This window comes from Nipponia nippon, unplaced genomic scaffold, assembly GCF_047370975.1.
Source record: "Nipponia nippon isolate SJK-2023a ecotype South Korea unplaced genomic scaffold, ASM4737097v1 scaffold_26, whole genome shotgun sequence".
Classification (NCBI taxonomy): domain Eukaryota; kingdom Metazoa; phylum Chordata; class Aves; order Pelecaniformes; family Threskiornithidae; genus Nipponia; species Nipponia nippon.
The window spans coordinates 1,956,711-2,100,889 of record NW_028262343.1 but is presented as its reverse complement, the minus strand read 5'-3'; the positions used below and the strand labels follow the sequence as shown (position 1 = coordinate 2,100,889).

At 42.8% G+C, this 144,179-nt stretch overlaps 1 protein-coding gene, 1 non-coding gene and 1 pseudogene across 2 annotated transcripts; 1 reads left to right on the top strand and 2 right to left on the bottom strand.

Annotated features, from left to right (window-relative positions):
- Nucleotides 1-77,374: 77,374 nt before the first annotated feature.
- Nucleotides 77,375-108,327, bottom strand: LOC148055144 (uncharacterized; annotated as a pseudogene).
- On the top strand, nt 108,102-142,349 carry LOC104011387 (angiogenic factor with G patch and FHA domains 1-like). The gene is made up of 14 exons (XM_087762467.1): nt 108,102-108,496; nt 109,314-109,410; nt 109,866-110,071; nt 110,929-111,075; nt 114,273-114,461; nt 131,624-131,969; nt 133,176-133,287; nt 135,628-135,679; nt 137,966-138,067; nt 138,439-138,604; nt 138,847-138,929; nt 139,941-140,068; nt 141,083-141,182; nt 142,027-142,349. The coding sequence occupies exons 1-14, from the start codon at nt 108,326-108,328 to the stop codon at nt 142,258-142,260; spliced, it is 2,133 nt and encodes a 710-aa protein (XP_087618593.1). The 5' UTR covers nt 108,102-108,325; the 3' UTR covers nt 142,261-142,349.
- Nucleotides 142,350-143,362: 1,013 nt separating this feature from the next.
- Nucleotides 143,363-143,490, bottom strand: LOC148055143 (small nucleolar RNA SNORA47). Its single transcript, XR_015705888.1, has one exon. It is a non-coding gene; the product is annotated as a small nucleolar RNA SNORA47 (small nucleolar RNA).
- Nucleotides 143,491-144,179: the final 689 nt, after the last annotated feature.

Here is a 144,179-nt window from a genome sequence, read left to right as displayed (position 1 = left end):
TCAGGGAAGTTTTAAATGGCCCTGCCTCGTAACAGGGTCTGTGCAGCAGTGGAAAATCCCAAAGGCATCCTGTTTGCCTCAGAACAAATTTCTTGAGAGGCTCCCAGGGAAGCAGCTTGACTGGCAAAGGCAGTTGGAGTCCCACTTGTGCCCTGGCCAAGCTGCACTGGCCAGAGCAGCTGCGTGTGGGGCCAGGCCATTGCTTCCACACCTTTTGAGAGACTAACATTGTCTTGGGAGTACCTGGACAGGATGCCTCTGTTTATGGCTGAGTCTGCCCCACCTTGCACAAGAATGTAACGTATGAAAATTTCTCTCAGTTTTGCATTCCTGTGGAGAAATAGCCATAATGCAGCACGTAGAGACCTACAATATGTGCTGCATTTAAGCATTGACAGCTGACATGTTGGCAGCTAGAGAATTCCTGACTTGTTGAATTGCTCTTTGACCGCTTTCCTTTACAGCATTATCCCAGAGAACAAGCGGCTTTCACTTACCTTGGCTTTACTGAGGATTATAGCAGCAGGCCTGCATTTACTAAAGGTGGTTTTGCATTTTCACACATTCCCAGTTGGTTTGGGTGTCTGCATCGATGCACCCAGGGCTGATTTTCAAGGTGGTGGTACCTGAAACTCCTCAAGACTTATGCTGGAGTTGTTGGTGCCCAGGCTCTCTGAATATGATATTCTCAGGTTGTTGCATAGGTCATTGTACCCTGGAGGCATGTAGAAAATCGTTAGATACTCTTAAAGTTTATTCTTATGGGCTGAATTCAGACTTCAGTTTATAGTCATTTGAGGAGAGGATGATAGGCACAAGAGATGGGTGACAGGCTTTCACAGCAGGGTGACGAGACCCTGTTCCTCTCCATTGCCTAAAGTGGGGGACCAGGCTGCAGCAGCCTTGATCACTCCTTGCTAGCTTCATTTTAGGTACCGTAGCATGTTCAAATGTCCTAAATTTCACCAGTATCCCTGTGCTCACTTGGAGCATATCTCTGAGAACTCTAAAGAGTGCCAAGAATAAGCCAACGGGAAATAGAAAGCACCAGGTTTATGCTGAATTTAGGTTGTCTGTGGATGGCTCAGTGTGACTTGGGTGCTGCTGCAGGACTTAGTCTTGCACACTGGGATCCAGTTACAAGTGCCAGGGCTTGGAGTCCAAAATGCAATCCCAGACATGATTCACTGGCCTGTAGCTGTATTTGGTGAGTAATAATATCAATTCCAGAATCTTACTATGGTCTATTAGCATGTGAGCTGATTCACATTGCCACAGAAAAACCTTGCTTGCATATGAATGTTATTATGCTATCAATCAACCGCTTCTGATATCTCACAGATTTTTTTTCTATTTTCTCCCTCCTAATCTTTTTCTTTAGGCCAACAACCCTGCTTCAATGCCAGCATCTGCCTTTCTAATAATAATAGAATCATAGAATCATAGAATCGTTAAGGTTGGAAAAGACCCTTAAGATCATCGAGTCCAACTGTTAACCTAACACTGCCAAGTCCACCACTAAACCATGTCCTCAAGCACCACGTCTACCCTTCTTTTAAATATCTCCACGGATGGAGACTCAACCACTTCCCTGGGCAGCCTGTTCCAGTGCCTGACTACCCTTTTGATGAAGAAATTTTTCCCAATATCCAACTTAAACTTCCCCTGGCACAGCTTGAGGCCGTTTCCTCTCGTCCTATCCCTTGTTACTTGGGAGAAGAGACCGACCCCCACCTCGCTACAACCTCCTTTCAGGTAGTTGTAGAGAGCAATAAGGTCTCCCCTCAGCCTCCTCTTCTCTAGACTAAACAACCCCAGCTCCCTCAGCCGTTCCTCATAAGACTTGTGCTCTAGACCCTTCACCAACTTCATTGCCCTTCTTTGGACATGCTCCAGCACCTCGATGTCCTTCTTGTAGTGAGGGGCCCAAAGCTGAACACAGTACTCGAAGTGCGGCCTCACCAGTGCCGAGTACAGGGGCACTATCACCTCCCTGGTCCTGCTGGCCACACTATTCCTGATACAAGCCAGGATGCCATTGGCCCTCTTGGCCACCTGAGCACATCACTGGCTCATGTTCAGGCAGCTGTCAACCAACACCCCCAGGTCCTTTTCTGCCAGGCCACTCCTCCACAAGCCTGTAGCATTGCATGGGGTTGTTGTGACCCAAGTGCAGGACCCGGCACTTAGCCTTGTTGAATCTCATACAGTTGGCCCCGGCCCAATGATCCAGCCTGTCCAGGTCCCTCTGCAGGGCCTTCCTACCCTCCAGCAGATCAACACTTCCACCCAACTTGGTGTCATCTGCAAACTTACTGAGGGTGCACTCAACCCCCTCATCCAGATCATCAATGAAGATATTGAACAGGACTGGCCCCAATACTGAGCCCTGGGGAACACCACTTGTGACTGGCCACCAACTGGATTTGACTCCAGTCACCACCACTCTCTGGGCTCGGCCGTCCAGCCAGTTTTTAACCCAGCGGAGAGTGCACTTATCCAAGCCGTGAGCAGCCAGTTTCTCCAGGAGAATGCTGTGGGAGACAGTGTCAAAGGCCTTACTAAAGTCCAGGTAGACAACATCCACAGCCTTCCCCTCATCCACTAAGCGGGTCACCTTGTCATAGAAGGAGACCAGGTTAGTGAAGCAGGACCTGCCTTTCATAAACCCATGCTGGCTGAGCCTGATCCCCCGATTGTCCCACACGTGCCACGTAATGGCACTCAAGATGATCTGCTCCATGACCTTCCCTGGCACCGAGGTCAGACTGACAGGTCTGTAGTTCCCCAGATCCTCCTTCCGACCCTTCTGTGTAACTACTTACTGCATTAGTGTGCTCTACTCTCATTTCATGTTGTCACACTCTCCACAACAATTTTCAAATGAGAAAATTGTCAAAACCCTCAGTGAGAGATTTCTACTAGAGGGAAAACTCAAATGGTGTAGACTGGTTACCATGAAAAGGCACAGAGACTGAAGCCACACTGTGCCTCTTCAGTGTCATCTCCTTCTGGACTCAGGCTGAGACACTCAGACTGCATGTGCTAGAAAAGCTGATGCTTGTTTTATCTTGCCATGTGTTTTTTCCATATAGATGCTGAAGTTTCCTCCAAATCCCTCTGGACAACTCTGCACTGTGTTTCCATCATCTTTTGTTTCTTTCAGTCTACAGAGTTCACTACTTTCTTCAGTGACAAATGTCCATGCAGTGATCAGTTTATTATTATAACACAGGAATCACTTGCAATTGAGTTATATCTCTGTGACTGAGCTAGCCTGACTTAGGCTAAATGGCTTTAACTGGATCAAATGCACTAGATAAAGGAGAAGCAAAAATAACTGAGTGAGTATGTTGAATGGGATGCTATGTTTCCCTGAGCTCAGTCCCCAAACAACTCTACCTACAGCTGCTCACAGTTGCTTTGTCCTTGTCAAGGTGGTCCTTTGGAATAAAGAAATAGGCGGGGTTTGCAGTGCCTTGTCAGAGCCCTCCTGCTGAGTGGCCTCTGCAGGCTGTGGCAGCCCATGACATGCTACAGCCATCAGGCTCAGGGAAGGGAAGAAAAGGAGTTTTAGGGAGAATGGTATGTTTAGGTAATCAGGTGTTTGGGGCAGCTTGGCTATACAAAAGCTGACCTCTAGGATGTTGCTCACTATTTTCATACTGTTTCCCGATTTCCATCCCATGTGCCCCAGAACTTCACCAAAATTACCCCTGAATTGGGCAGTGGCTGCCAAGCTGCTCAGCCGCCCTAGCACAGAGAGGCGGGCCTGGCACTGACACATCCCTGCCTCCCCCAGTGGCAACACGTATCTCAATTTCCATGAGCTGACTCCAGCTGGAATGGACTCATCGGGTGTTAGCCTGGTCCATTCGCACCCCAGAGGTCAGAAACACTCCTCTTCAGGTGTTACACCAGGGTTGTTCACTGCACAGATGGGGGTTAACAAACTGCTGCAGAAGATGCCACCACAGAAAGGAGCAGCTCAACCATTGCCAGGCTGGCTGACACTCGCTAGCATCTGCTCCTCCATGTGCTAGTAGTACATGGATCATGTCTTCTGCAATCTGGGGAACAAGAAATCTCCAAACCAAGAGAGCCACAGGTCTGCTTTTTAACAAAACAATTTAAGACTGACCCAGACAGAATGGTCCTCAGCTATTCCACAAAATTCTGAGTAGAACAAGGTCATTTATTTCTGGAACCAGCACTGAAGGGAATGAGGGCTATCTGCAGTTTAAAAAAAAATTGTAACGGTACACATTTAGAGTCTCCCTTCTCAATAAAGAAGCCAAATACAAACCGGTACTGTAGGCTTATGAGGCACATAACTGCTGGATGTCTGCATGTCTTTCTCCATATAATAAACATGATATTGTGTCATGCTTTATTTCCTGAGGTTTGAAAAATCTCACCAATGAAGTTACATATTGTCCTGTATCTGACATGGCTGTATAGAGGACTTTTCCTAATGCTGATAAGAAAAACGTGTACTAGTAAAAAATAAAACAACCCCCCCCCAACAAACCCAAAGAGAAATACACATTGAGTAACTCATAATTTTCAGCTGAATCAATCATCAGGATGTCTTCAGAATAAAGCCTGTGTCATTTTCTAAGTTTTGTTTGGCTAATCCAATGAGGCTAGTAAATATTGCCAAGTATTAAGGATGTGAAGTCAAAAAGGTTGTTTTTTTTTTTCCAGCTCAGCTGCGCTGAATGGCAATTACACATTCTGAACAATCATACTTTAATCAAATGAGGTAATATGAAATTGGCTAGATTTTCCTCAATACTTTCAACTTCAGTGAAAAATACAATAATTAAACTCTCAGTACAATGACTTTCAAACCTCTGTGCGCTCTCGGACCCCTTCCTTCTTCTCTCTCTGGATAATAAATCCTTATGAAAGCTGCCACCATGACTGTGACAGGTTGTGAAATTGTTTAATAATGTTGACTCAAGTAGTGACATCATTTGGAGACTTTTTTTTTTTCCCCTCAACATCTTTAAAGACAACTGTGAGCTGCCAGACGTGACAGAGCAGATACAGCCCCTAGCAGCAGGAAGGAAGGTGTTTGCAGCAAGGGGGGCTCTATATCCCCAGATCAAAACCAGTGAGCAGGCAAAAAGGGTAGCCACCAACTGCGTTACCAGCCATGGGGATCAGAGTAAGTCAACTTTAGGGGGAGGAAACCCCAGTGTTGTTCTCTTTCTCCTTCCCTAGTGGCCTATCTTACAAGCCTTTCTTTGAAACACTTCTCTTGAGAGATGCCTCATATTTTGGAGACCAGGGAGGATGCCCAAGCCACTCTTGACAGCCTAAGCAAAACATTTTAACATGCCTTGAGAATAAAAAATTCTAGTGGAAAATAAACCCTGCAGAGCCAATTGCTTTCTCCATTCTGAGAAGTAACTGCCACATCAGGCCCAGGCGCTTGCTGAACCTGTGTGGAGTTGGCAGTCGGAATCTAGGAATGTTTGTTTTACAAAACTGATCATTTCACCAGGAAGATGCAAATCTACTTGAAAAAGAAGATAAAGAACGAGCCCACAAGGTTCCTTCCTATTGTTGTGCTTTTTCATGTACAAATGACATTAGCCTAACTCCAGCAAAAATTATCAGGGTGTATCTCAACTGACTGTATATTGGGAAAAAAAAAAAATCACTTTTTTTGTTCATTGTACAGGAGGTGTGTGAGTCTAAGCACCTTGGCTCTGGTGTGAGAACCACACCGTGTTTCAAAAGGTAGTTCGACCCCCACAAAGTACTGCAAATTACTAACACGCTCTCCAAATATCTTGTGGCTTTAAAAGTATATATCTAATGAATCTGAAAATTATCTGTTTAAAGGGATGTAAACTGTCTGTCTCTCAAAAGCTGGGCTGTAATTTTAAGGACACCATGGAAAGAAGAAAAGAAAAATATTACTAGAACTAGTAACAGATATGAAATTACATTAGATAAATATAATCATTAGTTTCAGTCTCACCCTGGTTAATTTGTTTTGTGGAAATGTGTAACCCATTATTCATTAGGTAATTTTTCACACATTGATTAGAAAGCCATGTCAAATTGTGACCCAGCATATTGGGGTTTGCCTATCTTGCAGTGAACTATATTGCTTACAGTAGCGGAAATGGGGGAAAAAAATGTTTATCTCAGGCTGATTTTGTGCCAATAAAGTAAATCAATAACCAGTGAAGTGTGAATGACATTTCTCTGCTGTATAATATGGTTTTGGGGGCAATTTGACATGCTACAAGGGAAAATAAGGGTCTTGAACAGAAAGGTAATAAAAGCAAATCATGCTGGTAACTGTTACTGAAGTCCTGCATTTTTCTCTACATGGGCAGCTTTAAAGATGAGAAAAATAATGCACATAATCTAAAAACACTGAGACACTCCCCAGCTTTGTAAACAGCAGGGATCAAATCAAGATGTGGTCGAGGGAGGGACAGGTCTCTGGGAAATCGACGTGCCCATGGATGCTGGCTCTGTGTTTAGATGGGACCCTGAACTGCGCTGGAAGTGCCAGCGCTTCACCAACACCACTCACCTCCGGTGATTTCTTCCCTCTGGTAGCTTCCTTTCCTTTGCAGGACCCGGCACTTAGCCTTGTTGAATCTCATACAGTTGGCCCCGGCCCAACGATCCAGCCTGTCCAGGTCCCTCTGCAGGGCCTTCCTACCCTCCAGCAGATCAACACTTCCACCCAACTTGGTGTCATCTGCAAACTTACTGAGGGTGCACTCAACCCCCTCATCCAGATCATCAATGAAGATATTGAACAGAACTGGCCCCAATACTGAGCCCTGGGGAACACCACTTGTGACTGGCCACCAACTGGATTTGACTCCAGTCACCACCACTCTCTGGGCCCAGCTGTCCAGCCAGTTTTTAACCCAGCGGAGAGTGCACTTATCCAAGCTGTGAGCAGCCAGTTTCTCCAGGAGAATGCTGTGGGAGACAGTGTCAAAGGCCTTACTAAAGTCCAGGTAGACAACATCCACAGCCTTCCCCTCATCCACTAAGTGGGTCACCTTGTCATAGAAGGAAATTAGGTTAGTGAAGCAGGACCTCCCTTTCATAAACCCATGCTGACTCGGCCTGATCCCAGGTTGTCCTGTACGTGCCGCGTAACGGCACTCAAGATGATCTGCTCCATGACCTTTCCTGGCACAGAGGTCAGGCTGACAGGCCTGTAGTTCCCCAGATCCTCCTTCCGACCCTTCCTGTAGAGGGGCGTCACATTTGCTAGCTTCCAGTCATCTGGGACCTCCCCATTTGACCAGGACTGCTGGTAAATAATGGAAAGTAGCTTGGTGAGCTCCTCCACCAGCTCCCTCGGTACCCTTGGGTGGATCCCATCTGGCCCCATAGACTTGTGGGCATCCAGGTAGAGGAGCAGGTCAGTTACCTCTTCCACAACTGGGACTTCATTCTGCTCCCTGTCCCTGTCTCCCAGCTCAGGGGCCTGAATACCCTGAGGATAACCAGTCTGACTATTAAAGACTGAGGCAAAGAAGGCATTAAGTACCTCAGCCTTCTCCTCATCCTTTGTGGCAATGTTTCCCTCTGCATCCAACAAAGGATGGAGATTCTCCTTGGCCCTCCTTTTATCGCTGATATAGTTGTAAAAACATTTTTTGTTATCTTTAACTGCAGTGGCCAGTTTAAGTTCTAGCTGGGCCTTCGCCTTTCTAATTTTCTCCCTGCATAACCTCACAACATCCTTGTAGTCCTCCTGAGTGGCCTGCCCCTTCTTCCAAAGGTGGTAAGCTCTCCTTTTTTTCCTGAATTCCAGCCAAAGCTCTCTGTTCAGCCAGGCCGGCCTTCTTCCCTGCCTGCTCGTCTTTCGGCACATGGGGACGGCCTGCTCCTGTGCCTTTGAGACTTCCTTCTGGAATAACATCCAGCCTTCCTGGACTCCTTTGCCCTTCAGGACTGCCTCCCAAGGGACTCTGTTAACCAGACTCCTAAACAAGCCAAAGTCTGCCCTTCTAAAGTTCAGGGTAGTGGTTTTGCTGACCTCCTTCCTTACTTCTCCAAGAACTGAAAACTCTATCATCATGGTCACTGTGCCCAAGACAGCCTCCAACCACCACATCACCCACCAGGCCCTCTCTGTTCATAAACAGCAGGTCCAGTGGGGCACCTCCCCTGGTTGGCTCACTTACCAGCTGTGTCAGGAAGTTATATCTTCCACACACTCCAGGAACTTCCTAGACTGCTTCCTCTCTGCTGTGTTGTATTTCCAGCAGGCATCTGGTAAATTGAAGTCTCCCATGAGAACAAGGGCTAGAGATTGTGAGACTTCTCCCAGCTGCTTATAGAATGCTTCATCTGTTTCTTCATCTTGGTTAGGTGGTCTATAACAGACTCCCACCAGGATATCTGCCTTGTTAGCCTTCCCCCTGATCTTTACCCATAAGCACTCAACCTTATCATTAACTTCATTGAGCTCTAGACAATCAAAACACTCTCTGATCTACAAGGCTACCCCACCGCCTCTCCTTCCTTGCCTATCCCTTCTGAAGAGCTTGTAGCCGTCCATTGCAGCACTCCAGTTGTGCAAGTCATCCCACCATGTTTCCGTGATGGCGACCACATCATAGTTTTCCTGCCGCGCAATGGCTTCCAGCTCCTCCTGTTTATTGCCCATGCTGCGTGCATTGGTGTAAATGCACTTCAGTTGAGCTATTGATCTCTTCTCCAACGCAGGCATGCCACCCCCCAGGCTCATCCCTAGCAAGCCTGGTTTTATCCCCTTCCCCCTTCGCATCTAGTTTAAAGCTCTCTCAATGAGGCCTGCTAACTCCTGAGCCAGAATCCTTTTCCCTCTTTGAGACAGGTGAACCCCATCTGTCTCCAGCAGGCCTGGTGCCATGTAAACTGCCCCATGATTTATCAGCTTCATCAGCTTCGGTGTGTTACATGAGTTTGCACCACCAAAGATCTGACCCTTCATTACCATTATTCAACTTTGATATTTTGCCTTTGCAAATTGCAGATAAGTAAAAGAGGAAAGGAGAGAAATACACATTTGCAGCTAGTGCTGTTACACCCTGCTCAAATTATTCTTCCCAAAAGACAGTTTGGGCAACGTAGGTACACGATCAGTGGTTTTACCCAAGCATCAGTTGTGGGGTACCTTGTTTCATCCACACTGCTTCTCGAGTCAGCTAAATGCAAATGGGAATAATTTTTTTTTTTTTTTTGGCATTGCTATAAAGGGAATGCAAGGGAAGTTACAGTACAGTTCAAGCCAGCCTTCAGTGAAGTCTCAGAAATTAATCTCAGATATCACCATAGCTGGCATCAGGACAAAAAAAAAAAAAAAAAAGAACAAGAGGAGCTTAAATATGGCAAACACGGGGAAAATAGCTCCTTTAGCAAATTCCAGCATCTCCAAAGCACTCTGCAGTTGCATCACCTACAGTGCTCCACACAAACCATCACAGCATTTGCAGCAGTCCACATAAGGTAAAGTACAATAATAAACTCAGTCTGGAAGAAAAGAAGTGTAATAAATTCAGTCAGCCCCAGCCAGGAACCTTTCCCACCCCTGTGCCCACAGCTCTTGGTGGGTCTCAGCTTCCTCCTATGGAGACCCAAGCAGTCACATCTGCCCTGCAAGCGGGGACAGTGCAGGGGCTGGAGTGAGCCATTGCTCATCTCCCAGCTCTAAAAGCTGGTTAATAGAGCCAAGACTCTATCAGACATTAAACTGAATTTTGGCCAGTGCAAGCAACTAGGGAGAGTTTGCTCCTGCGTCACCCCAAAGAGGATTTTGTGCTTTTTAGTTCCTCCCTTCCCCATCACCCCAGTCTCAGGGGCTGAAAGGCTCTACAGAGCCTGGGCCAAGCCAGCAGAAAAAACAGGTAATTGCCTGGCTGTGGTAATGAGGTCCCTTTGCCCAGGTTCTAAGTAGTTTAAGAGAAGGCAGGTTGCTCTAGGGAAACTCTTGGAGTCCGGAAGCAGGCAATCCCATTTCCTTGGGGGTCCTGTCAGTAATTCGCACATGGCATGGTCGCTCTGAGGATTGTTGCACCAGCATCTGCCCACCACAGAGGGAGCAGTACAAAGATATTCATGAAGAATCATGATCCTTCAATCAAATCACACACTCTGTCTGCTGAAATTAGAAAGGACCCAACTTCTGATATAGTTTTAAATCAAAATAAATAATTGATATAATAAAAAATCAACACATCTTAACATAACTTAAAATTGGCTATTAATGCTGCATTTGTAGCTTTCCCATACATCAAATTAAATTGTCTGAAATGGTTTCTACCTGAATGTCTGCAAAAAAAATAATAAAAAATAGACCAATACATCTATTAAACTCATAAGAGTCTCTTCTAATACCAAAGGGGCGAGAGCAATATATATCTGTTGATTTATAAGGTGATTCTGCCTGGCATTTTAAGCCTCAGATGTTTTATTTAAAATACAAATTAAAATAACTTGTGTTTTTCCACATAATGCAGATTGTATTAAAGCAATTAACATTTAATTAATAGCAGGTTTTCCTCGGCAGGTCAGATTGCAAAGGGCTTACTGTTGTTGCCATAGAAAATGGAAGGCTGGGCTGTTTGGTTTCCAGAAAAGGAACAGCTGTGTTTGAGCCCTGACAGTCTGAAATCATCCTTGGTAGGCTATAATGCTCAAAAGGACAAGAAGAGAAGGGGGCTATCAGTGTTATAGAGACCATCTCAGGTTGCCAGAGAATGTAATCTGCTTTAGAAATCAGCGTGCTGTTGTTAGGGTATTTTTTTTAATTGAACTGACAGTAGAGTTTTAAAACTCCTGTAAGCACTCAGTAAGCTAATTTAATTATTTTTGTCTCATATGCTTCTTAATTGTGTGAACAGAGTAGTGCAATTATTTCTCACAGTTTTGCTTTTCATCTTTTATTTTTGCTGCTTCTCTTCAGATTCTTCACTCTTTCTCTTGGTAGCCATTTGGGGCTTGTTATGAATATTATCCAAGAATAGATAGATTTACAAATTTCATTAAGAAGTCACATTGTTGCTCTGAATTGAAAGCTGCTATCAAGATGGTGCAAATAATATTTGTAAAGGGATTTTTTTAAAAGGACAGAAATACTGAAATGAAGATAACAAGATAGATGTAGTAAATCTGTAATAACACAAACTAATATCTCCTGGGGGGAAAAAAGCAATCTCAAAGAGAACTTGGAAGAGCATGGGGGCTCCCAGAAGGCTGGTGGAGTTTGCCTTTTCTCTTCAGTAGGCGCAAGACAAGGCTCTAAATGATAATATCAGTGAAATGCAATAGCAACAACAACCAACTGTATTTTTCAGTAGAATGATTCAAGGCCTCACATTGAGGAAAGAGGTTGTCCTGGTCTGCTCCTAGACTTTGGCAATTGCAGGCAGAGTGGCTCCTACAGTCCAGAGCAATCAGAGACATTCAGACAAAACTCTCCTCACCAATGGTTTAGGTTGTGGTTTTACTCCCTACCTTCTTTCCAGAGGAGAGCAATAGATCAGCTTTCCCTCTTTTGGTAACAGTTTTTAACCATCAAAAGCAATCCAGCTGCCCTGGTGAATTCATTAATCCCCATGCCTGTGTATGTTTGCTAGAGGGTCTGGTGAGGAAGAACCGCAGTGCAGTGACAGATCTCAGGGAAAGCGTGACCCCAGGAATAATATGTATATGTATAATACATATTATACATATATAATCCCAGTAAAGAGTGTGAATCCAGATGACCATTTAAAAAGAATAGCTTGATAACTGCTGTGTTGATGCTGTGCCAAGGGAGCAGCAGCCGCCCAAGCATTCACACACCACCCGAGACTTTGACTGCTAGGACCGGAGTTCCTTCGCAGCGGGCAGCTCCACTGAGCTGACGGGTGCCCCTTTTTGACTCCTCACTCACATACACACTCACCCTCGGGCGCTTTCTCTCCCCTCAGACTCGACCCTAGGTTTCCCCAAAGCAGAGTCTCTGACATGACGTATGCCAGGTGAATTTATTGAGTGGTACAGTGGTGAAGAGCAGCTTGAGCTGGGTGCCTCCAGAGAGGGACCCCGAACAAAGAAATCCCTGGGCAATTATACCCTTACAGTCTAAGTTCCCTTCCCCTCATGCGACAGTTCAGTCCAATAGTAATATTTGGGTCTGGGGTCTTCTTGTTCCTTATTGGACCCTTTTCCTGTCTCCAGGCAGGACATTCCTTTTCTTATCTTAATAGTTGCAGCTTCTGCTGATGGTTTCGGCTACCTTATCTTTCTGGTTTGCACTGGTTTCAGGGCCTTCCTTCATGTAGCTAAGTAAGAGTTCAGCATACGGTCAGCGTATCTAGGTGAAAGTTCACAGCTTGCAGTCTAAGGCTTCAACAGGTCTTTGGATTCTTATTTGAGCTAAAAAGTGACTTCTACAACAGCTGTTCCTCAGATTGTGCAGGAGACACGACAAAACTAATCTGCTGAGGACACAGGTATGAGCAACAGCTTTGCTAGCTGTTAGTAGTGTGTCTAGCATGCCCCAGCTTGGCCCTTCAGTGGTGTTAGCTAACACTACAGGATGCACTGGCCCAGGAAGTCCAAGGCACGTGGCTTAGATAGACCCAGATGAGAAACCAAGAGACAGAAGCTGGTGCTCTCTGCCTTCACATGTCTTTGTCAGGAGCTGCAGTAAAGAACTAAACCCAGTGTACATGGACCCTTTTGGGCTGCTCCTCCTTGGGAGGCTCTTGGGAGCATAGTAGGGCTGTGAGCATCCCTGGCCCCAGAGGTGCAGCCGAGCACCAAGGCTGGGGCATCACTGCGCTCCCAGGAGCCCTCCAGCTCTTCTCACTCCACCTGGGGGGTCCTGCTTAGTGGAAAATGCTTCAAAAAGAAAAGGAGGACCAAAGTGGTTTAACGCTATATTTGTCTTCACAAATAGCATGGGTCTGCATAGCTTTGACTGAGGGCAGTTGAGGGTGGTGGCTTTCTCTGAGTGCCAGTGTGATTGCCTGTAAGGATAGTGCTCTCAAAGCACGTGAGGAGTACAACACAGAGAGGGGGAGACAGTGGGTTTATTTAGGACTGTTACTGGGGGTAACCGAAAGAAAGTGGGAACCTGTCTACTTGGGGAAATCAGTACAGAGTGAGCAGAGGCAAGGGTTTCTGGAGCAATAGCTCCCCAATGCTCACTTGTGTTAGACTACCGACTAGTGCAACAAAAGGAGCTTCGGAAATCTTCCTGTTTGGACAAGACAAATCATGCCAAAACTACCCTCTATGGAAACACCCTGTAGAAGAAGGAGGAGGATCATCGAGATTTCCTGTTATCTAGATTGCCTATTGCTTGTCCTCCTCCTGGGATCAGAGTGGCATTGCGTTCGTAGGACTCCAGGACACCCCCAAAAGATGAGGTCACCTGCACGAGGGTGAGCCACTGCAAAGAGTGCAAACTGCTCCTGGACAGGCTGAGTTGCTTCTGAGCTAGCCATGTAAGGCCCAGATGTTGTAAATTGGTTGCCATGCCTTGTCTCCCACCTTCCCATTTTTCTTTTGTTTTACCGTTATAAAAAATTGGTAGATGGCTAATATTACAGATCCAGGGCAAAACTAATATGTTTAGTGTAAGGACATTTAAATATTTAAAGCAGATAGTTCCCAATGACCTTACATGTCTCCTTTATAAATGTATGTACTGTCTTATAGAACCATCTGCATCCCAATATGCAGCTCATATGTTTCCAAGTGTTTCCTCATTAACAAGCAAAAAACTTCATCTTCTGTCTGACGTGAGATAAAGGTTCAAGCTCAGTTACAGTCGTGCAAGTCAGCACTCCAGTTGGGAGCAGCATTTACCCCAGGGCAGTGAGATGTTGGCGCCTTACACTTTGCATTCCGGGTGGATCAACAAGGGTAGGATTTGGAGCATGCCGGCAGGCTTCCTTACGTGAGCTGAGCCTGGGAAATCCAACGGGGGAACAAATGATTTGCAAAAGCATAGCCACTGGTAATGACGGGGCATACCCATTGCCTGACACACCTGCATTGCCTTGGTGAGGCTTTCTGCGAAATGCAAAGCAATGCAGAGCAATGCATATTTTCCCATCCCCCTAGATCAGCCTTGCTCCTTGCTCTATTCTTGTACAGAAGAGCAGAGCCAAACTAGTAAAAGCAATTTTCCATTCTCCAAGGGACCCAGGGGAGATGAGCTCTGATCTTGTGCTCGTCTCACACTCCCTTGATTTCCTGGACTGGCAGCCTTCCTGTGTGAGTCTCCACCATGCAGAGCTGCTCTGTCATTAGAGCAGTATGGTTGTCTCACTCCTTTCAAAGAAAAATCCTTTAATTTTTTAGGACTTGCCCTGTGACTGGCCATGTGCTACCTGCACTTTTTAAATAGGAAATCATCTTAAAGAATTGTTCATAAAAATATATAAATTGCAGGTAGATGGGAAGTGGCATGCCTTTAATTTAAATTTCGATTAGAAAAAAAATACAGAAATGTATGACATGAGGAACTGCTAAGAGTTGTATGGAATATTGTGTTTTAAGACCTACTGTAGATCTATATCAGTGCCTGTGAAAGAGAGGATAATTAGTGCCTGTACTCTCAGTCATATCAGACTAAAGGTAATGGGGTGTAAGAAATGGTTCATTAGGCTCTCTCAAGTACTTTTACTGTGTCCATACTATTTATACCAGCAGGAAAAATTCAATGTATTTAAAATCAAGTCAAAGCATTTGCCTTAGACTCTTCAGTTTAAGAAATAACATTGAGTGATGATCTCTTAAAGTCAAATGGAAAGAAAAATGTACATTAAAAAAACCTTAAACCATTTTTTATTAGCATTCTGTGTCACTCCAACGCAGTCTCCATGCCTTCTCAAATTCTGCCTCCTTCATTTGTGCTTCCCTCTATATCTTTAGCTTTCATAGGGGAAAATTTGTGGACACAGGAGGCAAGCAGGCAAACGCATAGCATTTATTTTCAAGAGAAACGTGCATATGGAATATCATTTGCTTTCTGGTCTGAACAGAAGAGCAAACTGTGTGGAGAACAGCAACAAATGTGAGTAAGGGAATGGAAAGAATGACTGATAAAAAGGGTTAAAACCCCAAAATACATGTAGCTTGACTAAGTGGGGAAGACAGGATGGCATGCTACAAATGTTTGAAGGGTACAGCTATCAAATGAGGGTGGGAAAGTTATTTAGGCTGACAAAGGAGATATAAGTAGGAGTAATAGGATGAAGTTAACAAAGGAAAAAATTAGGTTAAGAATCAGGAAAAGCTTCCTGACAGCAAAATATATAATACAGCTCTGGAGCAATTTCTTATGGGAAGCAGAGAAGCCCCATCACATGAAGCCCTATGCATTTAAAACTAAATTGGAGAAGTATTAGAAAATATAAGGAGAAAAAAATATAAGGCGCTTTTCTGCACAACCAGAGGCTGGACTGGATAACCAGGGGCTGCTCCCCCTCCTCTATTTCCATTTTTTTCTGGTTCTTTGATAACAATGTGCCATTTGTACTTTTTAGAAAAGTAACTAGCACAGCAAGGGTAAATTTGGGAGTCAGTCTATTAGCATAAATTACACTATATATCTATAAGATAATAAAGGTATAGCAAAGATGTGCTAATACTGCATGCAATTCTGAGTGCACTTTTGAGCATACCTCATTTTTTGATTTGCAGTCTTGGGCATCTCCATTTTGAGAACTTGGGCCTAGGTAAGTGCTTAGTCTGGTACCTATGCAGTCTCTGGCAAGAATTAAATGAGATGTGTTTGACGCCATACACTCCATGCATGGTTTAGGCAGTGAGAGACACCACTAAAAACAGGTGTGGAGCATCCACAGCTCCCACTGGCTTGAAGGGGGAGCAGTGGTGCTCAGCATCCTTCGGTGGCAGGTCCTTCCCACAGCTCTCAGGTCAGCAGCTTGTTTTGTACAGGGCTACAGAAACACAAGTCCAGCAGTTTGAGCTTGGTGTGGCAGACAAACATTTCACAGGGACAGAAAGTGCGAGCAGGACTGCATGATGCTGCGGTGGCCTAAACTTGTATCCCTTTGCTTTTGGGCACCAGAAAGGGACTGCATAAATCATTCCAGTTCCCCTGGGATAATATGTTTTTCAATTGACCTATCTAGGGCACAGATTGGCCCAATGGCCATATTGTATAAGGACAGGTAGGACACTCAACTCTTTAACATACAGACAATAAATGCCTGCACCCAGAGAGAATACACAATTAAGGCATCCTGATTAATCTGATACCACAGAACAGAGATACAAGGGGGAATAGGCATATCCTGAAAGAGGTAAAGAATAATTATCTACCTATGAAAAATATATACCATGTGCATTTAAGTGCCAATTTAAACTTGGGCTGTTGCCACCTGTTCTAAAATCGCCCCATGAACGGAAAAGCTTCTAACTGCAAAATATTATTGGGAGGCTTAGTTATACTAGCATCATAAATTGCCTTTGCATACATTTTAGAAGATGTGGCATCTTGGTCTTAGAAGATTATGGTTTCCCTCACACAAAAGAACAATTGCATCTTGGCTAAAAATAGTTTGACGTGAAGATGGAAGTATCTCAGAGACATTTGTCTTTATACATACACAAAAAAATGGTCAGTAACCCATGACCTCTACCCAGGACAGTGTTTATGCATAACTTTAACTTAAAAATACCATTCAAATCGCAGGGAACAGCTCATGTGTTTCAGATAAGCTTGTCCTCCAGATCTTTCCTGGGTACAGGAGCTTGAGTTTTAAAAGCCAGTGAATTGGAATGTGTACTGAGCTCTCACGTGGTGATGCGCAAAGGTGAAGAAGCTTTTGTGATCATCACGAGAAGGTGTAGGCTTTCGTGATGTGGAAGCCTGACATTTTCCTGCATGCAAATATTGTTTCCTCGTCTTCCACAGAAAGAATTTTTGTTTACCCTCAGAATTTAGATTTATTAAAATCAGCCTCTGCAGTCCTTACAGAGACAGAAGAAATGCTCAAAAGCCTACTGACTTTAATATTTGTTGGATTTATTTTTTTTTCTCCTGCACTAGGACTGCAGGACCACACCATAATTACTTTGTGAGCAGAGTATTGAGCTTTCAGCACTCCCTATGTTTGATGTTTGCTCCTGGAAGACAGACTGAAAAATACTTCATATGTTTTATATTCATTTAGAAAGCAACAACATCTTCTCTATGCAGAATGCAGAATTCAGAATGAAAGCTGCACTTGTGTTAGCATGAAAAGCATTTATCAAATGTTTGATGAAATGCTGGTGTACATTTGCTTTACCTCAAAACCACTCTGTAAATCAGCCTGCATTTGTATTACTTTTTTTTTTTTAATCCTCCTCCATACTGTGGAAGTGCTTAGGGGGACCAGTAATGAGCCATGATCCTGCTGTGCCAGGCCCTATACAAAGATAAAACCAAAAGATGATGCTTGTGTGGAGGAGTTGACACTGATTACATGTGAGAGCACTAAATGATACTTGCATCGTGTTTACTGCATGGGTTGAAAACTCTGGGCTAATTCTTACTGGTATAAACCTGGAATCTGACCTTCCATCTTTAAGAGGGTGTTTTTCATCTCATACCACTGAAATCAATGGGAGGTTTGCCACCAGGTTTGGCAAAGGTAAGTCAGGTCCTCAGTAAGCTGAAAAAGCAGGGAAAATGCTGCTCAGATGCTGAGCCCTGCGTGGAGGTACAGAACATATTCCTTCTCAGGAAGCTGTGAGGAGCGCGGCACTCTTGCAGTCATGCACAGCTGCATGTTACAGACATCTTCCTTGCCCTGCCATGACTCACTGTAGTAAAGATAAGGGCTGGCGACCGGAAGATCACGTGCTGTACGGAAAGAGTTAAGGGTCGACCCTCCCTTGTCTCCGCCCCTTATAATATGACATGCCTACTGCTGGGAGTATAAAGCCCGGGTCGGCTGGAGATCTGGCGGGATAACCTTGATGTGTAGCGTTCACTACACAGTGGTGACCCCGACGTGATCAGGCAACAGCGATGGAGCTCGCGGAACTCATAAAGGTACTAAAGTTGGTAACGACAAGGGTGCTCAAGAGGGGGTTTGCGGCAAGGCGGCGCCGGCCTGCTGCACGTGGCGTGCTGATGGGGCATGAATCTCCTGGGAACGAAAAGCCAACAAGTTTAGTTTCGGAGGGGACACAGGCTGGCTGGGAAGGAGTGGCCTGTGGGACACAGACGGAACCGTTGTTACTGGGGGCTGAGCCAACGGAGGAAGGGGAGGTGCAGGGAGACTATGGCGCAGCGGGAACAAAGGAGTCGGGAAAGGTGTTCCCGATACAAGTGGGGAGTTTAGAGCGGCCACCCACGGAACCTTCGGCACCTCCTGCACCGGCGGATCTGCCACTTTCTCAATACCCCTGGGGCGAGTTGCAACAATGTGTGGAAAGGGAGCTGACTGATAGGTTGCTGGATTGGGTCCCGGGGGCCGATGTGGGATCCCAGCGGTATCGCGAACTACGTGAAGGAAGATGGTGGGAAGGAGAAAAAGAAGGCAAAACACCTGAGGATGCCCTGTTGTATCCCAGTGATCGACGAGTGCTGGACACACAGAGAGCGGAGTGCAGGACATTGAGGGGGGGTGGTAGGGCTCCACCGGCACTGCCAGTGATACCTGAGCCACCAGAGGGAACCCCTATCCCTGGGGCAATGGGAAATCAAACTGGTATTCCCTCACAGTGGAGGGAGCCTGTACACGATTACCCCATGAGCTCTGATAGCAGTGAGGGCGAAGGGGGTGACGAGGGATCCTCGATTGTTGCTCCCGCTTCCGAGACGGACTAACGAGGTTTCAAGGGAACTCGAGGCATTGATCAGCCGATTGAGAGGGGTGGTGGCAAATGCGGAAAGTCTTATGCCAGGGGGAATTCTGAAAGAGAGGGCAAATGGGACGGATTGGCGGATGATTGCAAAAAATTGTGTCTTGGAAGGAGTGCGATTCCAGGCCCCTCCGATTCAAGCATTTCCTATCCAAGCAGCCCCAGGTGGAGGATATGAATGGCAACCGTTAGATGCGAAGTTGGTGAAAGAATTGGCCACAACGGTGAAAAGTCACGGATTAAACTCCCCAGAGACCCAAGTCCTACTAGACTGTGTTTTTGCAACGCCGCTTGCACCTTTTGATATCATTCAGTTGATGCGGGCCGTATTGACCCCCTCGATGATGGTATTGTTTAGGGAGGAGTGGAGGAATCGGTGCACCCAAGTTGTTATCGAGGCGCAACAGGCCAACCATCCCATGGCAGGAGTGACTTTAGAGCAGTTGATGGGTGAAGGGCAGTTCGCAACTCCTCAGGCACAGGCTCAGCGAATGCGGGGGCGCGATTTTGCTGCATCTTTGAAAGCTGCCCAGGAAGTGATACGCATCATCGCGGCTCTTGATAAAAGGGAGCCTCCATGGGTCCAAATACGGCAATCGTTAAGTGAGCCCTTCACAAAGTTTTTAGACCGGCTGCAAGCGGCGCTCCAGGTTGCTCGACTTCCTGAGCAGGCTAAGGAGGCGATATTGCTTGACTGCGCACGTACACAAGCAAACCCACAAACTGCAGTGTTGCTAAGACAGTTACCCATAGGGACCACGCTTTCACAGATGATTCGTTACGTGCTGGAACAGGAACAGGCGCAAAGTATGCAACCGGTAGTGGCTGCGGTCCATGCGGCCTGCCGCGGCGCACGACTTACGTGCCATAAGTGTGGGGGGCAAGGACACATGGCACGACAATGCCCTTCAAAAATAAACACCCCCGGAACAGGGGAAGGAGAGAGAGACCTACGATGCTAGTGCTGCGGGCGACTAGGCCACAGAGCTCGACAGTGCAAATCAGGGAGTCAGCAAAGGAGACCGGGCTGGGGAAACGAGAAGAGGGGATGGCTGAGGGCCGTGCCATCCCCACCTGCCCTGGTGATCAGCTCAACAGGCCCGACGACAGCAGCGCAATGTATGGCACAGGGAGTCTCTCCTTCCCCGGGACCAGCACAGTCGCCTGCGGTTCCAATGATGCAATATCCAACTCAGCTGCCTTGGGGAGATGGGAGCGTGCAATAAAGGAGGCTGGGGATAGAGCCTCGCCGTATGTGGCACTCACCCTAAACATGACCACACGACCAGAAGTAGATATTATAGTTACCCCATGGCTCCCAGAGTTGGGGGGAACACCACGCCTCGTATTAAGAGCCCTTTTAGATACAGGAGCGGACGTTACAGTAATCCCATCACATCTATGGCCAGATGATTGGCCACTCGAACCGAGAGTTTCGCTGCAAGGCGTGGGAAGCATGCAGACCTCGCATCAAAGCAGGAACCCAATGCAAATTATGTTGAAGGATCCGGAATCCGGACAAGCTAGGGTAGCATGGTGTAACCCCGCCATTGCTGAGTTACCCATTGTCATCTTGGGACGATGTTGCTTGCAGAAGATGAATACAGTGCTGCGTACAAATTTATCATAATGGCCACTGCCTGTGTCTGCCCATTAAAACTCACCTGGTTGACAGATAAACCAGTGTGGGTAGAGCAGTGGCCATTGACAGAGGAAAAGAGGGCGGCTGTTCGACAATTGGTACAACGAGAACTTGACGCAGGACACATCGAACCCTCTACAAGTCCCTGGAACACCCCCATTTTCGCGATAAAGAAAAAATCGGGAGCGTGGCGACTGCTACATGATCTACGCGCAGTTAATGCATGTATACAAGACATGGGCCCGCTACAAGCGGGCCTCCCTTCTCCAGCCATGGTTCCACCTGACTATCAAATAGTGGTTATGGATATTAGAGATTGCTTTTTTAGTGTTCCCTTGCATGAAGAAGATAGAGTACGCTTTGCCTTTACTGTTCCTGAGCCTAACAATCAACACCCGTGCGCCAGATATCAATGGAAGGTGTTACCCCAGGGCATGAAAAACTCACCAGTCTTGTGTCAAGTTGCTGTAGCTGCTGCGATACGCCCTATTCGAGAAAATTTCCCTACGGTCATCATTTTCCATTACATGGATGACGTGTTATTGGCGTCCAACCAAGAGGAGTTACTGGAAAAGGCACGCGTGCAGCTGATAGTCAGTTTGGAGCGACATGGGTTACACATTGAGCCTCGGAAAACACAGGTAGGGCGTGCAGTAAAGTATTTAGGTACTCAACTGAGGCCACAAAGCGCGACAGCACAATCATTTGAAATTCGGACTACAGTGACAACACTCCATGAGGCGCAAAAATTAATTGGACAACTATTGTGGCTTAGAAACTTTATTCCAATATCTGAGGCAGAAATGAGTACCTTATATCAACTCCTGAAAGGAGGAGATTCCCCCCTAGCTCCAAGGACTCTTTCAAGAAACCATCAGGAGATTCTTAGGACCATTATGGAGCGGGCCCAGCATTGGGGTCTCGCTCGATTTACACCTGAACAACCGGTCGCTGCCCTGATTTACATGACCGATACCGCTGGCCATGGTTTACTAATTCAAAATAATGGTGAAAAAGGCTGGCCTTTTGCTTGGTTGTATCAAGGCAAACCAAAGACGGCTTTAATTTCTTGGCCAACATTATTATCCCAGCTTATTCTCCGCTGTCGGCGGCAAACTCAACACTTAACAGGGAAGGACCCGGAGGTCATCGCATTGCCCTGTTCTTTGGCACAGTGGGAGTTGGTACTTCCACAAGTGGGGCTCCTGCAAGCGGCGATAGCTGAATTTACGGGTCGTATTGAAGGTCTAAGACCACACCCCTGTGGGGAGATAATCCAGGTACTCCATTTTTTGCCAGCTAGTGCCATAGTTGAACAACCCACCGGAGGCCGCACAGTTTTTACCGACGCGTCATCGATTACTGGGAAAGCTGTCGTTACATGGCAGGAGGATGGTCAGTGGACCCACATTAGTTATCAAGATCAAGGGCAATCCGTGCAGTATCTTGAGGCCAAAGCGGTATGGATGGCTCTCACTCAATGGCCCAAAGAGGCCTTGGATCTAATCACAGACTCTTGCTATGTATATAAGTTACTGAAGAAGTGCCGATGGGCACTTGGGGCAACGTCAGAGATTGCCAGAATGTTGCTCACCGCACTGCAAATGAGAACCGCCCCTGTCTGTCCTATCCATGTTAATAGTCATAGCTCCATACTGAGTTTTCTTTCTGCTGGGAATGAAGTAGTGGACAGCTTAGCAAAGAGCGTACTGGCGCTTGAAGAAACTTCTGACCTAAGGCGAGCTTTCCGCCTGCACGAGCTCCTCCACTGTGGAGCTCGCGGTTTAGCTAGGCTCGCTGGCATTACGTTGCAAGATGCTCGCTCTGTGATTGCTGCTTGTCCTGTGTGTTCCAAAGGTCCCCTCTGGGAGGCAGGGGTAAACCCTCGAGGGTTGCAGCCCAACCAAATATGGCAGTCTGATGTTACGATTTATGAACCCTTTAATCCACGTAAGTATCTGCATGCCACAGTTGATACCTGCAGTGGAGTTATTTTAGCGACTATGCATGCTAAACAAAATGCTCTCGCAGTTATTTTACATTGGCAGGACTGTATGGCGCAACTTGGCATCCCACAAAAAATTAAAACAGATAATGGAGCGGCATATGTCAGCAAGAAGACAAAGGACTTTTGCGCGCACTGGGATATTCAGTTGAGTCATGGCATTCCCTATAACAGTACGGGCCAAAGCATTGTAGAACGCGCGCACCGCACATTAAAAGGGTTACTCGACCGACTTAGGGAGGGGGAAAAGATAAGCCCAGGAACAGGGGTTCCCCCTCCCCTTGACCCTCCCTTATTTTGGGCACAGTGTCTGTTGACGACGGCACTAATTACCTTAAATCATACCATTCGAGGGAACACCTATAAAACCTAGACTGCAACCCAGGCACATTTCCGGCTCGATGAGAACGAAGGGCCTTACCCTTTGGTTCAAGTACGGGACCTGCAAACCCGTGAATGGGGGGGGCCTTATTCCCTCCGTTGCCTGGGGCGTGGGTATGCGTGTGTGCAAACCGAGAAAGGGATGCTAGAATGGGTACCAAGTTGAAATATTCGACCGTATAGACATTAATCAATCTATTGAGTCTTATCTTGACAGGTTACCATTTCCCTATGCATCCTGATGGTGTGGGGGAGTAATGAGGGAGCCGCAACGAACTACTGGCTGGACTGGGCAAAATCCATGAACGTAACGGATGCGTGTCTGTATAAGTCTTAGCATATATCGATTATTTTACATGCAGCTTCCCCAGCAAGATCCAGAACTACTGGAGCTAAGGGAGGGGGAAATGTAGTAAAGATAAGGGCTGGCGACCGGAAGATCACGTGCTGTACGGAAGGAGTTAAGGGTCGACCCTCCCTTGTCTCCGCCCCTTATAACATGACACGCCTACTGCTGGGGTTGTAAAGCCTGGGTCGGCTGGAGATCTGGCGGGATAACCTTGATGTGTAGTGTTTGCTACAACTCACGTTGGTACAGCGAGGTATTTCTGCACAGAAATGCTCTTTATAGTAAACTTTCAGACTATTTCAGTTTCACACAGGGCACCTTTGAAAATGAATAATTTTTCATATGCTACTTTGTGGCTTTCTCTAGTTACACTTTTTTTTTTTCTTCTCCAAAATTCAGGGGAATTCCAGAACATTTTGCAATTAGCTAAGGATTATATTTCCTTATTTTTATTAAATTTATGTAAAGTGGGATTTATCAGTGGAGCATCCATTGACACTGACTTCAATTTATTCTGATGAAACTGACTGACATCTGTGTGTGCTGTTCATCAGTCATAATTTAAACCATTCTTAATTGCATTAAGTGTAAATTAATACATTCAATTTCAGCCATTATTTTTCATAAAACACTGTGAACTGAATTTTAGTGGGTCATGAGATCTTACATTCAAAATAAATATAGGGTAAATTTGAAACTTACCACTGATATTCATATTTCACCCTTTGTTGGATGTATTTCTTTTTTAGCTTATTAGATTAGAATAATTAATTTTATCTCTGAAGGCAACATGAATGGCTAAAGATGATGTAGCTGAGTTTTTTAACAAATGACTTTATCATTTCTAGAGCTTCCTTGTTACCACAATGTATTAAATATATTAAGAGAAAATGCAATTAACCTTTCATCTAAACCAAATGACAAATTAAAACAGAAAATGCAAACCATGCCAGAATCAGCCCTCTGATTTTGAATTCACAAGGCTACACCACTGGATTTATTTGTTGAGCTTCCTCAAGGAGGTTTTGCAAAGCAAAACCTGTTCAGCAATGAGGGCTTGGGTCAGGCAATGCTCAAAATAACAGGAGGACGTGAAAGCTGCATTTGCTGTAAAGGAGGGTGGCATTCAGTGAGTGGGTTGGAGGACTGTGTGGGAAAGGTCGGAGATCTCATTTTTGGAAGTTAAGACCAAAGCTCCTGCTTAGTCCAGTGGATTCTGTCCCAAATGTCTAGCACAGCAACCAGCAAAACCCAATGGTGAGGTGATTTCTAAAATCGAGTATGTTTTGCTCCAGATTGAGGGACTGATTGAACTTTGTGGCTTAACAGAGGGAGCATCCCAGCAAAGCTCACTTTTTGTTGGAGTGTGGCAGGACTCGGCTTGTCCCCAGCCTAACCCAGTGACCTTAGCTATGCTGAACGCATGGCAGGGAAAGCTGCGGCCGCCCCTGGAGCAGCCCTGCCCGGCCCAGCCTGTGCTGGGGTATATCGCCCCCAGGGTGAGAGATGGCTTGTGCCTGTGGAGCTCAACCCAAGAAAGGCCAGAAGGCTGGATCCTGACACCTGGGCTACTGAGCTGGTTTGCAGGATGGGGCTCTCGGGGAAGGGCTGCAGGGTTTCTCTCTCTGGTTCCTTGCTGCGGATTTGGATGGGCAGTTACCCACCTGTTTGCCACTTTATATCACAGGACTGCTAATCTGGGAGTGGGTGGCACATCGGTGTAAGTGGGTGTCTGCACTGGTTTAAACCAAACAATACACCCATTTGGCAAAGCTTTCTAGCTCAGCTTTAGAACCTGCCTTGTCCCCTCTCTAGACCATGTGCTCAGAGGGTGCTGGTGTGAAACAGCGCTAACACGTGCTGCTGTGTGGTGCTGAACCCACCCAGCACCAGCTTTCCTCCCAGCTCACTGTTAAGGAAGTCTCTGTTACATGGCTAAAGCCCTGGTGTGCCCCAGATCAGGGCTCTGCTCCCGGGATTCACCCTTTCGAGTCACCAAGTAAAGGCTACTCCTGTGGCTACAAGCTCTTCAGGATGGGGTGCAAAAGCTGGCCAACAAAGCAGGGACCACAGACCTCCCCTTACACATGTAGTAAGATTTTATATAACTATTATATACGACATTTACATTCTCATGTCAATTCAACTGATTGATGGAGAATGAAGTGTTGCAATAAATCTGGAGACAGGTAGTGATGCAATCATTCTACCAGTTTCTTGCTATTAATATATGTCTCTTACTCATTTTTAAAGATAGCATAAATGAGAGTACTGAATATAAATGGCTTTTGTAAGTCACTGAGGTCAGTGACGCATGTCATTGTTTGCAACTTGAATTCCATGAAAGCGCTGGCTGAGAGGCATACTATATATTTTTCTCATAAATAAAAAACACAAACAATATTCAGTATGTTTAATGATAATTATAAAATAATACTGTGTACAATGAGTTTCCAAAGCCAGAACTAGTTGCAAGTGCTTAATAATATGACCTTATGGTGTCATCTTTAGCGTATGTGATGCCTATATGCCAGCAATGTATAAATTATTTCTCTGCCTGTATATTAGCAAACATTTGATTATGATTTATTTGGGGTTCTCTGAAAGATGAAGTTCGTTCTTTAATATTAGCATTACTAATGATTTTAATGAGGCATTAAAATGTTGCAGTATTGTAGGAACATTTTTCTTTTTTAATATTATTTCATTAATAGTTTACATGAATGTTAATGTTAAATTGATTATGGAACCTGAAAGAGTAATCCACAAAATGTCAAAGTGCCATTAGCACAGTGAAAGAGCCCTCCAAAGGCAGGGATCTGGTAAGAGCTAATGAGATATCTCTGTACCACATAACACTGAAGCAGCTTTTTCTAAAATTAAGACTGAAAAGTAGGTTTTAATATCCTTCACTTTGGGACTCTCCAGCCATTTCAGGGACTGAATGTTCGACCTCATGCATACAAAAAGCCAGCTCAGACCCCAGGCCCAGAGACTCCCACAGAATTCAGTCTTATGTATGGGTGGCCTAAGTTAGAAACTTAAAAAAGCCAATTGCAAAAAAGATTAAAAAAAGGTCTTTCATGGGATATGAAGACTGCATTACCCATCTATTGATACCTCTGCAGAGTGCATCAGCCACAGGGATTTATGGTTCACGTGCAGTAAGTACTGTACATATTGCTCTTCAGTTGAACAAGAAAGAGCACAATGAGCACTTCCAGTAAATTTTGCTAAGCAAGTTTTTAGCTAATGCTGTTTTCTCACCCCAGAGGGCAGATATGTTCAGAGGAACATGGGGAAATATGCTGCATTAGAAAACCTAAATGGCAGTAGGGGACGAGGAGGTCTGGAAAAGGATCTGACACACATTTGTGAGGTTCTCCACCAATTCACAAATTTGGGAGGTAAGAATGTTTCAAGAGACTTGTCCCACAGCAGCTCTGACTTAAGCAACCAGCACTTATGCAGCAGATGAACCAAGATCTTACTGACCTTGGCAGCTTTACAGGGAAAAAGTTAATGTAAAGATGAAGTGTTCTCGAACAATTTCATCTGTGTGTTTGTTAGGTAAATCCACACTCTCATGTGCTGTCTATATATGTCTTGAATTTCCAATGATAGTTTTATTGTGGCTGGGGCAAATAAAATTTACTCTCTATATCTGATTTCTTCTTACATTATAAAAAGATATTAAGAGGTGAACCAGGTCATTTTATGGTTCCCCCCAATGGAGTCCTATGCTGTGGAATAGATAAGAGTGTCCAGGGATGCTAATTCGTGTAAGAGCATTGTGTTCACACCAGAGCAAAAGGTATATTGTCTTTTAAGTATGCCCATCAATAAGCATGCCTGCCTGCAGTCTCCCAACAGCTACTATGATATTCCACATCAAGTCTTGACTACTGATGTCCAAGCCTTTCTCACAGCAGTTATTTCCAGGATCCCAATTTCACCACCAGGACCAGCCTCCTCCCAGCACCTTTCAAACAGGCATGGCCAGAGGTTCAGATCTCCAGGGGTCCTGGGCCCATGGGGAATGGGGACAGCCCCAGGACAAGGTGCCAGAGCAGGGGAGGTGGCCCTCATATCTTCAGCCTGAAGCATACTGGAAGTGGGTCAGGGCTTTGGCCCAGCACAGCAGCCTTCACTTACTTGAACTGCATCCTAAAAATGCTAAGCCCTCACATCACAGCAGCCAAAACTGTGAGGTGTTGAACTTCTTGTGGTGTCTAAGTTCAAGCAGAGAGGAGGAATTCAGACTTTCTGTGGTATGGGGCTGCCAGACACTGGCTCTCTTATGGGCAGTGGAGGAAGCTGAGTGCCCAGCTGCAATCTGGATGTAGGCAAAGTGCCAGCCTGGCAGCTCTGGGTGGTGTATGATTTGAACAGCTCCAGGTGTCCCTCTTCAAGGTCTTCCAAACAACCACAATGCTCAAATGAACCCCAGGCAGCAGCAGGTGCTGGAGAGAAACCCTGGTTCTCCACAGCCCAAAGCTGTACTGTGCTACCTGCATCCCTCTAAATCATCTTCCTCTGAGCCGAGGCTCAGGCTGAAGCTGAGCAGAGAGCTCAGCCCCAGTTGGAATTGATCTCTGTCTCTCTCTCTCATCCATGTAAGACTTGTTGCACTCTGGTAATGATAATTAATTAGCCCAACAACACCCTTAGGAAAAGGACTTATCCTCTGTCACAGATGAGGAAACTGAGGCTCTGTAGCCTATAGCCTGATCCTGCTTGGCCTCTGTTTGTCAAAACCAGTGAAAATACTTTCCTGGGACAATTGAGAGGACTACAGTCCTTGCCCAAAGGAAGAAATGGTTCCTATAGACAAAAGTCATAGAGTACTCATTATTGCTGGAAACAAAAGAGCTTTGGGAAATTGCTCTAAAATTCCTTTATTACAAAATTCCATAGTGGATGTTACTCCCTCTACCTCCTCCATAAAAATTCCTTGGTTGATTTCATAATTCACATAATCAGAATATCTTAATTTAATTTCATGGATGTGTTTTTTTCCATAAATAGGAAAACTGGATTGAAAAAGGGGTTGAAACATTTCCTTCTACCATGGCTTGTTTGTGTTCCTTTGGTTGGAAAATTGGCTTAATGTAGCTTTGCCAGCAAAGCTGGTCCTGAGCATCGCTCCATGGCCAGAGTGCTCCCGGGTTTCAATTGCCCCTTGCTTCTCCATGGAGCAATGGGCAATGAAACAGTTTTGAGTGTCCTTGAAAATGCACTTAGCTGTCAAGAGGCAGTACAAGGAAGGCAGTGGTCTCTTTCCTTTTCTCTCCCACCTTAGAAATTAGTGATGGCAACCTTAATCATTAAACCAACAACTTAAAAAATCAGTTAAGTAGTTAATAAATAGATAATTTTCCAATAATAAGGAGAGAGCCGATCAGCTGAGAGAAAGACGGTTCTGGCTTTTAAGCAGAATTCTTCATTCCTCTTCAATTCAATGCAGCACTCTGTTTTGATTTCACTTAGGAGTTCTGTGCAGAAGCTGATGGTATGATTTGGTCTGTTACACTTAAGAGGGCATGTATTTCTTATCCCATTTGTTTATGTAATCTGAATATTCCAGCTTTGCATCTAATATATGGAAATTACAAATCAGCTTGATATGATGTTCTGAGTGCAAGGAATATGTTTATCATGTAAAGACCTGTTTTGTTAAAAATGTCAGTGATAAGATTAATATGACAGTAAACTGCACTGCATTACTCCCTATACTGTTGAAGTAAACCTAACGGCCTCTTCCTGCGCTTGTACGCAGAAGAAACTTCCACTGAGCCTAATAGGAGATTTTCCCTATGTAGACACCATTGGATTGGCCCTTCATCCACTCCTAACATTGGTGAATAAGCAAAGAGTTAACCTGGAATCCTTTGCCATTTGCAATCCAGTTTGCTAGTTTCCTTTTAGGGAGAGCTTGGGGTGAATTAATTTTCAGCTGAATATGTCATTAGGGAACAGGATTTATTAATGACTTATTAATGCAGACAGAGTCAAACTGAGCTCTGGTGCAAATCCTCTAGGATTTGAAGGAAATATACAACTGCTTATGGGGCGCATGGTCCGTATATGGCTAGTTCCTGCCATCAGACGTGGATATATAGGCAATATTAAGTATTCTGTTTAACACTGTACAGTTATATTCATTACCACTCATAATAATAAAACCTCCCATTTTACAGTGACATTCATTTACCGCTGAGCATCAACCTGGGCAGAAGAACTCCCAGTTCATTCCCGTATATAATCTCAGTGTCTGTCATTCACATGTAGAAAACTCAGCTCTCTATTTAGCACAATGTTGGTGAAAAAGATAGACATTTACATGGCCCATCTGCCCTTGAGCTGTTCCATTAGTGTATGGAAAGCACCTTGCAGCCTGTGACAAGTGCAGCAGATCGGCACTAAATCAAAAATCAGTGCCAGCCAGGGATCTAAGCCACCATGAAGGTCACAGCCATCCACTGCATGCCATCTCAATCCAAACAAAACATGCCGGATACAGGAGAATTTTCACTACTCGCAATAGGAGACAAACACATCATGTTAGAGTAAACCCCCAACAGCAGTGAAATGGATAACTGATCTTTTAAATACTTTTGAGTATTTAATAAAACTTTGAAGATGAGGAAAGGAGGTGTTGGTAATTTTTGGGTGCTTTTTATATTGTAACTGAAACGTTGGCTCTGTGCCACAGCAACCCAAAACATTAACAAAGAATTTCTCTCTCAGTGCTGGGAGAACTCATATGTTTTAAAAAGCTCGTGAATTAATTCTCTATATTTGTTTTTTTTTTTTCCTAAATAAATGCTCCCTGTTCAGAATAATTTTCTCTTTTGAATGCCAAGAAACTTACCCAAGTGTCCTTAAGCAGTTGATTAATCTGAAAGAGATTTAAGTGAAGATACAGTTGCGAACAGTATCTTTGCTAAAAAATGTAACCCAAAGCAATGTTCAGAATTGCATACTGTAATAGCAGCACAAAGCTAAATGAAGGGAAAATAGAGGGACAGGGAGATTAAGAGGTTTAAGTAAGGCAGTCAAGCTAGTCTACTGCCCGAGTTGAAATGAGATGAAGAGATATTGAAACAGCAGGATCTGAACTGACAAAGCCATGTGCCTTCTCTCAGCTAGACTGCAGGAGGGGAACCAGGTGTTCGGCAGTGCCGCGTATGAACCCCCACACTGGTATGTGGCTGATCTTCTCACTGGGGTCTGCGCAGGAGGTGCCCATGTCATACATAGCTCTCCATCCTTCCTCCACAGAAAGTGGTGTTGAAAACTGTTTCCCTCTACAGGACTCTGCAGGGTCAAGAGGACAGAGAAGGAAGAACAGTGATGGAGGTGAAAAAAGAAATCCTTCCCCTGTGGCCACCAGTGGCTGATCTCCCTGCCCAGCCCTGGGGGATGGAGCTTGGGGTTTCCTCTCCTCCCATGACAGCTTGACCACGGGGGCAGTGGGTTGACTCACGGTGGACCTGAGCACACAGGTTTCTGTTTGGGATGCCCTGGCCTATTTCAATGTACTTTCCTAAATAAAGATGAAAGACCTGCCGACGTGTTTTTGGGAAAGAAAGGTTTCTTTTAGAGGCGAATATTTGTAAACATGAATAGAAGTTTATATTACATTGGTGTTCTAAATGCTCATTTTGCTATTAAAAAACTGTGCTTATCCATGTAGATGTGGAGATTTGGCTGATTAATAGATCATTTTTTATACAGGTTATGTACATCTTATTTTTGTGTCAAAATTATATATATATAAAAAAATCTATATACTTGCACACACAAACACACAAGAGCTGTGAAACCTATAGTAGAGACAGGGGTATTCCCACTATCAGGTGCCAACTAAAGGCAGCGTATTTGAAAACCAGGTGCTCTGAGCCCATTGCGAATAGAGGGAAACCCAACTGTTTTCACCCAGCCCGAGAAGTTCCCCGGCGATCGCGGAAAAACCCCAAAACGTGGCGGGAAAATGTGAGTTGTGGGCGGCTGCCACCTGGTGGCACTGGGCGACGAGCCCGAAGGGACGACACTCCGGCTCCTCGGGGCAGGTTTTTCCTCCTTTCCGCTGAGACTCGGGGTCAGGATTTTGTCTTCGCTGTGCCAGAGCTTTCCGTAAACCCATGCGCATCTTTGAATGGCATTATTTGATTTAAATTCTCCTTAATGGCAGTTTCATAGACTCTCAAGCGAGGGAGGCACTTGAAAAGGAGCCAGCATGAAGTGTCCTTTCCTCTTTCCTTTTTCTTCTTCTTATTAGTTAATAAAGTTTTTGTATTCATCATTCATCGGGAGTCAGCCTGGGAACGTGCTCTGTTTAAATGCTCTGGCTTTTCACTCAATGCATCCCATCTGTTTCTGAAATAAATTGCAATAATAGGTATTTAATGCTAATCAATGTATTACTAAATATGCAAATTATATTAAAAGACATGGTTTGAAAAAGCTTTCATTTGTAAATATGGTAGCTTAAACCAGGAAGCATATCTAAAAGCCATTTAGATACAGTAGCCTAACTCTAACATTGTGGCTGATTTATAAAGCGGTTTGCAAGTTGATCTTTCTCCCACAAGGGGATATGTAAAACTGTTGCATATCAGATTTTGTTAACATCTGATGGGTTGCTGCTAACAGTGTAAAAGCCTAATAGTCACAACCGTGTCTCATTTAAATTAAAGCAATCTTATTCCAGCTTTCTAATTTTTGTGCTCATCCTAATATATGAATTTGCATGAAGAGTTTATGAATCACAGTGAAAGCAATTTGAATAAGCTTTTCAATCAGTGCTACATCTTAGTGCCTGATTTAGATAATTCATTGTCTAAGGGGCTCTTCTGGACTCTGCTTCTCCTTTTCGTGGGGCCCGGTCTATCGAACTGGCTGTCCCTGATGGTGAGGCTACAGTCTCTCTACTCCAGCATGGCACTTTGCAGGAAGGTCCCATGCGGGGCCCTTGGGACACTGCTCCCATCACCAAGGTGGCCCTGTGCCCCAGCCCACAGAGGCCTTACAGCGTTGCTTGTACTGCCATGTTAGACATGTAGTAGAGGGTCATTTGCACTCATTTACTTTCCACAAGGCAGTGGTGTTGCATGTCATGGAAGTGCATGTGCACAAACTTTACAGACGGGTCATGACCCCTGTGCCTGACCTCATGGTCCTGAACACAGGAATGGACACGCTGATGGGGAGCGGTGGAGAGGAGATCCACCTGGGAAGATGAATGCTGAGACTTTCTGCAAACAGAGGTGGCCCTTCATGGGCCAAGGTTAGACATTGCCTTTCTTGTCTCTTTTTGCCTTGTTTTCTTGTTCACACTCCTGCTACCCTCACTGGACAGACTGCTTGATGAAACCATCTCTTCTCCATGGTGGAGCAGCCCTACCTGGAAGCCTTAGGTACTGCAGGCAAGGGCAGATATAGGAGAGGGAACTGTGACCACTGCAGCGGTTGCTGACAATAAGGCGGGGGGAAGCTTAGGAGGTGCTTATCCCCATGGCTAGGGCTGCCTGTGTGAGAACAGCCACCACAAGTCCCATCCTTCCCTGAAAACGGAAACTATTTTTTGATAGTTTTGTAGTTTTCCCTCAGCTGGCAGCGTTTGCTCAGTTTGTGTTTAGTTTAACAACACACTTTTTCTTTCCCCATGCTGTGTTATAGAAAATCCTTGATGTTTCAGGATGTAAATCAAACTCTAAACACAGTTATTTGAAAGGCAGCTTACCCCCCTACCCTGGAAGAAGGTCAAGTCATAACTGCAAGGGAGGTAGTTTCTGGTTTGCTTTTTTTTTTTTTTTTTTTTTATTTCTTTTGCAGCTTCCTATGAAGCAACCAGTGAAATTTACTGAGTGGCCCCAGAGTAGAAGGACCGGAGGAGGCCAATTTATCATAAACTCACCTGTGCTCTATGGGGATCTCTTGAGTCCTCACATATTTGCTGTAGTTTCCACACCCTTAGGAAATGTGGCACCATTTTGAATGAATTTGGGACTAAGAAGGAGCAAATCTGGGACAGTTTTCACTGGACCTCTTTCAAATGACCATTCAATGACATATTATTAAATGTTCGATGACTTCGCCACAGTTTCCATCAGAAACTGAGCACAGATGACTTAGTAGCTAAGTTTTGCTCCAACTTTTTAGATGTCCTGAAACTCAGCCCTGGTTTTGTCTATATATGTGACAAACCTCCCAGGAGCTAAAAGTGGGAGCAAGGTTAGCACAAACCCTGTGAACCAAAACTGTCAAGTTCCACATGGCTCTATTTGTGACACCAGTGCTACAGCTCAACAGCCCTGTAACACCACATATCACGCAGAGAGAGAGAGAGAGAGCGCAAGCGCTACTGATCTACTGTCATGCATTTATGTTCAAACATATTGAAACATTCCCCTTTTTGCCCTGTAAGCTTAATAAAAGTATTTTGGGAAATGAAAAGCTGAGAAGTAAATAAAAACTCCTACTTTCTCCTGGAGAAGAAACAAGAGGGACAAGTGTACAAACAAGATTTCATGAGGATGCAAGCCTGTTAGAGAAACAGCTGGATTATAGGGCTGAGGGGTATACTTGCCCACATGGCATGGAGCTCTGAAGGAAGGTTAAACTGATGAACTAGTTGTGATTTCCCTGTTGGTTCCTTGTGTGTGGCACTTAGGGGATCGATAGCACAAGTCTAGGCCCTCCCAAGGGTACCCTGGGCAGGGTGACACAGCCCCCCATCCCTCTTGGTGGGCAGAAGCCATGCGTGAGCATCTCCCAGGAGGCACTTTTTACTGCCACATGCCTATAAGTTGAGTGCCCACTTCTGGGTCCAAAGTAGAAGCTTGGTTTGACTCCTCCTTCGCAAAGCAGCGCTCTTCCCTCACATCATGAAGCCTGAGGTTTGCCCTCAACCCTCTGGGAATTTCGGTGATGGCATGGCACTGTGTTTGGTGACTGAGATTGCCCTCAAGGAATTTTTTTTTTATCTCATCTAATCAAATTGAAAAAGTTAAAGCAACAACTAGGTTTGGAACGAAGATCCCTATTCATAGATTTATTGACAATGCCTTTGAAAGTACTGTTTAATATGCAAGGTAAACAAATTAAAAATCCCAGCTTGTGCATTCACAAATTAGAAATGACCCCCTGCCTGCCCTGAGAGTGCTAATGATGTAAAAGCTGAGAGGAACTGAAGCCTCTCGGCAAAAGAGAGTGGGTCAGAAGGGCTTTTGTTGAATGTACTGTTTGTCTTTGACAAGCTCTTTGTCTAACTTGGGAGATGACAAGAGGATCTGAGCTGTCTGGCAAAGGTGGGGATGTCTGTCTACACAAAGCTGCAAGCTTTATGTATTCATCATTTTGTATTTGCTTAACTGCTGGTACCTCTTCACTGCCTGAGACCAGGGAAAACACTCCCCATTGCCTGCAGCTACAGGGAGAGAGAAGCAGCAGCCTGGGTGAGTATCAAAAAGTGTGACACAAGAAAGGTCTTAAATCACAAATCCAGTAACTCCGTTTTGCTTCACAGCTGTTTTTATCACAACGGTTATCTCTTATCCAGAGCTGAGAAAGCAAAAAGGTCATCCAGTAAACTGTGCATCCAAATCTCACTCAAAGGCTGTCATGGGGAGCAGAGCACAAGTGGTGGCAGTGTTGGTATCAACTGCAGGAATGCATTGGTGTGGTCTGAAGGCTGAGCTGGGTGTCTTGGTGCTGCCAAGGACCACATATAGGAGCCAGCCTTCTCTTCATCACACACTGACCCTTGGCCTCCAAACCACACTGCTGCTCAGGAAAGGCTATTCTATATTTTTTTTTTTGGCTCAGCTGAGCTGGTTTTGGGGTTATGCAAATCCACTGGGGATTATTATATCTTGCACAAGAAGACAAAGCTCTGTCCCCAGGGATGCATTCACAATTTTCCTTGACTCTATCAAGAATTTGAGTGAAGTTCTGGCCCTACTGAAATAAAAAAGATCTGCGCCATCAACTGCAGATAATGCCAAGATGGATATCCACCTGGATATCCATGGAAATCCAAATGGTTATCTAGGAAGTGCAGGTGGGGGAGCCTGGCCATTCTTTGGCTGGTGTACCAAAGAAAAAGAAGAATTTCCCTCATCCTTTTCCTTTGCTTCTCTTGAATTCTCACTTGGATCCAGAATTGATCCAGCTAAGATACCATGTGGACACAACTACTGCTAGAACAAAAAAGAGATGGTGGTTCCAAGCTCATATTCACAAAGTAGCACTCGCAGAAGTTGCAATAAATAAAATTGCTCAACAATCAAATGTGATTTTAAAAGCTGCTGCTGGAGAAGGCCTGACTGGCAGTGTAGCAAGTTGGATGGTTAGTGGCAGAGCTGCTTCAACTGCTTTGGAAGCCTGCACATTTCAAAAGCTGTTCCTGATTTTTGGATATCTGTTTAGAAACCCCTTGAGATGCGTTTTCCAGAGGCACTGAGCACCAACAGCTGTGGACAACCCTCCTTTGGTGAGCAGTGCTCAGCACTTCTGAAAGTGGACCTAAAGCCTGGCACCCCAAATCAAAACACCCCAAAATGTGTTCATTTAAGATGGAAGCTACTGAGCTTTGTTCTGGAATTTAGAGCCTTGGTAGTTTTTGATGGGAAACATGTCTAACTGCTGAACATGTGTCTAGGAGAGAAGGGCAAGAGATTGACCAAAGATTTCCTTTTTAAGCTCTTAACTGAGTGAGTCCTTGCCACTTCTCTCTCACCTCCACCCTTTCCCTAGCTCATGCCCAGGAGGTTCCCCTTGGGCCCGACAGGGTGCTGAATGTGGTCAAAGATGCTGGGCCACAACGCCGCCTCATTTGGATCTGCCCAAGAGCACCACTCCCTCTCCATCAGTTTTGAAGGCCCTCAGATAGGGGAGAAGAGCTATGGACCTGATATTTCCCCATTCCCTGACAACAAGTATTGGGAGCTGTGGCTAGCCCCAGGGCAGAAACATGTCCTTTTTGTCCCCTAATTCATTCAGTCAGGCTGAGGCTGCCTATCTGGTGGCTTTTTGAAAAGAAGAAGCTTGTGTCTGTGAACAGCGATAACTGGGCTTTTTGTCTCTTTAGCTGCATGGTGCACAACAAAATGCTAAAACCATCAGACTGGGAACAGAAGCATCCACGAATGTTTCTTGATGGTTTTAATGTATCATCATCTGAACTGGGTTATGCTTTACTATGGCTGAGTTCCCCCAGCTGAAACAGGACCCATATTATCTCCTGATGAATTCAAGATATGTAAGACTCTACCAAAGCAGCTGATCATTGGTTTTTAGAAACTTGTGTTCAGCTGAGATATGAGCTTTAATCTTTATCAACTGGTCTCAGCAGTCCACAGATCCTACATTTTGGTCATCTCAGAACCAGAAGTTAAGTTTTTACTTATGTGAATTCCCTCAAGTACAATCCTCTCACAAAATTTCACACACGTGTATGGTGTTTGGTAGACACCACCCTCTGATTCCTTATTTAATTGATGATGAGTAGCAAGACCAGGTGAGACTATGCCACAGGGCTTGCATTCTCACAGGTCTGTGGACAAAAGAGGAGGCTTAAACAGGTATGCAAACTTGCAGCATTAGTATGGTAAAGAGATGAGGATGGAGAGCCCAGCTGCTGAGGTGGAGAGCAAGAATATATCTGGGAAAGAACAACAAAAAAATTTGGAAGTACAGGAAAGTACATAGAAATACAGGAAAGTACTTAGTTGCTCACTTTGCTGACTTGACTAGGAATGAAGGAATTAGCTATTGAAATCTAGCAGAAGATGACACACCATAATCCTTGTGGCTGGATGTTATAGACAGACAAATTTCAAGAAGTTTTTTAACATTTTAAAATCATAGAATCATAGAATGTCTCAAGTTGGAAGGGACCCATAAGGATCATTGAGTCCAACTCCAACCTCACCAAATAGCGAGGTGAATCAAGCCCTGGAGCAGCTTGACCAGATACGTGCTAGATTCTGTCACATGAGATCCCTACATGGAGGGCAGCTGCCTTTATGAAGACTTGATGCAGCTTGCTATAGAAATGGTTGGGTGAAATTTTCTGGTCTGTGTTACATGGAAGATGAGTTACTGAACTGTAGTAAAGATAAGGGCTGGCGACCGGAAGATCACGTGCTGTACGGAAAGAGTTAAGGGTCGACCCTCCCTTGTCTCCGCCCCTTATAACATGACACGCCTACTGCTGGGGGTATAAAGCCTGAGTCGGCTGGAGATCTGGTGGGATAACATTGATGTTTAGTGTTTGCTACACAGTGGTGACCCCGACGTGATCAGGCAACAGCGATGGAGCTCGCGGAACTCAAAGGTACTAAAGTCGATAACAACTTGGGTGAACCAATTCCTCCACTCCTCCCTAAACAATACCATCATCGAGGGGGTCAATACGGCCTGCATCAACTGAATGATATCAAAAGGTGCAAGCGGCGTTGCAAAAACACAGTCTAGTAGGACTTGGGTTTCTGGGGAATTTAATCCATGACTTTTCACCGTTGTGACCAATTCTTTCACCAACTTCGCATCTAACGGTTGCCATTCATATCCTCCACCTGGGGCTGCTCGGATAGGAAATGCTTGAATCGGAGGGGCCTGGAATCGCACTCCTTCCAAGACACAATTTTTTGCAATCATCTGCCAATCCGTCCCATTTGCCCTCTCTTTCAGAATTCCCCCTGGCATAAGACTTTCCGCATTTGCCACCACCCCTCTCAATCGGCTGATCAATGCCTCGAGTTCCCTTGAAACCTCGTTAGTCCGTCTCAGAAGCGGGGGCAGATGAGCAACAATCGAGGATCCCTCGTCACCCCCTTCGCCCTCACTGCTATCAGAGCTCATGGGGTAATCGTGTACAGGCTCCCTCCACTGTGAGGGAATACCAGTTTGATTTCCCATTGCCCCAGGGATAGGGGTTCCCTCTGGTGGCTCAGGTATCACTGACAGTGCCGGTGGAGCCCTACCACCCCCCCTCAATGTCCTGCGCTCCGCTCTCTGTGTGTCCAGCACTCATCGATCACTGGGATACAACGGGGCGTCCTCAGGTGTTTTGCCTTCTTTTTCTCCTTCCCACCATCTTCCTTCACGTAGTTCGCAATACCGCTGGGATCCCACATCGGCCCCCGGGACCCAATCCAGCAACCTATCAGTCAGCTCCTTTTCCACACATTGTTGCAACTCGCCCCAGGGGTATTGAGAAAGTGGCAGATCCGCCGGTGCAGGAGGTGCCGAAGGTTCCGTGGGTGGCCGCTCTAAACTCCCCACTTGTATCGGGAACACCTTTCCCGACTCCTTTGTTCCCGCTGCACCATAGTCTCCCTGCACCTCCCCTTCCTCCGTTGGCTCAGCTCCCAGTAACAACGGTTCCGTCTGTGTCCCACAGGCCACTCCTTCCCAGCCAGCCTGTGTCCCCTCCGAAACTAAACTTGTTGGCTTTTCGTTCCCAGGAGATTCGTGCCCCATCAGCGCACCACGTGCGGCAGGCCGGCGCCGCCTTGCCGCAAACCCCCTCTTGAGCACCCTTGTCGTTACCGACTTTAGTACCTTTATGAGTTCCGCGAGCTCCATTGCTGTTGCCTGATCACGTCGGGGTCACCACTGTGTAGCAAACACTACACATCAAGGTTATCCCCCCAGATCTCCAGCCGACCCGGGCTTTATACCCCCAGCAGTAGGCGTGTCATGTTATAAGGGGCGGAGACAAGGGAGGGTCGACCCTTAACTCTTTCCGTATAGCACGTGATCTTCCGGTCGCCAGCCCTTATCTTTACTACACTGAACATAGTTGCTCCTTCTGGTTTAAAACTTTTTTTTTCTGAAGAGCTGGACTTTTGTAGGAAGAATGCCTGGGAGAAAAGAAGAGGAAAGTTTAGAAAGGCCTATTAAAATGTCCTTTGAGCCAGGACACCTTGGAGATCTCAGTGCATTAATCAAGAAAGCATTATTGAGAGAAGAGAGAACCTGGCTTGGTGTTCGTATCAACACAGCCTGTCCTATTCTAAGAGGAAAGCGAGAGAGGAATCTGATTCTGAGGATCCCTTTTTGGACAGGGGAACTGATTCTCCTGAAATTCATGTTGCTTTTACATTGGCTTTGTTCTTTTGACTAAGGCTCACAGTCTCATCGGTCACCCATCTTAACTGTTTTTGTGCCCTTTTTTTGCCATTCTCGTCATGAAGGGAACAGTGTAAGACAACAAGCTCTTGGGAATCATTTGCACACTAAGCAGAAGACTGCAGCTATCACCTAACTTTCCTTGCAGCCCATATGCAGCATCTGCCCGTACTTGCTCTGGAAGACAACCAAGGCAAATTTCATATGGGAGGAGGTGAGGAAAGCCAGCACAGCGGCAAGACAAATGACACATCTGGCTAGCTGGCACTCAAACACACTATGCTACACCATCCAGACTCTTCTGCCAGAAATTATCCTTGAGAGCAACACTCTTAAACTTCCAGATGTACATCGTGCAAGGATTTATAAGATTGAGGCCAAAGAAAATGGGGCCCTCTCCTGACTTAACCTTACTTATTACTTCAAGGGGGAATTTGTATGAAAAGGGAGCAAAGGATATGGCCTAATACTGCTGTCTTTTTGTGGCATTTCAGTAGTTTCATACGGAGAAGAGAGTCAGAATTAGAAAACCATTTTATTTAATGACATAGTATGAATTAATATAGTGATATTTTTTAACCATGGTATGCGTAGAAAAGAACTGTTCTCTAGCTAATCTTCTAAGTCATTATGTCTCATCAATTATAATTTTGTTTGAATTTATTATGTAAAGTTGAATGACATTTTATTTTAAAGTGTGTAGACCGAAATGTGAAAGAAAAAGCTCAGTATATGGTGCACATGTAATCTACACTTCAGCATATTTCTTAACTGGAGTACTGGACTTCGCAGTCAGACTCGGATATCACCTTTTATGACTGAGGCTTTACTCCTTCAGATATTTAGTTGCCTGCTTCCCAGTAACTTGACTGGAATGAATGAATGAAATAATGAAATATTTTCAAGGATTTGGCTTTAATCTGTTGTTCTGAGTGGGAAGATTCCTCTTGAATAATGGAAAGGGTATGCCATATGAAAACCAGTATCAGCATGTGGCCCACATAGCATTTGGGCAATGTACTTAAACACAAACTTGTCTTTTAATATTTCGGTGAGACAATTCAGACAGTGCGCATTGGAAATGTGATGGAAATACTTTGCCAGATTGGGACTTGGCAAATAAATAGTGAAATTTCCCCGTCACCCCCTCTCTCAGTTCAGAGATCAGAGCAAGGTATATGCATCTTTTATTCTCATCTAATTGTATGGCTGAAGTGGGTACCTAGTGGCCTTGTGCCAGCCTGGTGCACCAGGACAGGAGCATAGGAAGGGATTTCCCCAGAGCAGCCACCTCTGTCTCTACAGGCCCTTTTCGAGGCTGCTCATGTGCCATTACACAGACATTTAGGGGTTTTTCTCACCAAAACTTCACTTTTGATTAAAAATCCTTCTCATTTCCCAGCCGTCTTCTAGTGTCCCTGTGATACGCTAGGGAGAGCTGTTCTCCCCTTTCCACTTGTGTTTGGCTGAGCTGAATTTCTGGTGTCATCTGGTGTGATCAGCCTTGGGGATTACTGTGACTGCTCCCTGCTCACATATTGGTATGAATTAATCTTTTCTGACTGAAGGACTAGACTTGTACATAACACAGTGAGTGAGGTCTTGCTAGCATCCTGTACATTGGTCTTTATAAATCCATATCTGTACTAGAAGTATCTCACCATTGCGGTTGCATAGATTATTTGCATAGTTGCGTCACATCATTGCCAATTTATTCATATGCCCAGGAACCGAGTGTCACCCAAAGGGTGACAATTAATAGTAGAGGACATTCGACAACTTCTTTGGCAAGACCCCAGAGGATACCAAGAGGTGACCTGTCCTCTCATTGTGATGACTTAATGTGCTATAGGTATTGAAGGCTTTTGCTGTAGCCACCAGAGTATTCACTGCAGCTAAGGCAGTGAGGCTTTTTCCATTTTGGACCTCTGCTACATGCATGAAACTTTACTATGATCAGCTGTCAGGCTATACATTTCCTCTCAAGAGGAATTTTTTGTAAGGGCAAAGAAATCTCTCAACCGCTTCTGAATTAGGGAAGAAAAGAATACCCTGTGACCATTTTTGCACTTATTGTGAAAGGGACTGGCTATTAAAATTATGAGTCTATGCTTAACACTTAACCATACCCATACTTAAATTCCACTAGAAAACACAGGATGAAAATAAGTTATTGACAAATAAGTAGATAACTAAACAGAAATATGTCATGTGCACAGTACAAGGCAATCTAAAAAAGGACTGACTTATTTGTAAGTCTTTGTGTACAAGTATACACAGCTTTGTTTCAAAATCTGTTTAAATTCAAAGGAATTTTTCATTTGCCTGGTCCAAAGCCCAGTGATATCACCTGCAAGTGACTAGTATTAACTAAAGCTTAGTCCCTAAACATATAGTGAAATAACTTTTCAGATGAGCTGTTGAGGGTTTTAGGGCTGAAACACAACAGAGTAGATGAAAGTTTCAACTTTAAACTTTCCCTCTGCATCTCCTGGCTACTCACAGTCTTACACTGCTGCAGCAATTTGGGTTTTGTTGCTTTAGGAAGTGCAGTTGATGATACTCTGACTTACTGTCTCATCCTAAAGTACACTCTGAAAGATATCCAGGGCACTATGTAGATCTGTTTTTATTTATGACCTATTACATACCGATGTATTTTAAGCAGTAATTTAAATTAGCTCAGTTTTTGCTTTATTAAATGATTACTGTGTATTTGTGCTGCTCTATCCCACTGGAATCCTAAACAGGGATAAAGATCCCATTTGTCCGAGTGCTGCAAAATACAAACTAAGACGGTCCACCTTTCAAAGAGGTTATAATCCAATGTCATGGTTTAACCCCAGCTGGCAACTAAGCACCACACAGCTGCTCGCTCACTCCCCCCACCCCAGTGGGATGGGGGAGAGAATTGGAAGGGTGAAAGTCAGAAAACTCGTGGGTTGAGATAAGAACAGTTTAATAATTGAAGTAAAATGAAATAGAATAGTAGTAGTAGTAATAATAATAAAATACAATAATAATATACAAAGCAAGTGATACACAATACAATTGCTCACCACCTGCCAACCAATGCCCAGCACATTCCCCAGCAGCGATTGCTGCCCCCCAGCCAACTCTCCCCAGTTTATATACTGAGCATGATGTCATGTGGTATGGAATAGCCCTTTGGCCAGTCTGGGTCAGCTGTCCTGGCTGTGCCCCCTCCCAGCTTCTTGTGCACCTGGCAGAGCATGAGAAGCTGAAAAGTCCTTGACTAGTTTAAGCATTACTTAGCAACAACCATCAGTGTGTTATCAACATTATTCTCATCCTAAATCCAAAACACAGCACTATACCAGCTACTAGGAAGAAAATTAACTCTATCCCAGCTGAAACCAGGACACCTGGGCAGATCCCTTCAGCTGAAAAGTCAGGACACTGCAAGCACATGATAGTGGCATCGCGTGACCTAGTTCCACTGGGTGTTGTGTTGAACTGCAGTTAGTGGCTGATTGTAGGCAGCCTTGTGGTGGGTTCCAAAGTCAGGGATGACTAAGTGACTTAGCTCCATTGCTTTTGCAAAATCCCTCCTCTGAGCAACTCGGATGAGGAGGTACTTAGGGTAGTCTGAGTCAATCTCTGTAGGAGCCATCACTTCTCTGGTGAATGAGGGAGCTGAAGACAAACTATCAGCAAGCACCCACAGTACCTAAACTGGCTGCCTAAGTTAGGATGTGCAAGTCATACTCTTTGAAAAAGGCTACCTGTTTTTACTCCTGGAAGGGAATGGAAATCCCACCAGAATCCCTTTGGTTTCATGTAGCCATAATATTGAATTCTGTCTGGATTTCATTGTGACCCAGCATCAATTAATACCCATGTGTTGTGAAGTATTAGTCACAATTGGATTTACACTTTTCTCATAAAGTTGCTGAAATGTAACTAATTTTACTGTAATTGCAATCTTTAAAATTTGAATGGTAGCTTTTATTGAATAGCTGTTACAGGACATCATTAGCTTATGGACTTTAATATCTGGAATATAGTATAATTTACATGATTCCATTAAATGTCTATCAGATTTCAAGCTGGGTTTGAGGCTACTGCATTTGAATTATCAAAATATATACAAATTGGAAACAGAAAAAAAAAAGGAACAGAGTACAGCTTTAATTTCTTTGTTCAAATCTGCCATGAGGGCGAGGAAAATTTCTTTTTAAACAAAAGAATCGGATCCATTCCTTATGAAAACAAATGATTTAGAAAAACAAGGTTAGAATGCCACCTGGGGGCTTATATTGCCATCACACTCCACTTAAGATCAGAGCAGCTTGCGATGTGTACTGTCAGATCAAAAAAATTGTTTGCTCCATTTTCTTCACGAAGTACAGTAAGACTTTTAGGAAATCATGAAAGTGTTATTCCATTTTATGGTACCTGCTTCCTTAGTCCTTCAGCAAGAATATAATAGAAGAAATGGGCACTGAAGAAGCAATCCAATTTGCTTTGCAAAGGGAAACAGCAATATGGCTCTATGTAGGATACTCTGCTTCTTTTCACAAATAAATGTAAAACAAACACAAGATACACAGAAATAAACATATTTATTCACAACATGCAGTAGAAAACACTAGATTACATCAGCCATATAACGGAGAAGGCCACAGAGTTTGTGGAGGCAGAAAAGTGATCACTCAAGCACAAATAAATTGTGTAATGCAGAAAATCAAAGCATTAAAAATGGAAATATACAGGCCACATTTTTAATCCATTAAATTAGTATAAAAGTAAGTCTTTCCTTGACTTTAAATTAGAGGATTATGAACCCAGTGTGGCAACAGTGAGAACTGACCCTAATCTTTGCCAGAAATTACAACTAAATACAAATTCCTGCTGTTAGAAACATGTGGGTAACCTCTCCCCACTATTAGTATTCATCTGCACTTTTTGTGAACTTTTATGATTCAGACCAGTGTCACCCGACGCTAAGGGGACAGACAGGTTCTTTTAGGGATCCTTGGCAGAATGATGATGGCACTAAATTGTAGTTACAATTAAAGCTTTATTTTCTTAACAGGATATTATGATTAGTATAGCACAGAATTTATTATTAGAATGGCACAGGATTTCTACAAGCAGAATCAATGTAGTATAATCTATAAGTAGCGTAATACAGAATTTATAATACAAGTTAACTTATAATTTCTAATCACCTAAGTAATACAGAATTTATAATACAACTTAACTTATAATTTCTAATCACCTGGACCCTCTGCAGATCAGGTCAAATCTTAATGCATGGTTTGCTGTATCAATATAACAATCATAATCTAGACTCAAAAATCATATAAAAAGAATATGAGTCAGTCCTTGGAGGAAGCAGATGACGGTGGAGGCATCCCTGGCCACTGGGGGGTCATAGGTCTCACTGTCCAGCAGCAGTTCCACTCCAAGTTCCCCACTTAGGACTTGTAACTTCTTGATTTTATAGACAGTGCTCTGTGTACTGTTATGCTTCCCTGTTCTGTGATGGGGTCATCAACAACACCTGGTTGGCTGGATGCCTGGGACCTTCAAGGCTGGTAAGGAAGGGAGTAATTGGCCTGGCGCCCAGGAATCTTGAAGCCAGTAGGGAGGGGAAGAAGAAATCTGTTTGGTTTGTCTACTTGGTTCACAGGACCTTCAGGGCCTGATAATGAGGGAAAGGGAATGAATATGTGACCCACTTGGTCACAGAGAATGGCTGCTTGCCTCATAAAATGGTGTTAGTTATGCTAACCACATTACCAGGGGTCAGAAGCAGGGGGTACTGGTCACAGACCAGACAGGAGAACTTAATACATATTTTGCACAGTTAGATGTTCAATCTAAAGCCAAGGTGATCTCATTTCCTTGAGAATTTTATCAAGTCACCATTTAGTTTTGCCTCACTCAGGAACAATCTGATATCCTTCTCCACTCCTTCCCAGTCTCTTGAAATTCTCCACGAAGGGGTGGATGGGAGCACTGTGCTACCTGAGTCCATCTCAGCTTATATGATGAGCTTCATCACAGTCGTAAGACACAAAAGCACTCAGGTACCTACTGCTGGATCCTTCCATCAAGTGAGCTGCTCTGGGGCCAAAGACCTGGGAACTTGGCCATGGTCCTTGTGACAAGGTGGACCATGAAGGATGTCTATCTCTAGGGGTGGAGTTATTGTGTATTTGCCCACATCATGCATCCCCTGAATAACAGAGAGAGAAGAAAGCACGCAAAGGGGATCCCATATAATTCGACAATGTATGAGTTTCTAATGTGGCTTCAAGGGTAACTGGAGTTGTTTACTGCTAGGGGTAACAAAGCCTTTTCTTGCAGCCCCCAAAATCTGGTAAAATGCAAAATTATTTATTTGCATTTATGAATCTGAATCCATGCGCTTCTTTGGCCCGTGAGCAACTCCAGCAACTCTTGATGGAACCAGCCGATCCTTTCTTCAGGGGAGAAACATTTCCACTCTCAGAGACAACACCATGACTGGTGCTGCAGAAACCCTCTCAAGATACATAGATTCAAGTTAATTACCACCCGTGGTTGAACTTCCATTCCCTAGCAAGTTCCCAGAGGAGTTTAGCTCCAAGCTCACCTAAATCAAGCTAATATCCCAGGCCTAGGTCAACCTGGACTCAGGCCAGGAGGGGGAACTCAATGTGCTCAGGTACCATTGCTGGATGATCTCCTACCTTCCTCCTGAAGAGGAGGAGGGTAGGAGAGATAGGTGGTGATTTGACAAAAATGCATCAAATCCTTGAAGGAATGTCCCCAAGTTGCCCTGGTGGCATGTTGCAGGTCTACCACAGTGACCTTGAGCTGGTGAGAGCCACAGGATCCATTTTTTTCTCAGCCCTTTTCATCACCTTCAGTCACTAAGTGAACTGGTTAGACAGCATGGCCTCAAGCACCAGAACGATGCAAGTGACACTTAGCTGTGTTATCCCCCATCTCCCAGGGCCGCATCATACCTCTAAGAGGGCCTACAGATTGAAAGGGATAACTTCTCTGCAGGAATAATGGATGTCTGAGCATTTGTATCACTCACCTGACCTGAGGAATGCAATGTAATGACCTGTTAGCTATTTCCAAAGAGGATGGATTTAACAGAAATTGAATATAAGGAACAGTAGAATGGATTTTTAAGGCACATATGCTGGTCATGAATGCGTATAATGTATGCTGTCTGTTAAAATATCATCTATTGGCTGAACTACTCTGCTTCTAACTCTGTTTCTTTAATATGTGAAGTGTTTTGGACTGTATTTGATCCTGGCAGAGTGTGAAATCCTTGCAGGTACTTTTCAACTGATATATTTATTAGACATAAGGAAAAATACCATCTGGATTAGGCATGGATTTTGAAACTGAACCGCAACTGACTATACCTCAAAGTTATTGTGCTGGTTTTGGCTGGGATAGAGTTAAATTTCTTCATAGTAGCTAGCATGTGGCTATGTTTTGGATTTGTGCTGAAAACAGTGTTGAGAATACAGGGATGTTTTCGTTATTGCTGAGCAGTGCTTACACAGAGTCAAGGCCTTTTCTGCTTCTCACACCACCCCACCAGCGAGTAGGCTGGGGGTGCACAAGAAGTTGGGAGGGGACACAGCTGGGACAGCTGACCCCAACTGACCAAAGGGATATTCCACACCATATGACATCATGCTCGGCATATAAAGCTGGGGGAAGAAGAAGGAAAGAGGGGACGTTCAGAGTGATGGCGTTTGTCTTCCCAAGTAACCATTACACGTGATGGAGCCCTGCTTTCCTGGAGATGGCTGAACACCTGCCTGCCCATGGGAAGTGGTGAATGAATTCCTTGTTTTGCTTTGCTTGCGTGCGCGGCTTTTGCTTTACCTGTTAAACTGTCTTTATCTCAACCTATGAGTTTTCTCCCTTTTACTCTTCTGATTCTCTCCCCCGTCCCACCAGGGGGGAGTGAGTGGCTGTGTGGTGCTTAGTTGCTGGCTGGGGTTAAACCACAACAGTCCTATAGCCTGATTTAGAGAAGTCATCGTTAAAATAACATTTTCTAGTACCTTCTTTGTAAAAATCTCTCCAAGTACTTCTTAAAATAAGACTGATTCTAAACTGTTTACTTGTTCCTAGCTACTCTATTCAATGAATATAATCTATAGAAAAATTTAAATTGTGTAAATTGAAGAAACTGTAATAGGCTTCAGCAATTTGTAAACAGATAAGCAACATCAGTGCATTAATCAGCTTTTCTCTCTCCTGTATAAAATTAAATTCTGATGTGTTATCTACACAGAGCTATACCTGTATGTTTTGTATGTGCATGTATACATACAGATACCTACACATATATGCAAGTTCATGCAGCAAACAAATTGGTCCATTTGTTTAAATGTCTTGATGCCTACAGTAAACTAAGGCATTATGCAGTTTATTAATAGGACTGCAGATGACTCTGTGCAGAGCTTATTATTGTTAATGATTATTTCAGGGATAACATGATGGAAAAATGAAAATGTCATATGTGAATGTGACACAAAAGTGACAGTGTTTGGAGGAGTTACAAATGCTACGCACCCAAACCCTGCGGTACTGCTGCACAGTACTTTCACTATGCAAAGCTCACAGGAATATTAATGTTATCAGCCTAACGAGGTGACTGTAAAATGGCTGTTTCTGAAGACTTGGGAATTTTAGAGATTTATGTTGGTGTATTTGGTTGATGTAACAAGAGAAGCTAGGCAAGCAGGAAGAGGTATACGATTAAAGTGGCATATTAGAAATGTTAATTAAGAGAGCACAGAAAGGAAGAGAGAACCCAGTGCCAGTTTCAGTGCCTAATCACTACAGCAGAGGTCAGGATCTCATCGTGGCTAGTTAAAAAGGAAGCCATCATGCTAGAAGCTAGAAAGAAAAAGTATTCCTCTATCAAGTTACAAAGGCCTGGGGACAAGAAATGCCAAGTTTGTGGAAGAGAGTCTCCTTTTCAAGTGTAATCACGTGCCGCAAATTTCCTGCAGTGACAGTTATCCTCAAATTGACCCATCATTTTCATATTCTTTAAGAGCCTCAATGCAACCCTTTGCCAATGGCCAACGGTTGACAGCAACAAGCCATTACATTTCAGAAGACACTGCATCTCGGCCTGGCAACTGTAATGCTGTGGTGGATTGCACTCATTACCCAGACTACTACAAATATAGCACCTGTACAAACTACACTGGGAAACAGAGAAATTGCTTCTGCTTCCAGGAAGTGTACAAACCAGTAGATGTTTGGAATAATAACAACAACAAGAAGCTTTTTTTTTTTTAAGATTGAAAGAAGGATTTAAAAAAGAAATATACAGAAATTCAGACAACATACAAAGGTAGAGAAATGGAAAATGGAGTAAAAAAGCTGTAAGCAGACTGCATTGTTAGTTTAAAGAAGGAATTCAAAGATGCTCAGAAGCAGAGTTCTGAAGTCAGGTCTAATTAACGAGACAAAAGGCACTCTCATGAAGTCCATCAAAGCCATGCAAGGCTCCATGTTCACCATGCAGGAACCTGGTGCATTTCCAGCTCCTGTTTGAAGAATGCATTCAAGCATGGTCTTTGCAAAGACAGTACAACATCTACAGCCTTCCAGACTGGCTGCCATGAAGGTCAAAGGTCTGTATTTACCTACAAAGAAGATGCTGATAAGAACAGTTTAATAATTGAAATAAAATCAAGTAAAATAGTAGTAGTAGTAGTAATAATAATATACAAAGCAAGTGATGCATGATGCAATTGCTCACCACCTGCTGACCAATGCCCAGCACGTTCCCCAGCAGCAGTCACACACTCCCGGCCAATTCCCCCAGTTTATATACTGAGCATGACGTCATGTGGTATGGAATAGCCCTTTGGCCAGTCTGGGTCAGCTGTCCTGGCTGTGCCCCCTCCCAGCTTCTTGTGCACCTGGCAGAGCATGGGAAGCTGAAAAGTCCTTGACTAGTGTAAGCCCTACTTAGCAACAACTAAACCATCAGTGTGTTATCAACATTATTCTCATCCTAAATCCAAACCACAGCACTATACCAGCTACTAGGAAGAAAATTAACTCTATCCCAGCTGAAACCAGGACACCTGAGCAGATCCCTTCAGCTGAAAAGTCAGGACACTGCAAGCACATGATAGTGGCATCGCATGACCTAGTTCCACTGGGTGTTGTGTTGAACTGCAGTTAGTGGCTGATTGTAGGCAGCCTTGTGGTGGGTTCCAAAGTCAGGGATGACTAAGTGACTTAGCTCCATTGCTTTTGCAAAATCCCTCCTCTGCTACTGTACTTTTCTCCTGTGTCAAAGTTCTCACTGGTCTGGCTTCCTCTGTGTGAGCAGGCACACACTGATGTCTCTGTCACAGGTGTTTACTCTTTGATCCTTCCAGGCCTCGTGATAGTAGCCTGTGATATTGTGTGGGAAGGGGACAGTGTACCCAAGTGAACAGAACAGTGGCTTCTATTCTTAAGCAGAAACCAGGAGATCAGAGTTCACACAAGTCAATCCCTCTTCTACTGCTGACTTGGAACAAGTTTCTTCAGTTTTCTGTACCCTAGTTTCCCTATCTGTAAACCTTTGGAAAAGGCTGTAAACTGAGATCTTTCAATGTGAAACGCTATTTAAGAGTTGTTTTCATGTTAGGGATTTTATGACATCTCAAACATATAGAAAGTATATGTTGTAATTTTGCACACCCGATGTTTAAACAGAACCATTTTAGACACATGTATTTTAGTCTAGCTGTACACTGAACATTTAAGCAAGCTAACAATATCTTGAGCATCATGGTAATAATAATGGCTTCATTGCAGATGTTCCTGTACTTTGCTGAACTGGGACTGGCTATGTGCTCTGCTAACCACCTCATTATTTTGTGGAAGGATGGTGAATGAGAATCTAGACTCTGCAGTTTAACACTATTTCAGAAATTGGCACAAACTTTAAATCGCTCTAATACAGGCTAAATATGCATAAACTGGATGTGCATTAAATATAAGCGTAAAGGAAAGTCTGAGCTACTGGGAATGTGACTATCAATAAGGTTTACACTTAATGTCATGTATTATACTGGAATTTTTATTAGTTGCTACTATTCTCAAAGGAGAATTTTGCATGTTGAAACTTACTTGGCTTACTCTGTCAGGAGAAATGGTGTTCTCTTAAAATACTGAAGATAATGATGACTCAATAAATAGTTTCTAATATTATTCTTAATGTTTAAAAACATCATGGGTGGATGTCAAAATTAAGATTTGTTAAAATCCTTAGATGGATCATAACTAAAGCAGCTGGGGGCATTCCACAGTGTTACGTGCAGAAAGGAGGCACAGAAACAAATCTGAGGCTTCTTGCTTTATGTAACTTATTTCTTGAAGCTGGACTTCAGTCACTGATGGCTCAGACTTATATATCTACAAAATAAATCCAAACAAACAGTTCTCAAATAGAATTTTTGCATTTGAAGTTACTATCCTGCACCAAGGGTAAGAGGAAGAAAGAAAAGTACGCGATACTAGTTTGTCAGGTTTTAATTTTTGGCAAAGCAAGGTAGTAGTATAGAGATACTCCTCGCCTGCAGCAGCTGCAGTTTTACTGTGGGTTAACCTAGACTTCTGGAGTTTATATAGCACCATTGCCATGTCTAGCATGAAGTGCGATTGGTTTAGCTTAATCTTTCCATAGTGTCTATAATAAAAATTTTGTCTATTTGTCTATAATAAAAAGCACTGGCCTTACCATGGATTTCCAGGATGTAAAATACTTCCATAACCAGTAGCAGTTGATGTGTTCAGGACTAGCAAAACACTTCTGCCAGATGAATACTAAATTCTCAGCTGAAGTTTGACTGCAGAGAAATCTGCACCAAGTTTGTAAAGACAAATAGTATTTTAGAGTTTAAAAATACAAAGCCTCTAAGTACACAATGCCTTTTTCAAGTCTGAGATAGAAGCAGTAATCTGCAAGCTAACCAGGAGTGGGAAAAAAAACATCCCCAAACTATAACCCCCCCCAAACAACAAAACCCCAAAAGCCAAAATAAGCAAAGTTAAACCCAGAACAGTTGTTCAACTGTTTCTTATAATAATCTGATGAAAAAGTCACCTTTGGGAGGGTATGCGATACCAAGACTGATACAAAGAAAGCAGGAGGGAGGATAAGATAATGAGTGGTAAGTTACTTTTGGAACAAAGAGGAGCTAGGGAAAGGAGGAGTTTGGGAGTTTAGTGTCTGTAAAGCCATGTAGAATAGGGTGCCACTGTCCTAATGTCTGCTCAGAAGATCCAGCACTTGAACAGTTTAGGAGAAATTCTCTTGGAACTTTTCAGTGCTATCTCTTGCCTTTAATTCAGTGAATACTGCTTTCAGTACAGGGGACTTCAGGGCTGTAATTCCAGACTTAAGAGCCAGCTGCTGCAGTAAGTGCAATTAAAACAAAGGGCTAAGCTGATCTTGACAAGAGCAGAAGCAAAAGGAGGAAGCTCCAGCTTCCTAGAAGAAACCAAAGAGCCTTTTAGACTGGCTTCCTCAAGTCCCTGTGGGCACTTGCCCCCCCCCCCCCCCCCCCCCAGAAGCCAGGCTTTGCCTGTGGAGTCTGACCGTAATCATCCCTGGAAAGCAGGGCAGAGGGACAGTAAAATTTTGGGCTGTATTTTCTCCCACTTTAGTCAACTTTTACAGCTAATCTTATTTGAGTGTAGAGCCCAAAATAGCATATCTCAAAACCACAAAACAGATGGTGAAATTGTCCTCTCCTTTTGATTCAGGAAGGTTAAGTTAGTGTTAAATCTTGAGCTGTATGTTCTTTGCTTAGAGTGGCTATACTATAGACCAGCATAGGAAGGTGTTTGGATTACAGCTGATGATATGCCTTTGGGTATATGGTATTAAACTTGGGGGGATGAAAGCATGTTAAGCCTTTCTGCCTGTCAGTCTGTAGCTAATGCATTGTTTCAGCTGGTCCTCATCAGCAAGTGTTGCATTTTTAGCTACTCTGTGAAAGGTACAAGCTGGGGGGGGGAGATCAGTTTCTCTTTGGCTCTTTTTTCCTTGTTAATTGAGAAATAACTGTTTAGTTGTATATAAACTGTGTTTACACATCGTTACTAAAACTTTACAGTGAAAGCTTGTAAAACTGTTAGGTTTGGGTTTTTTTTTGGTTTTTTTTTTGGGAGGCTACTGCTATCATCAGTTATAACTAGAGAGAGGAACATCATCTTTTTGTTAGCGCTTGTTCTCACGGTATAGGAAGAAATATTTTTTCATTTTTATGTGACTGCTTTGAAGTGAGTACCTGGTAGAGAAACAGACCTATTTAACTGAACAGTTCTAGTCACAAAACTCACTGTGCATTTTACAGGGATCTAATTCAGCCTTAAATAGTCCTACATGCATGTATAAATATTTATATCAAAAGTGCCATTATTCTATTACCAATGGAGTGTACCTGAGATCTCCTAAGGGTCTCTTCCTTTAAAGATGGTTAGGTTGAAAGTACTAAATGGTGTTCTTTATTTTACACATGAACTTTGAGCATAACAGTGAACACAGTAAGACTATACTATCCCACTCCTGTTAAATAAAAGTTTGTCACTTGCTGTTGAGAAGTGCAGTGAGCAGAATTAGGGTGACCAGGTTATAAATTTTACTTCCAGCTAGTGTCCTTTTAATTTTTTTTTTTCCACCTTGCAGTAAAGCAGAATTCCATATGTTGTTCACCTCATGAAAGTAAATATCAGACCTACCCTTAATACTTGTACAACTCTGAGGAGGCTGTTTTAAGTATCTGTGCACTGACAAGAGCATGAAACAACAAGCCGTTAGTCAACTGGACAGGTTAGAGTATAATAGACCTGACAGAACTGGCACATGACAACTAAGCTATGCTGATTTCTTCTGCTCTTAAAGAGGACATCTCTCCACACAAATTACTTTTTTGCTTAGTCTCTGGGTGGGGGAAGAAACACAGGATCTTGCAACAACTATACTGATTTCACATTAAAGCCTTAACTCATGAACCAGAACCAAGGCTGAACTTTTTCTTAGGTTCCTTCCACCATTCACATTTCCCTCCTTGTAACAGAAGTGTGACAAAAATAATGAATTGAAATGTTTTACATGGCTGGGGTCTTACAGTGTTCCTGTATTTAACGAATTAGATTAAGATGACAAAGCTTTGAATCTTGTGAAATTCTTTAATGCAAGCTGCAGTGAGCGTTCAGTCATCAGAATAGTTAAGGTACAACCACTGAGAGCACTAGTTCTAAATAAAAGGAATGGTAAAAGCAAACAGTTTACAGTATAAGAAACAGAGGTTCAACTTACCCGAATAAAAATCCATTGAAAAATGTTGTACTACATAATAAGAAATAATGAATAAACATACTTTACCAGAAACACCATTCTTCAAATTTACACAGTGCAGCATTTTAATACACAGCAACCTGCCTTAGCTATGACAAAAATAAGATTCTATTACAATTCTAACAAAAATATAGCTTATATATATATTTTTCTGCACATACATTTTATGAATGTTTCCTTTTGCTTTCAGAACTTGGTACAAAACATACAAAAAAGATTGGCACATTATGTAAGCTACCTGCAGTAAACAACAATCACTATCACTTTTCTTCCATAACAATCTAAGCTCTGGAGTTTTTTTGGGGGGTTTCTTTGTTTGCTTGTTTGTTTTTGTTGTGGCTTTTTTTTCCTGGTTCAGTTCTTGATACAGCATAGGGGAGGTAAAGAGTGTGTCTCAAGACCTTTCCTTTTAATTAGTGGACTACTTCAACTGAAGTCACAGTGTTGACACTCTTGCCTGCAGCCTGGAGTGCACAGTGCTAAAAATCAGCAGTTCTGCTAGTATTTATTAACTGAATAATCCGAGAGTAGTCTAAAATTTGAACTCATGTTCATGTTCTGCATGTGATTAAAATGAGATGTACAAAAATATGCATTTGTGCTTTGGAAGCTTTACCATAAATTTCATATCTTAAAGCTAATGAAAAACTATATTTGATTTCTAACTTATTTACATCTTCTGAAATACTTTTTACATCATAAAACAAAACAGTGTTTTATTAGGAAGGAAAAAGCAGTACAAATTATAATGCTGTTATAAATTATAACCTGGAAACTTTTTTAAAAAGCTACAGGTTCATCCTATAAATAAATAGCACAATATATGGCCTTGACATAAAATTTAGATCAGTTTAATAAAATTGATGACCATGTATACAAACACTTTATAAAAAAGGATGTTGATCAATTGCCACAATAGTTTATATGTAAAATTTGACAAAACATCACACAGTAACATTTCTAAAATGGCAGAGAAACATGTGGATGGCACCAATTATACAGAACATGCTCCATATGACCAAGTTTAAGGGAATTTGACTCCTCATACCAAGATTTTATATGAAAAAGAAGAGAGAGCAGGTGGTGCTCTGATAGTCTCTGTAATAAAAAAGAAGGTTGTTTTAAATGGTGCAGGGTTTGTTTTGACTGTATCCCATTTCTTGAGGGTTACTTGTTCTACTGTGCATGTTCTCTTTAGAACTATGGTTCAGAGATCTGAAGAACATCGACAGAATTGGAGAAAATTTATGCTAGATAAGTGGGAAGATTTTTATGCTTATTTGTCAACCTATTCTTATTCTACTGGTGATTAGATTATCCCTCTGAGAAGCAGTTGTTTGAAGTGTTAGTGACTACAGTTGTATCAGTTACAAGGTTTGACAAATGCATATTCAGTATTAGAAATTAGTTTCAGAAGTACCTTTTCTGCCACAAAATGTTATTTCCAAAGAACACTTATTCGTCTGTGGATTATATAGCCTTTTTGAAAACATTTTTCTGTAGGATTCAGAGAAGCTTAAAAGTGATGGATAAAATATTTCCTTCTTGCCCTGCAGTCTTAATTTCACTAGAAAGGAAACACCATCCCTCTTGTATCCAAGTTAGTAAGTGATTCACAGTGAAACTGGTAGATGAAAAGGTCTTTTTCTTGCCTTAGTGTCAGTTGTTTTCTGATGGAAGCCTGAGACTCTTGCACTTTAACTCATCCAGTGTTTTCCAGTGTTTGTAGTTGTAGCCAAGTGTTGCATCAAAACAGGCAGATGTGCAAATGCTGAAATGAACAGGAGGAACAGTTGTACTATATATACAGAATGTGCAGAAGAGCAGCCCAACCTCATCTGAAATTTGTATTCTCCTAATCTCTTTTGCTCCTTCAGTTGTAAGATAATGCTAAAAGGGGAAAGATTTTTTTTTCAGTCTGTTTCTCTTTCAAGAAAATCCCTTTCTTAAAGTATGATGACTTTATCAATTATGCTAGCATGCAACCACTGTGATCTCAGTTTCTGCTGCTCAGAAGAAATACATTGCTAAAGGAAAAAAAAGGACCTAGATGAAAAAAAAAGCTTAGTTTTAAGCCATTACTCCTTCCTTCTTTACATAGATTGTTTGGTAAGCACTCAACTTTCGTGATGCTGGTGTTGTGTGCAGTGAAAATGGCTTCAACAGCATTGTTGCTTAGATCCTATGCTGTACTGCATACTGAATGCTTATATACAGGTACTGCCCCTGAGAAAAATGGACTAATGGCCAGCTTGAGATTATTCATTTTAGTCTCTAGAAATCTCTGTCTCAGAGCAAGGAAGAAAAAAGCAGAAGTTCTTACCATCCCATGCATCGAACATATCTGTTATAAAATAATCAATAAAGGAAATCTGAGACTTGGGGGATGCTGCAGGTGTTTCTATCAAATACTGGCATTACAACAGGCAGACCCTGTCTCTTCTCTTCATCAGTCTAAGAAAACAAAACTCCAGTTAGCCTCTAGAGCTTTGCTGGCTTTCATGCTGGAACAGCAAAGGCCGGGGGATTAGATGAATTGCAGTAAGAGATTTGAGACAAAATTTAGAACCCCTGAGGTGAACTGGCTTAGGTTCATGTGCTTTATTTCATCTGGAACAGGGACTGAAATCAACATCTCTTCCCTTTTACAAGTACTCTATTACTGTAGTGCTGTGATTGCTCTTGGTTCCGGTGAGACAGAATGCTCTAATCTGGTGATTAGGGCATACCAGCTAAAAATGGAAAATGGAGTTTCAGAGTCACTTTAGCAGAGGACAGATCTGAACTCTCCTTTTCCATGTCTCTGATGGCTGTTCCAAACCATTTCTTTTTTAAGTAAGAGGGATGGTGCTGTCACTACTTTCTCTGCTTGTATCAGGTTATAAGATGAATAGAAGTCAGGGTATGCCCTTTAACTCTGTGCCCACAAATGGAAGAGGGCTGTTTTTGTTGCTCTCAGTATGGTGGAGGAGCCAATCACCTCAACGGTCTTAGAATTTAATTACAAAGCCCCATTTTAAGTAGTTTAGGCAGCACCTAATGCTGGAAGTGGCAGCAGAGCAGTCCCCAAAATTACCAGATGAGGTGAATGAAGAGCAGAACAGTTCTCAGCACCTTGCATTGCTGCAGGCAGGCTAGTGCCTAAGATGACTGGCAATTTAAAGCTAGCTCATGATACCTTGACTGCTAGGGAGATACAACCTAAGTGATCCTTGATCTTACCCAGGAAGTGATCAAATTTATTCACTACAATTAAAATGAAATTCAGACATGTCCCAGGTACTAACTACTACTTTATTTCAGTAATAACTGTCACATCTATGATCTGAATTTGGATGGTAGGCATGCCCACTTTTCTGTCTCTCCAGTTGTAGCTGCTGTTTTCTACGCCATTAGTGGCAAATAAAAGCTAAAAATCTATCAGTTGTTCAAATAAAGGACTAGAAGAATGTTTCACTTTCAGGAAGCTGGCACGTTTGTGTTAGAAAAAACGAATATTAAGAAAGGAAGTTGAGCTTCCAGTTTTGTTCTGAGGGATCACATGTGATAAACATTTATACTGCCCATGTGTCTGCAGTACTGGCCTGCCACATCATCTGCCTACTGTGACAATAGTTCGGATACCATCTTAGAAGAGAAAGGGCCAGCCTGATGAGTCAGTCGAGGGCTTCGTCAGGCATGGATCTTCATGCTCTCTTCAGGGAAGGTATTGGGACTAGAAGCTAGAATGGTGATGGTCTTGAATTTCAGCCAATTAAATTGACTAAGGTTAATCAAATCATTTTGGTTTGGCCAGATGGAGAATTTTAAGTGTAAAAACCTCCTTTCCACCATTCTGTACTGCAAGCTTCAGGGTAAACAAACTAGCTAACTTTGACCGAGGTGAATTCTTCTGCATGAAAGTGAGGGGCCAGTTCTGACTGGGGATGAAAAGCATACGTCTGGACTCCGTGGCAATGCCAGGCAGACTCTGTGTGGAACAGCAGGCCAGCCAAAGTGCGCTTTCTTACATAACATAATCAAATTATAAAAATATATGTACCTGTGCAAAATACTCCTCTGAAATCCTCCCTGCCCATTCAATACATAGCTCTAGGGGCCGACATGGATTTGCTACATCCGCACATTTAATCATCACGTGCTTGATCAGTGTTTGGTTATCTGGAAAATTCTTTATATTGGCTGTACATTCACATTCACTGCCTTCACTCTGTAAAAGATAGCTGGTTACAGGGCCCAGTGGCCAGCATCCCTGCTAGCAGTAAGGACATCATTATTAGCTCTACAGCACTTATGCATCTAGTCTGATGCCTTCTAAATTCCATGCAAAGCACCAGGAATTCAGAGGAAAAAGTGATGTCTGAGGACAGCAGCCTTGCTAAGTCACTAATGATAGCCCTATTACATGAGGCAGATGGGGAGATTCTCAGACGTAATAGCAAAGTTTGTGAAATAAAGGAGTCACAGAATCTTTATCAGCTAGGGTGAGTTACCCTTCTCTGCATCCCAGCCTTGCCCTCTTGGAACAGGACCAGTGTGGTGGAGGCATCCACCAACTGCAAGCTGATAAACCACCCTCACTGCTAAGCGTTTAAATTTGGGGTGGTGATGGTAGGGGCTGCTTCATTTAGGGGAGTTTCTAGAGTTCAGTTTTCATACCCAGATGGGAAAACTGAGGCAGGCACAGAGGGGTGAACCAACTTGCACAACTGACTGTTTCTTTTAGAGGCAGAAAAGCAAGTCTGTGCCATTCAGTTCCAGTATGTTTTCAAATAAAACTGCTGCCTTTGTGCTGGAACCCTCGTCCTGGAATACTTTTTGGTTTTAGGCACCAGCTAAGATTAAGTCTCAGATAATCTTTGAGATTAACAGTAGGAAAAAGTAAGAGAGGCAGACTGACTGCAGAAAGGCTTTGCTTGCTAGGCAGTAAAATACCGAACTGCTTATTGACTGAGTGGGTGGAGGGGGCAGAGTAGTTGTTACAAGTCTGTTGCGGCATCATCTTCTGGGTCTCGAACAGTTTAGAAGGGCACAGGTATATTATGATGTTCCTTATTGAGTAATAAAAAGCCTCCACCTCAGATCACCATGGCATTAACACTATTCTCAAAATAATATATTTGTGTAATTATGGCCTCCCTTTGCTGCTAAATTCAGCTCTGAGTCAAAAACTGAACATAAATACTTTTTTACCACCACTGCTAAATTAATGTCTTTGTGATTTATGGGGAGATATTTTGGAGTGACTCTTGCCAATTCTGGCACTAATCTTCTAACTTTATGTTTAACAGTTAATTTTTTTTCAGCATGGGTAGCCCAGCAAAGAGCTGCCAAATTAACCCTGTTCCTTAACTGCTGTTCAAGATCAAAAATTGGAAGAGCCACTGTTAATAATAAGGAATAGAACAGCCTAATACTGGGGGAAAAAACCCAAGTCTGTAATACAAGTGGTTCTGTGCTGCACTTTTATTGCCCTCCAACTCTTGTGCGTTTTAAAAAGGCCTCTGCTATAAACTGGTAAGATAAAGGAGAGTGAATCAAAGACAATGTTTTCTATAGGTTAAAAATGCTGATTGCAGTATAATGTATGGAGAACGTTTAAAAGCTCTTTAGCAACTGCTAGAACAAATGGGATAAAAGGGAGATTCCCAGAAATGTGTTCAGAGCTTGGAAACACAGTAGTTTCAGTGAGGCTTGTAAATCTAAAGCCTATAGGCTGTGGGAATAAATGAGATAGTGTTTTACTTTGACGAGATGCAGCTGTGCCCTTGAGGCTTGTTACAAACAGGTTTGAAGGGATGCAGCTGTGGCCTTGAGGCTTGTTACAAACAAGTTTGTGATACTGAGAGGCAGACAAATAAGGATGAGATTGGATACATCCCTGAAAGAGGAATTCGCGTGCACCAGCTTGAAGAACCAATAAGTAATGCTGAAGAGATGCGTGGACGCAAGACAGTAGCCAATGAAATGGGTTTTGCTTGCTCATGAACACTAGATCATATTATAAAAGGGATAGATTGTAAAAATAAAGTGTCGTTGTTGTTGTCGTCGTCTTCTTCGCTTGTCTTCGCCTAAACTCATATGCGGAGTCCGTGTTTAATTGCCACAGAAAGCCATCACTGTGTACGGTTTAAACACGCCGTTTTCTTAATCACTGTTGGAAAATGTTACGACGGGACAATTATTAACCCCATTTGACTCACGACAAGTGGCTGCAATGATCTTAACACCAACCCAGCGATTACTCTGGGAGCAAAAGTGGAGGGAACGCTGTGAGGTAGCCGCCCTGAACAATCTAGCACGATAGGATGGAGATCCCCTTGCCGGAGCAGGGATACCCCAGCTGATGGGTACTGACCCTTTGCTGGATCCCCGGTTGCAGGCTAGATTAGACCCAAATATCCTTCGACAATCCGCGGCGTTAGCTCTTCAGGCTATGTTGCAGCTGCCTGAAGTAGGAAAGCCAGAGCAATCGTTTACTAGTATTTGGCAGGGGACCCAAGAACCATATATGCAATTCATTGATAGGTTAAGAGATGCATTGGATAAACAAATCGAAAATTGTGAGGCAAAAGAAGCCCTAATACTAAAGCTAGCAGTGGAAAATGCAAATACAGATTGTAAAAAATTACTGCAGGTGCTACCTGTAAATGCCACACTGGTGCAGATGATAGAGGCTTGTAATCGAGTCGGATCTATTGAACATCATACTGCCACGTTGGCAGGAGCATTTGCTGCAGCCCTCAACATTGGAAAGGGTGCCGACGGGGAACGGCGATGCTATCGGTGTCATGCCACCGGACACCTAGCTGCTGATTGCCCACAGCGGGCCGGCCGAAGTGCCGCTCCCAATCCTCCTACCCTATGTCCGCGATGTGGAAAAGGGTGGCACTGGGCTAACCAGTGCCGCTCGAAATATAATGCGGAAGGACAACCCCTGCCAGCACGGCAGGGAAACGGGAGACGGAGCGCGGGGCGGAGCCGCGCGATGACACAAGCTCCACCGCCTCCTGGACCGAAAGGACGGCCGACGCCAGGCCAAGGGCAATGCTGGCCGAGAGGTCGGTTTCTGCAACAGTGACGGCAACTTCACAGACATCGTCCCCGTGGGCACCCTCGCCGCCCAGACCAGAGGGAGTGCCGGACTGGATGTCGCCACAATAGCAGATCTTACCCTTTGGGGATCCCATGTGCAAAAAACCCCGCTAAACGTGAAAGGACCCATTGGACAAGGATATAGTGCACTATTATTAGGTAGATCAAGCACCACCTTAACAGGCTGTTTTGTTTTGCCTGGAGTAATTGATGCCGACTATGAGGGGCAAATTCAAGCAATGGTTTGGACTCCTTCTCCCCCAGTATTTATACCTAAGGGAGCTAGAATCGCTCAACTAATCCTGTTTAAAGCTACAGTTCTGCGAGCTGAAAATCGCATGCGGCACAACACAGGATTCGGATCAACAGGGCCTCCTGCGATTTTTTGGGCCACAGACATCGCCACTACAAGACCGACACTTACAGTTACATTACACAACCCACGCATGACTCCTTCTTGTACCCAGCTATCAGTCTGTCTTAATGGATACTGGAGCCGATGTTACTGTCTTAGCTCTTAAGGACTGGCCACGTAGTTGGCCGTTAGCCACTCCCACAGAGGGCTTGATTGGAGTCGGCGGCCTTTCTCAAACCTTTCAAAGCACCCACCTGCTCAATATCAATACCCAAGAAGGGTCTACATTTACTGTACGGCCATATGTGACAAATTTGCCCATGAGCCTGTTGGGGCGAGACGTAATGTCCCAATGCGGCTTCACCTTAAATTGCCCTGAAAATTTTCAGTAGCGGCCATTGATGAGCGACCGACAATGAAACTTATTTGGAAAAAAGAAACACCCATTTGGATAGATCAATGGCCGCTCCCCAAAGAAAAGGTCGCTGCCCTTCAAGAACTGGTCAAAGAACAACTTCAACAAGGACATATCACTCCTACAACCAGCCCCTGGAATTCTCCTGTATTTGTTATAAAAAAGAAGAGTGGAAAATGGCGACTGCTACATGACTTGAGACAAATAAACGAAGCTATGGAAGAAATGGGAGCGCTCCAACCCGGCTTGCCCTCGCCAACAATGATACCCCGAAATTGGGACATAATCATAGTAGACTTAAAAGACTGCTTCTTTACTATCCCACTACATCCTACGGATGCACCGCGTTTTGCGTTTTCGGTACCAAAAATTAACCGAGGCGAGCCAATGGATAGATACCACTGGACTGTCCTGCCTCAAGGGATGAAGAATTCTCCAACAATCTGTCAAACATATGTGGCTAAAGCCATACGTCCTGTACGACTAAAATTCCCGGAAATGTATATCTATCACTATGTGGACGACATTTTACTAGCAGGCCCCACGAACACCATGGTGCGTGAAGCACTACCTGTTTTAAAATATGCATCGCAAAGCAAAGGACTGCAAATCGCACCAGAAAAAAAATCAAACGGAAGCACCATGGAAATATCTTGGGTGGAAAATCTTACAACAAAGTATCCAACCCCAAAATGTGATCATTTCAGCAGACATAAAAACCTTGAATGATGTACAAAAACTATTGGGAAACATAAATTGGATTAGAGCGCAGTGTGGTATTGATAACTGTAGTAAAGATAAGGGCTGGCGACCGGAAGATCACGCACTGTACGGAAAGAGTTAAGGGTCGACCCCCCCTTGTCTCCGCCCCTTATAACATGACACGCCTACTGCTGGGGGTATAAAGGTAAACTACTGCGCAATAAACATTGAAGCTGAACACCCACACTGTGTGCGCTGACTGTTCCTTCCCCAGCCCGGGTCGGCTGGAGATCCGCCGGTATAACCTTGATATGTAACGAACGCTACAGATAACTACACATTAACACCCTTATTTGAGCTACTTAAAGGAGATACCGATATTAACGCACCACGCCAATGGACGACCGAAGCAAAAAATGCACTGAGAATCATAAATGAAAAACTCTCACTGCAGCAATGTCACCGACAACTTGAAAATTTACCCATACAATTATATATCTGCAACCAAAAACAACAGCCTCTAGCAACCATCGGACAATGGGAGAACAGAGGAATAGACCCTCTCATAATGTTGGAATGGGTGTTTTTGCCACATCAACCTGCAAAAACCCTGGCTACTCGTATCGAAATGTTCGCCGCCTTGATAAAAAAGGGCAGAGAACGAATTGTAGAAATGGCTGGAGAAGAGCCTCATCTCATTGTCCTTCCTGTCGTAAAGGACTACTTAGACTGGTGCTTACAAAATAGTCTAGAACTTCAAATGGCCTTAGCAGGGTTTAGTGGAAGAATTGATACTCATCACCCCCCTCATAAAATGTTCACCTCTTACAATAATGTAAAAATTGAAGAGGCGCCACTATACCAGTGGCAACCGGTTAAGGGTCAAACGGTGTTCACCGATGGCTCAGGGAAAACAGGAAAAGCAGGCATCACATGGCAAAAAGAAGGTCAATGGCAACACAAAATAGAACAAATTGAGGGTTCACCTCAATTAGTCGAGTTGCACGCCATTACCATGGCTTTTAGAGAATGGCCTCTAACTCCACTAAATATTGTATCAGACTCGCTATATGCTGTAGGAATTGTGCAACGCATTGAAAGGGCACAACTAAAACATATACTGAAAGAAGCCTTGTTTTTGAAGTTTAAGGAGCTATTATTCTTAATAGAACAACGAAAACATCCCTATTGTGTAATCCACATTAGAAGCCATACAAACTTACCCGGGTTCTTTACAGAAGGAAATGCACGAGCCGATTACCTAACGAACATTGCATTACATACCCCAGTACCAAACACACTTTCTCAAGCATCAATTTTTCCACCAATCTGCCAAAGCTCTTGTGAAACAATTTGCAATCTCTATGGGGGATGCAAAACTCGTTGTGCAAACATGTCCAGACTGTCAACAACAACCATCCCACCCATTGTTTGCGACAAACCCTAGGGGACTCTCCTCCCTTCAGCTCTGGCAAACTGACGTGACTCGTGTACCCGACTTTGGTCGGCAGAGATATGTTCACGGTTCCATAGATACCTACTCCCATGCAATCTGGGCCACTGCAATGACAGGTGAAACTAGCCGGCACGTACAAAGCCACTTCCGAGCTGCCTTTGCAGCGCTTGGTATTCCAAAAGAAATAAAAACAGGTAATGGCCCGGCATATGTCAGCCATGCGACACAAAAATTTTTCCACACATGGGGTATCACTCATAAGACAGGGATACCCCATTCCCCCACAGGGCAAGCTATCATAGAACGTGCACACAGAACCTTAAAAACTCTATTGCAAAAACAAAAAGAGGGGGAAGCTCGGGAATCTCCCCAAAACAGATTAGGAAAAGCTATATATGTACTAAACCATTTATCGCTGCCTTTTCAACATGAAGATGTCACACCCATAGTCAAACATTTTAAAGCTATGGAGTCGGGAATGGCACATATATCACAGGAGAAGGCGATGGTAATGATGAAAAATTTAAATACTGGGTGTTGGGAAGGGCCATATCGGCTACTAACTTGGGGTCGAGGGTATGCTTGTGTCTCAACAGATGTAGGACCTGAGTGGGTACCTGCAAGGTGCGTAAGACCGGCTCTTGCATCGGATAACAGGAACGAGCAGCAGAAGACACTGAACTCTGAGAAGACTGATGGGGAATGACTTATCAGATAACTCCGAATTAATCCATAAAGCAATCAAAGATTTGAAGGAGGGGGGTAGCAAATTACAAGTCAGTGATGGATTTGGTTGGCTGAATCACTTACTAACAAGTTGGGGAATTGGCGGGTGGATAATGTCTCTAATCAAAATGGGTCTTTTCTTGTTACTAATATTTTGTGCTATAATAATGATAGTTTCTTGTCTAGTGTCTTGGGTACAGAAAATGCTACAGAATATGATTAAACAAGCTTTTGTGGTAGAAAAACAAAAAGGGGGAATTGTGGGAATAAATGAGATTGTGTTTGACTTTGACGAGATGCAGCTGTGCCCTTGAGGCTTGTTACAAACAAGTTTGCGAAAACTTAGAGGCAGCAAAATAAGGATATGTTTCTGAAAGAGGAAAGTCGCGTGCACCAACTTGAAGAACCAATAAGCAGCGCGGAAGAGACGCGTGAACGTAAGACAGTAACCAATGAAATAAGTCTTGCTTGCTCGTGAACACTAGATCATATTATAAAAGGGATAGATTGTAAAAATAAAGGGTCTTCGCTTGTCTTCGCCTGAACTCATATGCGGAGTCCGTGTCTCATTCCCTTCAGAGAAGGTTATTCTGGGAGTTAGTGAAAAACACTTGCAAGACAATGCAGCCATTGGTCACAGCCAGCATGGGTTCACGAGGGGAAAGTCCTGCTTAACCAGCTTAATTTCCTTTTATGACAAGGTCACCCATCTAGTTGACGAAGGGAAGCCAGTAGATGTGGTGGGTTTGGATTTTAGCAAAGCTTTTGATACTGTCTCTCACAGTATCCTTCTGGATAAAATGTCCAGTGCACAGCTAGACAAGTCCATAATACGATGGGTGAGCAATAGGCTGACAGGTCGGGCTCAAAGAGTTATAAAAAATGACATTACATCTGGCTGGTGGCCAGTCACCAGTGGGGTTCCCCAGGGCTCAATTTTAAGACCAGTGCTCTTTTTATGTGTTTATCAATGATCTGGATGCAGGAGTCAAAAGTACATTAAGTACGTTTGCTAATGATACTAAACTAGGGGGAGCTGTGGACTCCCTTGAGGGTAGAGAGGCCTTACAGAGAGATCTGGATAGACTAGAGAGCTGGGCAATCACCAACCATATGAAATTTAAGAGCAAGTGCCGGATTCTGCACCTGAGATGGGGTAATCCTGGTTATACATACAAATTGGGGGACGAGAGGCTGGAGAGCAGCCCTGCAGAAAGAGATCTGGGGGTTTGGGTTGATGGCAAGTTGAACATGAGTCAACAGCGTGCCCTGGCAGCCAAAAGGGCCAACCAGGTCCTGGGGTGCATCAAGCACAGCATAGCTAGCCGGTCGAAGGAGGTGATTGTCCCCCTCTACAATGCGCCGGTGCGGCCCCACCTCGAGTACCGTGCGCAGTTTTGGGTGCCTCAGTATAAGAAGGACATCAAACTATTAGAGTGTGTCCAGAGGAGGGCGACCAAGATGGTGAAAGGTCTCGAGGGCAAGACTTATGCGGAGCGGCTGAGGTCACTTGGCTTGTTCAGCTTGGAGAAGAGAAAGAAGGCTGAGGGGTGACCTCGTCGCAGTCTACAACTTCCTCAAGAGGGGCAGCGGAGGGGGAGGTGCTGATCCCCTCTCTCTGGTGACCAGCGATAGGACACGTGGAAATGGAATGAAGCTGCATCAGGGGAAGTTCAGACTGGACATTAGGAAAAGGTTCTTCACTGAGAGGGTGGTCGGTCACTGGAACAGGCTCCCCAGGGAAGTGGTCATGGCACCAAGCCTGTCAGAGTTCAAGGAGCGTCTGGACGACGCTCTCAGTCACATGGTTAGTTTTTACATAGTCCTGCAAGGAGCAGGGAGTTGGACTCGATGATCCTTATGGATTCCTTCCAACTTGAGATATTCTATGATTCTAAATAGCTTCATTAGTAATTTTATTTCACCTTGGCTCTTGACTAATGATTTCTTATGTATTCCTAGAGAAAAAAAGTAGTCTTTCTAAACTTAATTCCTGGAATCTCCAATCACATCAGGGCCACCACAGAAGTACAGGAAATCATTGAAATAACATAGAAACAGCAGTTGCTAGTTTTGTCTCCCAATTGGCTTTCTTACTGGCATGCTCTGGTCTAAGTCAGATGCTGCATGTCACTCCCGTTTTCCAGCCACCCATTTGTCCTGGTTTCAGCTGGGATAGAGTTAATTTTCTTCTTAGTAGCTGGTATAGTGCTGTGTTTTGGGTTTAGGATGAGAACAATGTCGATAACACACTGATGTTATGGTTCTTGCTAAGTAGTGCTAAGCTGTTGCTAAGTAGTGCTTACACTGGTCAAGGACTTTTCAGCTTCCCATGCTCAGCTGGGTGCACGGGGGTGGGGTGGGGTGGCGGGGGTGGGGGTGGTGGGGCTGGGAGGGAGCAAAGCTGGGGGGGCTGACCCAGACTGGCCAAAGGGTTATTCCATACCATGACGTCATGCTCAGTATATAAACTGGGGGAAGAAGAAGGAAGGGGGGGGACATTCGGTGTGATGGCGTTTGTCTTCCCAAGTAACCGTTATGTGTGATGGAGCCCTGCTTTCCTGGGGATGGCTGAACACCTGCCTGCCCATGGGAAGTAGTGAATGAATTCCTTGTTTTGCTTTGCTTGCGTGCACAGCTTTTGCTTTACCTTTTTAACTGTTCTTTTTTATTTTACTTCACTTATTAAACTGTTCTTATCTCAACTCACACGTTTTCTGACTTTCACCCTTCCGATTCTCTCCCCCATCCCACTGGGGTGGGGGGAGTGAGCGAGTGGTTGTGTGGTGCTTAGTTGCTAGCTGGGGTTAAACCACGACAGTCCTTTTTCCACATTCCACCAAGCCTGTCAGAGTTCAAGGAGCCTCTGGATGATGCTCTTAGTCATATGGTTTAGCTTTAGGTAGTCCTGCAAGAAGCAGGGAGTTGGACTCGATGATCCTTATGTGTCCCTTCCAACTTGAGATATTCTATGATTCTGTCATTCAAAATAGTCTTACTCTTAGTAAATCCAAACTCAGACAACCTGCTGGATAGTGAGGAAATTGATTAGGAAATAAAAAACAAACCCACTTTTAAAAATATCTTATACTCATTTCAGATTGGCAATATTTTTAAAATCTACTGCAAACAACGTAAGTTGGGGCATGTGAAAATAGTACTGACATTTGCCCGTAGTTTCAATGTGATTAAATGTGACACCAGTAGATTAGAATGAGACTAAGATAATTCGCATTGCAGTTATATTAGTTTAACAATCTTTTAACACTCTTGTTTAAATCTGGCTGACATACCATAATTACAAGTCTACAAACCTTGATTATAGTATTTTACGTCATGAACCTAGGGGAAAGTGTATTGATTTTTGTGAAGCAGCCCTTTTTTAAAAACACCTTTCTAAAACTATGGAATCTTCCGAAGATGTTCTTTTGCCTGTAGCACTGGTATTGATACTGTTTTTTCTCTCTAAAATATCCTCACATTGCCAAGCAACTTACACTGTGGGGTTTATGCTATTATTATTATTTTTTACCCCAAAGCACAGAAAATTCTGCAAGTTACACAAAACTTGTTTACATTTATATTTTTAAAGAAACCAATTATTTTAAATTTAATTATTTTACTGGTGAGTTTGATACAAAAATTCACGGATGCTTCTCCTCACAGTCTGAATCCCCCCAAGGGAGAAACGGAGTATTCAGAGAGTCCCTGAAATGAAACTCAATAGCAGCGAAGTTACTATTAAGCAGGTATCCTTTATTGCAGTGCTGGGCAGCACTGGGGATTCTCCACCATAAGTGCTCCACCGATTTGGTGGACTTTCAGAGATTATATACTATAAAATCCTACATATTCACAGGATTTCCGAGAATTCATTTACATAAACATGAGATTTCCTGGAACTTATTAACATATGCAAATGTCCGACCCGCATGCGCAGTCGTCTCCCGTGGTGGTCTTCAGGTGGTCTTTGGGGTCTTCAGATGAAGGCTCGTAGTCTTCTTCACTGTGCTCGCCGATTGACCTTTGCTTCTGCGCAAACTCAGTCCTAGGATCACATAAACGGTGTCCTTCGAGGCTGCTGTTGTCATTCTTTTGTGACCTCCTATCTTCCATGCATTTGTTCTCCCAAGGCCCAGTTGTCTGAGATGGGATTATCCCGGAGACCCCTTATCTTACAACCATTCTAACTACTCTCTAAATCACAAAGGCCTTTCTTTTGTTTAGTTAAGTGACTAAGATATTTTAAATATCCTCCTTGCTCCTAGGCTTTTCAGGAGGCATTTTGATGCAGTGGCTTTGTCTATCTTGGCTTGAACCCTTTCACTCTATCTATCACACATCTATCTGTGTAAACTAATTACTTTTCTTTAATTAGGTAGTGAAAGGATGACCCCGATGACCACCGAAAGACCACCAAGGAAGACGACTGTGCATGCGGATAGGACATTTGCATATGTTAATAAGTTCCAGGAAATATCATGTTTATGTAAATGAATTCTCGGAAATCCTGTGAATATGTAGGACTTTATAGTATATAATCTCTGAAAGTCTACCAAATCGGTGGAGCACTCATGGTGGAGAATCCCCAGTGCTGCCCAGTGCTGCAATAAAATGTCTGCTTAACAACACTCTGTTGTTATTGAGTTTCATTACATCGGTTTCCTTACCCAGCCGCACCTAGCTTCCCACCTCGGTGAGGAAAGTTAGAAAGCAAGGGGGTTTGGAGAACACCGATCTTTGTATCAGTAGCCTTTTGATTGCTTATGGAGAGCTGTAGTGAAATTTACCACTAATTATGCTGGGGTAGGAGTAGGCCACTGGATTGTTAGGAAGGATGAGAAAATTTTATTTCCTTTCGTTGCAATGGGGAGCAAGTAGTAAGTGATGATACATAAATAATGTGCTTATTTTCCCAATTTCAAGCTATTTAGCTTCTGTTAACCTTACTAATTTAGGCTCTTTCTATGGGTCATTGGGTTTCCTTCCATCTAATGTAACATCTACAGGAACTTCAGAACAATAAGGAAACAGAACTGTTGTAATGTTGGTTTTCCTTCTTTCTGTTAAAGGTAGTGTTTATACTGAGTGGTTCTAGATTTTGAAATTTGGTGAGTTCCAGTGACGTTTGACCCAAAATGCTCCATCCTAGGACATGCTAGCAAGTAATCTGCAAAGTTCAAGTGCTGGTTTATTTTTCACTGTGGTTGAATATTTAGTGGTTATTTAGTAAACTGGGGGAAGGTGGCAGTTTCACATCTCTTGTGCCATCTCCTCTGAAGCTCTAAGCCCATTGTTTAGATTTATTGTGAAGCCTGTGTGACATATAATAACACAGTATAGCCAAGATTGCACATGGAAGAGAACCCAGTAAGTGGTTCTCCTTTGTTTTCTGTCTGTGGTGTAGTCCTGGCTCCTTATAAAGAGTTGGTGCCCAGAGAGATCAGGTGGGAGGAGGGCCATTAAGATGGTTAGGCCATAAGCAGCATGTTTTCTCCTTTCCCTCAAGCTTCCAGTCCTGCTCTGAGTCTCTACTAAAGCTGAGACTTTCAACTGAATTTGCTGCACCCCCTCCCAGTTGTTTCCAGCAGGCCCCACAGTTCGCTTCTGGTGCCTTGCGAGCTCCATCCTTCAGTTCTCAGCTTCAGTCCAAACTTCTGGCTTATCTTTGCCTGAACGAGTTGCTTGTGCACAAAATAAACACCACTGACAAGTGGGAAATTTGAGGTATTTTTGGTATTGCATTAGTGGTGAGTGTTCAGAAACGTGAATAAAAACAAGTGGGAAGCCAGAAAAAAATAACTTCATCTGGATCATAATCTAGTCCTTTCATTCAGGAGGACTGTTTTCAGCTTCTTTCAATCCACTGCATTGTAATGTGCAGTGTAAGGTCTGAAAGGTCTGATATGTATCACTGAAATCCTTTGAGGGGGCTCTGGGGATCACCTCTTCACTGTATTCTGAGTAGTTCACTTCAGCTGTGTCACGAATCTCACCTTTTTTTTACATTTCTGTGTGGGTGGGTGAGCCTAAAAGGGTGAGTGCTGCTGAGGGAAGGACAGTTGCACCATCTAGATGCCTTTGCCTAATGCTCAAATATGAGGCAGGATCAACTGTCCCTGTGTCACATGTGACAGAGCTGTCTGGTCAAGAGAAGACCTATAGGAATGCATTTCTGACAGCCTCCCCCTCCCCGGGCAGTCTGTTCCAGAGCTTTGTTTGTCTTAGTTGTTTTCTGAGGAGAAAGGAACCTTTCCGACTTTTTTTTTTCCCCTTGCTGTAACTGAAGCCCATTGCATCTTACTCTGCTAAGCAAAAGTTTATTCCTTTCCTCCATAATCTTTTACATGCTTGAAGACTATTACCACCCTCGGTATTCTCTAGGCTAAAATGTCTGAATTTGTTCCATCTTTCCTTAGAGACCGTTTTTTAGTCTTTTTGGTAGTTTTCACTGTTTTCCTCTGAATCTTTCCTATTCATTCATTCCTTTAGTTGTAGCTTCTAGCTGTGGTAATGCTTCTAGATGAAGCCTTACTAATATGAAGGAGAGTGTAAGGGCTGCTGCCCATGTCTTGTGAGCTAGGCTAATATTTTGCATATAATTCACTAAAACACATCTCTTTCAGAAATGCTGTCTAGCTTTTACCTTTTCCTGTGTTTATGCAGCAGATAATTTCTGCTGCCATGTAAAATTTTGCATTTTTCCTTATTGAAATATGTTCTTACTGAAATGCATTTTTTCTAAACTTTCTCCAATTTGTTAGAAACATTTTGATTTCTAATCTTGGCCTTCAAGATATTGAACAGCCTTATGTCGCCCACATATTAAATATGCACACTTCCTCTTTCACCACTTTCATCATATAGATCAGTTGAACAGAACTGCACCTTTTGGGGTGGTCAGAACATTCAATTTTCATAGTAAACTCTTGGTAACTACCTAGTATAAGGGGCTGTGCACCCACCTATCCTACTTATGTGGGAATTCTGAGGACCTCAGTCTATTAGAAATGAGTGGCAGGTATTACCCAGTAGTTAAGCATTTTCCTGGATTGGAACCCCTCTGCTTGCTTGATTTAGACCACGGACTTCAATCCTTCTCCCACCCCCCCAAGAGAATGTTTTGAACTGTGGCTGCTAGGTATTCTGTGGGAGAACTCTCAGTCTGGACTTTTAAAGCCAGTTCAGTCAGTGTTAGAGGAGTGTGGGAGATGATTGACTGCAGCTCAGAGTTGAAGGCTTTCACTAGAGGTGTGGAAGGTGGGTTGCCAAACCAGTACATTATTCTAAGGAAATAGAGCAACTTTGTGTGTTTTTGTTTTGGAGTGTTTCGGTTTTGTTTTTTTTTTTTTAATTGGTAGATCTGGATTCAAGCCTCTGTCTTAGGTTAAGCAGAAAGGATTTGAAAATAGGTCTTCTAGATGGCAGATAAAGCCTGCCTTTTCCTGCTCCTAATCTTGACGTTTCCTGCTGGCTAGAAACTTCTTGCTTAGTTTATTGCCTTTTGTGAATGCCATTCTGAAAGCCCAAATTTTTCCCATGCCTGAAAGTCAAAATCTGACAGAGCATGTCAGAAGTGTTTGTAGCATGGAGTACATTATATTCTGCAGATCCATGAGCATTAGACATCTATGAAATGATTGCCCTTGGATTCAGTGGCACTGGGCTAATTGGCTCTGCACTCTGTAGTCATCCCCTTTTCCTACCTCAAGGCATTTAGCACAGGACATACTGTACCATCTTTATCCTTTTTGTAGATTTAACTCAAAATATTCATGTACAGTTAGCTCTTCCCTTCTCTTAAGGGAAGTTGGAGCATAACCTCCCTGGAGATGTACGCTGTAGTCCTTTTTTGTAGCTAATTATGTGCCTAAAGGATAGAGGAAGCAGACTTATTCTGTTGGAGGTTTACTTAAGTCTTGGATCTGATACACACTCTGTCCCTTCTGAAACTGTTTCAATGGATAAATCTCCTTTTAACCTATGCTGTGTGATCTTAGTGAAATTCAGCTAATTCAACTCAAAGAACAATATTTTTTATTGGAAAAAAATACATTTTTCAGTTTCAGCCCTTTTATGCTAGTAAGCTATGGCCAGAAATGACCTGTACATAATGACGTTCCTTGTGCAAGTGCTTTTGGACCAGATTGTGCTTTCCCCTGCTCCCCATACTTCTTAAGTCATCCCAAAATCTATTTCCGAGTGTAAAATTTCAGTTATATTTGTGTTGTTGGTTCTTCTGTAGTATAGTGTGGCCAATTATAAGAGCAGATTTCCATATTTCAAGGAAATGGTAGCTGCTCGGCTAATAAATAAAAGGATGCAGCAGCAGCTGTTTCCTCTGCTTGCGTTTTGGGAGAAATAACTGACGTAGACATTGGACTCTAAGCAGAGGTTCAGGGTTGATGTATTGGGTTTGCGTGGCAAGGTTTTGGTAGCAGGGGGGCTACAGGGGTGGCTTCTGTGAGAAGAGGCCAGAAGCTTCCCCGTGTCCAACAGAGCCAGTGCCAGCCAGCTCCAAAACAGACCTGCTGCTGGCCAAGGCCAAGCCAATCAGCGACGGTGGTAGTGCGTCTGTGATAACTTATTTAAGAAGGGGAAAAAACTGCTGCACAACAGCAGCCGGAAGAGAGAGGAGTGAAAATATGTGAGAGAAACAACCCTGCAGACACCAAGGTCAGTGAAGAAGGAGGGGGAGGAGGTGCTCCAGGCACCAGAGCAGAGATTCCCCTGCAGCCTGCGGTGAAGACCATGGTGAGGCAGGCTGTCCTCCTGCAGCCCGCGGTGAAGACCATGGTGAGGCAGGCTGTCCTCCTGCAGCCCATGGAGGTCCACGGTAGAGCAGATATCCACCTGCAGCCCATGGAGGACCCCACGCTGGAGCAGGTGGATGTGCCCTGCCTGAAGGAGGCTGTGACCCCATGGGAAGCCTGTGCTGGAGCAGGCTCCTGGCAGGACCTGTGACCCCCTTGGAGAGAGAAGCCCATGCTGGAGCAGGTTTGCTGGCAGGACTTGTGACCCCATGGGGGACCCACACTGGAGCAGTCTGTTCCTGAAGGATTGCACCCTGTGGAAGGGACCCATGCTGGAGCAGGGGAAGGGTGTGAGGAGGAAGGAGTGGCAGAGACAACATGAAACCCCAGTTGCCCAGGAATCTTGAAGTGATCATGGACTGGCCAGAAGGCAAAGATTTCGGAATATTGCCAGAGGAGGAGGTGACGCATGCTGAAGAGGCCCCACTGTATAATAATCTACCAGAAATGGTAGATTATCTAACAGAAATGCCCTGTTCACTGATGGGTCCTGTTGTAGGAAAGCACTGGAGATGGAGTCCTATACAACAAGTTGCAGAAACTGCTGAAGGAGAAGGTGAATCGAGTCAGTTTGCAGAGGTGAAAGCCATCCAGCTGGCTTTGGATATTGCTGAATGAGAAAAGTGGCCAATGCTCTGTCTCTATACTGACTTATGGATGGTGGCAAATGCCCTGTGGGGGTGGTTGCAGCAATGGAAGCAGAGCAACTGGCAGCGCAGAGGCAAACCCATCTGGGCTGCCGCATTTTGGCAAGACATTGCTGCCCAGGTAGAGAACCTGGTTGTAAAAGTACGTCACGTAGATGCTCATGTACCCAAGAGTCAGGCCACTGAAGAACATCAAAACAACCAGCAGGTGGATTAAGCTGCTAAGATTGAAGTGGCTCAGGTGGGTCTGGACTGGCCATATAAGTGTGAATTATTTCTAGCTCAGTGGGCTTATGACACGGTGGACTTGACCATGGACACTATTGCACAGGTTATCCATGAATGTGAAACATGTGCTGCAATCAAGCCAGCCAAGCAGTTCAAGCCTTTCTGGTATGGAGGACAATGGCTGAAATATCAATATGGGGAGGCCTGGCAGATCATCCCCTATCGTGCACCAGCCTCCGGGAAAATCGAACGATACAATGGACTGTTAAAGACTGCACTGAGAGCAATGAGTGGTGGGACATTCAAACATTGGGATACACGTTTAGCAATGGCCACCTGGTTAGTCAACACTAGGGGATCTGCCAATCGAGCTGTCCCTGCCCAATCAAGACTTTTACGTACTGTAGAGGGGGATACTGTAGTACACATAAAAAATATGACAGGGAAGACAGTCTGGGTTACTCCTGCCTTGGGCAAAGGCAAACCCATTCATGGGATTGCTTTTGCTCAAGGACCTGGGTGCACTTGGTGGGTGATGCGGGAGGATGGGGAAGTCTGATATGTACCTCAAGGGGGTGTGATTTTGGGTGAGAAGAGCCAATGAACTGAATGGTATGATGTTAATTGCTATATGATACTGGATGTCATCACTTCTATGGTGGCTATATGCCATATCAACGGTATTATGGTAAGAACCACCCAGATTAATGAAGAATGAACTTTGAGGAAACCAAGCAAAGTGCAGAGGTGATGGAACCAGAACTGGCTTCAGCATGCAACAGTCCAACACCACACACCATCTCTCCTGCCCTGAAAGACTGTTATGACAGATGGAGCCCAAAGTCATGGACTGAATGAACTCAATGGATGTTTTAGAGGGATTGCCCATAGACTAAGGGCATGATATCTGTGTGTATATATCAGAAGACTGGAAAAGTGGTGGTGATTAATGGGAATGTATTGGAAAGGGTAGGACCTGGGCATGACATAGATGGTATAGAATAAGGGGTGGATATTGTCCTGGTTTCAGCTGGGATAGAGTTAATTTTCTTCCTAGTAGCTGGTATAGTGCTGTTCTGGATTTAGGATGAGAATAATGTTGATAACACACTGATGTTTTAGTTGTTGCTAAGTAGGGCTTACACTAGTCAAGGACTTTTCAGCTTCCCATGCTCTGCCAGGTGCACAAGAAGCTGGGAGGGGGCACAGCCAGGACAGCTGACCCAGACTGGCCAAAGGGCTATTCCATACCATATGATGTAATGCTCATTATATAAACTGGGGGGAATTGGCCAGGGGGAGTGATTGCTGCTCGGGGACTGGCTGGGCATCAGTCAGCAGGTGGTAAGCAGTTGCATCACTTGTTTTTCTTGGGTTTTTGTTTCTCTGTCTCTCTCTCGTTTTCCTTTTCCTTACAATTTATTATTATTATTTTATTTCAATTATTAAACTGTTCTTATCTTGACCCATGAGTTTTCTCACTTTTGTTCTTCCGATTCTCTCCCCCATCCCACCGGGGTTGAGGAGGGTGAGCGAGCGGCTGTGTGGTGCTTGGTTGCTGACTGTGGTTAAACCATGACAGGTTGTTTTTGAGAAGTGTGTATTATTTCTTCTGAAGGAGAGTAGTTTTTATTTTAAATTCTGCCTTACCCAGCAGACTTGACACACCCTGTCCCCCCTTTTCAGCTCAGCATGTATTCATCACACTCCACTCAAGGGCCTGCAAGCATAGTTACTATTACACTGACTGCAGTTGGTCAGCTAAGGCAGACTTTGTTTGCTCCAACTGCTGTTCCTGGTGAAGGTTCCTAGAAGAAACTGACTGAAATGAGTATGCAAAGACAGATGTTCTTCTCAGTAGCAGCTCATTAGTCCTGTGAACAGGGCAGTGTGTCTTTGGCAGTTACGTGCCTAGGGCACAATGCTAGTAAGAAGGTGTGCATATACTCTTATGAAACCATAGTGTTGTCACAAATGGTTTTTATCTCTTAGCACTGTCTAATACTGGTCTGGGGTCACTTACTTCAGAAGTAGGTCATTCTGCAGTCAGTCAGAAATCTTGCAGTGTTGATAATCTGTCAGAGCAGTGCTTAAGAGTGATGAAGAAGTAGACATTAAGCACATTGAGAGTAAGATACACAAATAGAGGTTCTGAAACTGCAGTTTACCCAAACTCAGGCAAATTAACAAAAAATTTTAATAAGAGTATTCAATATAGCACTACACAAAAGGTACACTGTGCTTTGTGTTGCCTTTAAGGAACATGCCAAAAAACTTTCAAACTAGGAAAACTAATGTAAAAAGCTTTCTTGTTCATCAGCGCTTACTGTCTGCTGTTTAGAGAAGGCATTCTGAAAGAACCACAGCTTTTGTACATGTTTGGTCTTCCAGGCAGATTAAGCATTGTTCCCTTACCAGTTATTTCTCTTTCAGCTTCTGGGGTTTAAGCTTTGTTCCAAGAAACTTACTTAAGCCAAGATGCTTTCAGGAAAAGCATTCAGTCCAGAACTCTTACCAGCAGATCCAACTGACAATATACTAGTCATCTACTAAATTCTGTTTCTTGAAAAAGTAACAGAATTTTGATCAATGATAATTGTGTGAATTGGGCTCTACGAATCAACCCCAGGCAAATTGAGAAAGATTTGGAATCGGCTCTTAATTCTGTCTTGGGCTCAAAGATAAACAAGGAGTAATACTTGATAAAATTACAAATAAGTTGCATCACAGACAAAAAGATGGGTGATGTTGAAGGGTCATTTACTCCATCTCATCTTTCAGTACAGATTGTTATGCTATAATGGCTTGAAATTATTTCAAATATAAGGTGCCTCTAAAGTATTTATTGGTCCCTCGCATTCCTTACATAGCTAAACTTTCTTAGCCTGAATTGTCCAGATGAAGTTCTGTATATTACACTATTATGCTTACATTAAATAGGCTTTATATTTTTCCTTTCTGTAACTGAGGTGAACTGGAAATGTTTCTATTTTGCCTGAATATGGAACACACAGACGTTTCACAACATCCTTTACTTGATGCATCTTGCAGTTAGAGAAAGGCCAGTTTGCATAAAGGGAATCTTAGCAAGCCAACAATAGTAATAGAGCCATAGTCAAATGAAAGTGTGGAATGGACCCAGTGCTAATGCATATAAAGAGAGTACTGAAAAACTTCTAGGCTTCCAGCTTCACTGACTCTAGTATGGAACGTGCTTCTTTATACTCTTCGGCTTCTTCCAATTCTTTTTCATTTTCCTGGAATTAAAAACAAAACTTTTGAGTACTTTGAAAATAATGGACATGGAATTAAATTTAAGAAGGAACCTATGAAACAAGGGATATATCATTATTGAAAACACTAGTTTTACATAATTCGAAGCACAGGAAATTTCTTTTGTCCTGCTTAAGGTCCAGGATAATGTCTGTCATGTGTGAATAGATTTGACCTATGCATACCTTTATTTTGCTAAATAAATATTTAAAACCAAGGACAGCATAACTGAAACCAATAACAACAGAACTCAGAACAAGAGTACCATTAGGAAAAAGCCTAAGCAGAGATTGACAATTGAAAAAGCATACTACTACACAGTTGATTTTAAGCATTGAAGGTGAGCTAAGAACAAAAAGCAACCTTTAAAGATTTCCAAATTCTTAATAAGGATAGTAATTCCCCACATTCCTCGTTTTAACTTTGTACAGCACAGCGTATGGATCAATAGCATCACTTCTGCATGCTGCTGAAATCTAGACCAGCTAACTGTCAAGTAACTAGTTGAATGACAAAAGGACCCTAAATCCTGCCAGGTACTGAGCGTTTATTTTGGAAAACAGTAGAGGCATACCACCCGAGGACAAGACACCTTGAGTTTTCCTTTGAAAAGGGATTTGTATTTTAGTTGTCTGAGGCTTAACTTACGGTATGTATTTTTAGCCTCACAGTAGCATCTACATGTGTAGCAGAATTCTTGGTGAAAAATCAGCTTTTAAAATAAGCATGACTATCTCCAAACTTAGTATAATTTCAGTGAATCTATTTGTACAAGATACTATTTATTCCTGCAGGTATTCATATCTTAAAAATGCAGCACTAGTTCTCATCTCACTAATAAATCATATAAGCAGTACTCAGTAAGGACTCAGCTGTCTTGTTTCTTGTCCATAGCATAATAAAAGTAGTAAGCAAAGTATTCTGAGTATTTCAGTTCACTACAAGCATATTATATACATCTACATGATCTAGAAAGACTACCTAAAGCAAGTGAACTATTTTTTCTGATCATGTAACTATCACAGGAATTCAGAGTCCATTCTAACAGTTCAGTATTTAAGTGTATGTTGAGTGTGCACTCCCTTAAAGACAGCTTCTAATATTCTAACACACAGTTTTCATAGACTGAAGACCAAGTCTGCAAAGACAGTTATCTAAAATGAAATATTGGTATGTTATAGGATGCTAGTCTTGGGACCTATAAAAAGTAATTCTTCAATCCAGTTCTAATATGCTGCAATTGCACTACAGACAAGCATATTTATCCAAGTTCATGAAGTAACAGCAGCATTTCTTGATCGGTGGATTTTGGTGCTATACTTACTAGTAGTTGAATAAGATCTGCATGTGCAACTTCTAATCTGCGCTGGCAGTCTGGAATCATCATTCGTGACTCTTGTAAGATCTCAATCTGTGAAAATTAGAAGCCAATGAAATGAGAATGTATTCCAGATAGGAACGTTATTTTTGAAGATAAGTCTTTACTCTGAAAAATCAGTAGTCCAGTCATCATCTAGGAACTTCAGAACAGTGGTACCTATTTTCTGAATAGGCTTTTTTATTAAAAGACACACTTAGCATGATTACTTAAAACTCTGTTAATTTACAGGACACTTCCATTTACTTTGTGCTTAATTAAATATAAAGTATTAAGTGCAAAAGAGTATTTAGACTAATTTTTTCCTTAGAAAAAGGTACTGCCTGGTAAGCTTTCTATACAGCATTTGTTAAAAAGTCTATTTAAAACAAACTTTCTCCTGCTGTCGTGAAGCAGCTTCATCCAAAATGAGATCAGCTGGTTATATAAATATCTCCTGCATCTTTTGGGTAATAAAGAAAAACAGTGTTCAGATAATACCACATAGTTAATTACTGCATGAAAAAAGTTCTTGAGTTATTGATCACATTGTGTGCACACTGCAGGAAGCTCTGACTGAAAGAGAAAGGTAAAGAAAAATGAAAAGCAAAGACCAACAGGCTCATATTTTTGATGCTTATCATGCATGCTTATCATGCATAAAAAGTTATTACTTATCCTTGTGCTTCATTTTAGGAGAAAGATTATTCTCACCATGCACTCTGAACAAAATTACTAAACTGGCACCCCACCGAATCTGAACATCCTGTGTCCTCCTACAGATAACTTCAGATTTATACAAGGGAACATTTATTTCATGGAACATTTCTGGATCTGAAATCCAGCCACTGAGAAGAAAAGGTGTGCAGAGTTGTTCAAATCTATTTAGAAATGAAAATAGGTTAGATATTTAAGTATGAAACAGCATTCAGGATAACCTGCAACAGAAGGCTTTCACTTTAAATGGCTTACTTCATTCTGTCATTCCTATGTTGTATTCTTTCAGTATTAATGCTGCCATACTGAAGGGAACAGTGCCATCACAAAAGGGAAGATAAGCTATGGCTACAAATGTATTTATGCATACAGGAAGGGCTTTTGTAGTACAACATTATCATCATTCTTAAGTGTCATATGCTTAAGTTCTTAGTTCAAGTCATTTTTGAGAGAAGGGGTTTAAAAACCTCGTTTCTAATTTCCTTTCAGAGAATCTAGGGCAAAACCTGTCTACTTTGATGAAGCAAAGATGGGTGACAAATGTTTAAAAAAGTTAAGCACCCCTAAGTTCTAGTTCTCATCAGTATTATCACTTTCTTTTAAGCATTCAGCATTGGACTGTATTAAAAATAAGACTAGTCAGTCTGCATGTTACACTTTCAGCAGTGAATAAATAAAGATTTGTAACTTCTATAGAATGAAGTATGCCATGAGATGATGCCTTCTGCTTTATGTACTACAACTTTGTTCTACAAAGAATGCCTATAGGAGTGAGAACATCCAATGACTTCCTAGGGCCGGTATTGCTAAATAGTTGTGTTGTAAAGCTGGTGGATGATATGGAAAGTAGCAACTTATTTGATATATACCACTCAATAAGTGATCTGGGAAGGCATATAAGCTGTAGTCCTGGCTGCTGTAAGAAAAGAACAAAACTACCCTAACCACTCTGTTCAAAACAGAATTTGACTGAGATCCAAAAGGGTACCTGAGTTTTATTTACATTTGCCTGCAGTTATGCAATAATAAATAAAAAACAGAAGGAAGATAAATCCTGTAACTATATTCAGTAGGTGCAAACGGTTGGAGACTGGAACAGGAATTTTGTGGAACCAAGATTATTAGCTGATTACTGAACTACCTATGCAAACATTGATAACTTCTACATAAAACACTTTTTTCCAAGATAATCCCAGATGGACCATTTATTGTTACAACTGTATATAATAAAGCAAACATTATCTTCCACACACTCCAGGAACCTCCGAGACGGCTTCCTCTCTGCTGTGTTGTATTTCCAGCAGATATCTGGTAAATTGAAGTTTCCCATGAGTCTTGATGAAGAGGCCGTGCTGTGTGGGACTTTCTTCTGTTAGTATCAAGGAGGTAATTTTCAACATTTTTATCATTCTAGAAGTCCCTTGTTTCCTTCCTATACTGTTTACTTTGCTCTTTCTTGTACACAGCCAGTTAAGTTCTGAACATTTGGCCTTCAAGTTTTTCTTTGCTGTGTATAAATCTGCAATTCAAATTCCTCTCTTCCACAAACCTGTTTCTGAGGGGTCCATTCCTGAGAAGTTATTGCAATCATAGAAATAGTAAGAAAGTGGGTGTTTGTGTATCCTCCTGAGTGGACTTTCCCAAGTACTTCACCTGGGCCTGAATTGTACTGTGACAGCAATAGAGCTCACGTTTCTTATGCAAGCAAAATGCCCACTCCACGGATTCTGGGACTTTTGAAGGAGGTATCCAAGACCATGTCATAGATAAGACCCAGTATACTGTTTTCTTGGATGAATTCCCCAGTCTACAGAAGCCAACAACAAACTCCGGCAGCAGACCAGCAGGTCTAGGCACAGCAAGGTCCATAATCCATTTCTGCCTCCTTAGCTGGCTGCAGTCTGGCTGTAGCTTCAGCTCACAGCATCCACATGCAGTTTAGGAAGAAACAAGCTCTAGGTACCTGCTAGTGGAAAGGCTGAGGTGTGCTTGCCCAGACACTCCTTCCTGTCTCGACTGCAAGGACCAGAGCTTGGTCCTTCTAGGCTCAGGCTCAGGCAGACTCCAGAGCTCAGACTAAAAGTTTGCACTTGACAATTTGTTTGGCATTAGCAAAATACGCGATAAAACATTCCTGGTCTTGCAGACAGACCCAGTCCCATGAATAACATCCTCACTCATTTCTCTGCCATCAGAGTTTCCTCCTCTGATTTCACTGTAGGCAGGAGTAGGATTTCTTTGCCACTTAAACAAGAACTGTTTTTTTCTTTTTCTTCATTTATATTTGGCCAGCATTGAAAATGCTGCTAGATCTCGATAGATAAGAAATCATCTAAAATTAGCTGTGCTTAAAATGAACAAAAAATTTTTATCTATGAACATACATAACCTATGTATAGGTTAGAATATTAATCCTGAAAAGGCCACAATTTTCCAGACTAAAAGCCAAATTGGAGCCCAGAACACTGTTTCATTTTTTTTCATCTAGTCCTTATACACTAACTTGGGTTTAATCTCTCCTCAGGTTTTCAGGTCATCACAAGAGCAAATAGAAAAAAAAAGTCATTAAAGGTTGATGTTAGAAGCTGAGGCAAATATCTAACAATACTCTCTGGCAGAGCACAGCTGGGTGAATAGGACACTGCCTAACAGAGATTTGTCGTGATGTGTACTCAGAAAAGCATTGCTTTAGTCACTGGCTAAGAACGAACCATTCTTTAGAGAAGGAAGTGTCATTCAGCAATAGTAATAATAATAATGATAATAAATAATAATAGTAATAACAATAGTAATACATTTGCACTCCTGAACAATTCACTGCCATTTTATATAAATGATAAAGCTGATAAAGCTTTGGGCTTTATGCTGCATTTTAGGTGCCTGGTTCTTGGATACACATTGTATTTACAAGCTCTTCCCCTGCTTGATGCTGTCTCAAAAGCCTTCAGGGGAAATGAAGGGCCAATTCTGTCCCACACTGCCACACATCTGCATGGACTTTTTGACCAAAAAAAAAAAAGAAGCACAAAAGAGTTGAGTCACTCCCAGTCCCACTTCTTGAGCCTGCAGAAACAAGGGGATGGCATGAAGAGGTCACTGGTCACTTGAGAGTGAGAGGTCTCAGTTCAAAGAGTTTCCAGCAGGCTTCAGATAGTCCTGATGGCCTTTGACTTTGTTGGGACTGCTAGCATGAGTAAAAGGCTGTAGGATTCTGCAATAATCCTGTTGTTATCTATAGGCTTCAGAGTGTATCAATTATTTAATTTGCCCTAATTAGTCTTTTACAGTGTAATCTTTGTATGCAGTCAATGCCATAATATTTTAAGTCAGCCATAAATTGCATCAGCTGATCTGTACAGCAGCTTCTTGTCTTGCCTTGGAGTGGTTCATTTGGTTGGTAGACAATCAATTTATTGTTAAATGTGTTCTCAACTGATAGTCTGATCGAACTCTTTTATGTTCTTATGAAGTAAATAAAAAGTAATGAACTGTAAAAATACACTAGCATAACAAAATTTGTAAACTACAAGCCAGAAAGCCACAAACACCACACAAAGCAAACACTCATGAGGGATATCACTTCCCTACAGACTCTTCTCTTGGAAGAGAACACTATGCCACACTGTGAAGAAGAACTAAAGATACAGAAACATTCAACTCAAAGAGCCAGTCTAGCAGAATTAAGCAACACTAAGCCATTTGTAGCTAGAACATGGAACATCATACACCTCACAACATCTATCAGACTGTACTGGGTTTGCATGGCAAGCTTTTGGTACTGAGGGGGGGGGCTACAGGGGTGGCTTCTGTGAGAAGATGCCAGAAGCTTCCCTCATGTCCAATAGAGCCAATGCCAGCCGGCTCCAAGACGGACCTGCCACTGGCCAAAGCTGAGCTGATCAGTGACCATGGTAACACCTCTGTGATAACATATTTAAGAAGAGGGGAAAAACTGCTGCGGAACAGCAGCCAGAAGAGAGGAGTAAGAATATGTGAAAGAAACAACTACGCAGGCACCAAGGTCAGTGAAGAAGGAGGGGGAGGTGCTCCAGGTGCCGCAGCAGAGATTCCCTTGCAGCCTGTGGTGAAGACCAGGGTGAGGCAGGTTGTCCCCCTGCAGCCCATGGAGGACCCCACGTTGGAGCAGGTGGATGCCCAAAGGAGGCTGTGACCCCGTGGAGAGCCCACACTGGAGCAGGCTCCTGGCAAGACCTGTGACCCTGTGGAGAGAGGAGCCCACGCTGGAGCAGTCTGTTCCTGAAGGACTGCTCCCCATGGAAGGGACCCACGCTGGAGTAGTTCGTGAAGAACTGCAGCCCATGGGAAGGACTCACATTGGAGAAGTCTGTGAAGGACTATCTCCTATGGGTGGGACCCCACGCTGGAGCAGGGGAAGAGAGTGAGGAGGAAGGAGCGGCAGAGACAACGTGTGATGAACTGACCACAACTCCCATTCCCCATCCCCTTGTGCTGCTTGGGGTGAGGAGGTAGAGAAATCGGGAGTGAAGTTGAGCCCAGGAAGAAGGGAGGGGTGGGGGAAAGGTGTTTTAAGATTTGTTCTTATTTCTCATTATCCTACTCTGATTTGATTGGCAATAAATTAAATTAATTTCCCCGAGTCAAGTTTGTTTTGCCCATGACAGTAATTGCTGGGTGATCTCCCTGTCCTTATCTCGACCCATGAGCCTTTCGTTATATTTTCTTTCCCCTATCCAGTTGAGGAGGGGGAGTGATAGAGCAGCTTGTTGGGCACCTGACATCCAGCCAAGGTCAACCCACCACAAGAAATGCTGTCCACATTACTGGAGATGACAGTGATTTCATTTTCTCTCTCTAGAGTATATTTAGGACACCTAAGGGTTGGTCCTTTTGTCAGTGAAGTTCACATGAAGACAATGTCTTTTTCTCTTGTGAGTAGGCAACACAAGGCTTTGGTGGATCATATGGTCCTCTCCTTACTCTGGAATAAACTGTGCCACTAATAAAAACTGAAAAAGGATGCTAACTGGAAAGCAGTATTAAGGAACCAAGTAATTCCTGACTTTTACTGCTGTGTCTTCAAAAAAAGGTGTTTTCCAGAACATATTTCACCATTGCAGAGCAAACTCATATTAAAAGCAGTGTGAAATAAAAATCTTTTATAGCTCAAGCAATGTTCTCTATCCTTTTTACTGTCTCCTCCACAAACAAATGCTAAGTAATGGCATTGGGGATTTGCCGTTGAATATCCACTGACATAAATTTTGCTGTAAAATAGCAGTAGGAGTATTCATCTTAGCCTTCACAGGGAAATTACTCTTCTACTCATTTTGGCAAGCTGTGTACTTACTGAAGATATCTGCCCCCCTGGAAAGACACGAGCATGGCTTTCAAGAGCTACAGTACTTGGCAGAACCCTGTTACTTGGCAAGGGTACAAAAGAAGGAAGCGACATCAATAATTTTGTGCCTGTAAACTCTCAGGGTAATGCTTCAAATACACAAACATTAATTCCACTATTTCAGACCACTCCACAGCAGGACTATGTTGTAAGCAATCCTTTGTCAAAGACAACGATTACATCACAGACTGCGTACTTGTGTAACACCCATGTGTAGATGCACAGGGCTCATGCCAAGGCAGCTATGACGAGTACAAACTTCACACGAGTCATTAACATTTGTAAAGCTCACTGGGGTTATGGGACAAAAGACAATATGCCTGTGCAAAACATATTAATATAATGATTACAAATTAATACTTCTGCACCTGCTAGAATACAAATATTTAACAGATGCATTTGAAACCTCTCCAATGTTATAGAAACCACTACCCAGCTCATCCTATAGAAATACTCTGGTTTTTTTAATCTCTTTGCAATAGTGTAATAAAGCTGCACAAACACAATAATTCCTGAACAATTAAGGAGACAGATGCTGCAGAAGAATCCTTCTTTGCATGCCACAGTATCTAACCCAGAGCCACTGCATCAAATATTGGTATTCAGATCTGCAAATCATGGCTATCTACAAACAGTCTCAGTTTAGAAAGTTCAACTCTCTTCTTGGCCTTTTTGCATTCTATTATACACATGGACAAATTAGTGTAAGCATATACAAGAAAGAGTAACATTACATGACTCTAGGAATGACTAGAGCAATTTAATTTTAGAAAACCTTGTAGTGAAGATCAGCTAGATCCAGCAGTTGACAGAAAAAAAGTCACTGAACTGCTCTACTATATGTATCACAATAAAATTGTATACCCTTTATTATAATACCTATGCCTGTCTCATGGTGTCTACAAAGTTAGCTGTAGCTATGGAAGGCTTGGGGAAAAACAATTTCTTGAGAGGGAATAGAAAACCAGCAATACTTTTTTTCTTGTTTTTTTTAATTTTAAAATAAAAATCATAATAAAACATACCAGTACCTGAAGGGATATGGTGGCAGAACTACACATTTTTCTCTGAGCTGCATATCCTGTCTAAGGCACAACAGCTCCAATCTGCTCATTTCCACAAGCAATGAAGATGACTTTTTTTGCCCTCCAAGAAGAATCCGAGAGTATCCACTACAGCTTAGCCACAACAAAAATATTAATAATATTTGTCTATCTTCCCAGTTGTGGTAGTAGGTGTGTAAAAATTGTATCCGTACAAAGGGCAGAGAAGTTTTTTGCACAGTGCAAATGAGAATATAAAAGGCTGCAGTGGGTTCAAGGCACAATGCCGAAGTGCAGCAACAAAGAGGCACAGTCACCCCACGCACAGCGCCTCGGTCCCTCCACACTGAAGGCAGCCTGAAATTCACAAACTTGGGGGTGCAGATCAATGAACAGCTGCATACGAACAGTTTTACTCATGAAGTGGCATCATGATATCTATGACTGTCGTGCCAAGCCAAGGGCTCCTGGGCTGGTTGCAGCCTGCAGCTCATTCAGCCCGCAGACTCCATGGGGAGAGTAGGCTGAACATGCATGAATTGCTGGAGTGGTGGCAACCAGATCCTACCTTCCTTGCTTCCATCTTTGCCATTGTGCTGGGTTGCTATATGTGCTCTACATGGCTGTGTAGTACAGGTATATATATCTGCTTCCTTCTTGGGAAGCTGGCAGAGCACCCTGGGCTCTGTCGGCTGCTCTGGTTACAGCAGTTGTATGTCCTCCCTTAGGAGAGGCAGACTGAGCAATTTGCCGATTTCACAGGCCCCTTATATTGGAAAGGTTGTACACTAGTCATACCCTAAAGACTGTGAGGTCTCCAAAGCAAAGCACTCCCAATATATCAGAAGTCACAGGTGAAGGCAAAGCCACTGCTCGGTTGAGTGAAGGCTTCTGATGTAAGGACAAAGGGTACAAAAGCTACAACTCCTCCCCAACTCTCTTTTCTGGTAACAGAGTGAGCACATGAAATTGCAGGGCAGAGGGCAGTCCTACCAACGTTTGGAAAATTCCTTCTAGAAAATGTAATGAACTCCAAACGTGAAAAAAACAGGCTTTTTCATTCTCCATTGTAATCCAGTCTGCAAGACCATTTGCAACAATATACAGCTATTCACAACTTGTTTGCTGATCCAGACCACTTTCGGCCACAAGTCAGAAATCACTGTGTGCAATGTTTCCAATATCAATAAACCCAAGTTCAAATCCATTTTAGAATCCAATCTTTAAAAGTGACATAATGGGTTTCTCAGTGCATTGTATGAGCGTGATTATTTTTCCATAGTGGGTAATTTCAGATAATAATGAATACCACAACTTCAGATAAAGAAGGAAACAAACTCCAGGAAAAATCATGCTGCCTTAGACTTATGACAATACCAGTTAATTTTCATTAAAAAAAGAGATGTGCTTTTGCAGACACTATCCTGCCTCAGTTTCCCTTAAAACTTCCAAATTCATACCATTACTCCTCCCTCCCTTCCTCTTCTCTCTTTAATCAGTTTCTCTCTTACAGTTTTTGCCCTTTTTCCCCACCTGCCTACAAGGATACTCCTTGGTCTTCCATTTAAAAAAAAATTTCCTCGGCAACAACTGGCTTTCAAACTACAGCCTTCTCTCACCATCTTTCTCTCACCTCCAAGGTTGTGGACTATGCTGTTCACTCTCTCTACTTAATTTTCCTGTAATTAAATGGTGACCCCTTAAATCAGGTCTCTGGCTTATGCTTTCTCTCTATTCCATCAGATTGTGCTTTTAAAGGCTGATGATGTTCTCCATCTGTCTGAATCCCCCATACCACTAGAAGAGTAAATAGCGACAGTGACCATTCACACACAGAGCAATCAGGATTGCTTGGTCGCCTGAGCACAACCAGAAGTATGATTCTACATACAGGAAAATGAAGATCAATTGGAAACAAGGAATGAACAAATACAACAAAGGGAGAAAAACTATCCCAGAGCAGTTCTGCCTCTTCCTATCTGTGACCATCATCACATGCTCATCCTATCTCATGGCCAAGAGTAGCAGGATGATCAATATGAGATTAATCTAACAGCATTCATATGATAATCCTGTCCATCGCAAGAAGGTCATCATCTACAGCTACCACTGCTCTTTCACTCGCATGGCTCTGAAATGACTGATAGGAAATATTGAAGGCAGGTGGATTGTCTTCCCATCATCCTTTCTACAAAGAAAAGTTCAGCATCATCCAGTAGTTAATAAGACCACCATTATACAGATATGTTTGCTTCAGCAGAAGGTGACAAAACCTCCCTGAAGAAATGTGATACCTTGTTCTACAGAGAGGCAACAATGATCATCTTCAATGGAGAAAAGGATGCACAATCCAGCATCCAAGGGAGTGACTTCATTGAAACTCTAAGAAAACTCCTTGTCTTTTCCCTGAAATATTACATTCTTAGCCCAAGGAAGTAAAAACTATGGCTTACTCTGGAGCAATTTCATCCACAACATGCCTGCGGAGCTCTATACAGCAAAAGCACTCAGTTCTGTATCCACAGGGTGGTCAGACATTTTTCCTGACCTCTTTCTTTACAGAGGCTTTATCTTCTTTTTCCCACCCATCTCTGAATGTTGCGAATGGCCTACAGTCACACATGCATTTGTTCTTGTCTATCTGGTGCTCTCTTTCCTTCCAATACATTCATTCCAGAAATCCCCTAAAAGTTTGTTGTTTTTTTTTTTTCCCCAGCTATAATCTCTCAAACCTACCTTTAATTAAATAATTGTTCTTTATTATGTCTTGGCCTATCTTGTAGACTGGAGCAGAAATGGAAAAATATAACATTGTTAGGGTTTTGTTGGCACTGTGTAGGTATGTGGTATTCCACAGATTACTAATTACTGCTAAAGCATAGTGCAGCTACAAGGCTGCTTGCTAGCTATTCAGCTTTCCTGATTACAGAAAATTTCCTCTCCTTGCCCCTGCAGGAGGCAAGTGCTGTGTATTTGCTTAGGCTTTTTAGTATGGGTGACAAAGTGAGTAATTTTAGGACATGGAATGTCTCCTTGCACAGGAAATGGAAGTTGGTAAGTCCGGAGACTACAAATATGCTTAGTTTTAGAAGGGGATGGAGGATGGAGTGAGCCAAGTACTATAGATTTGCTTAACCTGAAATGGTCCTGGATTCCACCACATCTATTTTAATCACCTGAAAGCTGCTGTTTAATGCTGGTTTCACATTTGTGGTGTGGTAAGTCATGTTTGGCCGTGACGTGAGGAGTGACACAGTGAGACTATTTGTGCTGTGCTGACGAATGCCATTAAAATGACATCAAGATGATGAACTACTAACTCATTCAGCAAGAATCTCCCAGTTTGCAGAAGCTCTAAATAAAGAGACAGAGGGAAAACAAACAAACAAACCAGCCAGAACAACTAGGAAGATGAGAATTAAGGCCTGTCACAGGAGAAGAGTCAGAGATCACTCAGACAGACCTGAGCTAGTAGTTAGTTTCTTGAGTTCTAATCAGTAAATTTAGGTAAGTAAAATATTTAATAAGTACAGATGGATTGGAGATCAATACTCTACTATTTACTACACTTAAAGTTAGTATGGGATACAAAGATTATTGCGTAAGCTTACTATACGTATCTTAAATGTTACACGCATACAAAAAATGTCACTTACCAACCCATTGATGTCTGGTGTCAGGTAAGGCATCTCTCAGCCTTGAGGGCTAAACTTGAGAGGCGTCCCTACTCAAGGGGAGATCACCACTGCGCAGCCAGCTGCTATAGAAGGAGAGCTCAATGGACCCTGATGGCTGCAGATATTTATAGCGTAAAGCAGTTGATTTTTAGTCAGATTTTCTGCTGTGTTCATGCAGTTTCGACTGCTTATCAGCCCAGTCTCCAGCCAAACCATTTTTTTTGTTTTGGTGCTGGGTTCTTGCTGACAGCCTCACACAGTAGGATTAACTTTGGTTAGGCCTACTTCTTGAGCATCTGCCTAGACCAAAGTTCAGTTAGTTCAAACAGGAGGAGTGCATCCATCACAAGGCCACAACTAGCTACATAAAAGCCAAAAAATCCCAGAAACGATGATTTATAAATCCCCAGTAATACTGCTATCTAAGCACCCCCTAGTGGTGCATGGTTGAGAATAAACAGCCCCAGAGATGAAAATGTGATCCCACAGGGAAAAAATAAGCAGAAGATGTAGTGTCTTGTTGACTTTGTTTGGACAATTAATTGCTGTATGTGTGTTTCCATTTGGAAGACAGGGAAGTAATTCAACATTGAAAAAAAATTTCATTATTTATCTTCTGGCATCGTGTCCCCAGCATTTCCTTAATTTTCATGTCGTCTGACTGGTTAAAGGCTTCTGTTCATTTAAAAGTATTCTGTCAATTTGTTTTAAACTCATTTTCTTTGGAATGAGAGGTTAGAGTCAAATGAAAAATAACAAGCCAATATAACAATACAGGGGGAACAGAAGTCAATCTAACTGATTTCCAATCCTCATAGCGCCAAGGTATATTTTAACTTAACTGCAGATACATACTGAAGAACTTGTTTGGTTTGAAGATAAGGCTATTCACTATTTTGCACTTGTATTTAAAAGGAGTGGAGACTGGTGTAATCATGCAGTGATCACAGATCACAGCTGTATAGTTCAATATTTTTCAGGAAAATTTTAAAATTAATTTTATGTATGCACAGAATATGCTTCATGTTTGCTCTTCCCCACAATTTTTTTTTACTTACAGTCTGCTATCAGTTGGGTTCGACATACAAGAAGTGTACACTAGTAAGTCCATGGTGCTACAATTATGAATTGGTTTTACTTTTTTTTAAAGTATCATTCATCCCAGGTAAAGTGAGATTTCTTATTTCTCTATGGAAATGTCCTATACTTACAACATTTCTAGATCCACCAGACATTACTCCTGGTGACTTTGCCATAGTAAAGGCACCTGTCATCAGGAAGAGTTGAACTGGTGATGCCAGACAAAACTTCAGCTCTTTCTTACATTCTCCTACCCCAGGGACTGTGGGTGACATCATCCATGGCAGCACTATCCTGTGCAAAAACAGCTTCAAGGAAGAGGGATATCTGTAACTATGGGGAGGCTTAACACATTGGAGCATCAAATCAGTCCTACAGCAGGGCCTAAGGTCCTTGAAGAAAGATAGGACCATAGATAAGGCTCCCTGAAGTTGAGATGTCTATGTTCAGTACCTGTCTTGCCAAGTGACCAGATTTGGCCAGCAATAACAATAAAAGGTCACTTCAGAAGGTGAAAGGCAGCTCTGTCAGACCGCATCCCCAAGGGCTCCTGTCCTGTGTGACGACATGTGAATGGAGGCATATCTCTAAATAATCACATATCTGAAGACATCCCTTACCCTCAACAGGCTATCTCCTTAGTGCCAGGACTCTTGCCTCCTCCTCCTCTTTTTTTTTTCTCCACAGGGAGTGTGGAAAACACAGTCCACCACTACCACACCTTATGTAACTGAGTTTCCCACACCAGGGAAAAATTGTAGATGAGTATATTACTGTTGATTCCTATGGAAAATAAGTGTGTTCTCAGGGTTATGGCTTGAGAAGGGAAAATGGAAAAGATCTTATGTCCTGGATGAAAGGCATGGAGAACAATTACTGTCCTAAGTAATTAAAAAATCCAGGGTAAAATCTCTCTCCAAAACTGTCTTCAACCTGGAAGGTGGAGATTTAAATTCTGGAATGTTTCAGACAGTCTACAAAGTCTTGTGATCTGACTATTGCTGAGAGTCCTGAATACAGCCATGATCCACTAAAAATGCATATTCCATCTTAACCAGTGATCTACTGAGGGAAAAATCAAAGTGAAGACCCCAGCAAAAACGTCTAGTTTCCAATTATCTCTTACTTTTTCATCTTCTCCTTACATACATGAGAGAAATAATTTTTACTTTGATCATAAGATATGCAGCCAGATGGGTCATTTAAAATCTTTGATGGAGCACGTATTTGAGAAATACAAGCAGAAAAAAAAAAAAATCTTCATTACAGTTAATTACAGTTAAAATGGATTTGGAAGAGAAACTGCTCATATTTTAAAGGCAGCCATGAAAAAAATGTAACGATGAGAGTCAGACCCTGATTCACACTTATCCTGGTTTGCATTGCTGTAACCCTGCTGCCTTTGGAAAAGTTTCTCTCCCTTTATACTCCTCCGAGTGAGATGAGAATCAGGCCCACAGCCTACCTGCCCACCCTTGCCATGATGATGATAACGATAATGAAAAAATTAATGGACCTGGAGTCAGTATTAAAAATTGCTTGTGCCTAATACTAATTTTCCTCATGGCTGTGAAGCTCTCTTTTTGACAAGAAGGAAAACAGAACAGTTACCAGCTGTTCACATAATGACAAACACTAATAAGGGAAGACATGCATGTTAATGAACTGAGGGAGGGGAAGCAGAGGGGGCACTCATCAGTGTGCAGCTGTAAGCGCAAATCTTTCCTCAGAGTATTTTGGAAATCTGATGGCATGTCAGGCTGGCAAATAGGCTTGAGACTGTAATCAGTACCAGATAAGGAAAACAGCACTTCCAGAGTCTGCTTCCAGCCCTGGCCAGGTGAAGATCTGCCTGTCTTTCACCATGCTATTAACAGTATTAGGACAGGTATTTTCACCACATGTGACATCTTCTAAAAAATTATTATTGCAGTCACAAATGAACAGTTAAACTGAGATGACCTCATGGGTCCAGCAGAAAATAACAAGTGAAGAAAGCAAGAAACGTGTGGATCAGAGCTGGGGAGAGAACACCACCACCCTTTGTACTCTCTGGTCTGTACATCACACAAACAAACTGAAGCTTAAAGGCTTGCCTGCATGCAGAGTTGTAGGGTCTTCTTTCAAAGTGTGATTTAAAACCTTATGTAGCTGATTTAGTGCAAAAGCCAGTGAAAATAAGTCTTTCTTTAGTTTAAACCCAGCTTATTTTCATTAGGTTTAGGTCAGACAAGCACAGGCTTAAGCTGAAATATGACATTCAGTGCAAAGTAAGATCTGCATATAGGCTTACAGTACTCTAACTAACCCACCTCAATTATGTGCAGACAGGACCTGCTCCCAAGTCTTGTAGAGGCAATGGACTTCAGGCTACCATATGCAATACCACTTCTTGCATTTCACTTCCTCCCAATTTTCTGTAAACAGTCTGAAGGGGAGTTAGGTTCGTGGAGGACTTCAGCAACATAAGTCCTGGCAGCTTTATTAGAAGAAAAATTTGTTCAATTTGTTCACCCTGAGCAACGTTAGGAGACTAATCATCAAAACTGAGCAATGTTAAAGGGTAGGTCTGGAGAAAGAGGCCTGCTTAAAAAGAAAATTTTGCTCCAGAGCTTTTGACCTGCTGGGGATTGCTCGGCCACGTCCACAGGTGCCAATCCAGACGTGGGCACCACAGATCTGATATTGATAAAGATTAACTTAGCTCATTTTACCCTAACAATACTATGGCATCGTGAAACAGGATATCTCTGTCTCAGAACAAAAACCCCAAAGTGAATGGTAGTCTGCTTTGTTAATGGTCCGTGAAGGACTGCTTAGTGTTGCCAAAGGTAAGTGAAACTAGGGGAAAGGTAATTCCGGCAGGGGGAGATCACGACCACTGACTCAAAGACCACCCACTCAAGAAACCTGTCGACCCAAAAGGTTAAGGAAGTAAAGGTCTCAAAAATCATAGCAGGCATGCGTAGTTATATACATGGTAGGCAAAGAATTTTAACCAATCATTTAACAGAATAACAACAAATATGTATTAGATTATTAAATATGTTAAAATCTTGTGCATAAACAACTGTTAGTTTACACCAACAGTGTGCTGGTTTGTACCGCGCACCCATATCTGCGCATTTATGTAATAAAGGAAAATACCTCGACTCTGTGTATAAATTGGGCAATGCACACCGGGTAACGGACTCAAGTTTCTGGGACAACAGATCTACAGATTATAGTTCTACATAGTCAGAGGTAAGATTGTCAATGTGAAGGAGAGTGGCTGGTGTAAAACAGAATAGGTGGTGTAAAACCGCATAGTTGGGGCTATGGTGATTTACATCAGCTAAAAATGCCTTCGGGGTTTTAGATGTATAAATAGGTCTTTACAAAAGGGTTAACATTTCATGGAGGGATGCTCATTTACTAGGTTTTTATTTCTCAGTAACAGATGTGGCACTTAAATCAGTACTGCAAGTTGTTATATCAACCTCCATGTCAGGCTCAGGTTGAAGAGAGGCTGCTGGGGACATGTTCTCTCCTGATTAATATGAAGATAGATTTTTATTTTTTTTAATGCAAAGAGAAGACTGAAGAGAAATGTTTACCATTCTAACTCTGTTTCTGCAGGAAAAACATATGCTGCACAGCAGTCAACACTACTCAGCAGGAAAAACTGAGACCAAGAACATGGAGAGATGTGAAATCAGAGAAGAAATGGAAAACATGATCAAGGGAGATAAATCAGAAAAATCATTTAGAAAAACTCAATTTCCTAGTAAGTTCTAGTTAGTCTCACAGAATGCACTGTAATGAAATGCAAAACAAGGAGTCTGACTCCATCAAGATGCAAAGGTTGCACAGTATGGAAGCCAGTGAAATTGTATGAATTCATTTAACTCTGAAAAACTCTTCAGAAAAGTAAAAACTTCTGTAGCTTTTGCAAATGGCTGTAATGGCAGAGCCTGACAGAGGTACCAACAGCAGGATGGAGAGTTAAAAAAACAAACCATAAGTGTTTTAAAATTTACAAATAAGGGTAGAGAGCACTTCAAGAGATAAATTGACCTGACACCTACCTGACCCACAAGCTGATTCCTACCTGAGTAATCCAACAACACTACTAGGGTGCTCCTGTACATGTTCCCTGCAGCATGAAATAGCAGAGAGGCTAGGGCTGGAAGAAGTTCCAGAGCTATCCTGGCTGCCTTCTTGGAGGTAGGATCTGGTACAAGACAAGGACACCTGGGGGACAGCTGTCCAACTCACTGTCATAAACTTGCTCTCTTCCTGGAGATTTCATTACATAGGCCCATGGAAAGGGAAACTTTTCCAAACTTGGTTGCCTTTTGCTGCATATTAGGCTCATTTATACTTGCTCTTTCCCTCACAGATAAGGCAGATAATTGGTTACCATTCTCGTCAACACCATGCATCCAAAATCCATGTCCGTGTCCACTCACTATTCTTTTTTTTTTTTTAGATAAACAAACCCAGTTCTTCAGCTTGACCTTCCAGCCATGTTTTCCAGTCCTCTAGTCATTCTTGCTATGGTCCTCTAGACTATTTCCAACTTCTGGCAGTACAGGGTAGGGGTGGGGATTCACAAAAAAAAGAGGTTTCTGAAGGCCAAATGAATGATAAGGCTGTTTAGATGAAGCCATAAATAAGCAGGAAAACCATTGCCATTCATCTGGTGAAATCAGCATTTGCAGAATTTCTAGCACTCCTCCTACATGCAGACAAAGGACTTTTTGTTTTTGAGGATGCATGAGGTCACAGATGTGTAAGACACTCTTCCAGCTTAAGGAAACCGAGGTCTCTTGTTCCCCTGACCATCAGCCAGACAAGCAGCTGCATTTCCAGCTGCCACTGCAATTATAAAGGGTGTTGAAGCCACCAGACTGGTGAGAACAGACTCTCTGCACTCCTGTATTAGGTTTGCATGGCAAGGTTTTGGTAGCAGGGGGCTACAGGGGTGGCTTTTGTGAGAAGATGCCAGAAGCTTCCCCTATGTCCGACAGAGCCAGTACCAGCTGGCTCCAAGACAGACCCGCTGCTGGTCAAGGCCAAGCCAATAAGTGACCGTGGTAGCGCCTCTGTGATAACACGTTTAAGAAGGGGAAAAAAACCTGTGGTGGAACAGTAGCGGGAGAGAGGAGTGAGAATATGTGAGAGGAACAACCCTGCAGACACCAAGGTCAGTGAAGAAGGAGGGGGAGGAGATGCTCCAGGCGCATGAGCAGAGATTCCCCTGCAGCCTGTGGTGAAGACAATGGTGAGGCAGGCTGTCCCCCTGCAGCCCATGGAGGTCTGTGGTGGAGCAGATATCTACTTGCAGCCCATGGAAGATGGGCACGGGAGCAGGTGGATGCGACCAAAGGAGGCTGTGACCCTGTGGGAAGCCCGTGCTGGAGCAGGTTTGCTGGCAGGACCCGTGACCCTGCAGGGGACTCATGCTGGAGCAGTCTGTTCCTGAAGGACTGCTCCCTGTGGAAAGGACATGTGGAAAGGACCCACGCTGGAGCAGTTTGTGATAAACTGCAGCCCGTGGGAAGGACCAACATTGGAGAAGTTTGTGGAGGACTGTCTCTTGCGGGAGGGACCCCAAGCTGGAGCAGGGGAAGAGTGTGAGGAGGAAGAAGTGGCAGAGACAAGGTGTGATGAACTGACAGTGTTGTGGTTTAACCTGGCAGACAGCTAAACATCACACAGCCATTCACTCACTCCCCCCTCATCCAGTGGGATGGGGGAGAGAATGGAAAAAAAAAGTAACATTTGTGGGTTGAGATAAAGTCAGTTTAATAGGACAGAAAAAGAAGGGAAAATAATAATAATAATAGAATATACAAAACAAGTGAGGCACAATGCAATTGCTCACCACCTGCTGACCGATGCCCAGCCAGTCCCCAAGCAGCGGGGTCCCCTGGCCAACTCCCCCAGTTTATATACTGAGCATGATGTCATGTGGTCTGGAATAGCCCTTTGGCCAGTCTGGGTCAGCTGTCCTGGCTGTGCCCCCTCCCAGCTTCTGGTGCACCTGGCAGAGCATGGGAAGCTGGAAAGTCCTTGACCAGTGTAAGCACTACTTAGCAACAACTAAAACATCAGCACGTTATCAACATTATTCTCATCCTAAATCCAAAACACAGCACTATACCAGCTACTAGGAAGAAAATTAACTCTATCCCAGCCAAAACCAGGACAACTGATCAGAGCCTTCAAAGCTTGGCTTTGGACATCAAGCACTAAAGTGTGGGGATTGACTTTAAATACATGAATAACCAACAGGACTTGAAAACAGTAGGTGACTGATGTGCTTAAATTTGAAATCATAAAAGAGTAATTTATTCAACTGTTGGCACCACTTGCTGAAGTTTCTTCAGCCTCATGTCATTCATTAGTTGTAACTGCACTGCTGGAGCACAGATGGTACAGTGTGGGAAGAATGGGAATCTTAATGATGAAAAGAAGGGATAGTCCAAGGGACAGCATGGGGGTTTTGGTGCAGGCCAGAAGGTGTGAAGAAGAGTTTTGAGTGAGGAAAAGGGAAAGTGAAGAGAAAAACTCTGATCCAGTTGCTTGCTAGCTAAGCACGTTCCCTCCTGTGCAATAAAAACCATAGAGGGCCTTTGGAAGTAAAGAGGGCATGAGAATATATTTATATATTAAATTGTGAAGCAAGAAAACTGCATTGAGACAACGCTTTGTAAAATCATTGCTAATTGTCAGATGATTGAGTCACTCCAACTGAAGTCAGTAAAAAATCATGCCACTGCAGCTGTCAAGAGTTATGGATTTTAAGGCTCTGGACTATTTTTAATGGCATGTAAAAGAACATAAAACATGTAATTATTCAAATGAGAAATGCGCAATCTGAAACGTGCAGTGTTTTGAAAATAAGCAAACATCCTGACACCTGTAACATTGCTGCAATTTGGCTGGCACTATGATTATGCCAACTATTAGTGCAGCTGTCATCGGAAATGCTGAATCCAAGCAGGGGGTAAACGTTTCATTTAGGTGAGCAAACATACCAGGGCTTCTAAATGAATGACAATAGAAAGATCTTCCTTTTAGCTAATTGCTGTGGTGCCACATACAGTTTGGCAGAAGGATGGTGCTGTGAAAAAGGGACACATTTCTGAGTTTGGGGCCGTGTTGTTCTTCTGATGTCTAACATAAACATTTTAATTTCTCCTCCAGTTTGAAGAGTTACTGTTGTCCCAAATGTGGCGTCATTAGCCCGGTGTGCAGACGCCAGTTAACACACAGAGACGGGGTATTTTATTTCCTTCATATTTGTGCAAAGATGGGTGCTAGGTGGCAGTTCCACAAATCTAGCACACCTCCGTACAAAACTACAGCATATTTGTCCTGCTACATGATTAATATAAACCCACCCAAATTTATACTTAGTGGTTAGTGATTAACAGTTCATACACTATTGGTTTACTGTATTTAAAGTAGCCTCGCTTGCTATGTAAATTAGCACGCATGCTCCTTTCAAGTGTGTGGGGGGCAAGTCTTTTCGGTCCTGAATTGAGTCGGTGGTTCCGATCTCCCCTCACCGCATCTACCTTTCACCCAGTTACTGCAGTTTTATCAGACTTCCTGTTTTTCTGGCCACCATCCAGTTTTTGGTGCCAAGATGTTCCCTTTTATCAGTCTGTTAGCTCTTCTTCAAGGGTATAGTTGTTAGTTTTCCACGGTTCGTTGATTAAACAAATACTTTCTTATCTTTTAGCTCCTTCCCAGATTCCTTTCTCAGAGCACAGATGGTTCGTAGTTTTGCTCAGTGGGAAAATTCCACTTTCTGCGGGATATCATTTCCCCCCTTTGAGACTATGAGACCCTATCACGAGTCTCATATGTCTCACTTTCTTTTCATCCACAATACATAATTTCCCGTGACTTGTCTTACTATCATACTCTTAATGCAGCCAAGTAAAATACAAGCAATTATAACTACAATTATAACAATGATTAAATTTTGCAATAAACTCTGCAACCATCCAGTAAGGGAGAATCCAAGTCCATGTAATATTTTGTTTAACCATCCCACTTCCATTGAGGCCCTCAGGTCACGACTTGACTTTGCCACTTGTTTTATTTTGTCCAATTGATCATCTAGATTTTCAGTAATGTTTGGGATGTGAACACAGCAGTCCTTTATTATTTAAATCTAAATATCCGCAAACCCCATGTTCATGTAGTAACATTAGGTCTAACGCTAATCTATTTTGTAAGCCATTTTGGATGTAGCTTGTAGTTGGGTATTCAAATCTTGTAACCCTCTTCTTGTTGCATTAGCTAATATTTCTATTTGTCCTGTTAAATTATATAGCCACATGCGATTTTGAAATGATGTAATTTGAGGACTAAAAATTGCCTCCAATATCTATCCTGTAGCGAACACTACACATCAAGGTTATCCCGCCAGATCTCCAGCCGACCCAGGCTTTATAACCCCAGCAGTAGGCGTGTCATGTTATAAGGGGCGGAGACAAGGGAGGGTCAACCCTTAACTCTTTCTGTACAGCACGTGATCTTCCGGTCGCCAGCCCTTATCTTTACTACATTTCCCCCTCCCTTAGCTCCAGTAGTTCTGGATCTTGCTGGGGAAGCTGCGTGTAAAATAATCGATATATGGTAAGACTTATACAGACACGCATCCGTTACGTTCATGGATTTTGCCCAGTCCAGCCAGTAGTTCGTTGCGGCTCCCTCATTACTCCCCCACACCATCAGGATGCATAGGGAAATGGTAACCTGTCAAGATAAGACTCAATAGATTGATTAATGTCTATACGGTCGAATATTTCAACTTGGTACCCATTCTAGCGTCCCTTTCTCGGTTTGCACACACGCATACCCACGTCCCAGGCAACCCCCCCCCATTCACGGGTTTGCAGGTCCCGTACTTGAACCAAAGGGTAAGGCCCTTCGTTCTCATCGAGCCGGAAATGTGCCTGGGTTGCAGTCTGGGTTTTATAGGTGTTCCCTCGAATGGTATGATTTAAGGTAATTAGTGCCGTCGTCAACAGACGCTGTGCCCGAAATAAGGGAGGGTCAAGGGGAGGGGGAACCCCTGTTCCTGGGCTTATCTTTTCCCCCTCCCTAAGTCGGTCGAGTAACTCTTTTAATGTGCGGTGCGCGCGTTCTACAATGCTTTGGCCCGTACTGTTATAGGGAATGCCATGACTCAACTGAATATCCCAGCGCGCGCAAAAGTCCTTTGTCTTCTTGCTGACATATGCCGCTCCATTATCTGTTTTAATTTTTTGTGGGATGCCAAGTTGCGCCATACAGTCCTGCCAATGTAAAATAACTGAGAGAGCATTTTGTTTAGCATGCATAGTCGCTAAAATAACTCCACTGCAGGTATCAACTGTGGCATGCAGATACTTACGTGGATTAAAGGGTTCATAAATCGTAACATCAGACTGCCATATTTGGTTGGGCTGCAACCCTCGAGGGTTTACCCCTGCCTCCCAGAGGGGACCTTTGGAACACACAGGACAAGCAGCAATCACAGAGCGAGCATCTTGCAACGTAATGCCAGCGAGCCTAGCTAAACCGCGAGCTCCACAGTGGAGGAGCTCGTGCAGGCGGAAAGCTCGCCTTAGGTCAGAAGTTTCTTCAAGCGCCAGTACGCTCTTTGCTAAGCTGTCCACTACTTCATTCCCAGCAGAAAGAAAACTCGGTATGGAACTATGACTATTAACATGGATAGGACAGACAGGGGCGGTTCTCATTTGCAGTGCGGTGAGCAACATTCCGGCAATCTCCGACGTTGCCCCAAGTGCCCATCGGCACTTCTTCAGTAACTTATATACATAGCAAGAGTCTGTGATTAGATCCAAGGCCTCTTCAGGCCATTGAGTGAGAGCCATCCATACTGCTTTGGCCTCAAGATACTGCACGGATTGCCCTTGATCTTGATAACTAATGTGGGCCCACTGACCATCCTCCTGCCATGTAACGACAGCTTTCCCAGTAATCGATGACGCGTCGGTAAAAACCGTGCGGCCTCCGGTGGGTTGTTCAACTATGGCACTAGCTGGCAAAAAATGGAGTACCTGGATTATCTCCCCACAGGGGTGTGGTCTTAGACCTTCAATACGACCCGTAAATTCAGCTATCGCCGCTTGCAGGAGCCCCACTTGTGGAAGTACCAACTCCCACTGTGCCAAAGAACAGGGCAACGCGATGACCTCCGGGTCCTTCCCTGTTAAGTGTTGAGTTTGCCTCCGACAGCGGAGAATAAGCTGGGATAATAATGTTGGCCAAGAAATTAAAGCCGTCTTTGGTTTGCCTTGATACAACCAAGCAAAAGGCCAGCCTTTTTCACCATTATTTTGAATTAGTAAACCATGGCCAGCGGTATCGGTCATGTAAATCAGGGCAGCGACCGGTTGTTCAGGTGTAAATCGAGCGAGACCCCAATGCTGGGCCCACTCCATAATTGTCCTAAGAATCTCCTGATGGTTTCTTGAAAGAGTCCTTGGACCTAGGGGGGAATCTCCTCCTTTCAGGAGTTGATATAAGGTACTCATTTCTGCCTCAGATATTGGAATAAAGTTTCTAAGCCACAATAGTTGTCCAATTAATTTTTGTGCCTCATGGAGTGTTGTCACTGTAGTCCGAATTTCAAATGATTGTGCTGTCACGCTTTGTGGCCTCAGTTGAGTACCTAAATACTTTACTGCACGCCCTACCTGTGTTTTCCGAGGTTCAATGTGCAACCCATGTCGCTCCAAACTATCAGCTGCACGCGTGCCTTTTCCAGTAACTCCTCTTGGTTGGACGCCAATAACACGTCATCCATGTAATGGAAAATGATGACCGTAGGGAAATTTTCTCGAATAGGGTGTATCGCAGCAGCTACAGCAATTTGACACAAGACTGGTGAGTTTTTCATGCCCTGGGGTAACACCTTCCATTGATATCTGGCGCACGGGTGTTGATTGTTAGGCTCAGGAACAGTAAAGGCAAAGCGTACTCTATCTTCTTCATGCAAGGGAACACTAAAAAAGCAATCTCTAATATCCATAACCACTATTTGATAGTCAGGTGGAATCATGGCCGGAGAAGGGAGGCCCGCTTGTAGCGGGCCCATGTCTTGTATACATGCATTAACTGCGCGTAGATCATGTAGCAGTCGCCACGCTCCCGATTTTTTCGTTATCACGAAAACGGGGGTGTTCCAGGGACTTGTAGAGGGTTCGATGTGTCCTGCGTCAAGTTCTCGTTGTACCAATTGTCGAACAGCCGCCCTCTTTTCCTCTGTCAATGGCCACTGCTCTACCCACACTGGTTTATCTGTCAACCAGGTGAGTTTTAATGGGCGGACACCGGCAGTGGCCATTATGATAAATTTGTACGCAGCACTATATTCATCTTCTGCAAGCAACATCGTCCCAAGATGACAATGGGTAACTCAGCAATGGCGGGGTTACACCATGCTACCCTAGCTTGTCCGGATTCCGGATCCTTCAACATAATTTGCATTGGGTTCCTGCTTTGATGTGAGGTCTGCATGCCTCCCACGCCTTGCAGTGAACCTCTCGGTTCGAGTGGCCAATCATCTGGCCATAGATGTGATGGGATTACTGTAACGTCCGCCCCTGTATCCAAAAGGGCTCTTAATACGAGGCGTGATGTTCCCCCCAACTCTGGGAGCCATGGGGTAACTATAATATCTACTTCTGGTCGTGTGGTCATGTTTAGGGTGAGTGCCACATATGGCGAGGCTCTATCCCCAGCCTCCTTTATTGCACGCTCCCATCTCCCCAAGGCAGCTGAGTTGGATATTGCATCATTGGAACCGCAGGCGACTGTGCTGGTCCCGGGGAAGGAGAGACTCCCTGTGCCATACATTGCGCTGCTGTCGTCGGGCCTGTTGAGCTGATCACTGGGGCAGGTGGGGATGGCACGGCCCTCAGCCATCCCCTCTTCTCGTTTCCCCAGCCCGGTCTCCTTTGCTGACTCCCCGATTTGCACTGTCGAGCTCTGTGGCCTAGTCGCCCGCAGCACTAGCATCGTAGGTCTCTCTCTCCTTCCCCTGTTCTGGGGGTGTTTATTTTTGAAGGGCATTGTCGCGCCATGTGTCCTTGCCCCCCACACTTATGGCACGTAAGTCGTGCGCCGCGGCAGGCCGCATGGACCGCAGCCACTACCGGTTGCATACTTTGCACCTGTTCCTGTTCCAGCACGTAACGAATCATCTGTGAAAGCGTGGTCCCTATGGGTAACTGTCTTAGCAACACTGCAGTTTGTGGGTTTGCTTGCGTACGTGCGCAGTCAAGCAATATCGCCTCCTTAGCCTGCTCAGGAAGTCGAGCAACCTGGAGCGCTGCTTGCAGCCGGTCTAAAAACTTTGTGAAGGGCTCACTTAACGATTGCCGTATTTGGACCCATGGAGGCTCCCTTTTATCAAGAGCCGCGATGATGCGTATCGCTTCCTGGGCAGCATTCGAAGATGCAGCAAAATCACGCCCCCGCATTCGCTGAGCCTGTGCCTGAGGAGTTGCGAACTGCCCTTCACCCATCAGCTGCTCTAAAGTCACTCCTGCCATGGGATGGTCGGCCTGTTGCACCTCGATAACAACTTGGGTGCACCGATTCGTCCACTCCTCCCTAAACAATACCATCATCGAGGGGGTCAATACGGCCCACATCAACTGAATGATATCAAAAGGTGCAAGCGGCGTTGCAAAAACAGTCTAGTAGGACTTGGGTCTCTGGGGAATTTAATCCATGACTTTTCACCGTTGTGACCAATTCTTTCACCAACTTCGCATCTAACGGTTGCCACTCATATCCTCCACCTGGGGCTGCTCGGATAGGAAATGCTTGAATCGGAGGGGCCTGGAATCGCACTCCTTCCAAGACACAATTTTTTGCAATCATCCGCCAATCCGTCCCATTTGCCCTCTCTTTCGGAATTCCCCCTGGCATAAGACTTTCCGCATTTGCCACCACCCCTCTCAATCGGCTGATCAATGCCTCGAGTTCCCTTGAAACCTCGTTAGTCCGTCTCAGAAGCGGGGGCGGATGAGCAACAATCGAGGATCCCTCGTCACCCCCTTCGCCCTCACTGCTATCAGAGCTCACGGGGTAATCGTGTACAGGCTCCCTCCACTGTGAGGGAATACCAGTTTGATTTCCCATTGCCCCAGGGATAGGGGTTCCCTCTGGTGGCTCAGGTATCACTGGCAGTGCCGGGGGAGCCCTACCACCCCCCCCGATGTCCTGCGCTCCGCTCTCTGTGTGTCCAGCACTCGTCGATCACTGGGATACAACGGGGCGTACTCAGGTGTTTTGCCTTCTTTTTCTCCTTCCCGCCATCTTCCTTCACGTAGTTCGCGATACCGCTGGGATCCCACATCGGCCCCCGGGACCCAATCCAGCAACCTATCAGTCAGCTCCCTTTCCACACATTGTTGCAACTCGCCCCAGGGGTATTGAGGAAGTGGCAGATCCACCTGTGCAGGAGGTGCCAAAGGTTCCGTGGGCGGCCGCTCTAAACTCCCCACTCGTATCGGGAACACCTTTCCCGACTCCTTTGTTCCCGCTGCACCATAGTCTCCCTGCACCTCCCCTTCCTCCGTTGGCTCAGCTCCCAGTAACAACGGTTCCGTCTGTGTCCCACAGGCCACTCCTTCCCAGCCAGCCTGTGTCCCCTCCGAAACTAAACTTGTTGGCTTTTCGTTCCCAGGAGATTCATGCCCCATCAGCGCACCACGTGCGGCAGGCCGGCGCCGCCTTGCCGCAAACCCCCTCTTGAGCACCCTTGTCGTTACCGACTTTAGTACCTTTATGAGTTCCGCGAGCTCCATCACTGTTGCCTGATCACGTCAGGGTCACCACTGTGTAGCAAACACTACACATCAAGGTTATCCCCCCAGATCTCCAGCCGACCCGGGCTTTATACCCCCAGCAGTAGGCGTGTCATGTTATAAGGGGCGGAGACAAGGGAGGGTCGACCCTTAACTCTTTCCGTACAGCACGTGATCTTCCGGTCGCCAGCCCTTATCTTTACTACACTATCCTACTGTTGTTCCTGTAGAGGGGTATCTCCATGGGTCTGTTTCATCTTGCTTCAATTTTCCCCATAATTGGAACCCTAACGGTCTTTTTCTTCATAGGAGGCACAAGGTTAACATACCTAAAGTATGCTGACACACCTTTCCTTTTAAAGGTAATTGATTAGTCCAAGTTCCATCACTACTAACCCAAACAGTATGGCCCATGGAAGGCATTGTCGTTTTATTACAATTAACAGAACTATTTTGAATCATGGTTCCGGTCCAAGTATCATTTATATGAGTGGTATAATTTCTACAAAGACACCCTAATTGTAAAGCTCTGGCAACTGGACCCAATCATTGGACTTCATAATCAATCATGGAACAATTAAAAACTCGTGTACAGTTCCATCTAGGATATTGGGGTTCTCTACTGTTTGTGTCCTTTGACTTCTCCTCTCCAGTCCATTCAATACACCAGGACACACCTTGCATATAATGCCACTCGCCTTCCTCGGGGTTGATCCATACTTGAGGTAAATCCATTCTCCATGGGAATCTATTACATCCCTCTCCTGGTCTTGGGTGGTTTCCCTTTTTTGGAAGGTCTGAAACTTTTAGACAAGTAATATTTTGTCCTCGGCCTATTGCCAGAGCATCATGACCAAGATTTCTTGAGCCGTTGCCAATTATGGTCTCAAATGTTCAGTTTAAATCTATAGTTAGGACTCCCCATTCTAGGGGGTTTGCAGTGGATTTTGGTAGTGGAAGACATGCAGTCAAACTGCTGATATTGTGAATTCTCCCGAATGACTGGATAAGTTGTAAGACTAAATTTCCTTCACAGACAGCAAATACTAAATATACAACTATAATATTTACAATTTTCATCTCAGCAAAGTTAGATTAACAACGCTGCGGGGGATGTTCTATAACTATGGGCATTCAATTTCTACATAGGCCAGTCCTGTTTTCCAGACCAATTTATTGAAGGTTTCTAGTCAATCAAAGTCAGTGTGAAAGACTATTTATCTTGATCAGGCCTCAGCGCTCTTTTTACTCGTGTATAATGAATCCAGGAATTAATTCCCTCTACCTTGACCACAGTATGTTTTCAATAGCACGGTATAAGGTCCTTTCCACTTTTCTTTCAACAGTTCGTCTTTCCAGGTTCGTACATAGACCGCGTCTCCTGGCTGGAATGGGTGAACCGGTGCATCCAAGGGAAGAGAAGTCTTTTTTTGGGCTTTTCTACCCCATTTTGGATTCCATATAGAATTAGTTTTTGATACTCTTTCACACTCTCTAATCCTTTGCTTGTATTAGGGTTCCACCCTGGATCTTCCCTTGGGAGATATGTGTCAGCACTGGGTACTCCTCCTTACTGTTGGTCCAGTCCCTCTCAAGCCTTTTCTAGGACTACCCTCCTTTCCTCATAGGTAAACAAAAATTCCAAAAGGGCTTGTATATCTCCCCAATTAGGATTGTGAGTCATCATTACGGTCTTAATATACAACCCCTCAGGATTATTCCGATAAGACCCAACTGCCTGTTTCCAGTTTAATAAATCCGAAGTAGTAAATGGTACATGTACATACACCGGTGTTCCTTCAGGTCCTACAGCCTGCCTAAGACAAGCCTGGATTATAGGTCTCCATCCCCTACTTTTTCCAGCTACAGGGCTAGCAGTTTCATTTTCCTCCCCACTCAATTCTAATTGTTTCGGAGGGGCTACCAATAGCTGAGTATCTTCCTCCGTGTCTTCTGACCTGGGTTTTTTCATCTTACAATTGGCACAGCACAAACCCTTTTTCTTTTTTTTGTTTTTTTTTTCCTTCAAATCCACCAGACCACATTTCTTTCTAACATCCCAGTCGTTTCTTAAAGCAAAGAACAAATCGACATATGGTACCCCATCCCATTTCTCCGACAAAACAATATTAATTGTAATATAGCGTTGTATTTCAAAGACCCATTTTCAGGCCATATTTCACCATCATCCAGTTGATATTGTGGCCACCATTGATTACAATACCGTTTTAATTTATTCCTGGTCATGGGGTCCCCTCCAAATTTACTCCAATTATTTAGGATGCATCCTAAGGGAGAACAAAGAGGAGCCTCCGTGGAAGCAGTGGAACCCATTTCGGTACTGAAAAACCTAAACCAGCATTTCATACACACCAAAATTCTAAATACAAAACAAGGGATTTCCTCCCTACGTTACAAAAACCAATGTGTAGAAACAAACCAACGCTGCTGCTGCTCCTTTCAGGTGTGGGGGGGCAAGTCTTTTCGGTCCTGAATTGAGTCGGTGGTCCCAATCTCCCCTCGCCGCATCTACCTTTCACCCAGTTACTGCAGTTTTATCAGACTTCCTGTTTTTCTGGCCACCATCCAGTTTTTGGTGCCAAGATGTTCCCTTTTATCAGTCTGTTAGCTCTTCTTCAAGGGTATAGTTGTTAGTTTTCCACGGTTCGTTGATTAAACAAATACTTTCTTATCTTTTAGCTCCTTCCCAGATTCCTTTCTCAGAGCACAGATGGTTCGTAGTTTTGCTCAGTGGGAAAATTCCACTTTCTGCGGGATATCATTATCATATTGAGATGGGGCTGTGGGGAAATACCCCAAGAATCCTCTACAGCTGCCTCTAGAAATCTCAGTAACAGAAATTTATACAGGAGTGCAAAACTGCAATTCTCTGCACAGATTTAACACAGTAGCCTTGAATGCTGCTCAGACCACTATAATTGCAATACTCTCCACATAGTGCCATTTCTAGGCAGGACATGAAGCAGTTTGCCATAGTATAAACTGAGAAACCTCAAAAAAAAATATCAAAAACCACCCCCCCAAAAAAACAAACAAAACCCCCAAAACCACAAGCAAAAATATACTGTACTTTTGTAGAATATTGTACATGCTAGAATTATATTTTACTCTATTATGTGTTACAGGTGATACCTTAGAATACAGCAACAAGCTCTCCCTGGCAGGACCAAGTGCAGATACTGGGTTGAGGCCATTAACAGATTTCAAGCACTTCCAGCCCTAAGACTACTCTGTACAGGCCCCGAGCTTAACACCCCGGTTCTCTTTAACGGTTTCTAGGCATCCCTCAGCTTCTCTCTAACTCTGCTTCTCTGCCATGAACCACACTGACACCCCAACTAACAGTTTACGATTCTTCAAGAGTTTCTCGCCCACAGCTGGTTTTATCGGACGTGGGCCCTGGCTCGCCCCAGCGCGTCGCCTAGCAACAGCAAGCTGGGGCCAGGTGCATGCGCACTCTCTCCCATGGATATCACTTTCTGCTTCTCCCGGTCCCTTCTGCGTTGCGCCGTATTTTCGCCCCGCGGGCAGGTTCTCGCGCGCTGCGGGGAAGCTTTTCCCGCAGCGGTGCCGTTGCGTGAAGCTCGCGTGCGCGCAGCGGAGGGGTGCGGGACCCCGTCGCCACTGTTGCTGTTCTCGCGCACGCCTGGGGCGCCATGACTGGGGCCGGCGGGCGGGGCTACCGTCGCTGCTTTGTCCCATGTGCCGGGTGACGACCGGCGGGTGGGCGCTGAGGAGCGGGCGGGCATGGCCTCCCCGCCCGGCAGCGCGCAGCGGGCTCTGCGGGAGCGGGTGGTGGCACTGGAGGCGGACCTGGCCGCCTGCCGCAGGCAGCTGGAGTGGGCGCAGCGCCGGCTGCGCCGCACCGAGCGCCTCTACCGCGAGGCGCGGGAGGGCAGCGAGGCGTTGAGGAAACAGGTAGGCCCCTGCCCCGGGAACCGGCTTCCCCGCCCCTCTCTTCTCCGGGCCGGGCGGCACCCGGCCCCAGCCCTGTCAGGCATCCCTGCTGCTTCGCCCCCCGATCGGGTACCCCTCGGTCCCTCCACCTAGAGCTTGCCGAGTCCCCCCGCCGTGCCCTTCCACTCAGGGCTGAGCTTGTGGATCCCGTGCCTCCCAGAGCCCGCCAGGCTCTCCTGGCCTGCGCGACTTCAGGGACCAGAGAAAGTGCTACTGCTGCTGGCTCTAGTTTGCTTTCCTGAGTCAACGTTTAACGTTTGGCTCTAGCGGCTTGGCTCGACAGGTGGTGGTGGTGGTGAGAATGATAATTTCTTCTCAGCCGCAAAGTTACTTTTGCAGTCAGAAGGAAAAATTATGTTTAGCAGAAGGAAAGAAGCTTAATAAAAGAAGCGAGGTAAAGGAAGAATGGAAGAACTGTCCCACAGATGCTTATGCAAAATAGGGACGTTTCATAAACGCCACAGTTCGTCACCACGAAACAGTGGTTATTCAACTTTTCAGATTGGGTATCTTAAAAATAACCTTGGTTAAGTTTTTCTTTTTCCTCCTAAGTGCTTTCCTTTATTGTTATACCCTTTGTGAGCAGAAATTATGTTTTTCATTATGACAACCATTCACGTAGATAATTGTCTCCTGCAAAATAAAGATTGATTTGAAATAGTTACAATGCAATTATGTTTTGTCTGAATTATAGAATGTAAAATAGGATGGTATTCTTTTCTGACATAGACTGCTAAAATGCAGCTTTGTGTTCTGTAACATGCTGTTTTTCTTTCAGGTTGAAGAGCTCACTAAGGAAACCCATAATAGGAAGGAGAAAGATAAGTCTAGTGTAGAAGTACAGACAGAGGACTATGCTGCATGGTCACAAGCAGGTAGAGAGCATAGAACAGTGATGTTAACTGGTATCTTATTCTGAATCTTTTTTAATATAAAATACACTTCAAGTCCGTATCCTTAGCTGCATTAAACTCAGTAACCTGACATTGTCTTTTGGACCATTTCCTATATTTCAAGCTATTCCTTTTAGAACAGGATATAATGTAGCATGGACTGTAGCGGAATTCGTGCCATAGTAATCTGATACATAGTAATCTCATACGTTACACACATGCACGTTTTAACAATTTTTAAAGTACATTAAAACAAGACATAATTTATTCAGTAAGAGTAGAATAAATTCAAAGTGGAGGCACTACCTAATAATTGATACTTGTTAGACTATTTATATGCATAAATTTCCAGTTTAAGATTTAGGATCCTTAAACTGCGTTGTGTAAAATATTGCTTTGCTAATTTATGCAACTTCAACTTTTTTTTTCCCCTGCAGATTATTACTGTTATGAAAATTATTACAATCACACTGATACTCAGGATTGTGCATCTGAACTACCAGTGCAGCACAATCATGGGACTGAAGGCACTGAGCATAATTCCACAGAGGAATTGCAGACAGGTGCTAATATTCCTTTAAGGATGGATAGCACTGAAGTTGCTGAAGGTGGAGAAGAGGAAAATTTCATCCAGAATTCACAGGTTATAGAACTGTTTGGGGTTTTACCAATTTTGAAGTTAATACTCTATTAATATTTAATTTCATTTAAAAGATGTGCTTTTGGTCTTGATGTCATTGTATGAAATGATTTTTTGTGATGGTCTGGTGCTGATGATAGCAGACAAACATTATTGTGCTTTGAAACTAGTTCTTTTTGTAGTATGTTCTGAGTGTAACATAGTCCTAGATTTGTTGTTGGGTTTGTGTGTGGTGGGTTTTTTTGTTTGTTTGGTTTTTGTTTTTTTTTAAAGTGTGCACATTCTAAAGCATATGTCCAACATAGGCTGGAAGCACTGAAAGCATGGCATTTTTTTATCAACAGAATGTTTAATATGGCCATGTACTTTTTTTTTTTTCTTCTTTCCCCTCCACTGATATAACATATAAGGAGAAGAAAGTTGTTGGGCTTTTTAATTTGTTTATTTTGTTGTGGCTTTGTTTTTTTTTTTCCCCTGCTATCCAGCCTTCTCTTAGATCATCTCACTTGCTTAACTGATTTTGTGCCTTAGCATCTAGCAACTGAAGTGGAATGGAGAGCAGAAATCTATTTTAGGAATGTACTGAAAGACATTCACTGTGTATTTTTGATGTTAACTGCTTTTGAATAAAGGTTGGGGAAAATGAAAGGCACAGGATGAAATCTTGGTCCCACTGAAATCAGCGGGAGTTTATTGGTAAATTACAGCTAGATTTTTGCCGCCTTGTCTAATAGTTCTTGAAATAATCCAAGTCCATAGAGCACTAATTTGTTTTATTTAAAATAGGGCATTGTAAAATGCCAAAGAACCAAGGAGGTTCTTTTTAGAAGAAAATTTAATTTCTTACTTTCTGGTCTCAGGAAGCAGAAGATACTTCAGTACCAGAGGGTTCTTTGGTGGAGAGCTTGAGAGCTGCCGCAGAAGCTGCTGTTTCACAAACTGGATTTATTTACGATGAAAATACAGGATTGTATTATGACCATAGCACTGGATTCTACTATAATTCGGTAAGCTTCATTTTCAAAACACTTGGCATTTTTTCTCTATTGCAAAAATTTAAGTAGTAAAAGTTGATGTGAGCAGAGAACTAAGATCCAAGCTGACTTTGATTTGAAAAACATGTTACTGAAGACTAATAGTAATGGAAGTTTGTTAATTAGTTATTTTTAATTTGACTGAAATAATTCAATATCAGGCTGAGAAATAAATTTAGATTTTCATTCAGTTCTTTTTGATGTCTCCTGGATCTTTAACTTGCTTGGCATTATAGAAATTTTATACTCTAAAGCTGCTCTGTAACTCTTTCAAAATTAAAAGCTTAAGCTAAAAGATGACTTGTTCAGAACAAGACAGATTGCTGACCCTAAGTCAGTGGCTTCTCCACAGTGAAAAGTGTGTTGAGAGAAAATACAAGAAATAGGTAATTTAGATGAGTACTGCTACCAACTAGTTTGATGTTACAGGAGAGAAAATAATTCTTTAAAAATGATGTCAGACAGTGGATCAAAATTCCATAATGGCTAACTTCTGCTATACATTTTTCATAAGAGAGCTGTTGGGGAGTTTCTCTTTTTCCTATGAGGTGTGTGTATATGTACATGCATATATAGATAGATATATACACTGTCACAAATCCCAGTGGAACTACTGTGCTGAAAACAGAGGTTTTGTTTCAGCATTACATTCAAATCAATTAAAAAAAAAAAAAAGTGCATGTGGTGCACAAAACTACTTGTTTTATTTTCAGGGATGCTTCTGGACTTAATTTTTAAACTCTCAAATGATACCATTGCTTTTGAAATAGTTTGTGGATATAGTGTTACAGATGAGTGGTTAGGCCGCTTAAAGAATCACCATCAAAGATATTTGCAAATAGTGATTTTAATAGAAATCTATAAAAGTGTGATTTAACAGAATTCGATGGCAAGGTTCACTCTATTACTTATTAAATGAATGGAATATATATATATAAATAAAGAGAAAGAAAGAGGAAATCGAGCCCAAAGAAAATACAAGGAGGAAAAGGGGGCCCTCCCGTTGAGTCATGAGGTTCAGAATGGACCCCCTTGCTTTCTAAACTCCTTCTCAGAGAGGAGCCTAGGTGCGGCTGGATCCAATCCTAGTCCCAGACTTGGTCAATGGTTTATGTCTAAGGATTATATATGTTAGCAGCAGTTTATGGTTTGTTTGCAGCAAGGAGAAAATCACAAGAATTTAGTAGTAACTAATCATTGACTAATTTGGCATCTACAAAGTGATTAAATGAGGTTTACTACAATATTTGAATCAATTCACACACACACACAATCACACAATAGGCCTAAGTACTCACTATATGCGCAGATGAAGGTACCTATTGAAATACGTGCAGATAAAGGCACCTATTGAAAAATCACTCAAGTTTAGTAAAAATGCAATATGCACAGTTAAAGGCACCTATAAAAATTCCCCTCGGGTTTAGTGAAATACTCACTTTAAATGATTGTCTCAACAGGCGAAAGTCTAACCTCAAGGAGCGAAGAGCGACGGAGATCGGCTCAGGTCCCATTGCCAGGCCTCTGTATGCAAACTTAGAAGTTCGCAAACTCTGAGAGGCGTCCCACTCAGAGGGAGATTCTGGTGCAGCCCGCTGTGGTCCAGGAGAGCTCAAAGGGTCTCGCTTAGTACCGCTGTTTATAGGATCGCGAGATGATTGACTTTAGGCATCAGTAAATTTCCATTCTACTTTCACAGCCCGTGTTGGAAATTACTAAAGTTCTCAAAAATTCCAGTGATGCTGGTACAGATCCTCCTGAGTTACAACCCGGATAAGATAGGCCCCAAGGCTGTCAGGAGGCGACTGGTACAGACACAAAATATGTCCAAGGTTGTCAGGGCTGCCTCCCTGGGACAGACAGTGCTGCTTCCACCTTAGCCATGTAAAAGTTTCTGATACGGTCAAGGGACACTTAACCGTCAAACTCGTTACACAAAGGCCAAGTTTTGATGGGAGTTACTGGGACTGTAAAGCAGTCCAGGAAGGGGGGGGGGATGTCACCACCACATATAGTTAGATATGTAAATGTTTGTTTAGGGCTATAGATTACAGTTTATGATACAATTACACAAAAGAATAAAGTATATTCTCTTGTTCAGTAAGTGTTCTGAATTACAGGAAACGTTCTTGTATTGGGTTTACGTGGCAAGGTTTTAGTAGTGGGGCAGGGGGCTGCAGGGGTGACCTCTGTGAGAAGAGGTCAGAGGCTGCCTAGACATAGCTGGTTCCAGCCAGTTCCACAGCAGCTCCACTGCAGGACACAGCTGAGCCCATCAGAGAAGCTGGTGGTGCCTCTCTGAAAGCATGTTTAAGAAAGGGCAAAATGCTGCACAGCGGAGTGTGTGTGGTGGGAGGGAGCGTGAGAAACAACCCTGTGAACACCAGTGTCAAAGGAGAGGGAGGAGGTGCTCCAAGCACCAGAGCAGGCAGTTCCCCACAGCGTGAGGAAGAGGACCATGGTGGAGCAGGCAATTCCCTGCAGCCCATGCAAGAGGACCATGCCGGAGCAGATATCAACACTGGAGTCTGTGGAGGACTCTGCACTGGAGCAGACCCCACACCAGAGCAGCTCATTAAGGAGCTGTGGCCTGTGGAGAGCCCATGCTGGAGCAGATTTATCCTGAAGGACTGCATCCCATAGGAAGGACCCATGCTGGGGCAGGGGAAAAGTGTGAGGAGGAAGGAGCAGTAGAAAGGAACTGTTATGAACTGACTGCAACCCCCCATTCCCCCTGCGCTGCTCAGGCAAGGGGGAAGATAGGTAGAGGAGTTGAGAATGAAAGAGTGAAATTGAGCTTGGGAAAAAGGGTAGGGAGAGGTGTTTTTGTTTCTCACCTTCCAACTCTTTTAACTGGTAATGACTTAAATTAATTTTCACCAAGTTGAATCTGCTTTGCCCATGATGGTAATTGGTAAGTGATCTCCCTGTCCTTATCTTGACCCATGAGCTTTTCATCTTATTTTCTCCCTCTGTCCTGTTGAGGAGGGGGAGTGAGAGAGCAGCTGGGTGGGGTCTGGCAGCCAGCCAGGGTCAACCCACCACAGTTCTTTAGTACATTTGAGTATTTTTTTTAAAAACTTAGTATGTGGTTCTTTAACTGGGTGTGGTTTTTTTGAACAATGTATTTATCGAAGTAATGATAGCATTGTTCTTTGTTTCTTATAAAGGAAAATCAACTGTATTATGATCCAGCAACTGGAATTTATTACTACTGTGATGTGGAAAGTGGCCGATACCAGTTTCATTCACGAGTGGATCTGCAGTCTTATCAGGCCTCTGGTACTCAGCACACCAAGGGTAAAAAAGGAAAAAAGAAGAGAAGAGAACCAGAGTGGATGACTGCAAATGAATATAAGGTAACTTTAGAACTAATAGATAGGAAATGCAAAACCTGTTTGGTTGGGGTTTTTTTCATGATGCAACTTGAGTTGTGGGGTTTGTGTTTTATTTAGAGGATGTATGCTTATTTTCTGAAGGATTCAAACATCTTTAAACTATATACAGCAGGTTGCTAAGATGTAGTTAGTGTTAAAATAACTTTTCCATTGAGTGATTAAGGATGAAACCTTAAACTTGTATTCCCTCAGTTTTTCAGTTTTCTTTTATTACTATACAACTGTATAGATCTCTAAATTTGAGTGTCAGTGAAGCTCTCTGATTAGCAAGCACACTAGAATGAATTTAGGCTACTGTGTGGATTGGATTTACATCAGAAATTGTGTTACCTCAGTGTCTTGGTTTTGGGTTTTGTTGGTTTTTTTTGTTGTTGTTTATTTTTTTTAATTTACATGATGAATCTAAAAATGAAGGAAGGTTTTGAAAACTCACACACCACACTACCCCCCTTCTCTGTGACTCTGTATTCCAAAGTTCATTCCATTGACATTTTACTGTATCTCTACCATCATTTGGGATTGATGAAATGTCTGTGAAGTTCTAATTCTTTGCATATTATGCTCTCCTATTGATATTTTATTTGGTTAATACATTTTTGTTGTCAAGAGTGTGTGAATACGCTGTACATATTAATAAATGCCTATTGTAATTAACTTGTATTTTAAGTTATAAAAAACATAACTTCCTTTCTGTTGTTTTCCGATTGTTAAGAAAGCATACCGTATAGTACATAGTGAGTGCCTTGAAAAGTGTTACTTGCTCCTAAACACTGGAAGCTCTATTGTAACATAACTATTAAACCTCAAGAAGCATTTTCTTAATGAACACTATTACTGATGTTGAATCAAATTTGTATGGCCCTATTCTGCAAATTTATTTTATTACTTAAGATTTAATTGAATGTAATGATTCCTTTAGTTTGCAGTGCTCCTTAGTTTGCATTTTTAAAGCTATTGCTTTAACCATTGCATAATTTCATTATATAGGCCTCAGCCAAGCTGAATGGTTGAAATCTAAAATACCTGTGTTAGTGTACAAGTACTCTTACCTAATAGTTACATAGCATCAATACACAGTTGAAAAATTTTGTATTGGGAGTGAGGTCTTCTGAAAGATTTAAAAATGGAAACTGTTTACATTAAGAACCAGTGAAGGTAGGTTAGATGGATAGGGGTAGTTGATTGATAACATATTTTATACATAAATTGTGGCTAATATGGGAATTCCTACTCTTTGAGAAAATGTCACGTGAACCATTCCATTTTGAAAGCTTGAGGTGGATACTTAGCAACACTAAGTATAATAATCCTTTAGACTTAAGAGAGGGGAGCTAATACAGTTGAAGCTAGGAGTTTACCATCATCCAAGTTCTGGGCATGCTGTGTGCAACTACTGAATTAGCATTCTGCCACTCTCAAAAGGTGTTGTTAATACAGAATTTTATTCATCATGTGTCAGGAAAGCAGCATGGAAAACTTGTAGGAATGAGCCTTTATCATATAGTGCAATTAATAAATTTCTTAAATTTAGTTCTGTTGTGAACTGTTACATATTGACCTAAATCTACAAGTGTATTTATAAAAGTTCTGTGGCATATATAGCTCTGACCTAGCATGTTGACTACTTTTTGGGATCCCATCGCCATCTGCTTCTGTCATCTGATTATACTGCAAATAGCTACTTGTCTTTAGCTTATTTTATATTGATAAAATATTTTTACGTAGATGGTCTTGTTAACAAATCTTTTGTGTGAAGCTTGCACAGTCACAAGGTAGGAGGTAAACATCCACTTTTTATGATGTGTTTTATTGTTAGTGAATTAGTTTGATTTATTTGTGAATTAATTTGTTCGACCAACAAGATAACAGGAAAAAAATTTAAAACATTCTATAGTGCACAGATCTCTGCATCTGCAAACAGTACATGTCATAGTATGACATGTTTCAAAACAAAAAAGGGAGAATACAAAGTGAAACTTAAAACAATTACTTTCCACTTTAAACTTCAAAAAGAATAGAAAGCCTTTTTGTCAGTGCAATTTTGTGTAAATGCACTGTTAGATTTAGGGGAAAAAAAAAAAAAAAAAAAAGCACCTTACTGTCATATCTTACGTAGTTGAGTTAAAATACCTTATTTTTGTTGTGTGGTTCTTATAAGAAATTCGTTCATTAGTTTAAAAAAATGTTACATTAGAATAAAAGATTATAGATTTTTCTGTTGTAAAACTGAAAAAATAGTTCATTAGCTGCACAATCCAGCTCATAGATGCATGGTATTTCTTGGCAGTATTATTGTCCAGTTTTGTCTGGTATTGTTAAAGGCACTAATCAGTTCATGCTAGTTATTGTATTATACATCCTAAAACAAAACCAAAAATGTCTGGTTTTAAGTAGAACTTTGTAGTTGAAGCATTGTCTATTGAAATGCTTTCCTGCATGCTAATGTCCAGCCTTCTCCCTTTTCCTTCTATTCCCTCTTCCACTCTTGACAAAAAAAAAAGTTAAAATAAAAATTATCCCTAAATACTGATTAAATTATTAAAGTTGCTACAATTATTTTGAAGATTAGTATTTCATTATTGCTTTTCCCAATGGGTTACTTAAATTGTGCTGCTAGCCTGAAAAATGCCTCCAAACATTATCTAATTTCTTGACCTAAGTAGGTTTTACTCTACTTTCTTTTTCTACATCCAGTACAAGTAGCAGAATGGTTGGTTGGTTGGTTGGTTTGTTTGTTTGTTTGTTTTTTGTCTGGTCTGCGGACCACTAACAGTGGTAAATAAAGCAATACCAGGGTCTAATTCTGGGAATGTCACACCTCCAAAAACATTATTATTCCTGGATGAAGATTAGGTGGTTTATAAGAATATGCATGTGAAGCAAGGGAAGATATTGAGCAGTAGATATAGGACCTCAAGTACATGGGCACCTGTTAAACTTGTTTTCTTTCTTTTTCAATTAAAGGATTAAATGTAAACAAGTATTGTTAGCTATTGAGTATTACTTATAAGTTGTCAAATACAAGAAATAAGGAAACTTAGTAGCTGTGTTGTAGCTATACAGTTCTTGCAAAAATTGTGTGTGATTTTCTGAATGACTTACTCCTATTTAAACCAAATTTAATCTCTTTTTTTAATCTAAAAATGACTCAGTTATGGTCTATCTGTTAATTTTCTGTTTCTGGTCACTGGGGTTTTTTTTTTTTTAGTTGCAATTTAGTTTGTGGCCATTGTGAAGAATTTGATGTGCTCGGCTATCTTACGTATAGTATCTATTTAGAATTAGTACTTTGGGTTGCTTAACACTACACAAATAGCAAGTATATTCTCCACAAATATTGCAGTGTTCTTCAAAAGGCAATATAAATCTGAGAATCTAAAGAATAAAATTAATCTGTTAAAATATTATTGTATTTCTTACAAGCTGAATTACCAAACAAGAAAATACTAGTGAGCTTCTGCTAAAATGAATGTTTTTCTACTTGCAAAAAAACAATGGAAGGGAACTCGCGCTTAGTATCTCTTAAGGAATGTTCCTGATTTATATAAGAACTTTCTTTAAAAAGATTCTTTTCGGTCACTAAACTTCTATATTACAAATAGTTTTCTTTTAACTTATGAAATTAAGTATGCTGCCCACATGCTTGCTTTTAATAGGTGATCAGGATTTTTATTCGCCAGGACAAAGTATTAGATAGCCTATGTGCAGCTTGCTTAAGGAGGATGGATGGAATACTTCGGAACTTTCAGGCATCAGTTCAGTTCTGACTTCTTCTTCTAGTGGTAGGCCAAAAAAAGTGGGGCAAAAATTATCATAATTATCTCCTGCAAGAGAAAAACATTTAAATAAGTAAATTTGGAAAAGTTTAAAAACAAACGAACAAACAAAACAAAAAACATTACCCCAAAAACAAACAAACAAAATGCCTAAAACCAACAACAACAACAAAACACCCCAAAAGGTGGCATAAATGATAATGTGATCCCTGGGCCAATATCAAGATCCCGTGTTTCCATACAGGGTGGGGAGTAGACTGTGTGTAATAGTGATAGTGTAGTTCTACTTGCTGGATTGGGGCTGTTTGAAATAAAATTTATTAGATAGTAGTTTAAGAATAAACTGTAAAAATAATTTCTGGGGGGGAAAAAAAGTCATACGTCAGAGCCTGCATCTAAATTCTGCTACGTATTTCAATGTGGTGCTCAAAATTCACTTCTTGCCATATTCTTTTCCATTACAGACACATCCTAGCTACTTCTGTAGGAAAGACAAGGCTTTTGTAGTAGTATTTCCCATAGAACTCTTGAAGCAGTGACTTTTTTTTTAGCACATGTAGTTTACTTTTTGCTGATATTCATTCCATCTTTAGGTACGTCAGTTGACAGAAACCATGGCTAATCTGAAGATTTCTTCTTTTGGATTGGCAGCTTCTGGTGAAGGTAGATGTAGCAAACACTACACATGAAGGTTATCCCCCTAGATCTCCAGCCGACCCGGGGCTTTATACCCCCAGCAGTAGGTGTGTCATGTTATAAGGGGCGGAGACAAGGGAGGGTCGACCCTTAACTCTTTCCGTACAGCACGTGATCTTCCGGTCGCCAGCCCTTATCTTTACTACATTTCCCCCTCCCTTAGCTCCAGTAGTTCTGGATCTTGCTGGGGAGGCTACGTGTAAAATAATCGATATATGGTAAGACTTATACAGACACGCATCCGTTACGTTCATGGATTTTGCCCAGTCCAGCCAGTAGTTCGTCATGGCTCCCTCATTACTCCCCCACACCATCAGGATGCATAGGGAAATGGTAACCTGTCAAGATAAGACTCAATAGATTGATTAATGTCTATACGGTCGAATATTTCGACTGGGTACCCATTCTAGCGTCCCTTTCTCGGTTTGCACACACGCATACCCACGTCCCAAGCAACGGAGGGAATAAGGCCCCCCCCATTCACGGGTTTGCAGGTCCCGTACTTGAACCAAAGGGTAAAGCCCTTCGTTCTCATCGAGCCGGAAATGTGCCTGGGTTGCAGTCTGGGTTTTATAGGTGTTCCCTCGAATGGTATGATTTAAGGTAATTAGTGCCGTCGTCAACAGACGCTGTGCCCGAAATAAGGGAGGGTCAAGGGGAGGGGGAACCCCTGTTCCTGGGCTTATCTTTTCCCCCTCCCTAAGTCGGTCGAGTAACCCTTTTAATGTGCGGTGCGCGCGTTCTACAATGCTTTGGCCCGTACTGTTGTAGGGAATGCCATGACTCAACTGAATATCCCAGCGCGCGCAAAAGTCCTTTGTCTTCTTGCTGACATATGCCGCTCCATTATCTGTTTTAATTTTTTGTGGAATGCCAAGTTGCGCCATACAGTCCTGCCAATGTAAAATAACTGCGAGAGCATTTTGTTTAGCATGCATAGTCGCTAAAATAACTCCACTGCAGGTATCAACTGTGACATGCAGATACTTACGTGGATTAAAGGGTTCATAAATCGTAACATCAGACTGCCATATTTGGTTGGGCTGCAACCCTCAAGGGTTTACCCCTGCCTCCCAGAGGGGACCTTTGGAACACACAGGACAAGCAGCAATCACAGAGCGAGCATCTTGCAACGTAATGCCAGCGAGCCTAGCTAAACCGCGAGCTCCACAGTGGAGTAGCTCATGCAGGCGGAAAGCTCGCCTTAGGTTAGAAGTTTCTTCAACCGCCAGTACGCTCTTTGCTAAGCTGTCCGCTATTTCATTCCCAGCAGAAAGAAAACTCGGTATGGAACTATGACTATTAACATGGATAGGACAGACAGGAGCGGTTCTCATTTGCAGTGCGGTGAGCAACATTCCGGCAATCTCTGACGTTGCCCCAAGTGCCCATCGGCACTTCTTCAGTAACTTATATACATAGCAAGAGTCTGTGATTAGATCCAAGGCCTCTTCGGGCCATTGAGTGAGAGCCATCCATACCGCTTTGGCCTCAAGATACTGCACGGATTGCCCTTGATCTTGATAACTAATGTGGGTCCACTGACCATCCTCCTGCCATGTAACGACAGCTTTCCCAGTAATCGATGACGCGTCGGTAAAAACTGTGCGGCCTCCGGTGGGTTGTTCAACTATGGCACTAGCTGGCAAAAAATGGAGTACCTGGATTATCTCCCCACAGGGGTGTGGTCTTAGACCTTCAATACGACCCGTAAATTCAGCTATCGCCGCTTGCAGGAGCCCCACTTGTGGAAGTACCAACTCCCACTGTGCCAAAGAACAGGGCAATGCGATGACCTCCGGGTCCTTCCCTGTTAAGTGTTGAGTTTGCCTCCGACAGCGGAGAATAAGCTGGGATAATAATGTTGGCCAAGAAATTAAAGCCGTCTTTGGTTTGCCTTGATACAACCAAGCAAAAGGCCAGCCTTTTTCACCATTATTTTGAATTAGTAAACCATGGCCAGCGGTATCGGTCATGTAAATCAGGGCAGTGACCGGTTGTTCAGGTGTAAATCGAGCGAGACCCCAATGCTGGGCCCACTCCATAGTTGTCTTAAGAATCTCCTGATGGTTTCTTGAAAGAGTCCTTGGAGCTAGGGGGGAATCTCCTCCTTTCAGGAGTTGATATAAGGTAGTCATTTCTGCCTCAGATATTGGAATAAAGTTTCTAAGCCACAATAGTTGTCCAATTAATTTTTGCGCCTCATGGAGTGTTGTCACTGTAGTCCGAATTTCAAATGATTGTGCTGTCACGCTTCGTGGCCTCAGTTGAGTACCTAAATACTTTACTGCACGCCCTACCTGTGTTTTCCGAGGCTCAATGTGTAACCCATGTCGCTCCAAACTGACTATCAGCTGCACGCGTGCCTTTTCCAGTAACTCCTCTTGGTTGGACGCCAATAACACGTCATCCATGTAATGGAAAATGATGACCGTAGGGAAATTTTCTCGAATAGGACGTATCGCAGCAGCTACAGCAATTTGACACAAGACTGGTGAGTTTTTCATGCCCTGGGGTAACACCTTCCATTGATATCTGGCGCACGGGTGTTGATTGTTAGGCTCAGGAACAGTAAAGGCAAAGCGTACTCTATCTTCTTCATGCAAGGGAACACTAAAAAAGCAATCTCTAATATCTATAACCACTATTTGATAGTCAGGTGGAATCATGGCCGGAGAAGGGAGGCCTGCTTGTAGCGGACCCATGTCTTGTATACATGCATTAACTGCGCGTAGATCATGTAGCAGTCGCCACGCTCCCGATTTTTTCTTTATCGCGAAAATGGGGGTGTTCCAGGGACTTGTAGAGGGTTCGATGTGTCCTGCGTCAAGTTCTCGTTGTACCAATTGTCGAACAGCCGCCCTCTTTTCCTCTGTCAATGGCCACTGCTCTACCCACACTGGTTTATCTGTCAACCAGGTGAGTTTTAATGGGCGGACACAGGCAGTGGCCATTATGATAAATTTGTACGCAGCACTATATTCATCTTCTGCAAGCAACATCGTCCCAAGATGACAATGGGTAACTCAGCAATGACAGGGTTACACCATGCTACCCTAGCTTGTCCGGATTCCGGATCCTTCAACATAATTTGCATTGGGTTCCTGCTTTGATGCGAGGTCTGCATGCCTCCCACGCCTTGCAGCGAACCTCTCGGTTCGAGTGGCCAATCATCTGGCCATAGATGTGATGGGATTACTGTAACATCCGCTCCTGTATCTAAAAGGGCTCTTAACACGAGGCGTGGTGTTCCCCCCAACTCTGGGAGCCATGGGGTAACTATAATATCTACTTCTGGTCGTGTGGTCATGTTTAGGGCGAGTGCCACATACGGCGAGGCTCTATTCCCAGCCTCCTCTATTGCGCACTCCCATCTCCCCAAGGCAGCTGAGTTGGATATTGCATCATTGGGACCACAGGCAACTGTGCTGGTCCTGGGGAAGGAGAGACTCCCTGTGCCATACATTGCGCTGCTGTCGTCGGGCCTGTTGAACTGATCACTGGGGCAGGTGGGGATGGCACGGCCCTCAGCCATCCCCTCTTCTCGTTTCCCCAGCCCGGTCTCCTTTGCTGATTCCCCGATTTGCACTGTCGAGCTCTGTGGCCTAGTCACCCACAGCGCCAGCATCGTAGGTCTCTCCCTCCTTCCCCTGTTCCGGGGGTGTTTATTTTTGAAGGGCATTGTCGCGCCATGTGTCCTTGCCCCCCACACTTACGGCACGTAAGTCGTGCGCCGCGGCAGGCCGCATGGACTGCAGCCACTAACGGTTGCATACTTTGCGCCTGTTCCTGTTCCAGCACGTAACGAATCATCTGTGAAAGCGTGGTCCCTATGGGTAACTGTCTTAGCAACACTGCAGTTTGTGGGTTTGCTTGTGTACGTGCACAGTCAAGCAATATCGCCTCCTTAGCCTGCTCAGGAAGTCGAGCAACCTGGAGCGCCGCTTGCAGCCGGTCTAAAAACTTTGTGAAGGGCTCACTTAACGATTGCCGTATTTGGACCCATGGAGGCTCCCTTTTATCAAGAGCCGCGATGATGCGTATCGCTTCCTGGGCAGCTTTCGAAGATGCAGCAAAATCACGCCCCCGCATTCGCCGAGGCTGTGCCTGAGGAGTTGCGAACTGCCCTTCACCCATCAGCTGCTCTAAAGTCACTCCTGCCATGGGATGGTTGGCCTGTTGCGCCTCGATAACAACTTGGGTGCACCGATTCCTCCACTCCTCCCTAAACAATACCATCATCGAGGGGGTCAATACGGCCCGCATCAACTGAATGATATCAAAAGGTGCAAGCGGCGTTGCAAAAACACAGTCTAATAGGACTTGGGTCTCTGGGGAATTTAATCCATGACTTTTCACCGTTGTGACCAATTCTTTCACCAACTTTGCATCTAATGGTTGCCACTCATATCCTCCACCTGGGGCTGCTCGGATAGGAAATGCTTGAATCGGAGGGGCCTGGAATCACACTCCTTCCAAGACACAATTTTTTGCAATCATCCGCCAATCCGTCCCATTTGCCCTCTCTTTCGGCATTCCCCCTGGCATAAGACTTTCCGCATTTGCCACCACCCCTCTCAATCGGCTGATCAATGCCTCGAGTTCCCTTGAAACCTCGTTAGTCCGTCTTGGAAGCGGGGGCGGATGAGCAACAATCGAGGATCCCTCGTCACCCCCTTCGCCCTCACTGCTATCAGAGCTCACGGGGTAATCGTGTACAGGCTCCCTCCACTGTGAGGGAATACCAGTTTGATTTCCCATTGCCCCAGGGATAGGGGTTCCCTCTGGTGGCTCAGGTATCACTGACAGTGCCGGGGGAGCCCTACCACCCCCCCTCAATGTCCTGCGCTCCGCTCTCTGTGTGTCCAGCACTCGTCGATCACTGGGATACAATGGGGCGTCCTCAGGTGTTTTGCCTTCTTTTTCTCCTTCCCACCATCTTCCTTCACGTAGTTCACGATACTGCTGGGATCCCACATCAGCCCCTGGGACCCAATCCAGCAACCTATCAGTCAGCTCCCTTTCCACACATTGTTGCAACTCGCCCCAGGGGTATTGAGAAAGTGGCAGATCCGCCGGTGCAGGAGGTGCCGAAGGTTCCGTGGGCGGCCGCTCTAAACTCCCCACTCGTATCAGGAACACCTTTCCCGACTCCTTTGTTCCCGCTGCACCATAGTCTCCTTTCACCTCCCCTTCCTCCGTTGGCTCAGCCCCCAGTAACAACGGTCCCGTCTGTGTCCCACAGGCCACTCCTTCCCAGCCAGCCTGTGTCCCCTCCAAAACTAAACTTGTTGGCTTTTCGTTCCCAGGAGATTCCTGCCCCATCAGCACACCACATGCAGCAGGTCGGCGCCGCCTTGCCACAAACCCCCTCTTGAGCACCCTTGTCGTTACCGACTTTAGTACCTTTATGAGTTCCGCGAGCTCCATCACTGTTGCCTGATCACGTCGGGGTCACCACTGTGTAGCAAACACTACACATCAAGGTTATCCCGCCAGATCTCCAGCCGACCCGGGCTTTATACCCCCAGCAGTAGGTGTGTCATGTTATAAGGGGCGGAGACAAGGGAGGGTCGACCCTTAACTCTTTCCGTACAGCACGTGATCTTCCGGTCGCCAGCCCTTATCTTTACTACAGGTAGAGTTGAGACACCAAACACATCAGTCTGTGGATGTTTACCTTTAACCTTGATATTTTTATTAAAGGAAAAATAATATCTAGTAGTTGATTCTTAGATACCTATTTTCCTAAAGGAATTTAATAAATTTTTTGCAGCTATTTGATCAAAATCAGTTCATCTACAAAGTAAGTTTGAAATATATTTGAAACACTGTATAAGTAAAACATCTGAAGAAAACTTTGGCGTTCTAGAATATTTCAGAAAAGGCATGTTTAGCATCACTGTATTAATGTAGGGTGTCGTGACTAAACAAACTACGCGTTCTTTAGATAAGACAAATTTATACTTCCTGTATTTCAGAGCTGTCTGCCAGTGTATAAAATGGCTTCTTTATGATATAGGAAGAGCTTTACTCTTTTTATGGCTTTTAATTAGATTTTTGCATTGAAAATTCGAGTATTGTGTAGGATGGAAGACAGTAACTGGAGTACTTGTGCAATGGTGCTAGCAAGTGAAAGCTTAGTCATCTGTGTGAAAGAGCTATATTAAACTGTTTGAAAATGTTTGTTTCTTTAGTAAAATACTGAATTTCAGATTAATATTTCAAATGGAGAGAGTCGGTGCTAAAGATTTAACATTCAGCCCTTTAGATTAGGGTAAGTACCCATGATTCCATTAAGTCACCTACTGAACTTCCAGCAAACCAAGAAGCAACAGACTATGCATTTCTGAAAAGTTGCTTATACATGTTTTGTATACAGTAAATTGATTTAGTGTTTTCTAAATTGTTGTTTAATTTGTTTTCTAAATTGTATTGTTTTATACAGTTTAATTAGTGCATTTCTTTTAAACTAGTTATGCTCATGATAACTTTTAAGTTCTGATTTGTAGGCATGGTGAAGAGTTGCGTGAACATGCATGTCAATCAAGCATAATAAAGAAAAATGAGAAGTTTTAAAAGATAAAATGTCTTGCTCTGTCACAGTAAAGCAAAAAGTATAGTTAAATGCTTAAAATATTTTGATTTTTTTTTTTTTATTAAAAACACTTCAGTTACTATGATTATTCATGTATATTGTAAGTAGGCTAGTCTGCACTTCAGAAGGTCTTTGTAATGAGTACTTTGTGACCTATTCTTTATAAAGCAAAACCATCAGTTCCTGTCATACAAACATGATTTGTAATTCTTAAAAGATCACTCCTCATGGGATACATAAAAATAACATGCTGATCCTGAACCATTTCACTTGCACCTTTGGCTGTCTTTGTCAGGGATGCAGAAATATTCTATTCTATTCTAAATATGAACCAACTCAACCCTGTAGTTAGGAAATAGTTTACTATAGATCAGATTCATAGAATCATAGAATGTCCTGAGTTGGAAGGGACCCACAAGGATCATCAAGTCCAACTCCTGTCCCTGCATAGGACAACCCCAAAAATCACACCATATGTCTGAGGGCGCTATCCAAATGCTTCCTGAATATTGTCAGGCGTGGCGCCATGACTACCTCCTAGGGAAGCCTGTTCCAGTGCTCCACCACCCTCTGGGTGAAGAACCTTTTCCTAGTATCCAACCTATACCTCCCCTGGCATATCTTCCTGCCGTTCCCTCAGGTTCTATCATTGGTCGTCAGGGGTAAGAGATCAGTGCCTGCCCCTCCTCCTTCCCTTGTGAGGAAGCTGTAGACTGCAATGAGGTCTCCCCTCAGCCTCCTCTTCTCCAGGCTGAACAGACCAAGTGACTTCAGCCGCTCCTCGTACAGCTTCCCCTCTAAGCCCTTCACCATCCTCATGGCTCTCCTCTGGATGCTCTCCAGTAGCTTCGTATCCTTTTTGTACTGTGGCGCCCAAAACTGCACACAGTACTCAAGATGAGGCCGCACCAGTGCAGAGTAGAGCGGGACAATCGCCTCCCTCGACCGGCTAGCAATACAGTGCTTGATGCACCCCAGGACACGGTTGGCCCTCCTGGCTGCCAGGGCACACTGTTGGCTCACGTTCAACTTGCCGTCGACCAGGACCCCCAGATCCCTCTCCGCGGGGCTGCTCTCCAGCCTCTCGTTCCCCAGTCTGTATGTACGTCCAGGGTTGCCATGTCCCAGGTGCAAAATCCGGCACTTGCCCTTGTTAAACTTCATACGGTTGGTGATTGCCCAGCTCTCTAATTTGTCCAGATCCCTCTGCAGGGCCTCTCTGCCCTCGAGAGTGTCCACGGCTCCTCCCAATTTTGTGTCATCGGCAAACTTTGATAACAAACCTTCAAGTCCTGCATCCAAGTCATTTATGAAGATATTGAAGAGCACTGGCCCCAAGATGGATCCCTGCGGAACCCTGCTAGTGACTGGTCGCCAGCCTGATGTAACCCCATTTACTGTAACCCTTTAGGCCTGACCTGTCAGCCAATTGCTCACCCATTGCATGATGTGTTTATCCAGCTGTGTGCTGGATATTTTGTCCAGGAGGATACTGTGAGAGACAGTATCGAAGTCCAAAAAGATTACATCGACTGGCTTCCCTTGGTCAACTAGGTGGGTAACCTTGTCATAGAAGGAAATCAAGTTTGTTAAGCAGGACTTTCCCCTCATGAACCCGTGCTGGCTGGGACCAATGACTGCATTGTCTTTCAGGTGTTTTTCAATAGCTCCCAGAGTTATCTTCTCCATAATTTTACCAGGCACAGAGATGAGACTGACAGGCCTGTAGTTACCAGGGTCATCCCTGTTGCCTTTCTTGAAGACTGGGACAATGTTTGCCAGCTTCCAGTCAACTGGGACCTCCCCAGATTCCCAAGAGCATTGAAAAATCATTGAGAGAGTTCTCGCTATGACATCAGCCAGCTCTTTCAGTACCCTTGGATGAATCCCATCAGGCCGCATTGACTTATAGGGATCCAGCTGAAGTGGCAAATCCCACACAAGTTTGGGGTTGGTTGGGAGTTTATCCTTCTCACAGTCATGGTTCTCTAGCCCAGTGTTGAAGACCCAGGCAAAGAAAGCATTAAACATCTCTGCTTTGTCTATGTCCCTGTTTGTGAGGTGACCATGCTCATCAAGTAATGTGCCAATGTTATTTCTCGCCTGCCTTTTGCTGTTTACATATTTAAAAAAGCCCTTTTTATTGTCCTTCGCAGTACTGGCCAGCTTCAGCTCTAGTTGAGCTTTGGCCATGCGTATTTCCTCCCTACAGTGGTGAACAGCATCTCTGTAGTCCTCCCATGTTGCCTGACCTTGCTTCCACTGGCCATACATTTTCTTTTTTTGCCTTAGTTCTAGAAGAAGATCCCTACTCAGCCAAGCCAGCCTTCTACCTCGCCTGCTTGACTTCCGACATTTTGGAATTGCCTGCTCCTGTGCTCTTAGGAGGTGGTACTTAAAACGTGACCAGCACTGATGGACCCCAGCACCTTCAAAAGCTTTTTCCCACGGGACCTCACTAAGTAGTTCCCTGAGCAGCCTGAAGTCAGCTCTCCTCATATCCAGAGTTGAGGTCTTGCTGGCAGTTTTCCTTCTGTTACCATAGATTTTAAACTTGACTGCTTTGTGGTCGCTGTGGCCAAGGCAGCCACCAATCGCCACTTCACCCATGAGGCCCTCTCTGTTAGTAAGCAACAAATAGAGGAAGGCACCTTTCCTGGTTGGTTCTCTTAGTACTTGTACCAAGAAGGTATCATCCAGATGGTTTAGGATCCTCTCAACCTCTCACCTTTACTAGTTTTTTTCAAAGCTGAATCACATAGGCAGTCCCTATCCAACATATGACTGTAGGTCTACTGACTTAGCACCACGTATACCCTTCTTTTAAATACTTCCAGGGATGGGGACTCAACCACTTCCCTGGGCAGCCTGTTCCAGTGCCTGATTACCCTTTCAGTGAAGAAGTTTTTCCTAATATCCAGTCTAAACCTCCCCTCGCACAACTTGAGGCCATTTCCTCTCATCCCATCGCTTGTTACTTGGGAGAAGAGACCGACCCCCACCTCACTACAACCCTCTTTCAGGTAGATCCTTCACCAGCCTCATTGCCCTTCTTTGGACACACTCCGGCACCTCAATGTCCTTCTTGTAGTGAGGGGCCCAAAACTGAAGACAGTATTCGAGGTGCAGCCTCACCAGGGCCAAGTACGGGGGACGATCACTTCCCTAGTCCTGCTGGCCACACTATTTCTGATGCAAGCCAGGATGCTATTGGCCCTCTTGGCCACCTGGGCACACTGCCGGTTCATATTCAGCTGGCTGTCAACCAACACCCCCGGGTCCTTTTCCACTAGGCAGCTTTCCAGCCACTCTTCCCCAAGCGTGTAGCATTGCATGGGGTTGTGACTCAAGTGGACCCAGCACGTAGCCTTGTTGAACCTCATACAATTGGCCCATCGATCCAGCCTGTCCAGATCCCTCTGTAGAGCCTTCCTACCCTCCAGCAGCTCAACACTCCCGCCCAACTTGGTGTCATCTGCAAACTTCCTGAGGGTGCACTCGATCCCCTCATCCAGAACATTGATAAAGATATTAAACAGAACTGGCCCCTGGGGAACACCACTTGTGACCGGCCACCAACTGGATTTGACTGCATTCACCACAACTCTTTGGGCCTGGCCATCCAGCCAGTTTTTTACCCAGCAAAGAGTACACTCGTCCAAGCTGTGAGCAGCCAGTTTCTCCAGGAGAATGCTGTGGGAAAGTGTCAAAGGCTTTACTACAGTCCAGGTAGACAACATCCACAGCCTTTCCCTCTTCCACTAAGCAGGTCACCTTGTCATAGAAGGAGATCAGGTTAGTCAAGCAGGACCTGCCTTTCATGAACCCATGCTGACTGGGCCCGATCCCCTGGTTGTCCTGTACATGCCGCGTGATGCCACTCAGGATGATCTGCTCCATGACCTTCCCCAGCACCGAGGTCAGACTGACAAGCCTGTAGTTGTCCAGATCCTCCTTCCGGCCCTTCTTGTAGATGGGTGTCACATTTGCTAACCTCCAGTCGATTGGGACCTCCCCGGTTAGCCAGGACTGCTGGTAAATGATGGAAAGTGGCTTGGTGAGCACTTCTGCCAGCTCCCTCAGTACCCTTGGGTGGATCCCATCCGTCCCCATAGACTTGTGTGTGTCTAAGTGGTGTAGCAGGTTGCTAACCATTTCCCCTTGGGTTCTGGGGGCTTCATTCTGCTCCCCGTCCCTGTCTTCCAGCTCAGGGGGCTGGGTACCCCAAGAACAACTGGTCTGACTATCAAAGACTGAGGCAAAGAAGGCATTAAGTACCTCAGCCTTTTCCTTGTCCTCTGTCACTATGTTTCCCCCCCGCATCCAATAAAGGATGGAGATTCTCCTTAGCTCTCCTGTAGTTGTTAATGTATTTGTAGAAACATTTTTTGTTCTCTTTTTTATGGCAGTAGCCAGATTAATTCCTAGTTGGGCTTTGGCCCTTCTAATTTTCTCCTTGCATAACCTCACGACATCCTTGTACTCCTCCTGAGTTGCCTTGGGCAACATCGATACTTGGGCATCAACATGTCTCAGTCATCCGTTGCTTTGCCTCAGTTGTGATTTGAGCAGAGCATTTAGTTTCTCTGTTTTCATGCTAGATTATGAAAACTTTGGTAGCTCACAGTATTATGGGTTAGAAATACATTTAGGATTGCATAGCACTTTGGTATGACTGGTATTGATCTAATATCCATGCCAAATATAAATATAGACAAAGATAAATATACTCGAAAAGATCACTGGTAAAAGCCAGAATCAGATTTGCCAAAAAGGCTTCTAATGGAGTTACATGTCTGGTATATATGAACTGTGTAGTCTTACTTTTGGCTAGATTATTACATCTCTTATTTAAAATAAACAGTATAGTCGGTGGCCTTGTGATCCTGTTCCTTCCTAGTTAAAATACTTAAAGGATTCAGGGTGGAAGACTAGTGCATTGTAGAGAAATCCTAAACAAACCAGTAGTCCTTCAGTTAAAGCATGAAGTCTTAAAATTTGCTCATTATTCCTGAGAATCTGCTGTCTTATCGAAAGTGTTTCAAAAGTACACTGTAAAGTCCTATCCAATAGCTTGACTACTGGGCTGAGAGGAATTCTTGTGTTTGTCTTACAGCTGTGCCACTGATGAGTTTTTACAATTTTGAAAAGTGAAAGTGCTTTAATTTCCATGCTGTTAACATTCACATTAATTCATGTATCTTGAAATGTAAAATGCTCTATATGAAAACTTACTGGAAAAAAGTCAAGCATGTTTTTTATTTTAACTACTGTGTTGCAATATTTGGTACAGTTCAGGGCAATTGAACGCATTTATTCTGAATCTAAGATGGCAAATAATTTTATTATAAAATCTGAGATTTTTTTTATTTATCTTTTAAAGACATTTGTGTTCATTCCTTTTTTTTTGTTTAAGATGGTCATCAGGGTTAATAGATTGAGAATTACATTTTCAAGGTACTGTGCCAGAATTGATGTGAAACTTTAGATTTCTCATTTTAAAAAATGCTGAAAGGCTTTGTTAAAGTTGCAGTTTTAGAAGGATGAAGAGCAGGTAGGTAGGTGAGCATGGGTGGGCATTCCAGCTATTCAGGACCATTTTGGAAAAAAATGAGAAGAAAAAACAGGAGTAAGATATGATGAAGATCAATTAAAGAACTTTTAAACAAGCTGGAAGAATTGAGTAAGAGAGGGAAGGAATTAAGTGTCATAAAAGCAAAACTGGAAAATATTCAAGATGGTGTTGTACAAGTTTGAAAGTGAGGACAAGGATCTTAAGTTTTGTGTGAGAAAAGAGGAAGGAGTAAGTGAAGGTTAGGAGTGCAGTCACACTTTCCCAAATAGAAGATGGTCTCAGTCATGTCTAATAGGATGTGAAAATGTTTCTACTGAAATGTTCTGTTGACTGCGTGCGCAAAAGTTTCTGGAAATTTAACTATTTCTTAATAGTCCTAGTGAAGGATTTAATTCCAAGCTGATAGCAGACTTTAGAATAACTCAATCTGTAAAGAATGTAACATTCCTCAAGTCTGATTTCTATAACTCCTCTCCAGGATTTAGACACAGAAGAGCAGAAATCATCTAACAGTCTGAATTGCTTTTCCACTACTGAGCAAGTAAGCTGTACTGAAGAAGAGGAGTCTCCAAATGTAAGAAAGAAGACTAAAATGGGCACAAAACCACAAAACAGTCTAACAGCCAAAGAATCAATTTCTACAGACAATGTAAATTCACATTCATGCAAAAGTACACCAGATACTGCAGCATATACAGATACAGTAGACACAGAAAGTGAACCAGAAGAAGGTGAAATTACAGATTCTGAATGCGAAGCCTACAGCAGTGAGGATGAAGTAACAAGTGAAGAAAGTGCTGATTCAGAAAACTCAGAAAACGAAGGTGAATTATTGTAGCTTTTATGTATGATATTACTGTATTTTTCCGGGAGCCCATTAAGAACAAACTACAAGAAAACAGTTTGGATAATTAAAAATAAATAAATAAAAGCATCTAACTTGAGATACTTTGAATTAAAAAGTGCTATATGTTACCAGTATTTGTTTCCTTCTCTTCTCTTGCACAGTAGTCCAAAGTAAGTAGTGGTATTTTTGTAAAAGCTGTTTAGGGGTATAACTTCCTGTGCTTGTGTAGAACCCATGGTGGTAGAATAAGATTTGTTTAGATTAGGATAGTGACAGGAGAAAAACAAGTCTATTGCTAAATAGAGATTCTAGTACAGACCTCACAGTAATTCTGTGTATTAACTCTCTTCAATTAATGTATAATATTTCTGATGCTGTTCATAAACAATCATGTATAATTCAATGTAAGATAAATCCACTGTGGTGAAAAGGATGAATGTGGAGTATTCAGTACTATTCTAAATCCTATTTTGTGTGTATTCCAGTGGTAATATGTAAGAAATGGGTATAGAGAGGAAACCTGTATGCTCTTTTGTACCAAAGAAAGTATTCTCTTAGGTCCTTAAGACCTACTCAAGAATTGAATGGTCTCTTGCACACAAAAAAAACCCAAAACAAAAAAACCCCAAAAACCTCAAGGGAAAAAAAAAAACAACAACCAAACCTTGAAAAGCTTAATGCAACCAATTGGAACTATGTATATGCAAAGGATATTCCAAATCACAGAATGAAATACAACCTATAGGAGTCTGTACTACAACCTATAGGAGTCTGTACTGCAACCTCTGCTCTGCTCACAGTTAAACAGTCAGTTTTTTTCTTCTACTTTCATGTGGGGAACAAAAAGGTGCTGCCTTTTCACTAATCAGTTACAGCTAATCATCCATAAATTTATAGTATGCTTGAAAATTCTGTGAGTTTATTTTATTGCTGTAACTAAACAGTTGTGCACATGTAAATAATCAGAATTAGGAAAACATTCTTAATACTTTAGTGTGCAGTCAGAAAGCCTTTGAAACAGTACTCTCATCAAAGTTTTCTCTCAGATGTGCTTATACATTTCTTTTTCTGAAAGTTGCATAGGATTCAGCTGAATGTATATCAGTTGTTTGAAAACTATGGACTATAGGGGTAAAACTGTAACCTGTTGGTAGTAACAATATTTATTTTTTTATAATTATAGATGAAGAAAAGATCTGGCCTCCTTGTATCAGAGTAATTGTAATAAGATCACCAGTTCTACAGACTGGATCACTTTATATTATCACAGCTGTGAAACCTGCTACAATTGGAAGGTAAAGCTGAATGGAATTTATATATACATATATACACACACACATATATATGAAACTGTATGTGGCTTTGAAAGCTGTGGAAGCCACTCAAGATTGTTCATCCCTACTGTCATGCTTGACCTCCTACTGTGCAGCAGTTGAGTTAGATTAGCCCACAGTAAGACATTTATGTCACGTCACATAATGTCATTTTTGCTGTGATGACAGCACACACAGTTGATGTAGCTCAGCAGTCATGAAAATTTGTTAGTGATAACTTGATCTCGTGTCCACGTCCTAATGGCAGCATAGCTGCAAGTCATTCTTTGAAAACTGTTGTTTTCTAGAAAGTAAGTAATTTTTTTTTCTGGGCCACTAAGGTAACTTTTTCAGAAATGGAAGAATACACTTCAGAAATTCGGGATCCCAAGAAAGCATGTCCTGGACTTCATCACACATTCAAATTTCAGTAGGGTTCATCCATCATTTTGAAATGATGAGTTGGGTTTTGTGCTAGCCTGTATGCATTCTTTCAGTTCTGATATTTAAAAAAAAAAAAAAAAATCTAGTTTGTTCATTGTGGATGATGAATGCATGAAGAATTTAATGTTTACTGAGAATCTCCCCCCTTTTCAGCTGCTTTTAACTAATGCTGATAGATGTGTTTTACTTTGCTCTTGCAGCTGGAGTTTTCTAGGTGCATTTATGTTAAGTTTAACTTATGACAAGTCTCCTTGCAATTTGCACATAGGTCCTTTACTAGCTGCATTGCTTCTTCATCCCCTGGCATAAGAAAGTAATACACAAATCCCTTCTTCCTCCTGCAGTGATTTTGGAAAAAAAAAAAATCTATATAGATTACTCTTTCATTGCTTGTATTACCTGCCTAATGCTACCAAGAATTCTACTTCAGCATTGAAGACTAATGCCAAGATGCACTGAAGAGCTTGAAGGATTGTTGTGGGTTGACCTTGGCTGGATGCCAGGTGCCTACCAAGCTGCTCTATCACTCCCCCTCCTCAACTGGACAGGGGAAAGAAAATATGATGAAAGGCTCGTGGGTCAAGATAAGGACAGGGAGATCACCCAGCAATTACCGTCACAAGCAAAACAGACTTGACTTGGGGAAATTAAATTTATTGCCAATCAAAAGTCAGAGAAGGGTAATGAGAAATAAAACCAAATCTTAAAACACCTTCCCCCCACCCCTCCCTTTTTCCCAGGCTCAACTTCACTCCCGATTTCTCTGCCTTCTCCCCCTGAGCGGTGCAGGGGGACAGGGAATGGGGGATGCGGTCAGTTCATCACGTTGTCTCTGCTGCTCCTTCCTCCTCACACTCTTCCCCTGCTCCAGCATGGGGTCCCTCCCATGGGAGACAGTCCTCCACGAACTTCTCCAATGTGGGTCCTTCCCAGGGGGTGCAGTTCTTCACGAACTGTTCCAGCATGGGTCCTTTCCACGGGGTGCAGTCCTTCAGGAACAGACTGCTCCAGTGCAGGCTCCTCTCCACGGGGCCACAACTCCTGCCAGCAAACCTGCTCCAGCATGGGCTCTCCATGGGGTCACAGCCTCCTTCGAGCACATCCACCTGTTCTAGCGTGGGGTCCTCCACGGGCTGCAGAGTGGATATCTGCTCCACCATGGACCTCCATGGGCTGCAGGGGGACAGCCTGCCTCACTGTGGTCTTCACCACAGGCTGCAGGGGAATCTCTGCTCCAGCGCCTGGAGCACCTCTTCCCCCTCCTTCTTCACTGACCTTGGTGTCTGCAGAGCTGTTTCTCTCACATATTCTCACTCCTCTGTCTTCCATCTGCTATTGTGCAGCAGTTTTTTCCCCTTCTTAAATATGTTATCACAGAGGCACTACCACTGTCGCTGATTGGCTCATCCTTGGCCAGCAGCGGGTCCATCTTGGAGTTGGCTGGCACTGGCTCTGTTGGACATGAGGGAAGCTTCTGGCATCTTCTCACAGAAGCCACCCCTGAACCCCCCCTGCTACCAAAACCTTGCCATGCAAACCCAATACAAGGATGCAGAGTTCAGATTATTATTTACAGGACTTGTATGAGATTAAAAGTTCAGATAGAAATATCAGGTTTATTGATAAAGCTGTACCTTTAATTTTTTATCTTATATTCATTGCCTGCTGTTTAGATTATGGTTTATAGATGGAAGAAGGGACGTGAAGTAAGTCTTCACCTTGTATATATTGCAACACAGTACTTTTACATCTGTAAAGCTCCATAATAACTCAGAAGAGAAACACAGTATTAATGTTCAGCTAAAATACACCTTTTGTAAGCCACTATTAGAACTATTTCTACTTTGTTGTGATTTATATATCAACTTGCCTTTCCAGAGAAAAAGATGCTGGGCACACACTTCAGATTCCTGAAGCTGGAGTCAGTAAGGTAACTCTTGTTTCTGTCTGCTGAAATGTAGACCAGCATACGGATGAAGCTTTAGATTTTATTGCTTTAAATTTTGCCAAATCTTATGTTAATTCTTTTTTAAAAAAACAACTTTTAGAATGAGATGTGGTTTTAGCCACTTCTTTGAAGTTAGAGAAAGGAAAAGATACGATATTTTACTGAATGGGAATTTAATGTAAACAGCAGTGTGATTTCAAAGTCTAGAAAACCTATTTTTTTTTTCTTTTAAATTGGAGTCTTAGTAATCCACAGTGCAATGCACAGTAAAAAACTATACTTTGAATCTTGAATTTCTTATTTATTGAACTTGAGGAAAATATATTATTGTGTTAGGTATTGATCATATTGTAAAATATTGATGTCAACTAGCTAGAACTTTTTCATTAAGTAATCCAATCCTTGTAGTTGAGCTTAGAGCAACAGGTTTTGGTTTATTTTTCTTCAACTGTCTAAATATGTAAGTGATGTACGGAGAGTTTGCAAATTTAACAGAATTTTTTTGTGACAGATTGTAATGGAATTTTTTTTTTCTGATTAAGAGGGATTAAAGATAAATTATGTGCTCTGTTTTGCTAACTATTTTAACACAGACCATAAATACAGCACTCAAAAAAAAAGTAAATTGACAAAGACGTCATCCAAACAAAAAAAAAATATTATAAAAACATCTGCAAATGCAAGTATCTGAAATACGCTTTACTGTGTCTGTTCCAGATGATAGTTCTGATTGGTCAGCCATGTACCATATTTTATACTGCACAATTTCCAGAGAAAATCTTTCCCTGCTGTTAATGACTTTTTCAGGCATGTATTTGAAATTGGGTGTATAAAGCAGCTAAAGGCTTTTTATTTTTCTGTAATGTTACCATTTTCTCCATTGCTTCTTGTATGGATAACAATATTTATTATATAATTATTCGTGAGTACCTGAGTTGCTTTGGAATACCTTTCATTAAAATAATTGACTGCATAAGAAGTTATTTTACTCTGCAGATGAGGAGTCCAAGGCAGGAAGATAAATGACATATTTGTAGAAACAAAAACTTACCACTGATTTGTTTTCCTCACTATTCATAGTTGATAGTTGTGGACCACTTTGGCATTTGCTTTCCTTAAATGTAAAGTGAGATTTAAAGAAACAAAATTACACTCTGCAGATTTAGCATCCCAAGAAGTAGTTTTGGTTCATCCTATTCAATAAAACAGAGGTAGAAATTAAACTACATATTGAATGAGCTAGTCAATCTTTCCACCATTATGGGAGTATTCCTATTATAAATTTATGCTAGACAATCTACAATTTTTTTTTAATTAATTAATGTAGCAACTGCTCTTGCTCAAAGATAAGGGATTTGGTTTTAAATGAGCACTTTCTTCACAGACTGACTGTTGATTTTTTTCTTCTACTATAGCAAAAGGCATCTTTGCTTGTCAAATTTGAAACTGTCATTTTTTTAGACTTCTGTTTTTTTTACTGGGAGTCTTAGTAGGCTTCAGAAGTTGATATTTTGGTTTGCTTAGTGGCCATTTTTGGAGGTAGTGTATGTGTTTGTGAATTTGGCCTGGAGTTGTGTTTTCTGTGTTCTATCTGGGCTTGGGAGCAATACCTATATAGAATTGTAACCAAAAAAAAAAAATTAGATTGTTAGTCTTGATATCAGAAAGGAGATAAAAGGAACAGCAAATGATGGATAATAATTGTGTCCTGGGCATTAAGATTCAGGTGAAAGTGAATTACATGAAATTTACTAAAACACAGCATTTAGTCAGTTATTTTAGATATGAAAGACCAAGTAACCTGAAACTGTAGAATGAGATCAGATTTTTTTTAATTGCATTTCTTTCAGAATCTTTTTTGATGCACTCCAGAAAGAGAAAAATTGAGAGTGCTATAACATACCTTACAAGAAAAAAGCCTTTTATTTATAAGAACAGTTAAAAATGCTTTATTATTGTATCTTGCAGTCCTTTAAGTAAAGCATACTTGCCACATTGGAGGTATATACCTTTTCAGTACTGAATCAGTTTATGGTCAAAATAGTTATATTATTAATAGAATACTTTAGCTCATGTTGTTGTGGCCCATTCATTTACATTTCAAATAGGTGAAATCATAAGGCATGGAATACTCTATTAACTTAAGAGTACCAGAGCCACTCAGTTAAAAGGCCCCAAAATACATTCTGAAATCTTACTGTAAAATAGCATATAAATTGTGAAGTATTTGTTTAATGAGAACATTTCACTTAGGCTTCTATTTATCAGTTCCATGCAGAAGTATATTTTGACCACGATTTGCAAAATTATGTTCTTGTGGATCAAGGCAGTCAGAATGGAACAGTTGTTAATGGAAATCAGATTCTCCAGGTGAGTACTTGTTGTCTATAATGCTGTGTATGTTGCAGAAAATGGTAGTCATGTGGTCATTTTAAATATGTTATGGCAAATCACTAACAATGTCATTTATAGCTTCTTTCATACATTAGTCTCTTCCTTGGTTCCCTTCTGGTTTTAGGGCCACTTGTAATACTTCATGTTTGGTTTATATTAGGAAAAATCCACTATGGTTACAGTTGCTAGAGTGAAATACCCACTGTAGTTTAACTGTAGTTAAATATTTGCCTGCATTTGTGAGACCAAACTGAATCACTAAATTATGAGCAGCATTCATGAAATAGAGTTGGTGCCCTTCATTAGTAACTAATAAAAATGGCTGCCAAAACTTTCTTTTGCTGTAGCCTAAAACAAAATGTGATCCCTACATCTTGGAGCATGGAGATGAAGTGAAGATTGGTGAAACTGTACTTTCTTTTCATATACATCCTGGCAGTGATACTTGTGATGGATGTGAACCAGGACAAGTCAGAGCACATCTTCGCCTGGATAGGAAAAAGGAAACTTCTGGTTAGTCATGTTATCACTGGATATGTTTTTTATTATAGATCTTTACTTTATAAACATAATTACTTCAGATAGTTTTCTTACAATTTTCTTTTCAACAGGAAATAGTTCTATGCTGATGTATTTTCTTCTTGGTATGTGTGTCTGTGTAATAATGCTAGAACAAAATTTCTCACAGTTGTCTTATGTTTCAAAACATTGTTACATTATTAATTAGAAATTCAATCCTGTATTCTTCCTTTTAGTTTGCCCAGCACTTAGCAAAGAAGAGAGAGAGTTAGTCAGAAGAAAAGCATTAAAACAAATACGGGTAAAATATGGTTTACAGGTGAGTTAACAGTAGAAATTGATTGTTTGAAGTCTGTGTCTATTCTGTGATTCCTATTTTAAGCCATAGACTTCAGTCAATAAGGAAAGTTTTCAAATGCACTCAAACTTGAGCCTGGTGGTTTTACTCAGGTTTGTCTTTTGTACACTAAATAATTGGTTTTTACAAACCTCTACAGAGAGAGATTATGATAACAGGGCATGGAAGTTCTGTTAAAATTTTAGGAAAAAATGATCAGTTCCAATGTGTACAAGATTCCTCATCCTTCTGAGGTTAAGATTTCTTAAGACATAGCTATTTTTATTTCTGCAAATTAAGTTGGCACTAAATTGCAGTGCTATGTTTTATTTGGAAAGGGAAAAATAATGAGCAACTGAAAAAATGATGGAAGAAAGAGGGAAAATTTTTAAGTTTTTATTTTAAGTCTGCTTTGCCGTAGAAAAATGCCAACATGAATGTACAGACTATATAGTATATAGGTATTCCAGTTACTTCTGTTTTAGAGATTATTTTAACAATGGGGTTGCACCTAGCACTTGTAATAAGTATTCATGTAGAAAACAGAATGCCATTGTTTCTCTCAAATTCTTCCACTACTGAAATAACATCGGTACAGAATCTATACAAGTGCTTAGTTGTGTCATCTATTCTGAAGAAATAGTTGCTGAAGAACAGGCTATATGTTTAAACAAAAAGTCAGTGACATGTCCATATGGTTTTCTGCTTAATATGGAGAGATTGATTCTTCATACCAAGAGAAGATTCAAGAGAATCTGTTAATTTATTTACAGCCTCTGTGAAATTAATTAATTTGGCAATATTGCATTATTATATGATGGTGGCAATAACAAACTACTGAATGAGAACTATAGTTTTTTGTTATAAGATTTAGAATTAATGAAATAGGCTGAAGCTGTTCCTTACTTTTGGAGGGAAGCAGTGAAGTTATTGAAAATAAAGAATTTAAAGCCAGCTTTCTTTGCCTTGATGGAATTTAATCTGTTTGCAAAGAACGCAGAGTATGAAGACAAAAAAGCAGTGAAGAATCCAAAGTACAAAAATAGAGCAGGAGAGCGCAGAGAGACCATTGGAAGTGAAGGAACCTTCCAGAGAGATGATACTCCAGCTTCTGTCTATATGTAAGTTTGTTGGGGGGGGAATCCTCTGTGTCCTTCTCTAGTGAATCTTAAAAAATGATGATGCAGTACGTATCGATTAGTTACTAGGATACAGTTTGTTAGATTATGAATTACATGTATATAATGTGTTGGGAGAGCTAGAAAATACTCAAGTTATTCTCACTTCCCAGTTCATATGCTATTTTTATTAATTCCTCACATTCCATACAGAATTCAACTTGGCAGTAAGGATGTTTTGATCACTTTCTTACCAACTCAAACAATCAGGGAATTCCCCAGCAGCACTATTGACACCTTCAATAGTGTCTGTTTTTCAAGTGCCTCAGTTTCTGTTTTTTCTATCCAGTCCCAGCAACAGCACATATGCAATTTTCTTACCTGCAGTTTCTTTCACTGTCAATATCCAGCCTATCAGGACATGCATTTACATACCTCTTAAATGACACTTATTTTAATCTTCCTCTTTAATTATTCCTCTGCTTCTGTAGTTGCTTTTTTGTTGTGTGTTTCTTTGGGTTTTTGGGAGGTTTTGAGGTTTTTTGTTTTGTTGTTTTTGGAGGGGTTGTTTGTTTGTTTGTTTTTAAGAAACATGAACTTGTAAGTGCTTGTAAGTTATTAAAAGGAAGTGTGAGACAGTGAAATACGTGCGTTAGGATGATTTGGTGGTGAGGTAGTGATAATGCCTTTTCCCTAGTGCAATTGATTTGCACCCACCTATGCTGTATCTTTTAACTCCTAAAGTAAGTAAGTAGTTCAGAGGGAGTTTTAAGAAAGTTGGTATTGACCAGAGGCTTGGCATAGCTTTGGTAACCGAAGATATTAATGGAAGAACTTGCAAAAGGTGGCACTAGGGTCTTCTGGATAGCTCTTGATGGAAGTAGGAACAGCATAGTAGTTGAGTCCTGGTTTCTAGAGCAGCATATACCTGCACATTTCTGTCCTTCAGTATTTGAGTAGAGAGCATACTCTTTGTATTAACTCTTGCTTATCAGTTATCTTAAACTTTCTTTAAAGTGAAATCAGCAACAGCAACAAAGGACATAAAATGTTGGAGAAGATGGGATGGAAAAAAGGGGAAGGCCTGGGCAAGGATGGTGATGGTATGAAGGATCCGGTAGGTCTGTTTGGTTTTTACTTGGAGCAAAAAGAAATAGAAATGTGTTTGCAGTCAAAAATGTCTAATTGTAAGCCACTATTCACTTGAAACATTTCAAAATCTTGGGTAGGAAGGAATAATCTCAGTAGGACTAATCTCAAATCACTTTTGACTTGATTAATGAAGTATTTTGAAATTTTTCAATTATTTTGTCCCTTCAGTGGAAAATGCCAGTAATGTTTGTGGTTGTTGGGAAACTAAGCAAGGGATGACAGACAGCTTCTAGCTATTGAATTAATAATCTCATATTTGAATACAAAGTTTGGAGGAAGATTTAAATAATTTTAAGTGATGTGAATTCAAGATGGGCTTATGGTGGAATCCTTCACTTTCTGTGAGGCTGATGTAGCACCAAATTCAAACTAGATGATGCACCATGAGAGAGGAAAAGCTGTCTGAAGTCACTTACTGTAGCCACCAAGTTCTAGGCCTCTGTGGCAGTCATCTTAGCCCTGTTTTTGTCACCATTGCGGTGTTGTCTTTTGGCAATAGTGCTGCTCAGAGCCACACCGTGCCTTGTGTTGTCAAACTATCCAGCACAGGGCTCATATGCTATTCATTTGGTGAGAAGTACTTCACAGTGATGTTAGTGGCAGGTGACATCAGCACTCTAGATCATAGTTCTAGAGGTGGTGATTTGACACATTGTTTTAACGGTACTTTAGATGCCCATGTATGATCTAAGTATATTAGAGCCTTAAACAAAGTGCTTGGGGAGGGGGGAATTAGTATTACAAAATATGATTTGAAGTATTTAGAATACCTAACTTGCAGTTACAACAATATTTAATGTATTCGACAGATCCACCTTCAGTTACATAAGATGCATGCAGGTTTGGGTACAAGTAGACCAGCCTCAATTGAAGATGTTCAGATCATCCAGAGCAAGAATAAAAAGAACTGGGATAAAGCAAGAGAAAGGTTTGCTGAAAACTTCCAGGAACCTAAATCACAAAAGGATACACCTAAGATTACGCCTTGGGTTAGAGGGACTGTAAAGTATCTGGTCCCACAACAGGGTAATTCTTGTGTATAAATAGTCAGGAGAGAATTTATTTGTATTCTTTTTTCTTTTGCTAAAGCACAAGTTTGGTGATATGTAAAATACAGTTGTGGAAAAAATTATGCAAGATAAACTCTGTTATGTTAATTGGTTTTCTGTAGTCATGCTTTTATTAAAACACATTTAATGAATGGAATTTAGAGGGATATTCAAATTTAAGTACTTGAAAGTGATTCTCATCACAAGCAGGAACTTTCTTCAATTGTGTTTTTAACACAATACTTCATGGAAAGTCAAACAAAACATCTTTTAAATATGATACCTTTACCTTTTGAACAGGTAACTTCAGCAGTATACAGTTGGAAATACGACTATGAGCAATGCCTGCGACAGTATTGCTTAATTTAATTAAAATCAGCTCACCGTTTGCCTTTGTAAGCAGTTCTCTCTTCACTGTTTTAGCGATAGTTATGAATTATTGGCTTACTTTGCTGATGCATTCCTTTATATTGGCAACTTAACATTTTCAGAGGCTACCTATTTCTAGCTGTGAAAAAAAAATTGTTTTGTGTGAAACAGTTACATAGTAAGTTTTAGTTCACCTGGTATCTAAAAAGGCACTTATGCTAATAGGAGGGGGGGGAACCTGTATGCTAAAAGAAAGTTTTTGCTTTTTTTTTTTTTAAGTTGACCTCTATGGTCTTTGATAGTAAATCAAACTACAAATCTTAAAATGAAGGGACAGCAAGCCATCTTGTACATGCCTTAGTAGGAACCTTAGATTTCCCTCTCCCCAGTTATTCAAGTAACAGCTCTAAGAATAGTCAATCACTGGTTTATTGTTGCCATGCAAAGAAGAAACTTGAAAGGATTTAACTGAGTTTGCATTTCATAAAGTTTTTTGAAGTAAGACATCATTCACCTTCTGTGAGAGGCATGGTCTCATGCAGTCAAGCACTGACTCTGCTTTCAGTACTGCAGCTTCCTCTTTCAAGCAGTTGTGTGCCTTTATTGAGTAGGAACACTTGTATTGAGCTAAATAGGGCTTTTCATCCCCTACCTTAGTGACCCCTTAGAAAGTTTTAAGTACAAATGAGTTAGGTGAAAGCCACCAATGGTGTGCAAGCCTTATGTGCAAATGCAGTACTGCTTTCCCTCATGTCGAGGGGAACATGAATTGCTGTTGTGCTATTATAATTTTGGAGGCTATAACCAGTAAGATACAGCATAAAGTTTTAACTGTCTTACCTTCTCAGTCCTCCAAACATCCTGTTGTCTTTTCCAACTTATGCTACTTAATATTCATCACTTAAGCAAAATTGCTTCTCTATACATCCACAGTCAAAGTTTTAGCAGTTTACTGTGTATGTATAAATTTTGGTAATGAATATATATAATCTGTTATATATTTAACTGTTAAGAATAACATTACATTAATCAGTTTATATAAACAAATTATTTTCTGTAGTCCTAATAGTGAATTTTGCAAAGCACCAACTTATCAAACATATTTCTGAAATTTAAAATAAACTAAGAAGAATAGGTATGTTCATATCTTTCAGTGCTGAACAACCCAGCAGGCAAGTAAAAACACAGAGCACATTCATGATTGTGTGAAAGCCACTGGACTAAACACCTATGCCAACAGGGGCTCTGAACTATTGTATACATATGAAATATTTTTAGAAAACATACCATAAACTGGAGTTTATGTTTTTGGAAGAATGGACCCTTTGCTGCTGCAACTGGCTGTATCAAATGTACCTGACATGGGCTTTCAGCCAGTAGATAACAAATCCATAGCAGCAGGAAGAGATGTCAAAAATAGCATCCTGTTATGAACAAGATGCATTTAAGAGAACATGTGCATACCAACAGATTTTGTTTTATATGGACTTTTTATAAGTAAGTGCTGCATATCTTTGTGACCAAAGAATATGGACTTTTTTTCT

Coding starts and splice junctions, on each gene's coding strand:
- LOC104011387 (XM_087762467.1), top strand. CDS start 108,326: ATGGCCTCCCCGCCCGGCAGCGCGCAGCGGGCTCTGCGGGAGCGGGTG. Junction 109,411..109,865: donor TGCTGCATGGTCACAAGCAG/GTAGAGAGCATA, acceptor TTTCCCCTGCAG/ATTATTACTGTTATGAAAAT. Junction 114,462..131,623: donor TGACTGCAAATGAATATAAG/GTAACTTTAGAA, acceptor ACTCCTCTCCAG/GATTTAGACACAGAAGAGCA.